We start from the raw sequence: 144,179 nt of genomic DNA on the forward strand, positions 1-144,179 counted from the left end.
TTTGCCTTGAAATTTCCATAAAAAAACTTTGTTGAAAACTCCTATGGTTTCAGGTTCATTTCTGCCTCTTTTAAAAAGTGTAATGTTTCCAGGGTCCAGCAGCAAGTCCTGAAATCTGAAAATCCTGGTCTGATGGCTTCCTCTGGAGTTACCACGCCCACTCCTATTCAAAAAATAGTTTGATCAGCCCATGATTTTCAAAGGCAGCAGGTAGACCTAAAGTTTAGTATCCCAGAGATGAAGTAGAAAGGGAGAGATTTTAAAGTTGGATCTAACAAAGCCTTTAGAAAAACTGGCAAAGCTGCAGGTGGTGCAACAAGCACACTGTTTCTCCCTTACTATACTCCTGGGGCTAAATAAAAAATTTGTTCCTTGAAGAAATGTCCTGTGTCGCTGCCTTATTCTCACTGACCAATGCTCCCAAGGTGACCTGCCTGGTAAAGATCAGAGTCATCTGACCTTGCTTGTGAGTCTGTTGGCCTATCTGTGTCTATCTAATAATGGTGTCCAAGTACAGGAAAGAAAAAGGAAAATTACATACATATTCTCAGCCATTCAATAAATCATGTCTTGATGGCCTTGCCTGTGTATTGCCTGACATTTTTACCTTGCTGAAATAGCCCTGACCCACTGACTTGACTTCCTGGTGTGATGCTGAAGCTGTGTACCCATCACAGCTGTGTGGTTGCCACTGGCTGCTGGCTGGCACTGGGCCTGCTCTGCTTGCCCTGCCTGCGTGCCATGGGGCTGCATGCACCAGCACCAGCTCTGGGTGCCATGGAGTGAACTTACACAGCACCAAGGCTTTCTCTCTTTCCCACTCTGCCCCACAGTGGGCAGGGTGTGGGCAGAAAAGACAATGGGAGAGCAGATGCATAGATCTCACTATGGTCCTCTAATTCAGAGGATAATGGATTAAGCATTGATCTCAGTGTTGTTACACCAAAGACTCATATTAAAGTGATAGAGAGAAGCTCTATTCAATACCTAGTCCCTTGCTGAGATCTTTAAATGCACTTTTAAAACAGATTAAAACAAAAAATTATCACTCTTCAGATGGAAGGTCTGAGAAATAAATTCTGAAAGGACGATAATATTGAGCTCAGATTGTAGGGTGCTATTCCTTACTATGAATTCTATAATGACATACCCTGGAAAACAGTTAAAAACGTTGATTTGAATGCCATTTGCAGGACCCAAGTAATCCTGGAGATAATTATAGACATCAATAATTGCAAAGGATCATGTAAAATTGTAAGCCATTTAGTCACCCCATTCATTTTTAATGTTATTCAACAAAGACTGGGAAAATCCTCAGACATTCTGGAGCAAAGAATATCAAACTGCTGAGCGTATCTTCTGTTGTTGCTCTCTGCATGGAGTTCTGCATAAACAGAGCAGGCAAGCAGACCAAAACCAAAATCCAATTTGTATCCATGACTTCCTGAGTAAGTTGGATGGAAAGCTATAGGTGGTTCTCACCACACAAATGAGTGTGCTCACTGCTGTTACAGCTACACCGTGGCTAAGGATGGCCTGTTCCCACCTAACTCGAGCACATCTTTCTCAACAGCACAGAGGGTCATGCACAAGAGACATCTCTGGTCTGAATTCATGCCTTCCTTTTGATTCTTCTGTTCTTTGTGCCTGCTCACAGAGAAAGGTCATATTGATGGTGTAGTCAGATTGACATGCTCCTCTCTGCAAACAAGCAGAAGGAACAGATGCACTAGGAAGAAACAAAGGCACACTCCCACTCCCTTTATTTTCTTCTTCACTCAAGCAATGACACTCTGAACACTAACACATACTGTCATAACTACGTCTCTTTTTTTTTTTCTGTGTCAACCCTAAACATAAAAACACACTACAGTACTCACCTTTTATCACATACATTCGAACTTGGAGCTTTGAGTGCCACCATGAGCCACAGAGCAGCTATCTGGCATACAGAGCAGAACTACATGTGGGTTAAAATCATGAAAGAAATTGAAAATTGCTTTATCCATAAGCACATGGGCAAAAACATTGCAGAAAAGCTACAAGAGGGCAGCACTTGTTGCGATGATTGTTGCATGGAGAATTAATACCAGACAAAACTAAAGCCAGAGAAATCATGAAAAAAATAACTTTGAAAAATATCAAAGCTACAAAAGACTATTAAAAAAACCCTACAATTTCTTCATGTCTTTTTTACTACACTGTTTTCAGCTGTCAGTGAGGAGCCATATACTAAATCCATGATAAGTCAAGACCATGTGTTGTCACACAAAGTGAGTCACAGAAATTGTACAGAAACATCTTGTTCATCAGCCAATGATTTTCTGATTGGACTGACAATCAGAGAACAAGAGCCATTGCTCAGGAAGAGGATGCTGATCTTGTACTTGATGAAAGAGTTGCTTCTGACTCTCTTGGGACTGAGATGGCATCCCTGCCTGCAGAAGCTCTCCTGTTTCAAGGAGTTGTAAACAATCATTTATGGAAAACCACGTAGGAGCACCGAGGTACACATAGAAACACACCAGCAGATTTGCACACAGCAGAAGAGGGGAAATCTGGCCTCCAGAGGAAGTAATTTTCTTTCTGACAAGGAAAGATGTGACGGGGCTTCCCAGTGCCTCAATGCCAGCAAAAGAGTAGTGCTAGCAACAGCTGTCTGCTTTTATGTCCTGGCAGGCAAGGACAGAGATAATGAATGTGTCAGAGGAAGGAAGGCTGCAGGAGATAGACTGGAAGACATTGACTTGCATGATGATTCTTTAATTCATGAATTCTCACAAATATTTGGAAAGACTGTTCTGTGCTTTCTAAGGCACTGCACACTGCTGCATAGAACACCTTGTAAGTTCTAAAACTCCATGAAAATAAATTGCATCAATCTATTGAGCAACAAAAAACCAAAAACCAAAAAACAAACAAAAAACCCCAAACAAACAAACAAAATAACAACCAAAAAAACCACTATGAAAAGGTAGAATCTTTCCATGATATTAAAAAAATAGCATAAAATACATGATACCTTATTTTCATACTCTGCTTGGCAGAAGTCTCAAACCCAGGGATGTATCTTACCCACCACAACAATTTACTCAAAGATGTGATAAAAAATGCTTCAGGCATATTTTTACTAAGACCACTTCCTGCAGCAATTCTTCCTCTCTCACTTTCATATCCTCTATCTGCGGAAACCCTCTCTGAAATGTTGCAAAATGGAAACCAGCAGGAGAAAAGTCTTCCTACTGGATAAAAGCTGGAAGGGGAATTTTCACAAGCTCCACATTTTGTTTTTCCATTTGCATTATCATTCCAGCCCCTTTTCCAAAACTTAACCTGAGTGGTGACTGCTTGTGTATCCTGGACAGAGCAAATGAAGAAACAAATTTAGAAAGAGGCTTTTCCACAATGAGGAACATCAAGATGACTCAGACTCATCTCCTGCTCCTGATGTCTCTTTCACTGTCTTTTGACTGTGCTGTGAAAGCACGAAATGTCAGGGCACAGGCTGGTGGTGCCTGTCCCATAAAGGAGGCTGTGCAACATAAGTCACCAGGAACTTCCCTGCTTGAGCTCTACTGCTGCTTTCTACAGCCACACTAAAAACATTCCTATCTGTAAGAAAGCACTTTCAAAGGAGAAATAGAACAGAACCTTTCAAAGGAGAAATAAATATTCAGACAAATGGCACATGAAAACTACCAGTGTTTTTCATCTCAAATTTTCCCCTTCTCCATACATTTTACCTGCTGACTCCCTGAGAAGAATAACATCAGCGGAAGTTACTAGTGGATGAGTTAAAACCTTTTAAAATTTTAGGCTGATGAACAAAATATTTCTGTGCAACCTATGTTCCACTTTTTGCTTTATAACAGATGATCACATCTAATGATTTACCATATGTGTGTGTGTAGTTTAGCCCCAGCTGGCAACCAAGTACCACAGAGCTGCTCACTCACCTTCCTCTCCTTCTCTCCCTGTGGGATGGGGAGGTGAATTAGAAAAAAGGCAAAACTTGTGTGTTGGGATAAACACAGTTTAATAATTAAATTAAATATAATAATGTTACTAATAATACTAAATATTATTATAAAAATAATAATTGTGATGAAAAGGAGGGAGAGAGAGATAAAGAGGGAGAGAGATATAAAACCCAAGAGAAGCAAATGATGCACAACCCAGTTGCTTACCACCTGCTGATCAGTGCCCAGCCTGTCCCCCAGCAGCAATCAGAGGGCTTCCAGCCAACAGTCTCCAGCTTATGTACATACTGAGTATGGCAGTCTATGCTGTGGAATGTCCCTTTGGCCACTTCAGGCCAGCTGTCCTGGCCATGCTCCCTCACAGCTCCTTGTGCACCTGGCAGAGAATGAGACACTGAGCAATCCTTGACTTAGGGCAAGCACTACTCAGCAACACTCAAAATGACAGTGTGTTATCATCATTATTTTCATCCTAAATTCAAAACACAGCACTGCATTAGCTACTAAGAAGGAAATTAAATCTATCTCAGTTGAAAACACGGATTTAGCATGTGGTTCTTCAGAATACCTGAACGAAGAGCCCTTTGTAAGTAGCTCTTACCTCCTTTAAAGATGAGTGTTTCGGTAACATATGGCATATTGTTCATCTTCTCATTGTCTGTTTTCCTTTCCTTCTCATCTGTTTGGTGAAATACTTTTTGTATCTGGGTGGGAAACCTAACTTACTGAGCACCAGAAAGTTCAGTGTGATTCTTCCTGGTTTCTAGACTCGAGCTAGTCTGTTACTGATTATCCTAATGCTTGACTTATTTGATTTGTTGCCAACCAAGTTCTGGTAGGAGGAAGCTGGAGAGTGTAAAGTTTGAGAGCCATTGCCTTACACCAAAGTTACAGTGTGATTACAATCACTTTTCAGATTTATACAGCTTTAAAGCTTACTTGGTTAACAGAAACTCTTACTCAACCTGGTGTCTGCCCACAGATGTGCCATCTGCAGTTTAAGAAGGTTCCTACCATTCAACCGTCTAAACTCAAAAGCTTTGCTCTAAGATCATATTGTACACATGGAATAGACATAGCCCTCTGACTCACAAGATAATCTTTGTGCAAAAGCAGGGGCTCTTGGTAGAAATACCTGAACAGCCTTGATGGTGGACTCCTCTGACAGGAGTAATAAATATGAGAATAATTTGCAAAATAACAGCAGTATCTGCATGTGAAGCATTAGAGCAAGATTAGAATCACATAGAGGAAGGAACTATTAGAAGTCTGCAAAACTGAGACAACAAAACCAACAAAATCTTAGGTTTTACAAAAGAGAAACAGTTCAATTGTAAAAGCTAGGCCATTAAAATTCAAGATAAAACAATGCAAGGGAGAATGGGAAAGGAAGGAATAGTGTAACTCATAGCTATCTACTTGTTTATTATTTAAAATGACAAAGAAGTTAAGAGAGAGCAAGAGAGAAATAGATAAAAAGACAAAAAAAGAAAAGAAGCTGCTTAAAATGTGTCGCTGAAGTATGCTAACAAAATTTGAGGGACCAAAAATAGACCACAATTGCTATCTGACAAATAGAGGTGGCTGAAAGATGAAATGCAAGGGACATATTAAAGACATTTTTAGGAGAGTCTTCATAGACCAAAGCCATGGATTGCCCTTGCAGGAATGGAATTGCCCTCTGAAATCACCTCTGAAATCAGAATATCTCTATTTTTAAGTATAAGGATAACAAATTCCATTAGTTTTCTTCTAGAATTTTTCTCCTACTAGCACTCACAGAGCTTGAAAAGGAATTCAATTAAGAAGGAATGCTCTCCTCTCATTATCAGATGGAATAAAATCTTTTTAATCAGATCTTGTCTGATCAGACAGAATAATAATCTAATAAGAAAGAAATACATCCTCTACACCTACTTCTGCAGTGGTGAAACTCATGAAACTGCTCCTGGTAAAAAGCTGTCAGCTCACCTTTGTTCCTGCACACCCACACTGCATGAGCCAGCAGGGATCTGATCAAAGCATCCCAGGTTTTCTGCCAGCAGGTAACAGACACTGAACAGTCTCCGTGTGCTGATGTTTCCCTGAGCAGTTGCCATCAGATGAGGCTACAGCTGAGGTGGCATGGAGGCACTTCCACCCCGGCAGCACCACTGTAATCCAGACATGGAGCACAGCCCTGTGCCTGGGATACCTCTGCCTGGGGAAATTGTGGTGCAGGAGCAACTTGAGGAGCCAGGGAGGAGTAAGGAGGTGGCCTGATTCAAGCACCTAATAGGTACTGGTTGTGCCAGTCATCAGGCTGTAAAGCCATGAGCTCTGGACTTCAGAAACACGCCTCTGGCACACAGCTAGGTAAGCTAGAGCTTGGCGTGTTTTGCTGAGTTTTTAAGTTAGAAAAGATTCCACAGGGCTTCCCACCTACAAAATCTACACACAGCTGCAATCCAGCAAGTTTTGGATCATCGGCTCCTCCTGTAAAACCAGAATAAAATATCCCCCATTCCTTCCTGCTAAGGGTAAGCCCCTGCCTTTGTTGTCTGGTGAGCAATATCCTTGCAGTAGGAGCATTTCACAAGGTGCTGCCAGCTGGCCAGTGGAACATAGCTGGGCACGTGTTCCTGGGAGGGAAGGCAGTGGGAATATGGGTGTATAAGCAGCTAGCAGAACCAACAAAACACACTTTCAGAGTAATAAATGAGATGGATTCTAGCCAGTCAGAAAAATATGTGAATGCATATAAAAAAATATGGTAAGACTTCAAGAAGTTGAAATGTACTCTTAATCCCTGTGGGAGCCTGAGAAACCCTTTCTGCAAAGATTTAGAAGAGGCACTGGCAGAATATCTCAAATAGACCTGACAATGATGCAAACACCCAGTTTGGCAATCATTAAACCACCACGTTAGCTGCTTTGGAGAATGCCTCTGAAATCTGTATTAGCTTTCAGAGAAAAGAACTCATTAACCTCCAAACTGAAGTGTAAGTGTGCCACACCACAATACCATGAGAACATCCTTCCACTCTGATTTATTGCTCTTAAAGGGGCTATGCTACTACATGTCTTCAGATAAACCAGTGGGCTCTATGAAATTGAACAGAAAAATAATTTTCAGGACTCTTAAAGGAATTAACTGTGCAGACTTCTTTACTGGATTAATTTCACTTATCCCCATCCATCAGAGCTGTAGAGAACTCTCCTCTTCTCTTGCCAAACTCTCTTGTGTTGTGTAACAGTATTAGGAGAGTAACTTGTTTTCAAATGATATTGAGGAAGACTAACTCTATTAGGTACGGATGTGTGCAGTGCTGCTATCACAGTGCTCTGCCTTGCACAGCTCCAGGCTGGCTCAGGATGAACCAAAGCCCAAGCAGTTCCAGCTGCATGATGGCTCTGTTCCAGCAATGGGAAGAAGGACAAGGAATGATCCATGCCCTATTCTGATGTGCTTAGTTTTTCCTGTCGGATGCTTACACTTCCTCTTCCCATCCATCAAAATGCCAGGACCCACCAGAGATTCTCAACATATGAAGGTGCTGTGTCTCAGAAATGATACACATATCTGGAAAGAAATAAGACAAGAGATGCCAGTAAATCACTTGCCTGGTGCTTGTACTGAGTTTGGAGAATATTTACCCACGATGTGCTAATATACCAACCACTCCCACTGAATGTTCAGGGAAGGCAGACATTTTGCAAGTCTGTTTTTTCCATGTCTAAAACACAGGTGCAAGCTGGGTGTAGTGGACCTCATGCCCTCTGCATCAGGAAGGAAGTGATCAGCAGGTCTGCATGGTAACAGTGCTGGTGCCAGCAGAGACTAAATGGCACAAATATTAAGACACTTAAATCACTCAAACATTGATACAATTCGCTGGCAAGAACAAAATCTCAATTTTCATCACCAAAAAATAATTACTTCAGAATTTTCTGAGAGCTACAGAGAAATATCTACCATTAAATTCTCAGTGGGAACTGAAATGTCAGAGTTTCATACAGTAGCCTTGTCAGTCTTTGACTTTGGCTTCATGTTTTCACATGGAGCAGCTTGCAGCTATGGACCTACTTGTGGCAGTGATGATTGATTATTTTCTTATTGCAGGGAAAGAAGTGACAGAGGTCAGGATGAATGCCATTGCTGCATTCTTGGACATCCTAATGTGGGGCAGATTATGTCGCCAGACCATGAACTACAAATGAACAACCACCTCCAAAAGCACATTCTCTAGGTGAACTTCTTGCTTTGGATTGATATAATCTCCATGTGCCAAGCAAGAGAGGATTTGCATCAGACCCAGGTAGCTGTGCATTGAACCAATAGGCTGTGGTGATCACCAGAGATGTCAGAATTTTCGAGGCTATTTGTTATAATATTGATACTCTGAGACTGTAAAAGGCAAGAGGTCCTCACAGTTTGTCTAAGAAAAACGTGAGCAGTTTGGTAATATTGATGGAAATTAGAAGTTCACAGCTGTATTTTAAAACATTTCATTTCCATCAATATAAACTCTGCTGGAAGTAATGCCGAAGTGGTGCTAACAGCCTGATCCACTGATGATGATGAAAGCTAGCACAAGATCCCACAGCACATTAATTTCACAGGTGAAGAAATATCTGTTGCCCTGCAGCAAATCTGCAGCAGGGTATGTGTAACATTTCTGGATTTATCTGCAGTCCAGCATGCAGCTGCCTTTCTTTTAAGTACCTAATGACACCTGTTTTTTAATTAAAAAGGTAACAAGCGGTCTAGCAACTGGGAACACAGCCACATAACTATTTCTTTTGACTTGACTTCTGTTTTATTAAGTAGTTTTTCCTGCAATGTCACAAAGAAGAAAAAAGCCTTCAGCTTTGTCATGCTAAGTGGTACACAAGTTTTATTATGCAAAATGTTGTATGTGCATAGGCAATAGCTATGTTGTATGTGCATAGGCATGGAAAGCTGTCTATTTACATTATGAAATTCTGAAACAATGCCATTATTAACTCAAGTCACTCAGACATGTTTTCCAACTACTGCTTTGTATGTTTGATACCCCAATAATTTATGTTAGATGGCTCAAAATGTGGAATCATTAGAAGCCTTGTTGATGTAATTATTTTACAAACTTGTTTAACAGAACTTTGGTACTTGGTGCTATCATGATATTTTCTTTGGTTTAGTGCCATGAAAGACTCAAGTGAGATTGCTCATCAGCACTGTCTTACCATTCCTCTTCACCATGCTCTGCTGTATCTGCTCACTTGTCAGCTTCTCAGAAAGCATCTTACAAGCTTTCAAATGTGTTTCTTCCTCAGCCATAGCCTAACCACCAAGTGAAATTCTCAAACTTGCCTGTGTGGTTTCTATGCTTCCAACGTTTTGGTTTTAAAGAGGGGCTGTCAGGTTCTTCACCATGAGCTGAGCTGGCCTCTGAGCAGATTACATTTCATTACCTCTCACAGCCACCACAAAAATCCCACCCACAATAGACAAGACCCCTCATACCAGTGGAGTGACCACAAACCAATTATGTCGACTAATCTACTGGTCAGAAAGCACACTGTGTAAAAGATCACCATTGCATAACATTTAACAGAGTGTTTTTAAAAAAGATTAGAGAAGGTTTAAAAAAATCTTTTTTCCATTCAGCTGTAAAGAATCACTCTGTGGCTGGTGTTATCTCTCCCTGGTTTTCCCTGTTTAAACTTCCCATTCGTCAGAAAGTCACTCACTGCTGCTGTGGCCACCCAAAAGATATCTGTGTAGTTTGAGCCAGTTATCTTGAAGAGCTGGGTACTTTCAGCACGCAATCTAACCCTCTCAAAAATAGGTGTTTCAGATAAATAGGAGAATTAACATCTGAACTCACCAATCTGTCATTACCACCACTGAGAGAGTCCAGACATTTGCCTTATTCTGCCTTACTTCCGGACCCCACCCCATGTCCAGCCATTCTTGGCTTTAAAGAACCAAACTGAGAGGCCTCCCTCTGACACTCCCAGATCAAACACTCAAGCTTTCTGTCCTTCACATTATTAATTATTGTAAATTGCCTAACTGGCCTAAATTCCAGTGCTTTACAATTTGCTACTCATGGCCTCATTATACTTTTTAATACTCTTTTAGAATTGTTTGCAGTAAGAGAGCTACAGTGGACAGTACAATCCTTGAAAGGAGCTATGCAGAATTCGTAAGTTAGATTATTCACATAACACTGAAGCTGGTGAAGAGATGGAATTTGGTCTCAAGTTCCTCAATATTGATCACTGATCATAGCAATCAAGTTGCCTAGCAGGTAGAGTCAGGATATGCTCGAAATCAGTGACTATATTTAAAAATAAAAGTAGTCAGCAAAACCAAGGAGATGAGAGTCAGAGTTGAGTTGTAATTTACTTGCTTCATTGAGATGCTTTAAGAATTTATTTTTTTCCCTCCCCATCTCTCTTTCTGAATGGTTAGTTAGTCAGCTAGAAAGCTACACAGTGAATTCTCATGTCTGCATCAGTCTTTCTGTCCTTTCTCACAGAAAGGTAGCCCTCCATTCATAGCTTTACATTAGTAAGTGCTGTGTTTAGAGTAGTAATCTTCACTTTACATAATCCTCTCCTTTATATACTCCTGCTTTCAATTGGAACCAAATGCTAATTTGATCATGCATAAGAGACATACATAAATGTCAACCAGCTCGGCTGTCTTCCTCCTCTGCTTCTCACTATTGTTGCAGTGGATGATGTTGAAGTGGATCAGTGCTGACACTTATCCTATTAAAGCTCTGGAAATGCACATCAGTGCTACTGTAATATTATCATTCTTTGCATTTTTCTCTTCTGGCTGAACAGGCAGCATGATTGATGACAGAAAGCCTGGTTAAGCAGAATGAAGTTACTAGTAAAATAAGCACTTGAATGAGTCACAAATAAATATTTAAAGGCAAGCCAGAACCTATAATTAAGCATGGGCTATAGATCAATTAAAAAAAAAAAAAGCAAATCATTCTTTCAGTTATAACTGAACTTTGACTCAAAAGAAAACTTCAGAAGACAAAACTACGCATACATGAATCAAAACTATCCAGCTCGAAATCCAGTGAGGCAGCATGGATTCTAGAACCTGAAAGATTTAAAAGGATGATAAAAATACAATCCAAACTCAAAAGATAAAGAGCGCCAGAAAGTGAGAAAAGCAAAATTTAACATACACACAGACTGTGAATAAAAGGGAGAAAGGAAGAAACATTTCCTACGCAAAAACAAAGAGACTGCCACTCTGTGGCACCTTTTCAAACAACATTTGTAAAGTTTCTTCTATGACAGAAAAAGGCATGATGAGAACTGTATGGGTTTACAGGATAGCCATACTTCATTATTTTATTTTGGGTTTATAGTTATTTTCAAAATCACTGTCTTATCCTCTGAACAATACATATATGCAGAGAGAGATTCCCTTAGCAAACAGAAAAAATAATAATTTCCTCAAGCCTTACTACTGAGACACCTACATTTTTACCCCGATGTTGGTTTTTTTTTTTTTAAGGGTAATTTCAAATTTGCTATAGAAAGGAGTTGCATCCACAGGTAATATCAAACTGTTGTTGCACTATTACTCAAGACTTGTGTGTTTTTGAGGGATGCCCATTTCCAGTTGCCAGAGGTGCTGCATCCCGTCCCAGTCTCTTCCAATGCAGTTAATGCCACTTGCTGGTTTTCTGCTGCCAGTACAGGTTTCTATGATGCACTCAGCTCTGCAGAATAAGCTCAGGACATCCCACTGAGTTAAACAGATTCAGAAATTGAGATCATGATAAAAGTGAATCTCAAGCAAACAACCAAAAAATCACCCTTCCTGCCTCCTCCCTCCCAGAAAAAAAGCCCCAAAATTACTTCAATATAAAATCTACCAATCCTGGAAATAGACAGATTAACAGGAAATATCAACATCACAGCGTATTGGCAACTTGCAGGCAGTCTGGTTTTATAAAATAAAATTAATTAAATAATGTACAATTTTTTTCTTAATTGTTATAATACAAAATTCTTACTCTTGTAGGAAAATGAGAATATGACAGAGGAAAGCACCACAGAACAAAAAAGTTCAAGAGAAAGTAACATGAAGGAGATTATTCCAAAGAGCATGTTAATTAAATACCAAATAATATTTTTATAACAAAATACCTGAGGTGTATCTGAAGAATCCACCTAGATTCTCAAATTAAAAAAACTCAGTTTATTTCTTCTTTTTTTCAGTTGGTGCTTATTTTGAGGGCAAAGAATTACTAAAGAAAGAATCTGCAGGAAGGGAGAAGCACTGATAGCTGCTGGGTGTTTATGTGACATTACATGTCTGTCACTCCAGAACAGCAGGAGAAAGTAAGTGTGAAGTTTTAGTACAAACTTGCTACCATTCTGTCAGCTGTCACCATTTCCTCGCTCCATTCCTCCACCATTCATATTTCTGTCCAGGAACCAGTTCTGCTGAGGTACTAACACAATTTACAAGCAGTTCAGTATAGATTATATCAATTTTTTAAAACTTCTGAAGTTATTCATAATCACAAGACTCTGGCATTAACCACATCATATAACTCTCTTGTCTTACTGTTCTCAACTTTTACAATTTATAAAAAAAAAAAAAAAGAGAGAGGGCAGGATGAACTACTCCAGTCAGAGCCAAAACATTTCATTTTTTAAAATATGTTATTATATTTTTGTTTAGAAATTTTCAACATTCTGGACAGCACATATAGAATTAATCTTCTCACCTTCCTCACCACAGAAATAAAACTTACAAAGCCAGGGTGGTCAGTGCTGGTGAAGCCCCAACAGAATAAAACCTCAGATTGGCTTGAAAGTACTTTGAGGAGCTCAGGTCTGAATATATGGCAGAAACATAAATTTACCATTTAAAGGAAAAGACTATCCATCAATATTTTTCTAGGTGCAAAAGCCTTCTTGCTGTGGATGGCCCAACTCTGCTTAGCTCACAGACAGTTTAACCGATGCTTCTAGCATTTATACAGCACATTTCAGGACCAATAAGAAGATATGTTTTCCAAGCCTGTCCTTACGAGGTTTTTAATGGTGATACAGATAAATTTTTGATGAACTTGCAGTGGTAATAAGCACCATACCCATAAAGTATGGTGCTTTTTGCCCCCAAAAGTCACCTTTGTGCCTGTGCTTCGCACACAGCATTGCCACAAGGTGCTCCAGGCATCCCTGGCAACCCTGGCAGCTGTTGTAGCAACAGGTGAGCAAAACATGTCTACCTTCATTCTAAGATGTAACAGGCTCATTCAAGTGGTGCAGTTACTTCATCGGTTGAAAATTACGTTGATGAAGATCTTGATTATCCAAAAATGATTGATGGAATCCACACAAAAAAAAAATTTGCAAGTGGCACTATTTATAATTAATGAAATGGATTGCAAAAGATTCTATTTTGTATTTATAAGTTCAAGATAATTACTTTTGTCATGTGATATATAATGTTTGAAATATAAAACTGAGTTTTACCAGGATGTTGTTCTTAAAGATATATGCATATTGATGCTACATTATGAAATTCAAAATTATTTGTATACAAGGATTTGTAGAATTTGTTGTGAAGTTATCCTTTTTATTTGCAAGAAACAATCTTTTAGCAGCTACTTCGAAGTGTACACATTTTACTTCCCTGCTCCTTTCTGAGAACACACTAGTGAAACTTGCAGGATAAATTATATCATTAAAACAAAACAGCAAAGGACAAGATGAAGGGAATGAAATACAAAACTCAAGAGTCAGCAACAGGAAAGGAGAACATGACATAACTGAAAAATGCTGAAAATTCAATGGTGATTTTCTGAATTAAGTTAAAATGTTGAAAAATAATATGGCAACCTTCCTGTGGGTTTGCATTCTGTTTGTGTTCGCATGCACGCAAATGCCATATGCAACCATTCTCTGTAATAATACTACAATATTTATATTACATTACAGGTTTTACAGTGAATCTTTACTCATTTTTGACCAAGGATATGCTGCTTGCCAGGGGAAAGAATCTCCCTTTTTAAAATGTACAATATAGGGCTTGCATCATTACCACATCATATGAGACTCCAGCGTTGGATGCTTCCAGGTCCTCTTAAATTAAACTGTTGTAGAACTTGTTGGCAAGTTTAAGCAAAAGTAAGCAAAAGATGCTGCTGGTATAGCTGTCTATGCCACAAAAATTATGTTTCCTCCGTATGCAGAGCCATGTAAAAAAGTGGAGGCACGAGGAAGCGGTAACTAATCACTGCAGTTCAGAGTGCAGCAGGCCATTTCTTTGGCTGCAAAACCACAGGGCTAGGGCTAGCTCACCACAGTGCTCAAACTGCACTGAACCATCAAAGCCTTGCAACCACCTTGCCTGCACTTTTCAAAAATTATTAGGTTTGCTTCTCCCCCTTGGCAGATCTTTTACACACTGTCCTTCTCAAGGTGCAGATCTGTACCTGCATCTCCTCCACCTGGGAGCTGATCTTCAGCACAGCACATGACAGGTGGGCCTGCACTGGGCTTTTCTTTACTCCTTATTTTATGATGTCTTAGTCTGTTTATGGCTCTTATGACCAGGGATGTGGTCAGTGCTGGATGTCAGAGTGTGGCAGAGCCCTGGAAGCCCCCACGAAGAAGGGGCAGGCAATGAAATTCCTGCCTCAGGGGTAGCATGTACCCACACACATTCCACCTGCCTGCCAAAGTCAACCTCAGCTGGCAGCTGTAACCACTTTAAAGTGTTTGCCATCAGGGTGCCAAGCATGGTAGGGAGCAGAGGTCCTGGCGGGGCTCAGGGCTGTTTGCCAAAAGACAAGCTCTGGTTCATGCATTTTTCTTTGCTGCTGTTGCCATAGGAGGCTGTTGAGGAGGAGCTGCTTCCCCCCTTCCAACTTCCCCCCTTCCACCCTCCTGGTCTGCTACAGCACATTCCCTGCCTCTGCATACCTTGCCTCACATAAAAAGGCACCTGTGTCAGCATTTAGCCTCCCTCTCTTCCATGAGAAAAGGTATAAAACTCAATTTTCCTACGCTGGAGGAAGCCCCAGGCCAGATCCTATTGTTGAGCAGGAAGGTCTGAGCAGGACATCAGCACATGAGAGAAACGCCACTGGGTTGTTCGTGGGATTTAGCGTAATTCTAGTGGAGAAGAGTGACACAAAGTAAAAACCAAAAGAGAAGCTTGGAGAGTGTGTACTTGGGACACACTCCCAGCCCAGGCCTCAGATTTGAAGACCTACTGGAGACCAACACAGTGACTTTACACATACCAAAAAACAGCTGACTGAGGTTTCTACTCTGTGCTCTTCTGAACATCACTTTTGTCATTTTCCATGTCTTGAGAGAACAGGACATGATATTCAGAACTCCTGTGGCCCCCAAAGAGTCCCAGATGGAGATGAACTCTTCTGACTCTTGTTTCAGACCCTCTTTGGCCAGAAGAAAGGCAGACATCCTTGTAGAACCAAGCCTTTCTTGAACTCAAGGTCAAAACCAGAAAGGTGTTTTTTTGCATGACATCAGTATGTCCAGCAGAACCTAGAGCACAGACTGAGACTTAACACATTGCCAGAGCACCATGTCAAAGCAAGCATGGCCATATCTGTAGGAGTAAACAACAGAGTCCCTAGAGCCTTGTCAACTTTCACATCATGAGCAGATGTTTATGAGAAGTGCTGGCTGTCAGGGATAAATACTTTTCTGAGACCACTCACCACATTTACAGATTATTCTAAAAGCTTACAGGCTTACTAAGCAAGTCCAACACCAGGGAATATTCTTGAACTTGGTTCAATTCAGTAGGATAAATGCAACCAGAGTTTAATGATACAGAATGGATGCTGGACAGACACTAAAAGGAAAACAAGAAAATCTGAGAACTTCCACTTGGCTTGAGCAGACGTCTCTGAGTGTTTTCTCTCAATATGACTGTAATTTGCTGCTATGGCTATGTTTTACTGCCAGGTTTCCTACACACACACAGGCAAAATATTTTAAATATTGCATGGAACGTTTCAGTCCAGCTAAATCGCAGGGAAGCATCCAACAAAGACAAATTTCTGTAATTCAGATTCTTCCTTAGACAATTGTTTTTAATATAAAATATTAAAACAACTATTAAATATATTTATAAAATATTAAAACAACTATTAAAAATATTTGGAACAACTTTCTAAGATTAAGGTGTGTTGAACCCATCAGGTTGCTGTAACCACTCCTGTCTAATCTGGATCACACAGAGAAGCAAAACAACTGAAGTTGAGCCATGTAGGTAGGACACTGCATCTGGAGATGAAGTTTCTTACTGTAACTATTTTGGAATAGTTTTATATTTTACATATTAATATACAGTATTTATATTTTCATGTGAAAATTAAAAGTGAATTTGAGATACAGAATACAAATTTTCTGACTTCATAAAGTGTGTTGGTTAAAACTCCAGATGTGTTTATGACTGCATTGTGCTATAAACAACACTTGACTTGCATTAAAAATAAACAGCTGTCACAAATTTTATACAAGAGAAAAATGCACTTCTGCTATTTGTAAGCAAAGTAAATCATCACTTCTTTGTGTGCTTCTGATGCTGAAAATTTCAGGCAAAGTGGTGAAATTAGGAGGAGACATGCAAAAGCTACAAATTTCTGAGCTTTAGTTAATGAAAGCTCATGAAGTAGCTATGAGATATATTAACTGGGCATAATTGACAGCATTGAACAAATATAGGTGAAAACTGTGAGCAATGAGATTTTAAAACTAATTTTATCTTTGTGTGCAAAGTTGAAAGTGAAAGATTTATAGCAATTCCTATAAAACAAATAGACCAGTTGAGTAGATATAAAATATGGAATGTAGAAACATGTATAACACTATTGTATTGTTTTACAGAGGAAAGCAGTGAAAGTAATATCTGAAAGACCTTTCACTTACTTTAAAAAATATTACTATTTTATCACCTATAATAATTATTTCCATAATTGAAATAAAGATAGAACCTCTCTCATTTAAGAATCAAATAGCTGCTGGCAACATGATAGTGGTTTAGTATATGTAGAAGAGGAGAAGGAGAAGATGTGATGACCTTATAATTGCATTTATATATTTACATACTGCGTTATCAGTAACACACAGAGCCCTAGAACTAAAATATGCATGGAAAGAGAAAAGATTATAAACTTTCAGTTCAGCAGCAGATTGAAATTCATTAGATTTGGTCTTGAAGTCCATTAAATTTGATCAGTGAGGATAATTTGCAGGGATATATAGGTACTTCATATCTGTCTTTGTGTTCAAGACCCATACAGGGAGAACAAGTTTGTTATGCCTCAACCTCTGTGATGATCCCATGGGACTAGCAGGGTGTTTGGCACTGGAATTGTGTGCAGTGGGGATCCTTGCCCCAGGAACACCTCCTGTGCACATGAAGTGTACTCACTGCACAGAATACAGCAGGGACACAGGAAGGAAACCATGACAGCAGAGGCAAATCTGGTTTTGAGATGACTCAGAGGTGATTTCTGATCCTCTAGCACACACTGTCCTGGAAACCCTGGGAGAAACCCAAGCTTCAGCTCTCAAATAGGATGAGTCATCTGGCCACAGGCTTGCTCTGTATCATCCTCTTCCAGTAGGACCTTCATCCACAGATTAAAAATACATCACCAGCAGCATTAAAAACTTGGTATTCCTGCTCACAAGTGGCTACTAGACTCTGTCCCAGTGACCACCCTGTTTGACGTATGAACACTCACTACATGACAAAACCTCTGATTTTCTTTTCCCATCCACAGGAACCTATGACAGAAATTATTGTTTGTGGTTTATCTCATGTTTCTGTCACATATTAGGGAGGCACATGATATTTATTCCTCAAAATTATCCCCTTAGCAAAAAAGTTGGCCTGTGCCAGGTGCAAAGCTTGGCTATTGCCAGCCTGTACAGCTCTGCTACATGCAGATAAATTCTACATCCTTTAGACAAGATGAACCAGAATAAATCCTTGGATGGGAAACTGGCACCTGAAACAAGATCCAACATTTTAAATGTTTCTGAATGTCACACCACTACTCACCATTTCTAAGCAGCAATCTTCTAAGGACTGGGGCTTATTTTTGAAATCTTCAGTTGGCTAAATGGTGTGATGACTTAAGACATTGTATCAAGAACTATTTTCTGGCCCTTATTATTTTATTAACTGAACAGATATTCAACAATTTTTTTAGAAATCTATAGTCTTTTTACTTGAATTGGATCAGAGTCTAAAAGACTCGAGAAAGAGAATAACCAATGTCATTTTTTTCTGCAGAAGCTTGAATGAATGCAACTTGAATAATTCCAAGTCCTTTGACATGTTCTTTAAGGTCAGAATATTTTAACAAAATCTTGTTAAGACTTAGCCTTCTCAATGTGGTCTGTTTAACTGCCTCTGTCTTGTGCACTCTTTTTCTTTATAAACCACTCATTATCCTACTTTCTCTTCTAAATGACCACATATTGCCAAGTACTAGGGAATTTAAATACAAAACCAAAACAAACTTACAGAAGCCAAATTGTGCTCCAATTGCTTGATTATTTTATTCATTATGTCCATAAAAACTTACCTCAACTAGCCTCTGGCAAAGTTTTTAGTGGTTCTTTTACTGTGTCTAATTTCCGCTCCTATTTTAGCAAGGAACAATACTTCACAGGCTGCAAAATTTTTTATCCAATACAGCTGTGCAGATACTAGTTTGTCCCATGACTGGAGTGTAACAGCTTATTCTGCTTGGACTACATCACAATTCAAGTCTCCACATAACTTTCCATCATATTTTCAGGTCTGGTATTCTCTAATCCCCTAAATCTTTCCTCAAGAAAATTTTGGTGCTCACCTTCATGTATCAGGATGAATATTTTCTTTTTTTCTGTCCTTCTGGGAATTGCTACATGAATATAGTCATGCTTTTCACATATTTCAGTCACATTTTTCACATGTTCATATTTTCTCTGCAGATGAAGTTCTCCCTGTCAAAATAGGAATATGCAAGAAAATTTTACTAGTTGAAGGTCCCTAGAATATAGAGAGGTCTGAGTTCAGCTGAACCATCTTAACTATTCTAGAGGCTCCTAAACTGGGGCTCTGGACACTTTTACGTTTGGTAAAATAGAAACCACTGCTGTATCTTTACCAGCTACCTTTGGTTAAAAATAGGTATGTGAGCTCCAATCCACCTTTGTTACCTGATATCATGGGTTTTTTCAATACACAGGAAGATTTTTTTTTTTTCATTTTCTTACACTTTCTAGATCTCATTGCAAAGACCAGTCTTCTCTATCTCTCTTTGAGTAGAAGGCTGACCTGTACACATAAATATAGTGGAAAACTGTATGTGAATCTGGTGAATCAGTGCATTTGAAACTGCCAGAGAGCAAACTACTAGTCTGTTTTCAGGTGGCTCAGGTATGATGCAAATAAGAGTTACCAGTTTTTTGAGCTGTTGGAAACCACTCATTATGTCTCACTAAACTCTTGTGTTCATGGGTTTGCACATACTGTGGCTACAAAGGATACCCCCAAAGTTACACTCTAATATTCTATAAATCAGTATGTAAGGTGCCAAATGTGTTTCATACACTCAAAAGATGAATCAATATAAGACAAAAAATGAATACATAAAAATATTAATACTCAATTTACCAAACTAAAACTTTAACAAAGGCTGTAATTAATGATAAATAAAAGTATCATGTGTATATCCACAACTATTAGCCATGCTGTTATTCACATAATTTTGAGATTTTTTGAGTAAGGTAAAATTAAAAATCTCTGATTTTTCTTGCTCTAGGGAATCAAGTCCCAAATGTAATAGCCATATTACTTGGGAGGATTAATGCCTATATTTCTGAAGACATCTTAATCACTACATTATCTCAGTTCCTTTTTTATCTGTTTATTTTATATATATATTGCACATTAACATTCATGAACCTCTCTTGCAGTACAAACTGCAGAAGTTTATGTATTAGTAACTTACTTTAGGGCTACCATTCATGTTGTGTGCGGGGCAAATTAGGGGAATGTACCTACCACTGACAAAGCTGGGTCATTCCTGAAAAACAAGCTGTCAAATCCTTTGTGTCTGTCACCACTTTTGGGAAAAATTAATTGCTCCTCAAACCTCCAGAACTTGTGGTGGTCTTGGGCTGCTGCTTAGAAGCCAACTGCCTGGTTTTGGAGTCATCCGGTCTCTCACCCTGAGAGCTCACAAGCTGGTGTGTCACAGTAAGTCCTTACAGAAAATTGTTCATTTATTTACTTTATTCTCCTTCTTTGTTTACCAAAACAGTTCTACTGCACAGAACCATCTGACAGAGATCTGCACTTGCAGCAGCACAAATTACATTCTTCAGTTTTGCACTGTCTAAACTATAAACACTATTTTTTATTTCAAGAAATTAAATTGTCCACCATTTCACATACCTCCTTTCTGTTTTAGAGGAAAATACGAGAAATCAGAAAGCTGTCCCACTGCTATCAGATCAGTATCACTGCTATCAGACTGAATCCAGGCAGAGAGGCAGGAGGAACTCTAGGACACACGCAGGAAATCTAACATGCAGAGAGCACAGATTGAATTCACTGTAGCACCAGTATGCATGTGGACTATAGAGCCGAAGAAGACACCACAAAAGTTTATAAATTAAGGTGACCAAGGTCTCCACTGTCTTTACAAGCAGGTAGTCATCAGAGATACATATGCAATGGCTTCTGAGCATATACTAGGGCATACAGAAAGACTGACTAGCAGGAAAAATGCATCTCTAGTTTTGTCTCAAGGGTTACAAGTCTCAGCAGGGTGTACAACTGCTTTCCATTACTCTGTAAAAGAATTTTAATAATTTGGAACTAGGTCACTCTGGACATTAACAGCTCATGACAAAGAGCAGACCTGAAATCAAGTGGTATGCACAAAATGGAGTAAAATACTTTAAAAGTTACTCAGAAAAATTATGCAATCATTCATCATGAAACCATTGTGGTTTATCCATTGCATATTTTCCTTATACTTTTCATATACATTATACAAAACTTGAATCATTTTGATTCAGGGAAAAACCTCATAAACTCCTAACCCCTTCTCTCTGGATGCCCTTTATAATGACCATGAATACTGTTGGTCTACATAAACTAAGTATGTCATCATTAAATTCATTAAAAATTTTATAGAATCACACACTCTAAACTAAAGAAGGATGATCTTTTTTTATTTTTTCAGCATTTTGAAATCCCTTTACATTAACTATTTTGTGATATCCAAAGCATACATATAATTCATTCCAACAGAGCAGTTAAAGAACAGGCTGTGTCAGCCTTTTTACATTTGGTACATAAGCATTACCTCATTCTAGTGTTTTTCTTCAAGACTTTTTTGCAGGGAGGGGTTTTGTAATGTATAAAACACTGGCTGTTCATTAAGAAAGTGGTCTGGGTAAAAAAGTTAGCAGTTTGTGAAGGAAACTCCAAAAACATAGCCTAGTCTTGAGTCTTTAACTTCCACATGGCGGTTGGGTTAAATGTCTCATCTTCTGTAGTTCATACAATTTTGTATGTCTATGATGGTTTTAAAAGCTGTTTTCCTACTTCATGCAGGAAAATAAAGATTATTCAATGGCACTCCACCACTCCCAAGCAGGCCAATGCAGAGCTTGTACTAGTTCCAAATTTGGGTTTTCCAGTAAAAAATGTAGGAAGTGATTTATGTTGGCCATATAAACATATTATTTCCAATCTGAATACAAAATCTCTCTTGCCACCTAGTTGATCTAATCCAAGATGTTAGGCGTAATCTCAGCATTGAAAACTGCTGCCGCTCTGTGGAAACACTGCCTCATTCCCACTACTGCAGAATGAACATCCATCAACTTGGGAAGATTTAACTGTGAGGAAGAACATCTATTCTAGTACCTCTAAGTGCTTGTTTTCCCTACTTTTTTCTTCATATTATTCTCATGAAATAAAAGTTTCTTTGGAGCTTTGCAAGTCATGCTTTGGTGAGCAGCATCAGAATGCTCAAGAAAAGCTACAAAAAAATCACTGAAACTGGATTTTCTTAAGATGTGGTAGACACACATGACATGACAGCACATAGTTTGTCTGGGCAGGGTTTCAAAAATAAATTGGATACAAGGACAATTTATAGTTCTGTAACAACATGCCTATGTGAAATGTGTGCAGTTTAGAGACACCAAAATTTGATTTGTGAACATTCTCAAGTGCTTACCTTCACAAAGAAATTCCCACCAATTCCCAGTTACAATGCCTGTAAGAGTTAATACATGAAAATAGCCACACTGTACACTGGAACAATTGTGCTTTCCACGTGTATAAATGAGTTTTGCCTTTCTCTTCTGTGACTTTTTGGGGGCTGCTGAGGTGCAAATGTGCATCTTTAAAATGATAACTTTGTTTTGCACCAGCATGATGACAGACCTGCACTGATAGTGTATGAGAATGGGCAGACACCATTTGACTTTTGAGACCCTCTTCTGGTCACCCAAACCACCACTAAAAGCTTCCTCTTTTAGTCTCCATTGTCTCACAATTTGCAAGCAAGACAGAGTGAAGGCATATCATTAATTAGGTGCCAGGACTAATTTTCTCACATGTTAAAAGGATAAGGCTGACTTTCCCTAGGGCAAAGAAAACAGAGAAAATGGTGGCGCCTCCTCCCAACCTTTCACTCCATTTCCCTCTCAGCATGCCTGTATCTCAGCTGTCTGTGCCAGGTCAACCCCAGACTGATAAAACAGGGTTATGGGGGGAAAATGACCCTTGGAGAAGGAGCAGAGATGGGGCTGGGCAGATAAAGGATGGTGAGGCCGTTGGGGCCGTTGAGGGGTGGCAGTTGGGTGGCCACAGAGTGTCCCCAGGCGAGTGGCTGCTCCAGGATAGGTGCAAGGGGGCTGCAGGGGTCTGTGTGCTCCTGAGTGGGCTCCCAGCTCAGGGCTGAGTGGTACCCAAGCCATTGTGCTGTGGTGGGCTTACTGTGTCAAACCACATGGTACACAAGTGTCTGGGAGCTCTCACTGGTGTAGGGCACTGGTGTTGGCCCTGAACCGGCCTGTGTGTGGGCATTTGTTCACTTACACGTGTTTCTCTCTTTGTGTGTGTGTGTGTGGGCAATGATCCACCATAGTGCCACCTAGGAACTCCCAAGGATCCACTGTCACACACAAGAGCTTATGCTCAGGGTGTTATACATCTGTAAGCACATACACGCAGCAGCATGCCAAAATCTTGCAAGCTCTTGGTTGGGTATCTTCATGTATATATGTGTGATGAGGGTTTGTGCTAAGATGTTGAATGGTTATCTGCAAAGACTCTGCATATTTGAGTATTAATTTGAGAGTGTATTGGAGTGTGCACCCAGGTCTATTTTTATGTCTGACTAGTTGAAGGAAGCAGTTTTGGTTGCAAAGAGTGTAGTAAGAGATGCAGAGTTTGCACGTCCATGATGAAGTGTGGATAGAAAAATGTCTTTTGTCAAGGTTAGAGCAGCATGTTGCCCATGTCATAGACAAAGGAGAAAACATGCTTGTCTGTCCAGGTTTAATCAGTATAGTACTGACGGCATTACTGAGGGAATGTTATGTGAATGTCACGTGAAAATTTTAATTAAAAGGAGAGATGTCACATGTAGCCTTCACATGTCTGCCACATATGTCTACAAGGCCAGACTAATGTGCACATCTGCATATTCTCATACAGCAGCACATATCTGTGCTGCAGTGCTTTGCTTTGCCATCTGAGTGCATATGACTGCATATTTTTAGTTGGAGAGCACGTGTAGAATGATTGCGATGTATAGACCATTTTAATGTATACTGGTTAATGTTTTGCAGAACTGATCTTGCAAAGAATTGATTGTCATTGCTCAGTGAAGAAAGTAACAATGAAAGATAGATTATTTGGATGAAGATTTCCTACTAATGTGACATATTTCCATCTGCCACTTCCGTCTAGTGTCAATAGGCAGCATCATCTCCTTAGAGTCTTTAAAGGATAGGAATTAATGCCATGCTTTGTATCATTTAAAGGATTTGAAGAAAGCTTCCATTTAAAAATTTAATTCTTACTGACACTCTTATATGAAATGTGAAACAAGCACAAGAGCTCTCCTATTGTCTTCTGTGCTTTGCTGAGTATATCAGGATAGTTCAAATCCTGGACATATTTGCTGATTGACTTCTCAAGTAACAATGCCACGGGAGGTCACATTCATGGAGGCTCAATAATTTTCCCTCAGGTCAAGACCACCATCTTAACCAAGAACTCTAGAAACTCAAGCTGCCCATGCTGAAGTCAAACTCCACCCACATATGTATCAGAACTGTTGCTCTGTCCAGTTCACAGTTAATTGTCTATCATAAATATATTAAGGACATTATTAATAAATGACAGAATGATGAATGTATCAGGATTTAGTTATGGGGCACAAGTATGTCATTGCTTTTTATGTATCCCAGCAGACAGGAAGACTGATTTGATGTTATTAGAGTTGAAGCTCTTTAATCAATATTTTTTCTGAAATGGTCCAGTGTTACAGCAGCTGTCATCCCATCAAAGTGCCTGTCCTACTCTGAGCAGAGTGATTATAAGCTTGAAAGATTGTTGAGGTCAAAAGTTTTGCACACCCTAACAGATTAAGATACTAAATTTTCTTCTGTTTCTTGTGCCATGTGGGTTTTGCAAACAGTTGCATATTTCTCCACAGAATTCCAGAGTGGAGTATTAGCTACCATTATTGTAGGGCCTTCAGTTGAGTTAATTGCAAAGGGAATCAGAGGGCAGTGATACTTTGAGAACCATAAAAATCAGTTCTGTATGCCACATGGTCTTTTAAAAAACTTTAATATGCTTTGGATTTCAATATTTTTTGTATAATTACAGGGAAATGGCTGGCAAGAAGAAAGAAGTTCAGCTCCAGGTATAAATCCTAATTACTTGAACAACTTTAGAGGGAAATAGATTCTTTTTCTGCTTTTTTAGAATGTTAAAATGTTAATTATTTTGTTTCAGACCTTAATAACCGATGAAGATCAGTGGGATGAAATGCTGCAGATAAAGGGTATAGTAGGTACTAACAGCTGATATTTTCTTTTTAATCTTTCATGGACATATGTGCATGTTTTCATATTTATATATTAGCTTTAATAGATACTCTAGAAGCCTAGCACCATATCTTTTAAAGAAAGGCTATATTAATACATATTTATAAAAGTATATCATGGAGTCATTGAACCATACAATTCTTCCATTTGGAAAAGACTTTTAAGATCATATATTACAATTATGAGTATACAGTATCTTATATGATAAATTCTCATCAAAATATTTATTTAAGTCTTATTTTTATATACTGCTGTACACCAGTGTTTAGAAAATACCTTTCAATATGGTATTCTCCATGGTAGGGAGTTGGATGCTTCTGTGTGTAAAATCTTTCACAGACTAAATATTTATTGCAGCATTCTAGAGAGGGCATGTTCCATGACATGCATTATTCCTAGTTTTCAGTTCATTTAGTCCAATAACTGTCTCCTAGCTCTCCTAGGAACTGTTTTCAGAAAAAGGAAAAAATCTGCAACAGGATCATATCTGCAGAGATAGTAATAGGCAGGATAAAAATGAAAACCAACAGTGGGAAAGAAGAAGAGAACATAAAAGCAAAAGGAATATGAAAGAAAGGTTGCTATTTGGATTAATCATCTCAAAGAGTATTCTGAAGTAGGTTTCCAATGTCAAAAGTAATTGAAATTAAAGAGTATGTATCCAGTAATGTATCCACTGAATCCATTGATGAATTCATGATTCATTGTCTAGAAGAGGACTGAGAGATCCACACAAATGCCTTCCCAGTGCTGCTTCAGTGCAAACATAAATGTCTCATTTTATAAGTTCCTCAAATCATCTGTTTGTAATTCCAAACTATCACCTTTTAGTGATAGAAGTGTATCAAGCTTGGTGTGGTCCTTGCAAAGCTGTGCAGAATTTATTGAGAAAACTAAGGATCGACTTTAGTGAAGACAATGTGCTACATTTTGCCGCGGTAAGGACACAAATCCTGTGTGTGACCATATTCACATTTAGATTTAAATATATCTTCTGATCTGCATATGCAGAGCTTTCATCTTATTGTTCTTATACTGAGTTGCTGTAATTTTGGCCTGGTTGCTTTTCCTGCATATGTCCTCATAAAACTTTGTTTAGAAGTAGATTAGAAATGACAATAAATATGTAAGAAGCTATGATTAAAAAGAGCTGATATCCCACAACTTTTGTTTTCCTTGATGAGATTGAAGAAATATTCAAAAGCCAGACTGTACAACTTTTAGTTTCAGGTCTCTGCATTAGGAACCATTGCACTTGAATTCTTACATCCCTGAAAAACTACTGCATCTTTTTTTGCAAATGTTACCTTTAATTTCATTTTTAAGAAAATGAAAAGGGGGGAAATTTAAAAAAAATCACAAAACTCTAGTAGTAAAAATATTTGTTTACACTAGCAGTGTATATATATATACACATATATACACACACACACACACACACACATATATATATATATATATGTGTGTGTTTCATACCTCCTATTTAAAGTAGATAAATTTAATCCAAAGGCTCAGTTTATCCAAGATGTTGACCAAGTTCATCCTTTTTCATGTTAGTGAAAACTTAAAATTCCATGATGAAAGAACTTTTCAGAAAAAACCATGAATTTTTTATACATGAAAAAGGCAGGGAGTTATGTTTGAAGGCTATATCACGTGCTTTCCTACAGCTGACCGCATTCCACAAAAAAATTAATACACTGGATAAGCTCTTCCATCAAGACTACATGGGCTACTCCTTCATTTATATATGCTATTATAGCCTACATGAGAAAATAGTATCAAGAAAAGATATTTTTCCATTATTAATTGCTTTAATACAAAGGGAGGACAATCCCATATTACCAAAACAGTTCTTTCTTCATCACTACAAGGACTGTCAGTTGTATTTAGGACTGCAGTTTGCGTTTGCAACACCAAAGTATTTAAGAGTGAGGTCTTCCTGTGAGTAAAAAGGTTTTCTTTATATATGCATACTTACTTATGTAAGCAAATAATGTTTTTTGTCTGACTTCAGGCAGAGGCTGACAGCCTTGAAATTCTGAAACCATTTAGGAGGAGCTGTGAACCTCTGTTTCTTTTTAGTGTTGTAAGTACATCACATCAACTTCTTTTAATGTGCTGCCTACTTCTGCCTCAACTTTCCAATAGATTTTAAAATAGATGTGAAGCTGTACAAATCCTATCTTTACATTTTATATTATGTAGGATGGTACTGTCTGATGTTGTTTGCTTGAGCCATTTTCCATGGCTGAATCTGGTGATTCTCAAGCACATTTTTGTTGTAGCTGTTGCTCGTAAGGCCACAGAAGAATTGTGGTAGTCACTGTTTTGGTGGTTAGTGAGAAGTCCAGGTAAGTTTTCCAGGTTTGCCTTACATAAAGTGCCTGCCTGTGGTTACACTGAAATTATTTTATGCACTGTTTTCATCATGGAAAGAGAGTTTACATTTCCTGGCATTATAAGATTTTTAAGATAACAGATAAAATTGTGTTTTCATACTTGAGGAACTGTAGCAATTAATCATATATTTATTATCTCTCAGTGATGGGCACAGAAAGCTGGTTCTCTGAGGACTGCTCACTTAAGAAGAGATGGGGGTTGTTTTAACTTGAGGGTGCCAGGATTTGAATTTCCATAAGCGAGGACCAAAGATAATGACACTTTCAGGACTCTTTCAGGTTTGAATCTGAATGCAGCCTAGAAATGTTAGCAGTATTTTTGGTCACCATTAGCTTCACTACTGTGCACCTGAATGTGGTAGAGAATGCAGTGAAAAGTCACACACACACAACAAAAAAAAGATGGAAAACTCCATGTTACAGAAATTAAGAACAAATAAAATCCGTATTTGCATTTGTTTCCAACTGTATTATTAGTATTGAGCCTAGAAATAAACATGGAAAATTTGGTAAAGAAGGAAACAAGGAATTAAATGCACAAAAGTTTCATTCTGAAATAATAGAGGCAGCAGTAGTTTTGGTGTTCACTTCAGTGGTCATAAGAAATTATTCTGTAGCTGGAAAAAATTAGCAAGATATTGCAGGCTTCAAAATTTCAAGTAAATGTGTAAATTAAGTGATGAAAACTCATTGAGAGTGTTATTTTCTCTTCAACAGCATGGTAAAATTATTGCAATGGTGAAAGGTGTAAATGCTCCTCTCATAACTAAGGTAGTAACAGATTTAGTGGAAGAAGAGAGGCAAATTGCAGCTGGAGAGAAGGAACGTGCTGAGGTACTCACAAACCAGATACTTATGCATAAATGTATATTTTTATTGCGCTTACACTGTTTCTCTAAATGTCTACGATGGTGTCTAGATAATGTCTAATTTTTTGCATTTTGGTCCTAACAATAAAATTACATATATGATGTGCCTTTAAGAAATTAAGTAAAATTATCTGGGTCCTAACACACTTTTCAAGATCACCTAGCCCAACCCCTCTTGCCACAGTCAGTGGCACTTTTCACTAGATCAGTTTGCTCAAAGCCATGGGGGATTGCTCTGTACCTGATGAATCCAGTTTGCTACAAAAAACAAAGGCCAAGTGTATTCTATCACCTTTGACTCCTGACTTCCAGGTAACATGAGGACATAAGGACAGCTCAGTCTGAGCTCAATAGCCTGCACTGTGAAAGGTCCCACTGTTGGAATTCACAGTAGCAGCATCAATCCTCCCTTGTTGCTTGTTCTCCTCAGAACTCCCAAATTTCCATTATGGTACTTTATATAAACTTGACAAATTTACAGGTTAGCCTAGCAATGCAAGAAATTGAGAGATGGATGAAATGCCACTAGCCCATAAATGTTTTAGTAATCTTTTTTCTTTCTTGACTATTTTTTATATATAACTTAGGAACTGCATCATTTGAAACAAAGACATGGGAAATAATCATGTCTCATTGCCTGTTTTGTTTAAATGGAGATGAAAGAACTCCACTTAGAGTAAAAAGAGCATTTTAACAAATGGAAACTCAGTTAAGGAAAACCAGACTGACCAAAGGGCCTTCTAAGAATTGCTTGCTTTCCAGGGTAGCAAAATTAAAATTAATGTGTTTTAAAGATGTGACAGCTGTGTTTGCTGACCTTGCATTTGCACTGGTGATGCACTTTTACTCCATTTGCAATTACCTTAGGTAGAAGAACTCGTTTTTCATGATGAAGGCTCATCAGACGGGTCTGCTGAGGAGGTTGTGGAGGGTAAATATATTTGATGTATTTTAGAAATGTTAAAGGGAAGAAAGAGAACAAACATCTTTTGGTTAATAATTGTCTATGTCTAGCACTAATAGACCTTCTTTGGGTGAGTTAACAAAACGCTATCATTGAACTTTCTTCTGTAAGGAATTAATGTACTGGGCTGTCAGCATCAACATTTTCACCCCCACACTGGGAACCCTCAGACTTTAGAGAGAAGTAATGTGTGCCAGGGAATTTTCCTGTGTAAAGTTAAGGCCTGAAAGTCACTTCTACACAGTCCCTGTGTGAGCAGTGTACTTCTGTTGAGGTGGAATACCAAGATGGGGCCAACCTGAGAGGATTGTAAGAGTTAATCTGTGAAACAATGGCATGCCTTCTCTCAGATTACTTTTTCACCCGATTAGACTTAATAACAGATTTTTTAAAGTACATAAATCCATGGTAGTAGGATAAGCTTCCAAAAAGATTCAAAAATAAGCAACATCCTGTTTAAAAGTCCTGTCTGTGATTTATCTCAGCTTTTTCATTACCTGAGACCTACATCTTTTCTATTTTTATTGTTATCTGTGGTTACTGAATGTTCCTACTTCTTCACCTCTGCAGAGAATGCCATTCTACAACCCTGAGATGGAACAAAATCCTCCATCCTCTCCGTCTTCTTGATCTTGCTTTTTCTTTTCCCCATGAGAGGCATTAGATCACAGTCATGGCATCCCTTTTCCTTCCTCTTCATGTTTTGGTTTGGTTTTTTATTTAATTGTATGGTTCACCTGACAAATTCCTGACCTCAGCTTTAGCCTATATTTTTTCTCATAAACCCTGTGAGACCTAAAAGTACAGTATTATCATTTAGCAATTATCTACAGACTTCATACTAATCCCCAAAATCTAAACATGATAGAAAATCAGAAAACTGTGCTTTAGTTCATGTTGAGCTTCAGGTTAGGGGATCTCTCAGACACTGTAATACACTAACATTTGGCAGGAATATTTTCCTCAACACATGCAGTTGCTTAAGTGTTTGTACTATTGGTAACAAGTAGTAGTCTGATGTCTCCCTTATCACTATCTTAAATTATTCCACAGTTTTTGGGATCTGATTGAGTTACAGTCAGATGCCTAACTGTAACCTTCTGGTCCAGTAAAGATGATTCCCTTTATTTTGATGAATATATTACTTAGCACATCAATTTTTCCCTTTTCAGAAATATTCACTTATTCTGTTGGAATTATAAAACCTGATAATGTCTTAGCAGGACGTGTAGAAGAAATTAAAAGAAAGGTAGAGAGAATTTTAAAATATTCATTTATTCTATTTATTTAAGAGACATAATGGCAAAATGTAAGGTTAAGTAGATCCTAATTTATGCCCAGACTTTGGAACAGAATCTGATAAAGCTTCTCTGCTAAGGATGACAATAGCACAATAATTTTTACCTGAAATAATATGACATTCAAATCTATACTATTGCTTTAATATTCTATGCCAGCAGAGGTTAGACATTGGTTCATATTGCTTCTGTTATGAAAAAATAAAAAGCCTTATGACAATATATATCAAGACCAAATTCAAAGAATTTTAATAAGTATTATGACAGGGACAGTGACCTTTGCAGGAAAGGGAATCAGAGTGCTATATGGGTTGTTTCTGCAATTACTTAATTACTTTACTTTAGCTGAAAAGAAAGGAAGCTCAGTAAAGGGGAAAAAAATGAAAAAAATGAAAAAAAAAAAAAAGCAGTGCTTGAAAAGAGTTTAGCTGGAGCAGCTGCTACTTGGCTCATGAGGTGTGTTCTCTGACAGAGGATGCACAGCCAGCCTTGTCAGGGCAGGCTGAAACCACTCAGCAGCACCACAGGGGCTTTTACAGAGCAGAGTGCTGGTGCACAGGTTAATTTTGAATTTTGTTGTATCATCAGTACTGGGGCTGGATACTGCCTTGGCTGTAAAAATACCAGTATATGGTACAAACCTCACACCAATGGATCGGGAACTTTGATGCAAGTCACGTGTGCCTCTCTCACAAATGCTTGCATTTAGTGCAGTAACCTAGCTTAAAACAGAAAATCATAAAGTAGATTCAATTTTTTCCTCATTTGCTGTTTCTAAAGCCAAGTAGTTTAACCTAATACAACAACTGTTAACAAGTACACATTTGTGTGACTACCACGGTTAGAATATAATTTATAATTTCTTGCAACATAAGTTGCATGTTGACCACTCACAGTGATCCAAAGGAGTTTAATCAATGTGAAATAAAAGGGATTATTAACTTTTGAATGAATGTACTTCATACATTAAACTGCACTATATTTCTTCTCAAACATTAACTTAGGGGTATTGTAATCCTGAAGTGAAGTGCTTTGAAAGGCTGGAAGTTCAGTTTAGACAAAGATAGAGATTATATTTTGAATATTTCAGAGAATTTAAAATTTAAGTTAGCTTCCAAAACCAATTAATTTTTAGATTTACAATAACATATGATTTTGTATGTATCTATTTTCAAATGCCCCTGAGTAATAAGTGAATAATTGCAGATTATAGAAGCAGGATTTGGCATTGAAGCAGATGAGGAGAGAATGCTTACTGAAGAGCAAATCAAAGTATTTTACTCCCGGAAAAAAGATGAGGTAAAACCAAACTAAAAACATAAATGAAAGGCTCAGGTAAAACATATAATTGTTACTAGATGTGCTTGCAAATCTCTGTATGGTAAATTTTAGGTATATTGAAGAACAGAATTAATGTAGATTTAGTACATTAAAAAAAATATATTCCTTCTCCCTTTTTTCACTGACTCATATAAATATCACTATGTAACAATCTAATATTCCAACCAAATTAAAATTACCTCCAATTAAATACTAAAAGATTTATTTCTTCTTTTTGTTATCTAAATGTGCATGATCCTTAGACATGGGGCTAAATTTATAACACTATTTATCAAAATAAAATTATACTGATTTTAAAATGTGTTATGACAGGTCTAGTGACCTTTGTAGGAAAGAAAATTAGAGTGCTGTATAGATTATTTCTGCAACTACTCAACCTTGGCTATTAGGTGCTGAAATATGGCACAAACCCAAAATCCAATGTCATCTATATGAGAGTGTATATCTATTTGACATATATTATTCCAGCCAGAAAATAAATTATATTACATATTGTACTTTTTTTCTTTCTAGATTTTATCATGGGGTTGTTCTGGGAATAAATACGTGCACAGGCAGAGAGGGAAAGCATCTCAGCCAAAATCTATTCTTTTTTTGTGTCTTGTCCTATATTAGGGGACAAAAAATAGCTAAAGACAGATATAAAGTTCAAGAAAATAATTAAATTATGCTGTCCCCCATTAAATTGCAGTGGTCTAGCAAACTGGCACCTGGATATGGTCATATTTTCCAGCAGAGTGATAACTAAAATTAACTGTTCAGAAGGATCTGAGGCAAAAAATTAAGTTCCTTAGCAAATATTTTTACCTTCTGCTATATGTGTAAGAGAGACAGAGGCTGGAATTATATTCAAACAAACAGTTTGTTTGATTTGTTTGATTTTATTAGAGGGAGCAATGGAAAGGTTCACCCAATCTGAAGGAGAAGGTGGGAAGGTGTTCCTGTGGCATTCCAAATGAATAATAGCGAGATGAGATGGCTCCTGCTGAAGTCAGAGAGAAAAAAGAAAACTGACAGTAATCACAGATGGCTGCACTATGGTTTAAAAAGGAAGTAACAGGGAGATCTTTTAAGAAACCATGAAGAGCTTGGTTTTAGCAAAGCTGGGATTGTAGGTTAGACAGAGACAATTTTGAAACAGATGTAAAAGTAATTCATTTTCATGGGAATAGCAGCCAAATTTGAGACTAGTTTGTTCATCTTGGGAAATGGGTTAAGAATATGCATAGATGTGAAGATAATTGAAAGAGAAAAGCAAAGAATTGAAAGCATAGATATGAATACTTCATCCTTGTATTACTAAAGGAAAAAGCTACCATATGCAATGACATGATGCTGGCTGATAAGGATTTAGTCAAATATTTCAAATGAGAATAGATATCCCCAATAAAAAGGTGACATACAAAAATGAAATGAAATTAACAATTCACACCATAAGTTTCAAAACTTATTTTTCTGATGGATATGTACTTTTATAAGATTGTAAGTTGAAACTGAAGAAGTGAAAAGCACATAGCAAAGGAAATGGAGAGCCTACAAATGTCTTGCAAACAGTTCAGTGTTCTATATTTATAGCCAGCTACATGACTTTTAGTTTCAAAAATTATTCATGGAACTGTATTGCAGTTTCTTATGTCACACTACATGCTGTATTACAAGCATAACAAGTGATCACATTGAATTTCTAGATAGTTTTCTTCATTCTTGTCATTTGCATTTTAACCTGGAAGAACATCTAGTACTTCTTTAAAGCAGTTATATGACTTTCTTTATCTCAATTTACTTTCTTTTTGGACATTTGATAATGCTGTCTCAAATGATTGATAAAAAATATCTTCCCAAACAATATATCAGAGTTCTGAGGAATGTATGTGAATGCCAGTTTCAGGAACAAGAATGTACGAGTTACTTTAAAAGCATAATTGTCTCATTTCCAATGGCAAACTCAGAGTTCATAGGGGGGGAAATTTTGTTTTTTAGCCTGACTTTAACGCATTCGTTCAATTCATGACGAGTAGACCATGCCATGTTTTGATAATCACTAAAAAAGAAGCGACTGGTGCTATTCCTCATTGGATAGAACTACGCAAAAAAAGTGAGGCTGTTGAGCTTGAGGAGCCAATCAAGTAAGTACCAGTGAAAATGTGTATCCATGATTCAGTCAGGGCTCAGAGCACACCATAAACCAAGGCACGTTCCTACAGATGTGCCCACATGTGCAGGTCCAGGGACCAGGCAGAGTTCTTTGCCTAGTCCTTCACAGGAGCACCACTAGAGATGCAGCCCCAGTTCTCAGGGCTGAATTCCCTTTTCTGAATGGGAATTCAGAAATTCCTTGCTTCCTAGTTAAGGATGACAAGGCAAGGTCATTGACTTCTTTGAGCTCACCCTCAGTGGGTTCTCAGAACAATGGGGACAATGACACTCAGAGCAATGGGAACCCTTCAAAGCTGATGTAGTCCTTGCACTTCTAGTTCACCCATGCCACGGGACTGCCTGCACTGCCTGCACTGAAGGTTGCACTCTTTCTCATGTTTGCCCCTATGTTCCTTGGGAAGCTGTAGATATGGCCAGGACAGACCTGACACATGCTCTTCTCCCTGGGAGCACTGTAAAAGTCAGCAGAGAAGGGGAAGCATACTGGGTTGGTGTCCCCACCCTGGTCCAAGATACAAATAATATTGTAGGGATTAGCTGTTCACAACCATGATATCTTGAAATGTGTGTTTTTCTTCGATGCCAAGGCTTGAGGAGAATTTAAAGGATGATAGTTGTATACACAGCCTCAGACAACAGAGTATTCGCAAAAATTCAAATATCAGATCAAGTTTTTTATTTAGACAAGACATTTACTTAATGCAACATGAGCTTAAATACTTTGTCCAAAACTTAATTTGTTATTTGTAATTAACATTTTTGTCAATGCCTGCTGCACCCCTTTCTGCATTAATAAGGTACAGTTGGGGAATACTGCATTTTCTACAAGTGGCCAAGAGGGACTTTATTTACACAGCTAAACAAACAGGCAAGAAAAAATGAGAAGTGTCTCTGTTATCAACAACTCTGTAGTGCTATCATTTTTATGATCATGCTGTACATAAATTAAGCACAAGACTTCTATTGATCATTTGTTATACACTGTGCACTTGTCAACAGTGATTCTATCTCATGAAACAGAGAAACTGTTTTGGATAAGCCAGAGGGGAATTTTTAAAGCGACCTGGCTGAGGTTTCTCCTTCAGAGCACATGATCATGCACTTTTTGAGAAGATTAATAATTCCCTTCTCAGAAATGTTACTTTACTCATGAATCTGAATTTAATAAAAACTTAGTTTTACATGCTATTCTTATGTTTCACTAAATTCTAAGAAAGTGTGTCTTCGAAAATTCAGCTTGTTAACACAAAGCAGTGACTTAAACACTGTATTACTTCATGTTTCATCAGGTTGACACCACTCAAGGAAACCGAAAGTCTGGTAAATTTATGTGATGTGCAAGACAGTATTGAAGATGCCAGCAGACAGCTTGCCTTCTTTTTCCCAAATTTTCATATTGAGGAGGGAGGACACGCTGAAAGGACTTTGGCCATAATTAGACCTAAGCTCTTGAAGGAAAGGCGAGGTAAGTGTTAATAACTGTATTTTCTATCAAGGGTATATAAAACACTCATATTTTGAATTTTGAATTATAAATTCTAACTCAATCAATGATTTTTTTGTTGTTGTTGTTATACTGTCTCTCCAGCATAAGGCCAAGAGTAATCTTTGGAATGAAGTTATGAGGTTAATTGTTTTAGAAGCCCCCTCAAGCCAGGTCTCATAAGCTCTTGGGGGTCTATAACACACCCAAGATAGCTCAGCTACCTTTGGAGGCATAAAAAAAATTAAAAAAATCAGCAGGATGGCTTCTGTTGCAGTGTTGGAAACAAAAAGGTTTAATAAAAGGCAAAATAACAAACAGAGAAAAACCAAGCCAGGTGTCAGAGGTTCTTGCTCCTAGTAAAGCACCTCACAAAAGTGATTAGTTTCTTTGTTCCCTTCTTTTTCTACTAAATTGCCCAAGCAGGACATTTTGGCTCCTGTCCAATTGGCTATCCTTAAGTTTGAGGTGAAGTCCCCCCGGCCTATGAGGTGGCTTTTTCACCTAATCGAGGAGAGAAATTTCTGGGCCTCTTTCCTTTTTGAGGGGACAAAGGATAGTTTTGTCACTCCCTCAACAGGGGGCACACTCCTACAGTTAATGTTTTTCATATCTTGAGAATGCAAATGTCAATGATATTTCGTTCCTTTGATTGATTTTTCAAGAAATTCTGCAGATGAAATATTTCTAGAAGACCTGTCTGAGAAGCTTGTATTTTCAAATGTAGTATAAGGAACTGGATTTCTCACCATAATAAAGTAGCTGATATTCTTGAATAGCAGACTCAGGATAGATGAATGGCAAGGGGAAAAATATCCAACCAAAGATGTTCTATGCTGCATGAGGCAGTGCTGCTCCAAGGCAGTTCTAAACAGACAGCGTTTCTACAGATTAAATTTAAAAATCTACCCCATTACATGAAGCTTCATCCAAACAAGTTTACTTTTCTCCTCAGTCATATATTTACATTTCTTCCTAGATTTCAGACAGTATTTTTATTTCTAACTTGAGAATCCCTGTAGTTGAGCAATCTTATGTGCAGAGAGCTGAAAGACTACAATCTCGATCTTTCCTTGTGAATTTATGTTACTTATGGTTGTCTAGTATGTTGCTTAGAGCAGCAGTTCTGCAGTTCATGTTCAAGTAATTACAAATTAATTTTGTAGGTAATTTTGGCATGTGCCAAATACTGCTAACTTACCCATGTGGTCTTGCAAGACTTAGTTAAATAAACATTTCACCTATTCAAATTCCTTAGACCTTCTTTTGCTGGTAGTAACATGTATCATATTTCTCAGTCAGGATTTCCTACTGAGATTTTTTTAAGCATAAGAAAGTCTAAATATGAAGAGGATCAGTTTTCTGAGTGTCCAGGCAACTAGTGATGCCTCCTAGCAGTTGCTTTAAATTAGTTTCCTGTTCTTGAGTTAGGAAACAAATTCACCCATAAAAAATTTAACATTACCATTGAAAAGTCTGTGTCATTTCTCTACAAGTGTTCAAATGAATGAATGGAGGGCAATTTAGCATTATCTAAATATATTTAACAGATTCCATCATTCAAAGGATACAGGACGATGGTTTCCAAATAGCAATGCAGAAAGAAGTAATTCTAACTGAGGAGCAAGTACGTACATTTTACCAAGAGCATGTAGATCAAGACTACTTCCCAGTCTTTCTAGAGCATATGACCAGGTAAGATTGAAATTTTCACATTAAATAATTGTGGAATCAGAGACTCACAGAATGGTTTGGGCGGGAAGGGATAATCACTGCCCATCTAGTTCCAACCCCCTGCCACAGGCAGGGACACCTTTCACCTGAATAAGTTGCTCAGACTTCCATCCAACCTGGCGTTGAACACTTCCTGGATAATACATGGCTCCAAGATTCACATGTGTCTAAAAGTTCAGTAAAACACAAAACAGGAACAGATAACTGCAGGTAATGGAATAATTTCCAAGTACAACAAATTAAAAAATCAAGCCTTTAAAAGTTACTAGCTACCCCATATTGCTGTATGTATGATGTCTCAGTGGCCAAGGCCACCTGATTTGGGTGAAAACAGCTTAGGTCTGCTCTGAAAAGGCTGCACTAAGGTTGTCTGTAAGACGGCTCTGAAATCTTCAACCAGGCCAGGTGCTGGATAACTTGGGGAAGAGAAATAAATCATGTTTGGATATTCCCTTCATGGCTGGGGCATGATTAGTCTTTGTCTGTCTTGCCATTGTGTGACAAAACACAGTAACTTTGCAATTTAAATTCATATTTATGCCCCATAAGCTTTTATCAGCCTGTACCTATTTAAATGATCAGATCAGTTTTAAAGTCCCCCAATACTGGAGCTCATTTTCCTAATCTGGGCTATATATAATCAAATTACTTTTTTAAAGTTCCAAGAGTTTGGGGTTTTGTTTGGTTTTTTTTGTTATTGTTGGGTTTTTTGTTTGTTTGCTTGTTTTTTGTTTTGTTTTGTTTTGTCTTAATGCTACTTTTCCCCTTGTACAGTGGTCCAACTCTTATATTGGCTCTAACACGAGAAAATGCTGTAGCACACTGGAGAAGTTTACTAGGCCCAAAGATCCTTGAAGAGGCTAAGGAAAATCCAGAGAGGTAATAGTCACAGAAGTAAAGCATCATTCACAGCTTTCAACTTCCCCTCACATTTCTCATCTCACTCCACATTCCAACTAGTGTAACTGTAGTGCCACCATCTGGAAACACACATGCATTTCTGCAGTTTTTTAAGCTTTTCTTGAAGGTAGTAGTGTATTACACATAGGAACATCAGCATTTTTTGAGATATAATGGCTGCTAAATAGAATTGACATCTGAATTTTAAAAAGTGCAATGAACTGAAAGGGGAACTCTTGAGGCAGAGAAAAAATGCTGGTAATACACATTCTTAATGGGGGGGAGGAGGTCTTAAAATACCACCATTATTTTTTTCTTGAAATACCACTAAGATTTTCTTGTAGCTTATTGAAAACTTTGCATCAGTAGAATATTTTGTTTGTGACTAAGTTTCTCCTACACAGTTTATAAACAGACACCTTAGTTCTGCCTGCTTATCACATTGCTTTAGAAAACTGCAATGGTATCACCTTACCTGCTGCTGACAGAAGTGCCATCTCATTAAGAAATAAGTGGTATTTCTTGGAAATACAACAACACCGGTATTGGGAGGGAGGGTGCTTATATTTCCGATTTCCAAATCAACAGTAATTTATATTCCCTGGGTTGATGCTAATTATAGTTCAGAGCTCAAAATGACTATTAAGTAACTTCCCTCCTTCAATGACTCTTAGTCTGCGTGCAGAGTTTGCGTTTGAACATCTACCTATCAACCAGCTGCACGGCAGCTCTACACCCAGTGATGCTCAGAAGGAGCTACAGTTCTTCTTCCCTGAGGAACACACCTTTGCAGTAATCAAACCTGATGCAGCTACTCCTAAAGGTAGGGCATTTAGAAAGTATAGGCTGTATCTAGTGATGCAATCATTTCTGCAAAGGATTAGCAATGCACACTACAGTAAATCACATCAAATGCATTCTTTGATTCTCTGAAGTACATTTTCTGTGCAGAGAAATCCTTTTACATGGCTTGCATAATTCAGATACAGATCTCAAATGTGACATTTCTTTTGCTTAAGCTGCCTACGGGTCTTTCTTCACTAGAATAGTGATGAATTGAAGAAAAAGAGTTCCTAGCTAAGTTAAACTGTTTAAGGGCCAGGCTTACTTACTTCTGAAAACTACCTTCCCAGCATCTTTATTAGACAAAGAGAGGGACTCTTGCCAAACCTGTATTACTTATTTCAGGCAGGTATCTCTACTGACTCAAAAGGGGTCATTGCTCAGTTAGATGCGTTCCCATCCTTGATTTAACTTCCCATCCGTGATTTAACTTACTGTTAGTCTAAGGGAATAAGGAGAAAAAATCAAAATTAAAAGAGCACTATGGACAATTCAGAATCTTGCCCTAAGGATATTTGCTGCCACTTTTTAAAAATCCTCTACCTAAACCCCCTCCTTAGCATTATTCTATTCTGTCCTAACAAATTTTGGTAGTCTTTCTAATGGTAATTCATCATTGGCTTTTGTGAGTTTATCTTCCCCTCTTGTGAAAATCCAGATTGATTTAGGCCAGCCAGCTGATGTTTGATACAGCTTTACAACTACAGTCCACACTCTTCAATGTGAGAAGTAACAGTGAATGCTATTGTCATAGTTTATTAAAATCTGGGTTTGATACATGCATCAAGATGGATAATGCAGTGACAATGGTTTCTGCCTATTTTAGAGGACTGTTAAAGTGTTTCTTATGTTGTCCATATTTGGTTTGATATTGTAAGAATTCTAATAGCTATTGGTGATTTTTTTTAGAAGAAGGCATCCAGTACTTTCTGAAACTTTTGAAGTGTTGGTGTTTGGGGTTTGCGTTTTTTGCATCTAAACCATTTCAAATCAAAAATTACTTGTTTGTCACTCTCCTAGATGAAATTCTGAAAAAAGTTAAAGAGGCTGGATTTAACATTGCGAAGATAAAAGAACAAGCTTTAACTCGGGAAATGGCTTTACACTTTTACAAGGACCACGAAGGAAAACCCTTTTTTGATGACCTGGTGAATTTTATGACACAGTAAGTGTTTTGGTTTACAGTACTGAGGTATGTAAGTAGACATCACTCTTGCTACAGTGCCAACAAAACATGCTACACCATAATTGGTGCAAGGATTTTACAACCTGTCACTCTTTCTGGCAAGTTGAGTGGCTTCTAGCAAATAATACTCTTCCTTTAAAAAGGAGATTTAAAATTCTTTTCAAACTTATGGATAGTTTTATTTTGGATTTTATTTTCCCTGAAAGGGAACTCCTTTCCAATGGGATCCTTTTTCTCCTCATGCAGGGCAAATATTTTCCTCATAATTATAGCTGATAAAAACAGTATGTATTGTCTTGCTTCAGAAATTATTGGATGAGAATGCCTTTTGGACAAGAAGTCCAAATCCAAATATCAGATCATCACAATCTCTTTGGCTTTCAGCTATGGGATTTTTCCTTAAACAAAACATGCAGAAACAAATTTTAATATTTTAACAGTTTAATAAAATTAAGATAGTTCAATGCTTATTGTAACCCTTCATGGTACCTCTGATATTAAAGCTAAGTCTGCATCTCAGAAACCTCAGAATAGTTTAAGAGATTTTTTTATATTGATTTTACAGGGGTCCATCAGTGATAATGGTCTTAACAAAGGAAAATGCTGTGGAAGAATGGAAGAAACTCATGGGTCCAACTGATCCAGAAGAGGCAAAGAAGACCTGTCCTGAATCAATTAGGGCTCAGTTTGCAAACGAAATTTTGGCTAATTCTGTTTACGGTTCATCTGATATAGAACAGGCAGAAAGAAGCATTCAGTTTGTATTTGGAGAGCTGGATGCAGACTAAACAATTAAGAGACGGTCTCTGAAAATTTATATGCATGCAATTAAATGGATTTGTCCACCCAGCCACTACATTTAAGACTACATAAACACACTTATTTTTCTTCAGAGTCCATCCAATTTTAGTTGAGAAAGTATTGTTATCACCTCTTCCATATTGCAAAACATAGCAAGGTAACAAGTAACACCTGCTAGGAGTTTGGCACTAGTAATAGTTTCTTTTGTTCGTAGATGCTTTTTCTGTTATCCTTTTAACAGATTTATGTGTTTCCATTAGTTCCAGGATTCTAAAGTGATTTGTGTACAGCTATCTTAAAAAGAGCAAGGGCAAGGGTCAAGGAAGGTGGCTAAAACACCATTAAGGCACTCCAGTGGTGATGTGGATTGAGTTCTGCAGTTCCAAATGTGAGCCAAACGGGGCTCCTGGACCCACTGGCCTACTGTGTGTGTGTGTGCATCCCTGGTGAGACTGCTCTGGGCTGTTAAGGTCTATTGATTCCCTCAGGACCCTGAAAAACATTTGCATTGTTTGTTTATTCATCCTTTTCCTAAATATCTTCTAAGGATTACTGTCACAGGTAGGATAATAAACTAAAAGGTTCTTTCCAGTCCATTTACTTAATTCAAATATATTAGAGGAACTAAAATATAAAGCCAGCTCTTACATAACAGCTATTCTTGACACATACCTCCTTGCCAAACTAGCAAGTTCATATCCTGTCCAGTCCAACTTGGCTGGCCTTCATGAAGAACACAAATATTATTCTGCAGCTGATGTATTCTCACATTTGTTGTCTAAGTCTGTTGAAGGTGGAGGTTCTAAAGAATGGCATTCACTTAAAGCAATTTACTTGCATCGTTGATTTTAAGTGTGAAGTCTAGAAAAAAATAACTCCTTCTCATACTTTCTTTATTGTTCCTATTGTATTTAATACAACTAGCTGCTATAAAGACCTTCCTGACAAATATTTCTGTTGTGATGAGGCATTTGTTATTATAGACATTCCTCCACCAGAAGTTGGACTGAGCACTCTCCTGGTGGCCCATTTTCACTTACAGCTGCTTTACTGCCACAAATTCAGCTTGAGGCTCGCTAGCCTGTAGGAGCTTGTAATTAGTGCAGAATTTATACGTCGCCTCACAGAGGTGAGTTCTGAGAAACATCCTTCAGGATTGCTGTATGATCTTTGGCTTCTTTTTTACTTCAAAAACTCATTAAAACTGTTCTTCCTGGCATTATTTAAGCACTCTGGGTCTTTTGGGTCCTGGCATGCTGCACTTTAAATCAAGAAGCCGCCTCAGAAAAGAGCAGATTGCTTGAGTAGTGCAATTTCACATACATCAATTCAGCTCATTTCCTCAGATCTTTGCTGGAGTTAATGGCTTCTCAACCAGTGGGACAAATACAAAGCTGAAAGTTTATGTGGGTTTATTTTTTGACAGGAGCAGAAATGATGAAAACAGCAAAGTGCTTTAGTATCTTAATAAGAGTCCCTTACATGTCTGGTGGCAGTTCACAATCAAAGATCTTGATAAATATCACACAGGTGTGGTGAATACTGTAAATCACTTATTGCTCTGGTATGAGGAATTTCAGTTTGCTGTGGGAGTAGCTCTGCTTCTGCCAGTTTAAGTATGGTGACAATTTGTTTACCAAGTTATTGCTCTTGCTTAACCATTATCCTCTATATTGCATCACATCACTCTTATACAATGTAACATTTTTGTCAGTTTGGTTTAACTATTGGATGTTGAAGGATTTTATCTATTTGGGGTTCCAAATTCATGTGTGTCAATTACAATCCCTGTTTTGTGCTTGATTAAAGTGATCCAGTAGATTCCATTGAAAAGTTATGCATAGATCTGTGACAGTTTTTTCATGTTGCCCAAGTATCCAGACCTGAACTGTAATGTGGGAACATTTCATTTATTAATGCTCATCTTCTTCTCCTAAATATGTTCTTGATCTTAAAGTCTTCTAGCAGATTTGGAAAGGAGAAATTTAACAGATGCATCTTAAAATATCAAATATAACTGTTTCATTCAGATGATTAAGAGATTCAGATTTGCAAAGCTTTTATATCTTTGAGAACAGAAGATTGTAGATTTTATGCAATTATCAAAATATGCATTCAAAAGAATGGCAATCAAAATACTGTCAGTATTTTAAGAGATTGCTTTGTCTCTTTAAAAATTTAACTCACCCTGTAGGTATTGCCTACATTATTTAAACTGCCATCGCTCTACTTTGAAAATTATATTACTGTGATGGATGCAATTTTCAAGAATTTGCACATTTCTGGTGGGATCAGCAATTATTTGATTTATATAGTCAGGAGGACTCTGTTCCAACATAAACTCCATGAAGTCTCACAGATTAAAATCTTCCTGCAATTAAATTTACACAAAACTGCTGCATATAAAACTTACAGAAAGTCTGACTGTGTCTGTTTAGCTCATATCTAAATGCCAGTTCAAAAGATAATGTGGCCTTTACAACTGTTTATTTAGAAAACATCTTGTCATTCATCATAGAATTAGGTGGTGCAAAGATTTGATTATAATTCTTCCAAGACTAACAAAAGATAACATAATTATTCTTCTGATTTTCATCCCAGCAGGAGAGAAATGGAACCACAGGGCATGTTTATTTGTACCACAAACCACATATTTCCTTGTTTAGGAACTTTAATGAAATCATAACCTGACACTAAAGACTATATTAAAGATCTGTTTCAGTTTAGAATGATAAACAAGAGGGTTATAAATCTTAAAATACTGTTTTAGAAGAATAAGTATGTCTGATTGTACTGAGATTTTGTACTGAATTACTACATAAAAAAATAAGACAAGTGGAGAAAAAGCTTTTTTTCCCTGCCAAGAAGATGGAGTCAATCAGCTTGTGGCTCTGTACCACTTCTTTCCCTTTGCTCTGACTGCTGAATGAACTACACTGGCAAGTCAGACATTTCAAATATCTGTTCAGTTTATCCACAGCTCTTTGTGAGCAAATTATCAGCTCTCTGGTTACCTTGCTCAGAGAATACATTCGGAAGTTTTCAGAGTATGTACAAATTATAAAGTTTTCATCACACTGTAACCACAAGTAATCAAAATACTTAGGGTGTTCTGTTTGGGGCATTTCTTGGTTACTCTGATACAACCATTAACCTTCTATCTGGGTGTAGACTGCCTGATATATTTAAGGTGCTTTTGGGGCTTGATCTTAATATCCCCATCTAGAGAAAAGGAGTGTTGCCCTCCCTTGTTTTATGCTCATTTCCATAGTGGTTTATCCACCAGCTTTTTGGCAGCAGCAGGAACCAATCTAATATTAATAGATTACCTGGAAGTCCTCAAATTGACTGCACATCAAAAAGCAAGTTTGAAATGGTGTTTACATTCCAGTAAGGCTGTTGTTTCATTTCAGAGATGTTACATGAAATATAGTGTTAGAAGCTGAAATTCACTGCAATTTTTCCAGAAAGCCTTGGCTAGCTCTAATCAGAAGTAATGCGCTCCTATAGAAATTAATTACTTGCAAATCATTGGGGAGTGGGGGTATTTATAAATGAAAACATAATTTTGAATGTTTGTTGACCCATATTGATAGATTATATTTATTTACAAAATTAATTGCCGCTGATGTAGCTTACCATAAAAAATCTGGTTGAGGAAATGTTTTCACATGTGCATTTACATTCAACTGCTAAGCACAACCAAAAAGCCTGTGTCGGTTGTGCATAATTGGAGTAAATATTTTTTCAGGTTTCATTCATTTGGAATCTAGGTTACAATTCTGGATAAAAGAATTTAAGAGCTGTTTGAGTATTTTGGACAGGAAAATCTTCTTTTTATTTGCTTAGGAAGTATTTCTCAGTCATATGCACTGACTGGACGAAAGTTGCAACACTGAATTGAAGTGACCGGGTCAGTCAGGTCTTGTTGGAGGGAGGTTTATAGGTTTTTTAAAAATGTGTTTCATAAAAGAGTCTTGATTTGCATTTACAGTGAGCTTCTAAAATGGTGCCAATCATTCACAATTAGAGTAAATATTTTTTCAGGTTTCATTCTTTTGGAACTGAGGTTAGAACATTCAGTGAAAATACTGAATGGCACTTCTAACTAAACTGGGCACATGTGTGTGGGAGGTAGTAAGAAACTCACTAGAAGCATATGTTTGGTGTTCCAGGCAATTTTTATTTCATATTTAAAAAATGCCAAGCCCCTCACTGAGAAAAAATCCATTTAACACTTCAAGAATTTGGCCTCTTAATTTTTTTCATCTTTAAATAGTTAGAATTACATTAATCCATCAGCAAACTATTTGCCTCCCTTTGCTGAATGGAGGTTTCATGACTCCAGTGCTGGAGTGCACCAGCACAGCAATGGCTACACCTGGCCATGGATGTGCAGGAGAGGAGGTGAGTCTGACCTTTAGCCACACACCAGAAGGAGCAGAAGTGGGGACTGCAGCCTCTGAGGAAGAATTTGCCAGTTCAAACAGCCCTCACTGCTCCTACACCTATAGGGAAGGGAAGGGAAGGGAAGGGAAGGGAAGGGAAGGGAAGGGAAGGGAAGGGAAGGGAAGGGAAGGGAAGGGAAGCAAGAGGGTGCGGATGTTCTGGGTCTGGATTCAGCTGGCAATTGATAACTTCACAGGGAGTTAATAATCAGGGGATTTTCAAAATTGAATTATTTGCATTAATGCTAAATTGAGTTGACCCATAGCTTCTTAAAATGGTTTTGGAAAAACACACTACCTTATCCCTTGTATGTCTGTTCTTTGTATTATGATATCCCATGCTTTTTGTTGTATTGCCTTTCATTCTTCCCTATTTTTACCATATTAGATTGAAAGTTAGTCAGCATAAAGTATACACAAAAATGTTAAGGAGTTTGGAGACACCTGGCTTGGTGCATCCATGTCTATTCCAGCATAGTGGAATGGTGAATCTAATGACAGCAACTTGGAGAAGGAATGGTGACAATTCTCTGCAGAAAATAATTTGTACATTTTTTTCCTCTTGACAAAATGAAAAAATAAGTTTGATTCTAACACTTGTAAAATAATATGTGATGTTGCTGTGGAGTCTAGGTAGCTGTTCCAAAAATTTCATTTAACAAACACCACATTTGACTATGTTCACAATAAAATTTCTTGAACTGATATATCATGACTTCAGTATTTGTTATTTCAACATCACATTGATGTGACTGTCGCTCATTCTTTAATGGCTAACCATATATACATTTATTGGGGTACTTGAAATTGGGATCAATAGGTAATCGAAACTTAATAACTCCTGCTACACAGTACATAAAACTATTTTAGAAGTTTTCCAGCCTTTTAGATCATGCTTACTTAAGTTAGTATTTTCAAACCTGAGTTAGTCACCTGCAAGTGAAATTCTGTCTCCTTTGATTTCCATTTCAGTTTTTCCATTTCACTGAACATGATTAAGGTTCCACCTATAGGCTGTATTTAAGCACCTACGTTTGTAGTCTGTTTTTATAGACATGTCAAACACATAATTCCTACTAAAGTCACCATACCCTATATATGCTCAGCATTCCTGGCACCTGGGATAAATTTTAGATCTAATTCTGCAGGTGTTCCATGTCAACAAAGTACTGCACCTGCCCAGAATTACCAGTATGCTACACTCAAAGCTCAACAATGACCATTTCTGTCGGTTTCCCCCCTCAAATTATTCTATATGCTATTATTCTATTTCTTGTAACACCTGTGTCTGTCTGTCTAAAACATCGTAACTTGGCATCTATGTCCCAAATTTGCGTTAGCAAATTACCAAGTATGATTCTAGTACCAGAATCACTCCAGCATGTTTTGCTGTGAATTTCACACATGCAAATTGCATTGGAATTTTTGTCATGGCAAAGATCAACATACTGGTATGACCAATTGTTATTCCTTATGACAATCTACACCGAACTCCTTTTTTTTTTTTTTCTGATGTAGCACTGCTCTATTATAAAAATCCTCATTTTTACCAGAATTGACAAGTTCTTAGTCTTCCTGCAGGAAATCTGGAAGGTCTTTCAGGCATCTATCATGAGCTCTTCTGATCCTAATGTTGGTGATCTTCTTGCGTGTTACATGGAATTGAAATCAGAATGTATTATCTATGCTGCCTCATTGAAGTACACCTCAGAAGGAATAGCACAAATGCCACCTTGGAGTTATATTTATTAGATTTGTATCTACTATTTTTATTAGATTTGTATCTACAACCATTGTTGTTCTAATACGTCATACCAAAAATGTTAAATCAGTAAACTTAACACATAAATAAAATAATCTGCTTTCCTGTCACTCTTTTCAGAGTAAGTGTTACTTTCTGATAAGAAAAACTGCAAATAGCCAGTTGCTTTGAGAAGTTCATTAATAGGGACAAAGCTGGTTTATTTATTTATTTATTTATTTATTTGATCTTAGAGAAAGGTTAGAAATATTGTATCAAATGATAAAAAGTTATCCAAATGATTACTGAGCCACTTGAAGCCCTATCTTCTCCTTAATACTGTACAGTAGCTGTCAGTTATCTTTAGAATAAAGCTTCTATTCCAGTTTTCATAGCAAAGCAATATTACAGCAAATGTGTTACTTTTAAGAATTCTACAGATCTCTTCACTTTAATCGGTCCTTTCAAAAAAATACAGATTTCTCAATTAGATGTTTAAATATATTTGAAATTAGAACAACAGAAGCCAGCCTGAAGTACAATTTAAAAAATTAAATGTCTGCTTTGAATGCATTTTTTACTACACAAACCCACAAGATCAAATAATATCACTGTAAGCATATTTTCGGCACACTCATAAAAATAATCACATAATGCATACCCAGATGCTTAATGGTAAACTATGCTTTTGAACACTCTGAACAAGGGCTGTGATTCCAAATAGCAGATATGTTCAGCTCCAGCAGCTGCAGTCATTGCTGCCTGAGATATCTGCCAGAGGTTACCATCCTTCTGCTGCTCCTCAGCTGCCTGGTCTAATGAGCTCTCAGCTGACTCACAGACTAACTCACCAGCTACTACACCAGCTGAGGAGAGAGAGAAACTCCATGCAGCTCTCCAACATCTGTCAGGGAAACAGACCAGGCCACTGGTACAAGGAGTAAAAACCTCTGGCAGCCAAGGCTAGTTCTGTCTAGATGGGAAATCAGAGCCCAAAGATAGAGCTCAGTCAGCTGGAATATGCCTACCTCATATTAGTGCAAACCTATGCTCTATGGCTTGCAGTGACTTAAAAGGATAAGCAAACCTTGTAACAGTAAAGTGCAGCAAAGAGGTCTATGTAGAAAATGACATAATTCTTTAAGTCGATGAGTTCCAGATTAATAAAACATGCTGACCAAACCAGATTGTGACCCTTGCCGTGCAGGGAAAGTCCTTCCTTTCAGGAATTTCACACTCATACTTTTTTGGGGTTGATTTCTTTCTGGCCATTTCTTGTTTTAATGGCCTTTTTGGGGCCACTGATCAGTGGGTTGGTGTTCTTGGTTTGCGGTTTCAGGGCTCCACTCTGACCACTGCGTCCCGAATTCTGGCTCTTGCTGCGCGCAGTTCGCCGTTTCTGTTCTTGCAGTCTCTGTTCCCACCGCTGTAGAAACACAGAAGACAAAGAGGATGAGTTAGGGAAGGACATAATCACAAATAATTACATCCTAATCAGAGCTATCCAGAACCACTGATGCTAGTGCTACCTTTAACAGCCTCATGTTCTATATTGCAAGGCCATTGATGTCAGCATGTAATGGCTATTTGCAGGGAGTGTGTTCTAGGTTAGAGAGACACCAGTTGATGGAAATGACAACTGCCCATCTCATGTGCATGCTGCACGTGAGTGCCCTCTCAGAAATAGAGGGGAGCTGGCATCATGCCATCAAAAAGTCAGGACCAGCACACTGGAGCTCCTTCGTAAGGCCCTTCTTTGCTGTCCTGCTGGATGTGCTACTTGACTTTTCCTCAGAAAAGTCTACAGGAATCAAACCATCCATTCACAATATACATTTAAGCACACAAGGGGAGCTAGCATTTACTTTCTGCTTCTGCTTTTCCCTGGGGTGGAAAGGGCTGGGCAGGAACAAGCTTATGCTATGGACAGGCAATAGCAGTGATCACAATTAAACCACACTGTTGAGAGTTGCAACAGCATGGTTTGAATAATGCACCTGCAGCTTTGTTCAGCAGCATCCCCAAGAAATTTTGAAAAGCACTGATAACAGCTGTCAGATTTTCATATCCAATAATGCAGTAGTTACAAAATAGGTTTTTACAGTTAAGTTTGACTGGTCAACTCTCCAAAACATGGAGGGATCCATAAAACAGCAACAGAGGCTGCAGACTTTCACCTCTAGGAACAGAAACACCTACTTTAAGGAAAACAAGGTAGGCAGTAGAACCCAGAAAGGATCTCACCTCTCCCCTCTATTATCTTTCCCTTCTGCAATTGCTAAAGGCAGCAGATTTACCCAGTGATCACAGCAAGAGAAATGTTCTCCAGCTTGCCTATTCAATATCTCTGCACTGACTTTGTTGCAGCTCAGACTCTTGTCCTGGCTACAGAAAAAGACCAGCAATGTTGTGGTTATGTTAACAACTGTCTTCTGTGGTTGACAGACGGCTCAAAACATCCATTGTAAGTGGTAACTCTACACAAAATTTGGATGCAAGTCTTCAGAGATGAATAATGGGCATTAAAATGAAGCCACTGTGATACCTAGCTTCATACCGGCTCTGTGTGGTCAGAGTTATTTTATTCATGTTTATAAAACCAAAACTATCAGCAGACATTTAGTTGTATCCCACTCAAATACGTTTAAATGAGGATTTAGTTTCTGAAACTATTAATATGAGAGGAAATTACATGTGCTTTGAAGGACATTTTTTTTGGCAGTCATGCATCTATTTGACAATCTGAAAACTAATGCCCAAACATGATTCAAGACACAATTAGAAATGACAAAACAGTGTGAGGAGGTGACTAAAACACAATGTGCGCCAGCAACAGGCCATTAAGTTGACAGCTAAAGGATTTCAGGAATCCAAGTCATATGTCAATATTCTTCTAAATCCCACATGGCATCCTCTGCAACTGCCATGTATTTATTTTTTAAAGATTTAAAGCATGTTTTCTTTTCCACACATAGGTTTCAGATGAGTAAGGGAAGAGGGTAGGAGAGAAGCACTGAATGCAATTTCCTGAAAGAAGCTGGTCTATAATCTAAAAGCTTTTTCTTATGGATTCCTAGACCTCTTTTCCTCCTCTCTATCAACTGCCAATCAACTCACAATTAAAACACACATGTATGTCCATAAATATACATGTATGTCCTTAATGCTCTGAAAACCTTTCTGAATTCCAAAAATAATTTTCTTCCATGTTTAAAACTGGGAGGAAGAATCAGACCTTCTCTCAATGCATCCTTCCTTTCCATTAAAAAGAGGAGTTTACAAGCAGAGAGTGATATCAAGTGCTATCCTGAAGCCACAAAAAGCAGGGGCATCTGCTGTGCCTGCCACCCATGTCTCTATACTAAAGACTTTTCCTCCCAGTGTTTCCTGAATCCAGAGAGACAATGCCCAATCCCTTGGGTGGGTCTTAGTAGGGAGTACTTGGTGAGAAGTGTGTGTCTCTAGCCTGTAATCTTTAATGCAGCAAAAAAAACATTAATCCAGTGCAGAGAATTTTAACTTCCTTTCTCAACTAATGTGGGCTATGTACTCATCTGCATATCACCTTCACTTTCATATCTTCGCTCCTTGTGGTAGCAGGGAAATGAAAGAAATTCCTAGAGATGTTACTGTAAGAAACCAGAGTTCATACAAAGATCCTCCCACAGAGTAAAATTAAAGAGAAAAAAATTTTAGAGACCCTAAACCACAAGATTAAAGTATTCAAATTTTCACTTATACTTGGGTAACTATGAGGGCTGAAAATGTTCAAGTGAGAATAATGACACCCAGTGGAGTTACAGATATCTGAAGGTCATCAAAGTTAATCAATACTGAAGTGAAACAAAGGTGTTTAACTTTTTATCAAGAACCTCAGCATTCTTTTCTTTTTGTATTTACCTTAAATCTTCTGTTTAGTTGGTCCTTCCATTTTTCAACTAGACACCCATCAAGGAGCATCAACCTGAAATTAAGAAATATACACAAATTATAGGTATTTCTAATTTTAATTCCTGAGATGTCATTCCAGATGATTTGATACAGATTGGGGTTGAAATGCACCCACAGGTACTGGTACTGACAGGTTTTATGGATGGGATGATGGGATACCATGTTTCTCTGTGTGTTTGTGTGAAGAGTAGATTCAACTGATGCCATTTTACTTCTGACTTTAAAAAAGAAGCTGTTTCACATGCACCAGCTAATACAGCTTACCTGAAAAACAGTAATATAATTATATGATCACTTACAATTGTACCCCTTTCTACCTATAAATACATGAGGATGGCAGTACGTGTTTCCTACATCTAAGTCCTTAATGAGTGCTTTAAGGTGAATTTGGAAGATGTATGATTAGTGATACTTGCCATACTTGCCTACCAGTGAAATGTGGCTAGCTCCTGCATGAAAACACTGAGTCTAGCTGTTATGAAATAAACAAAACAAAAATGTGACTATTAAATATATATGCCTTAAACAGCTCCTAAAGCAGCTTATTCTAAAGCAGTCTTATGTCACACCTACCACATTCCAGCCCAGTGACAACTTTTGGGGTTTTTTTGGTTGGTTGGTTGGTTGGTTGGTTGGTTGAGATACCAGGCCTTAACATGCCCTAATATAAATTCCACTAAAATTCTGGTTGTATTTAGACACCAGTGCTGGCTGGAAACATCAAGACATAGTTATAAATGCACACAACATCACACAGCACTGTTGTGGCTGGTGAAGGTTAAATAGTGTAGCAGGACCTGACCTCCAGTTTCAATGAACAGCATCAGTGCTCTTAGCAGCTCAAACACAGAAAAAAATGCTGCCTCCTGTAGTCATTAGCCTCTGTGCATCCAGTTTGACCAAACATAAAAGGTCTAATGTGAGTGCAAACCTTGGAGAATCAGGACCAATATGCTGTAAATTTCTTTCCAAAGAGAAATTAGACAACTAACGTAATAGGATTGATGCCAAGGCCATACTGCCATGGATGAAACCACAACATGGGGTACATCTGGCACAGCTTTGTTCAGGTCAAATTATCCAGTGAGGCTCTAACCCAAACAACAGGCAATAGGTATTTTGCCATTGACTGCAGAGGAGGTACAGCTTCCACTTATTCTGCCTCTGTCATTTTAAAAAACTGCTGTAACTCAAAACCTTCTGTTTTCCTGCCACTGAGTTCAACAGGAAGCACATATAATAGTTTATGTTTCTTTTTCAAATCCACTTTAGTACACTATATGAAATTAAAAACCTCAATGACCTTTAAAAACCATCACAAGACATTTAGTGAATCACGTGTTTTTTCCATAATAATGGAGATGCTGATTGTGATCTTTGACTTATGAAATCTCCCTTTCCTAACAGCCTCCAGAGGATCCTCTGCAACCCAGAACTCCTCCACCGCCGTTCTGGTCATAGTCCTTCTACATGAGTCAGAGCTTGTATCCCTAAAATCACTAACACAAAGACAAGGCTCTACATTAATATTTGTGAAATACTTCCAGACCTAGAGGGGCAAAGAGATGATAGTAAAATAATACTGTGTCTGCTCACAAGACAAAAACAAGACAAAGCACTAAGATATCAGATGGCAAATTTTAGAAACACCTATAAAATGCTCCCAAAATATCAACATAAAGCTCATTAAAATTATGGGCATGGCCTACCACATCCCACATGTGGATGTTCCGTGGTCCTTACAAGTGTGTGTGGCCAATTAACAGTAACATCACAGTATGCAAAACCAGCCTGCACATTTTACAGACAGCCTTGCTTCCCAACTACAACACACAGGCCTACACAAAACCAATAACACCACAAGCTGCTCTGCTGGCATCTACTAGTGCGCTTGGGGGGCTAATGTGGATGGGATGTCCCCTTCTGCCTCAAGGAACCAGGGAGAAAAGGGAGCTGTGATTCATCACTCCTTCCCATCCAAGCCAGCATGCTGGATTTCCTTCCATGCCTGGGGCTAGGCTGACTGCCAGATGAAAGGTCTGGTAAAGTTAGTTTTGTTTTGTTTTTAATTTTAATCATACAGCAGGACTGGCAAACTGCTCTAAGAGTATTTACTTTTCATCTGCCATCTGGGAGCTGGAGCTCCAATGGCTGCAGCTTTGGCTGGTCCCGGTAAGGCTGTGGGATCAGAAACATCTTGTTGATGGCGCTGGTCCAAAGTAGGGACAGGCCAGTGGAGAAGTCCTGGCTCTGACTCCAGCAGCTCTGCTGACAGAGGATGTGTACCATCTTCTGCCCACTCCCCTGGTGAGGCAGAACGATGCCTTCCATGTGGTCCTGCCAACACAGACCATCATCTACGGCCACCACTGGGCCGTAGCAAAGCAACTCATCCCCATGGAAAGAGGTCCTGAAAAAACACTCCCAAGCTGGAGGTGACTGAACTGCTGCATGATGCTTTATCAATATGCTGTCAGCACCTAATGCCACCAGATTTTATGTTCTTTGTGTGAGTCAAATTTTGTAAACACATCATGGCACAGAGCTGAGGCTGATGAAATGGAGAAAGTCAGCTGTGAAGGTAATGGAAACATGTACATGTATGTATGAGTTATCCTAAAACAAGCCCGTGATGAGGAAGAGAGATTTACTGGTACTCCTTCCCATCCATCACAGCCAGCTCTAACACTTTTCTGCAACACATCACAGCTCACCTTGAGCGCCACTCATAGCACATGATGAGAACATCCTGCTTTGGTTGAAGAGGTGGGCACTGGCAGGAGGAATTTGTAAGAAGAGGCACTTGGGACAGAGGAATTGGTGTTGAAGACTTGAGTATGTCTTTGACTTCAACCACAGTGGTTATCTCGTTGCAGTTCCCTCTTTCTACACTTTTTACTTTAGCATGAATGACTACAAATAGAAAAACAGAGGAGTGAGAACAATAAACAGTCTTGGAAATCAAAATTAAATAAAATATATTGCAATGGAAGCTGTTGTTTTTGTTGTGAAACTAGAACTACTTCTGCCTGTGTGGGCATGAACAGTGGCTTAGAATAACAGAGGCCTGATCTCAATTTGGTTTTCAGTAGGACTGTTGACAACTGTAAAATTAAACATGCGCTTAAATCTTTGCCAGATCAGACCAACCGATCTTGCCTGGAATCACACACACAAACAGCTCCTTCAACTCAGACTTGAAGAACCCTTTGCATAAATCTAAGCCATTCTCCAGCCACATCTGGCTATTTCTGACTAAGTAATGAATAATTTACCTCACAGACAGTTGTCACAAATTCAGTCTTTTCAATAATAAAATCACTTCCTGTAGATTGTAACCAGGAAATATAGTCTTTTCTTAAATATAAGAAACAAGGGAAGGCTAGAAACGTTAGTCAAAAATCTAACAGGCTTAGGATTTCCATGATTTACTTGAGCAATACCTTTTTTCATGTTTTGCCTTTGGATTCTCTACCAATAGTGAGATCATTATATAAACGAGACACTGAAAAAGGCTCTTCTGACTCTGAATACACAATCATTTGTATTTTTACCTTTCATTAAGGAAAACTGCATGTCTGCACAGATGCAAGAAGGTGAAGTACTGTAGATTGCTCTGAAATGATCCCTGGGCTGGCTTTGTGCCTACAAAACTCTGGCATCACCTACCACTCCAGCATTTCATCTCTTCTCTCTTGTGAGAAATACCAGATTTAATAAATTAAGTATGATTTTTACATAAAGGATTTTGTCTCTAGGAAATGTCAAAATAGAAAGGGTTCTATTGTCCAAAAATTCCTCAGTGAAAGAAGGATGAGAAGTGTATAGACCACAGGGTGATCAGCCTGCCCCTGCCAGCCACAGGGTCAAAAGCCTCCACATGAACCTCATAACATTCGGAATAAACTTCACACAATGAAAACAGGAGACCAGCACTGTTAATGCAGTCTGGGGTTTATGTGCTACCTTTATCAGGACACATATAACAGACACAAAACGTGAGGAATTTCAGTTTTGGAGACTCACAATCTATTTTCAAGTCTGTTTGGTACAACTGAAAGTACAATTTGGCTGTATGTCTTATTTTAAAGGTTTTCAGAGAAAAAAAAAGATTGATTTTCAACTCATTAAATCTTGTCCCTCAATTCATTTTCCATATAAATAGGTCTATTTATCTCACAGGGTGCTGAATAAAAACTTACATCTCAAAAACAAAATCTTGATTTCACAAATTCAATGGAATTAAATTTTGGACCCTGACATACAGGTTCTACTCAAGGAATACTCCTACTGAAACCACTGGAATCAGAATTTACACAGCTAACAACTGCATTTCATTTTGGAACAGACATTTGATATCACTACTTTTCATATGTTTCAGGAAACTACAGAAAATCATTGTTCCACCTAAACATATCTGTATGTTGTACTGACACAGATCAAAGAATTATATAAAAAGAATAAGTCATGTAAATGCACCAAACTGCTATAATGAGCAAAAATTGTGCGATTACCTAAGCAGGGGTTCAGCTTGATTATTCCCACCAAACATGCTAAAAAAGAAGGAAATAGCTACAAACTTACTTTGATATCAAACAAATAGGAACTGAACTATATTATAACCCTACTGCAGTAGAACTAGATAAATGACTGGGAAAAAACCTGCCATTGAGAAAAGACCCACGAAGTGCAAAATGAAGCAATACTGCATAAAGAATTCATAGTTAATAGGGGCTTTGTATTGACACTAGGTTTAATCTGGCATTTATTTAATCTTAATTAAAGTTCTTCCTGACTCACACCATCAGAAAGCTGAGGCAGGGGGAAGCCAAGGGGAAAAAGGGGTGAATAGTTATTTTTGTTGCCAATATGTCACCCAATGTATAATAAAACTATCAGCTATCTCCGTGGCTGGATGGTGCAAATTGTCACTGAATTCAGTTAATCTCTGGCAATCCTGCACCAACCAGAAATCAGGCTAATAAGTAAAAGCATATGAAAACTTCTAAAAACTTTTTACTTTGCTGCAGCTGGTTCACATTTACAAGTTTTATTTGGGTAGCAAACCCCTGTTTATTCTACCTGCTGGATGAGAACAGGAGCTGGCCAAGTCATCACACACATCAGGCATAACTGCTTTTACTATTTACTAGAGTGACCTTTGCAGCAGGAACCACCCCTTCTGTGGAGCAGAAGGGTGCACATTACTGACATTTCACTGCATTTGTCAGAAACACACCATCATCTGTGCCATTACTACTACTGCCTGCACATGGTGTGTGCTACAGCTGGATTTTGGAAGAGGACAGCTAGGTATTCCCTGGCAAATACCCACTTGGAAGGGCTGTGTTGGAGGAGTCTTCCCATGCCATACTTGCTGGATGGTGCCTGGTGTGAGTTCAGCACCCACACAGAGCTGCCTAACTTGCAGGGACACAAGGAGGATGTGGGGCAGGCAAAGTGAAGCATTTCCCCATGCACTTACTGTAGCTGTAGTTCTTGGCCAAGTAGGTTGACAGCGTAGGCTTTGTCTTTTTGCACCTGCACCGCTCTTCAAGGGAAGAGAAGGGAGAAAGGTTGAGAGGTGTCAGAGGGACCCTGTCTCCAGGGAGGTGGAGGCGGGGGATCGTCCTAGGCTCACCCTGGCCACGGCTCCTGCAGTCAGGCTCCAGGGGTCTGTCCGGCACCATAAAGCCCTGTGTGAAGTCCGTCCACTTCACATCTGCAAACAGAGGCGCGTCAGGAAGAGAACACTGTCGGTAGAGGCTCCAGGACTGGAGCGTGGGGGTCCCGCAGCCCCCCCGTCCCAGCCCGGGGCGTCCCGCGGGGGTGGAGGGAGTCCTCCCTCCCACCTCTCGCTGCCCCAGGGTTCTCACCCTCCGGCACGTCGGTGACGATGGCCTCGGGGGAGATGCAGACGCCGCGGTCGTAGACGGGGAGGTCGTCGCAAGCCAGGCTCTCGGGCCAGCTGTGGTTGTAGCGGCGCATGATGGGCTCGCAGCCGTCGCGGGCGCGCTGGCAGACGGAGCGGCACGGCTTGATGGGGTCGTAGAGGAACTCCAGGGTGCAGATGGGGGCGTACATGGCGCAGAGGAAGAAGGACAGGACCGGGCTGCAGCCGGTGGCGACCAGCTCCTCGTACTGTTCGATAGCGAGGACAGCGTTTTCCTGGGTGCTGTGGTGGAGGTGGTTGGGCATGCGGGTGATATTCCAGGGCATGGAGCGGCACATGGGGATGCGCACCGCCTCGCACGGCGCGCCCTGCGCCCGCGGGCTCACCCGCAGCCACAGGGACACCGCCACCAAGGCGCGCAGCATCCTCTTCCTCCTCCTTCTCCTCCTTGTCCGCCGCCGCCCGCCGCCGCCCCGCGGGTCTCGGCGGCCGAAGGGCGCGGAGCGGCGCTGCCTCCCGGAGCCCGGCTGCAGTCAAGTCGCGGGAGCCGCCGCGCCGACAGCCATGGACATCGCGGGACCGCATTTATACCAGTGGCACGAGTGACGTGGGGCCGATCGCTCTCCCTTGGCAGCCCCGCTCCTCCGGGGGGTGGGGGGTGTGCGTGTATGTGTGCGTTTTGCTGTGCAGGCACGGTGACATCACCTCCACCCCGTTTAATCCCCCGGCGACATCACTGCGTCTCTCGGCCGCCGCTCTAGCTCCGTTTCAGTTTTCATCTGTGTCATAAATTCCTTCAGGTGGAAGGGGGGCGAGGGGGAGGGAAGGAAACCCAAACCACACGGTTCTGCCGCGGGGCTCTGCGCTCCGGCGCGGGGAGAGGGAAGGCGACGGTAGGAACCGCGGCTTCTTCCCGTGGGGCTAAACTTTACACGCCGCGTTTTCTCAAGGGAGAAGAAACTTTTTGCGGGCTTGAGAGAGCTCCGGCGGCTGTTCCCGACGCCTCCAGGGGGTTGCAGAATTCCCTCCTTGAGCTCGGCACGGACGGGGAAAGGCGTGAAGCGCACGGGCGGACAGACGGGGTGGTGGCTCGTGGCTCGGTTTGCTCGGGACAGGGGAAGCGGCGGCGGCCGGGCCGAGAGAGGAGCGGGCGGCGGGGCCGCTGTGGGGCTGCTGTGCGGACAGTCACTCCGCCGCCCCGCTCTCCCCGCCGCTGTTCCCCACCAATCGCATCTGCACACGAGCGGAATAAGGGGTTTCAGACTTTTTCCCAACCTGTTTTTTTATTTTCCTTTCCATGGTGCTCCAAGGCCACGCGACCGCTGTGCAGAGGAGTGGCGGGGCCAAAGGGCTCCCTCATCCCTCACAGCCCATCTGTGTTCCCCCTTGCACGGAAAGACCGCCGGGCCCGTTCTTCCCTGTGGGAAATGCCGCTCCCCAGTCTTTGAGGGACCCGCTGAGATAAGAAGATTAACCGAGTGTCAGGTTATCCCAGTGACCTGAGAGAGCCGCAGCGTGGCTCCGAGGTACCTGCCCCGGCCGGGTACCGTGGTGCCACGGGTGTTGCCCCCGGCAGATGCAGCAGAGCTGCAGGGACGCAGCACCTGTGGGGCACGGGCCTCCCCTTCCCTTAGTGGGTGAGGAAAGCACGGCCAGGAAACAACAGCTGATACACCTAAGAGGGCAGTAGGAGATGAAGGAATACATGTGGTGGAGGAATGCTTGGTGACACCGTCTGTACGTGGGGAGGCACTAAAATACCCCCCCTCGAAAGCAACATTAGAGCAGTTTGTCCCAGCAGGTCACTCCTGTTCGCGTATCCCCTCCCTCCTCAAGCGCACGCATAGTGCCCAGGGCTTGGAGCTCGCAGCTGCCCCTCTGGGCAGCCCTGGCGGAGCAGTGGGCACGGCCAGGGCGCCCAGACCCTGCCGGCTCAGGGGAACGAGGCCTGAGAGGGCGAGGGTCCCTGTCGCCTGTCACCGCGCTGCCTCGTGCCCCGCCGGCGTCCGGGCGCTGTGGCGGCGGGCGCCTCACGCCTCTGAGGTGATGCGGGTTTGGAGGCGGGCCGCCCCCGCCCCCCGGCACAGCCTGCCCGCCCGCCTGCGCGCCGTGCGGGGCGGCCGTGCGCCGAGGCAGCGCGGCGCGGAGCGGAGCATGGCGCGGCCGGCGGCCGGGCAGCAGCTGCGCCCGGAGCCGGGGCCGCCGCTGCGGCTGCTTCTGCTGCTGGGCGTCCTCCTGCTGCGCGGCGGAGCGGCGGCGGCGGCGGGGGCCGAGCCGTGCCAGGCGCCGCGGCAGTGGGAAGGGCGCACCGTGTTCTACGAGCACGGTTCGGGCCGCATCACGCGGGCCGCCGTCTCCTACGACGGCCCCAACCAGCGCCTCCGCATCCTGGAGGAGAGGAAGGCGCTGATCCCCTGCAAGAAGTAGGTGGCGGCGAGACCTGCGGCGGGGCCGGGCCGGGCCGGGCGGGGCGGTGAGGGTCGGCACGGAGCCCGGAGGCGCCTCCCGGGGGGTGTGCGGTGATGCCAAGCCGGGAAGGGGGGTCTCCCTCGGGCCCCGCCGTGCCGGCGGCTCCTCCCCTGCGTGAGTGGGGGCTGGCGGGGGCGAGGCACCGGCGTGCTGGGAACAGCTGGTGCTAGGAAACCTGTCACCAGCATGGTTTGGATCCTTGTAGATATATGTGTATGTATTTGTGTATATATATCTCCGTGTAGATGTATGTGTATATATATGGAGAGATTTATGATCAACGCTGTCAGCTTTTTACCTTCAGAAGTACTCTCCTCCTCCCAGCTGTTTCGTTACTCAAATGGAATTTGAAACGAATCCAAAAATTTGTGGTATAATGGGTATCATGAGATATAATGAAGAGGTTATACTCAAACATGTGAGTAACTTTGTGGAATAAGGAAGGAGGCTTTAGCTCAGTAATTTGCTAACAAGTTTGAGTTACAAGTTCTCTGGGCCTTCTTGGTCCTTCTCAGTGCTTGGTCCTAAGTCAGTGCCAGGGTGTCAGGATGCATCCATTACCTGTGGCACAGTGTATTCATTCCCATTGCACAGCCCTGCAGGACCTTCCTGTTCTTCATTTATACAGGATGTATCTGTTAAGCCCATAACTAATCCCAAAAAAATCCCTGTGTCATTGTCTGTTTCTTGATTTGCTGAAAAACAAACATAGAAAAAAGCTGACTGAAGAAGAGCCTCTTTTTCCTTCCTCAGCCTGCCAAGCTCAGTTTGGGTGGAAGAACTGATGGGCCTAGAGAGGCCTTCCTGAGTGAGACATTTCTGGCTACTGAGTGTCAGTCACTTTCAGACAACATGACAATACATTCCTGCCAGTGTGAGAGTAGCAGGTCTGTCCATACCTCTGCTCTCCCACCTATGAATTGTTCAAATAATAGTGCATCCGTCCTGGGGATGTGTGAGACAAGGTAATGACCAGCCTACAAGTGCTGTGTCATCCAAACTAATGGTCTCTCTTGTTAAAAGATCAATATTCCTTTTTCCTGCTGTTTTTTTTTCCCTGACAATCAATTTCATACCAACATCGCACAGTAATTGTTTTAATCTTTCCAAAGCATGTGCTCTTCTGTGATCCTTTTCTCTCCAAATCCCCTGATACTTGTAGAACTGTTTTGTGTGTTTCATTTTCAGGCTTAACTGTCCCTCATTGTCAGCTTTTTTCATTACTGTTTTTGCATAGGAGCCATGTGAAGAATGTTTAAAGCAACGTAGAGGTGTTTGCTGGTGGTCTGCTGACATACAGCATGGAGTCTGACACTGGCCATGGGGTGCTCATGTTGCCTTATTCTGCAAGTCCTAGGTTAACTTTAATGTTTGACAAGCCTAAAACTGTGCTGCAAAGCCTGACACAAGTCTTTTCTAGCTTCTAAGTTGTATTACACTCATTTTTTTCAAGCTTATGTTTACTTTATTTGAAAAATTTAAGATTGAATAATTACTCTACATTTTAGACTGTGGGCCAGATTTTGTCTTTTTCCAAGATCTTATATTTTTACATTTTTGATAAATACCTGCTGTGGATGCAGTTTTGTCTGGGTTGGTAGCACTAGAAAGAGGCAGAGTGCACACAGGTGTGTTTGTTGATTTCTCCTGTATTAGATTTTTGTTCTAGACAAATTTCTGACCTCTGAGGTCCTTTTTCTGCCATCCAGAGTTGGAGAAGGGTTGATGTTGTTATATGGGCAGTAGTGTCTGCTCAGGGCATGACCCAAGCTTCCATTTAATTCTACAGAAGGTCTCCCATTGGTTTCAGTATGTGTTGGATCAGGTCTAGAATTGTGATCACAACTTCATTTCAGTGTGGACACAGTGACTTGTAAACCAAAGTTTTCAAAAGTTAGAGGCAAAGGGATTTATCCTGTCTTTTGAAAAATAACCTCTCCTCCACCCTGTTTTGACATTGACAAGAAAGGGGTAATTATGCCGAGGCAGTGAGTACAAAATCAACAAGAAAATCAACAAGAAAAATAGTGCTGCCCTGGTCTGTAAGGAAATTTCAGTCTAAATTCTCACATTTGCTCCTATCAGATGTAACTTGTGTGCAGCGATCAGGGTTGGCCAACAACCACATTTTTCTACAGAGCATTTTCTGAAGCTTGCAAATGTGGACCTTAATCAGACACAGCCCTGTTTGAGTTATTGGCTGAGGTTAATCAAGGACACAAAGATTTGCCTGTGTGGAATGGCTTGCAGGCTCATAACCGCAGGAAAACATGAAACTTTCAGGTTTTATTGTAGATCTATGTTTCAAATTCATGTGTTCTGCCATGTGGCGTTTTCATACCTACATCAGCCCAGTAAAACATACCTACCTCAACTCCAGACAAGTAGCCATAAGGTAAACACCCAGTTGCTGCTTCATTAACATCACTTCTTTGTCCATCAGTTGTTTTGAGATCACCTGAGATGGAGTGACCACATTGGTAAATACTGCCCATTCCCCATTGTCCAGCTGCACTGTGTCACCTGCCACCTGGGCACACATCTGGCTTGCCAGACAAGCAACAGAGCCAGCTCATTAGGGAAGTCATAGCTGTGGTTTCAGAAAACCAGCTTGTTGGGTGGATGTTTCTCTAGGTCACACAATTGGCTCCTGCACTCTGGCTCAGAGTGTAAAAACCACCAGCAGTGATCCTAGGCTGAGATTTTTCAAGGAGAACCTATTCCAGTTGGATTCATTTCTGGGCTTTCTTTTTCAATTTTACAGACCCAGCCTTAGCTACACTCTGCTTCTTTTGTTTTCTCCAGCATGCCTTGCCCTGCTGCTTATTGACCCTTCAGGATCAAATTTTTGGGGATAGACAGGGTGGGCAGAGACAATCTTAAAGTTTTGTGTGGTGCTCAGCTGATACTGATAGCAGAAGAGAAAAGAAAACAAACATTGAGTATGTTGTGCTGTTTCCTGTTTGGACTAGGTCATTCCTGGTATAATGTGAAAGGGGAGCACTTGAAGCAGCTCCTTAGACTTCTTGAGGCAAAGCTGAGTTCCTGCTGTTAGAAACAGAGCATGTTTTTTAGTCCTTTGTGGCCTACTATATGAAGTTACTTCCTCTTGTGCTCTCTGGATGTTAAACCTTCCTCACTCTTGTTCAAGCCTCTGTTGGCCTTTATCCCAGGACACTTACAAAATAGGTAGCAGTCACCAGCATGGTTTGCAGATGGAGCAGGACCTTCTTTTTAAGGTAACTTCAAATGCCGTAGGTTTGAGTATGTCATCTCTGCAAACTGGTGAGAAATCTTTGCACACAAAAGTCCAGACAAAAAATCCTACTGACTGCACTGTGGCCAGAACTTCGTGTCGTCCATCACCTTTCATTTTCTTGGAGAAATAGAGCAAGGGTTGTGCTCTTCAGCACTACTGAAGCCACTCAACAGGTGTTAGTGCTCAGTTATGAAGAAAGAAAAGCATGAAGTGAGGAGCAGAGCAGAAATAGTACAGGTGGTGTTTGAGAGCTGGAGTGTTACTTGCCATATGCTGTGTTCACAGAGTTTTACACTTATCTTCCATACTGTTTTCCACAGAGTGATTTTCAGGGAAGGCCCAATAACATACTGTCTTATGAGAAATGTGATGGTGGGAAGAAAAAAATGTCCATGTGGTCAAGAAAGTGAGTAGGAGGAAGAAAATGCTTTTTGTTTTTTCTTCTATGCATGTATTTTAACAGTAACCTCCTTGGCCTATTGTACAGTACTCAGCACATTGAGATGCCTGTATATTTGCAACTTTCAGGGTTAGTGTCTTAAAAACTGTAACTGCATAGCAGAAGAACAATCAGGAGGGACCCTATCAGTGTTAATTTCAAAAACAGAAGTACATGTTGTTAAATTCCTTTAGTCCTATCATATTTGCAAAAGATAGACACAGTTAAGGGGAGGATAAACTCCTCACCTGGCCACACAAACTGCTGGGGTGATAGAGGAGTGACAAAGCTATGTTTAGAGAAATAAGTCTCTTATTCTGGCAGGCTCTTTGCCTGTGTGTGTCAATCCCTGTCCTTGACTGAAGACAGGCAGCATAAGGTCAGGTGCAAATATAACAACATTCATCTGGAGAAGAGCTGATGACTTTTCAAAATAAACAGAGTGTGGGCACATGTGTCTGACTTATCTCAACTACTTTTTAGTTGTTTTAGGATGTGTGATTGTAAAGGAAAAAACAGCGGTGTGTGACCTATTAAAATCGTATAATCCATCCGTTCTGTGGTCGTTGTGGTGACTCAATAGGCTAAGTATTGAGCTACGCTGAGCAACTGCAAATTTGTTTCCCAGACTTGGTTTTGGGAGTGGTTTCTGCAGTTTAATGTTTTGGGGAATAAAAGATTGTCACGGGTAAAATTTTCAGAATTGGCCAAGTTGTCCAGGAACCCAAATTCCATTTTTTAAAGATTATGTAGAATGTGCAGACTTGTGAGACCCTTAATTGCAGTGAAACAGAAATGAATTTTCAGCAGTTTCTCTAAAAGTAATCTGAGTTCTTGGGACCTAAAATTCTTCATAATCTGCTGTATATATAACTCGCTTCTGAGAACAAGAACTGAAGGAAGGTACTTAGACCTCCTGCATTTATTTCCTCCTGTAGGTGTCAAATGTTCTTTCAAGTGTCTCCTGCTGCTAGTGATTGTGAGTTTGGAAAGGTGGCTTTGGAAAGCTGCTGTGCTGGATGCACACTGACTGTCAGATGCCAGGCAATACCCTGAAGCAAGCCTCAGTTGTTCTAATGAGAATTATGTGGTGAGGTATGGAGGGCTGGCTGTAAAAGCCTTAACTCTTGCTTTTCCATCAAAGCCCAATAAACAAGTCAGTTTACTGAGTCCCTCAGTGATGCTCCCTGCCAAGGCAGCTGGTTCCTTGGAGAAGAGCACTGTACATGGAGGAACTGTGATCTGTGATGGCTGCAAGGGGGAGCATCTCCTCTCACTCCAGCTGTTCATTCTGTTTGTTTCTGCCCCCAGGCAGCAGCAATCATTCCCTTTTCCAAGTTCTCGGTCTTGTTGGAAGTCGGCCAGGCTATACAGCTCAGAAAGGCACTGGAGTTAATTGCTGTTGTTGTTACAGGTGGGTTGGTTGGGGAGCTGAAAACAGTGCTCTGGGGAGGCAGTTGAAATTCTTCAGCCGTTGAACTGCATCAGTAACAAACAAGTGGATTCTGTTAGAGGAAGTTGGGAACTGTTAGCTTAGCAAAGCTTTTTCTGTCTTGTGTGCTATGCTTCCTTGGACAACAGCATCTTTGTTTGTTTAAAAAAAACAAACAAAAACATAAAAAACCACCTGAGTATGAATAAAGCAAATCCATTGCGTTGAGATGGCTGTTCTGTTTAGTGTAGTGTTCTTGAAACCATTGTTTATGCTAAGTGCTCTGGAGCCATTTCATACAATACCAAAACACACCACATATCCAAACTGAATAGAATAAACTGGCTCTTAAATTCAAAATAGCAGGATCCACAAAACCTTTTAAAGCTGGAGAAAAAATGTGGATAAAATGTCCAGTAACCTCAAATTGATAATTTGCTAGAGCACTGGTTGGTGTACTTAAAAACCACTGTCAGACACTCACTGGGGTCATTACTACCACATGAGTTCTAGATATCGTTTCCTGGATGTTGTTAAAAAACAGAGGTTCTCATTAAAAAGTTTTGCTTTTCTAAAAGATGTTAAATGGTAGTCACTAACACCATGTTGTACTTGGTACTAGTGGATTGGCTTAAGCATTTTATCCATCTAAACCCTTTACATTTAGGGAATTACTTCTTTCTTCCCTCTTACCATCTCTTGCTTGTCTATTTGAAGTTTTTGAAATAATGTGTTTTTGCATTGAAACTTATGGCTCATTTTGTACTGTTGGACATTATGGCAAAAACTTAAGGCAAGACCAGGACTGCACAGAAAATACAATATGCCCATATATCTATAACTTGGACCAATGTTTTCAGAAGATAAATCACTGTGAATTTGATTTACTTGACTTTTTTGTTTGTTTGTTTTTTGTTTGTTTGTTGTTGTTGGTTTTTTTTTTTCTTTTTTGGTAGAGATTTAAAGTGGACATGAATAGAAAGAGATTCAGTGTTCTGTGGTCACAGACAGCTGATGGTGACGTGACTGTACAGCTAAACAGACACAATGAAAGACATCTTTATATTCATGATCCTAATTTGGACTCCATTCAGCTTGAGGTCTGACGCAATTCAGATGTCACAACTGACAACATCACACCTATTCTCACAGGACCAAAGGCCAGTCATCTGAAGAAGTATCTCCTCTGAAGGTTAAACTAGAATTTTCTAATATAGGGCTTCTGTGAGGTAAAAAATAATTTTCTTTTCCAGATACAGATCTGATTTGTATTGCAAATCAACAGGCTTATCCATTTATTATCTTCATGGGACAGGTTTTCAACTGGATGACATTTTCCCAGACAAGTGAAGTCAGTGAAATGGTACCTTATTAAGCCTTTTTTGGTATGCCAAGTCATTGGTTGATTCAAAATTGAAAGGTATGGTTCAGGTATCCTTCTGTCCTCTCTGTTTTGCTTTAAACTGACTGGTGGCTAACCTTGGCATGGCATAATAAGTAATACTGAGCTATTCAGACTTGAGGTCATCCAGCTGTGAATCTGTGTAGCTGCAGCAGCAACAATCCAACTCCTGAACATCATCTTTATCAGCTTCATCCCTGTCTTCAGATGACTTTCATTTTGGCCTTACCCATAGATTTGCAAGGAATCGCATGCTTAGCAACTTGAGGAGTTCTCTCTCATGAGGTATTTTTACCTGTTGCTCTTCTTTACTCAAAGGGGAAATTATTTTCTCCTCCAGAGAGTGTTTTCAAGGCATGGTACAGTGTCTGATGTGCTGGGGAGGGGATGATGTCTGGGTAAAACAGGGCCACTTTGTGCAATATTTTGGCTCTTCTAGAATAAGGAGCATTATGCCCGGCGTGGCATTGCATAACGTGAAGGTACCAGTGGCCAGTGAAACTTCTCCTCACCACTGCCAAGCAGCCCTGCTTCTTTCAGTTGTTTTTGTTCACTGCCTCACTTTCATGGCCCCAGGGGAGATATATGTATGTTGACTTGAGATCTGCGATTCCACTGGGAAATTTTGTGTTGTCCTGAGGCTCCAGAGGATGCTTCCTTGCCTGTATCATGGTCACTCTCTCATACCTGAGTGTCATGGGCCAGGGACAGGATTTTCTGCCAAGAATTCGTTCCCATTTGTGAAAGTGTTGAAGGTTCAACATGAGAAACACTCTTTGTTTTAAGTAGTGTATTAATTTCTGGAGCTGGTACCTCTTATACATTCATACTCAGGAGTAAATTGGGTGTTTCCAACAGCAGCGTAAATGTCCTTGTCCAAAACCAATTTATGGTTTTCTTACTACAGGTGGTAGTAAGAAAGAAGGAATGATTTGTTTTCATGTGAACTCACACTTTTTTTTTCATCTTTTATTAATAAAGATCCCTGGCTAACATTTATTTGAGAATCAGTTCAGTCATTGTTTTGAGTATTATGTGCAGACATTTGGATTTGTGTCCCACTCAATTATTAAAAGATGCTTCCCATGTATCACAAAAAGTCAGAAAGCTACGGTAACTTCTGCAGTTCTTGTTTTTGCTGTGAGAATTTTACTAGCAACGTTCCTACAGTCAATAGGGTTGTTCCCATAACTTAGCAATGACCATATTTATGCTTTTACAGATTTGTGTTTATGTGTTTTCATAATTTTAAAAATTTCTGGCATCAGAACGTGAATTTGGCAGGCATTTTCTTCTTGTACAGTGCTCACACTGTAGTTACTACAGTTTTTCAGTCTTTGGCTACTAAGAGTTCATATGTCTGGGGAGCTACTTTGCTATTCATTCCATGAAAGCTTATTTTATCCCTTTCATTCCTTATGAAATTTACCCTTCCATTCTGGCATCATCCAGACTATGTTTTGTGGGCTAAATCCAGCCCAGAGGGAACTTCCATCCAGCCTTCTGCCTTTCCCCACTGAATAGCTCCTTGTTGGTTTAATGATTGTCTGAAATTTGGATCCCTCTGAATTGCTGCCCTTCTGTCCATGTGGGAGGAACAGAAGAGACTGGATGCATAGGTTGGAAATCACCTCAATCAACCCTGTTGCTGTGGGTCAGTGCTATGCACTGCCTTACTGAAGGAGTGATTGAAAAATTATGGGAATGTGAGCAGATGCCACACTGCATGGGTACAGCTTATTTCTTTGGCATATGAGGGTCAGCAGTCTTGGGATTATTCATTTCTTGTCTGAAAAAAAAAAATGTGTAAGATTCCAGCACTTAAGAAGATGTAGATTGTCAAATATCATTGAGAGATACCAAATCATGTTGATTCTGGAGCTCTGTCTGCATTTTTTTAAATTTCTGTTTTATTTTGTACCTAAAAAAGGAACATGTTTCAAAGCTTAATAGAAATACACGTAGGACTGTATAACTGTCTGATTCGACCCAACTGTCCCCAAAGAGTGATCTAAGAGTGATAACAGCACATCATATTTATGGAGTTCTAAAAGAGTAGTAAAAATCTCGATTGCTTCCTTCTTGCAGATATCAGAAGACGGAAACTTTCTTTGCTCTAGCGTAACTTTCTTTGCTCTAGCTTCTCCCAAAATCATAAACAAAAGCAATCTCTTCATTGCTGCTCAAATTATTTTTTAATATGAAACATCTAAGAAGTGGCTTGTCCTCAAGTTCATTAAACTCAGTGGCCCTTCTCAAATGGAAAGAGATATTGTCTACATACTAGTTATCTTATTTTCTATATGTATTATTTTTCCTGAGGATGGCTCATAATGGAATGTGATGATATGATGGATAGCAAACAATGCAGAAGACCAATATTACCACATGTATTGCAACATCTCTTCTTAAGGTTACTTACTTCTTCACTTAATTTAAAAAATAACATTGTAATAACACCCTGCATATTTACCTTTTGGTCAGTTGAATAGTTCACAAGTAAATCATTCCAAAAACGGCTTCACTGACCCTTAATGATTGACTTCTAGTTGCAGTAATGTGCTCTTCAGAATCTGTTCCTTTATAGCTGTTGCCAAATATTATTTCATACTTCAGAGTGTATGTTCAAAACACACGGTCAACTGCCTTAGCAGGAAAAGTTTTGTGATGTCTGTAACTAATTTTTCAAGTTGTCTGTTTGGAACAAACCATTTTCTAATGTACATTTTCTTAAGGCTTTAATGGAGTAACATGAAAAGGGCTCCAAATACCTCCAAATAATGTAATCCTTACCAGCAAGATAAAGAACAAAAACTTCTGTCTTCATTCTGGTCTGTTCTTATTTGGAGGTTGGGACCAACTGCAATAAAAAATTTTAAAAAAAGATAGCAAGGAAGATAAACCACTAATAAGACTTTCCACTGAAGTTTTGGTCTCTGATGTTACCCGTCCCTTACTCTCTCAGTTCTGGTGCTTTCACACTTAGCAAGCCTTAATTTGCTGTCCTTCTGCCAGTTCTTTGTGGGAATTCACGGCTGCTACTTCATCTGAAAATGAGATGGCTCAGTAGATACTGGGGCTTCTGAAAATGTGTCTTGCTTGCCATTTATTTTGGTGAAACCGTACACAGGAAAGCTGGTATGAGACCTGTATAGCTGCTAAGCAGCTGGAAATTTCTTCTTAAGTAGTCTGTCTACATGGAGACCTACTGTTTGTGTGGATACCTGTCTTTTCAGAAATTAATGTTTCTCAGGGGGAATGGCCAGATTTTCCCCAGAATTTTCCAAGGGCAGTCTTGTGCATGGCAGTGCTAAAGGTTTTTAAACACTCATAGAGACCAGAGTCCACCCAGTGAACACAATGAAGAAAGATTTCATTTTTCATTCTTTCAGTATCTCCTAATACTATTTGCAACTGTGGTTTTATCATATTTAGATACTTTTCTTGCCAGGAAACTTAGGATTCTGCCATACTTTTAGGCAGCCAGCACTGGAAAGTTTACTCATGCTGTGCAGTTATGGTAATTCTCAGAGGATGCTTACTTGCAGAGCAGAATTCTGTACAGATTGAGGAATTCTTAGTAGAATTAGTTTCCAAATTAATGTATCACTATTTTATTAGATCCATATTTGTTAACTTACATCTTCTGTACAAGAAATTAATTTCTTATCTGTGAGACTACCTGGGGACTTTGAGTAATCTGGTCTAGTGAGATGTCCTTGCCCATGGCAGGGGGCTGGAACTAGATGATCTTTAAGGCCTCCTCCACCCCAAGGCATTCTGTGATTCTGTGATTATCTGGACACTTCCTTGTATCATTTTAAGTACCTGTGCCCAAAACCACACAGGATTTACAAAGCCAGACTGGTTTGTTATCCTGTTTCTTCCAGAGAATAGAGGAATGCACAAACTCAGATAACATTTTGATAAAGTGTGAGGTATTTCCTGTGCTTTTTTTATAGATGAAAAAAAAGAATTAGGGAGAGTGAGAGGAGATAAGGGTATGAGATCAGAGACACCCTGTTGCATTAAGTTTATCCCCTTGCTATTGAAGAGGGGAAATGTGAGAGACCACCTAATTGCTTCAACACAGCAGAAGATAAAAAGTTCCTAATTTTTTTAACTTCCGCTCTGCCTATCTCTAAACCAAATGTATGCATGAAGATATTGAGTCTCAATACATTTATGTGTATTCTTTGTTTATTGACATACACATTTTTTGTTAGTTTCACTGAGTGTTAAGAGTAGGTGACTTCACGAGGTATATACCTCATAGCCAGGTTATTGTAAGTTCCTAAATTCCTTAAGTAAGTCATCTAGTCCTCTGAAGAAGAAAAAAATTGGTCACTAGAGATGTTCAGAGTACCCACTCTGTCACTTAAGTTGTGCTAGCATAGTCAAGCCAAGTCAAAGTGACATACAGTCAGATGATATTCCGGGCACTGCCTCAAAAATGTAGGTACCACAGCTGCTTAGCTGGAACCAGGTAGAGGGATCCATGGTGGGTCAAGTGGGACCCATGTCTTGTTGTGTTTTGGAAGTCTTAACACGTCTGAAACACAGTTTGGTTCTTTGGATTTCCTTCCTCTGAAAGAATGGAAAAAAATCAGCCTTACAAGCTTGATTCATGCCCCCAAATATGTGAATGCACTTCCAGGCTGCAAAACTCCATAGATTATTTTTGTAGATAGTTTTTGAGGGTTTTTTAATGTCCCTTAAAATATGAAAAGCAAAAGAACATCTCGTCATTACAATATGTATATTATGTTCACCAGGATCTTACTACAGTGTATGAGCAAGCATCAAGTATTAGGAATGAAGTCAGCTCAAATCATTAGCCCAAACTGTTTGTAATGAAGTAGCACATGTAGAAATTAAGTTTTGTGAGACCTGATCATAGCAGCCTCCAGGTACAATGCCCTTGAGATACACCTGCAGTGCAGAGCACTGGGGCAGGCAGTAACAACATGAGGTTTTTTCCATCCTCTCTCCCCCTGGTTGCTTCAGTAGCACCTCCCTCCCTCAGAAACCACTTTCCTATTCCCTGGATGAGTCCAACTACATGCTTATTGCAATGCAGAGAATGTGGGAGATCAAGTACCCTAAGCAATACAGCAGACCAGAAAACAAATGGATAAATGAAAATGCTCCAAAGTTTTCTCATAAGCAAATTAATTTTTCTGAGTCTCCATACTCTCAGAGTTGTAGGATTTTTGTCCAGTTAGCTGTAGCAAGAGAGTACATAAAAAAGCCTTCCCAAAGGAGAGTTTTTATGACAAAAAGATGTTTCATGTAATTTAGGTGTTTGCAGTTAAGGATATAAAGATAGTCATTACTTTACCTAAAAACAAGGCCCAGAACACTATAAGGGAGAAGAAAAACAAATATCATAAAGCACAGAATATGAAAAAGTTGTGTAAAACTTGTGGAAATATATTTTTGTGTAGTTGAGATTGCACAAAATGTTACATTTGCCTTTCAGCATCTCCTTTTGTTGCCCATTTGAGATAAGTTGATAGCCATGATGGGTTTTAAACTTTTTTCAACTTATTTTTTCTTCTAAATGGAACACCTGGTGTAGCATCTGTAAAAATCAGTGAAACTTTTCTGGCTGGTTTCACAAGACTTTGGGTCAGGTTCATGTATAATTTTGGAGAAGGAGTTATTGAGCCGTATTTTTCTCTAATTACATAGCTGATGGATGGAAATTGCAAACAGCAGCAGTTACGTGAGGATCTGCTCCTATGATGTGGAAAGAGCAATTGTCTCTTGACAGTTGGAAACATGAGGGATGAGGGAGAAAATCTGATGGGCAGAAACTGATTTCTGCTCATATGCTTCTCTGGAGAGAGAATTCAGGAGTTTCTTATGCAGTCTTTGAACACAAAAAAAAGTGTCTAGTAAAATTGGTCACCTCCATTTTGCAATGTTTACTCTTACAGACTGAATTTTAGAAAATAATAAATGCTATCCCTCTCAAAATTTTCCCTTTTTAAGTATCTTCATGTTGAATGCCCAAAATAGGAAGCTTTGGTCAATTTTGAAAATTCTGCCCATTAAGTATATAAAATAATGCAATTAGAACAGCAAAAAACTGTAATATGCAAATATGAAAGTGTGTAATTTTGAAATAATTTTAAAGTAATTTTCTCTTTTTAAAACGAGTTATGTTAATGTCTGCTATGATTATAGGAATAGTAAAGGAAAAGACTTTTAGCATGCACAAAAGTTCTAAATTCATATGATTAGGCAAAGCTCAAAGAAAACTGTGGCTCCCTGTGTTGTGTGCATGTAGGACACTGGGCTCCATGTCAGGAAAACACCCCAAAATTAGGTAAACATACCAGCCTGCTAAAGACTTCAGTTTGTATTTGTGTCAGATTCTAAATGGTAAAGCTATTTTTGTCATGTTTTAAGCAGCATGGGTAGTCTAAACATGTTCAATAGGTCTAGTGACCTTTTCCCGAGTAATGGAAAACTTTCAGCTGTGCCAATGTAGTATATTTATACCAATATTATTTACAGGTCTTGCCCTCCTTGCTACTGCTTCTTAGAACTGTCCTTGAATGAAAAATAAACGTGTCAGGGGTTTAATAAAATTGAAATAGCTATAAACATTCTTAAAAATAGAAATGTGTGCTTAACCATGCTTCCTTTAGCTGATTGCAGTGTCTTCAGCAACTGTTGTTTCTGTGATGGACTAACAGATAACCTGGGCAATAGTTCTGTATAAAACACACTGATGTGGTCCTAATAACTTGAAGAGAAAGGTTTTGAAATGAATTTTCATCTTCTAATTACTTAGGTGTTTTCAGCTCAGCTGATTTTTAAGGACATGCCAGTTTCTTGTGCTGCATCATGGCGATTGCTTACGGAGGTTTCCTACAAGCAGTAGGCTTGTGGTGACTGCTGAAAGCCACTCCCCACCCCCCCCCCCCGAAGGTGGAAAAGTTGTTGCCATAACAAAAAGCACAATAACTCAATAGAGGACCAAAGAAAAACAGTTCTGTGAAGAGCAAGTTTAACAGATAGTTCAACCTTCTAATTATTCCCGTGAATGCTGGACGTGTTTCATTTGACACCTATCTCACCAGTCCTGATTTTAGACACTATTTGTCTTTAATTCATTCAGGCACTGAAAATGGTGTGATGGTGTAATTAGAGATAATTGTGAAAGAAGACAGAGCTGAAGGTCACCAGTGTGCAGGACATGGCACCATCTCTGAAATCCCTGTGTGAAATAAGATGGAGCCCTCTGCTGAGACTCCTCAGAGAGTGCCACTGTTGCATTTGGGAGGTCTCAGGAAGTCATCCCCGGAGGTTGTTCACCATCTTTATGAAGGTAACAGTGTCAAGAATTCAGGTCTTATAATATCAGGATTTATTGATTGAGCTGGTCTGTTACAAAAAAAAGACCAGCAGCCATCAGTATTCTCCAATCACTTACATGTAAGGCTGGGAAGGTCCCCAAGTTGCCATATAACCTGTTCCTCCATCCTGGAGAAGAAAAGCTTTACATCGGTTGTCTCTGATCCCTGATATTTTTACCAGCTCTTGTAAAAGCTGGAGTATAAGAAGACAGACATTTTCAGAGTATTTCCTAAGCCCTCCTTGCTTCAGGTGACATGGAAAAAAGTTGGTATTAATTTTTACCTTGATGTCCTGACCATCTTATCATCGTACCTCAGTCTTGCTGTTGCAGACCAGACATGCTCAATTTCTTCATAGGTCCTGTTTCTTAAACATCCCACTGCCCTTGCTGTTCTCTGAACTATGTCCTATCTGTTTATCTGTTCCCTTAAGTGAGGCATCCAAAACCAGGAGCAACATCAGAATTCTGGTCTCATGAGGACTAAGCAGAGCAGAATAAATGACCTCCTAATGGAGCCAGAACTGTAAACTTCCCTTTCTAAATCATCACTGCACCACTTCGCAGTGGGTATGTATGGAAGGATGGCAATATGCCATTTCCTTTACAACCATATAGCAATTAACATCTTCCCTAACTACATGTTTTCTTTCACACAGACATTCCCTTCTTTTCCTTTTTCTTCTGTTTTGCACACTTTCAGTCAGTTCCACCTGGAATTTTAACACACTGACACACTGTATTTGAATCCAGTCATTAATTTGTGCACTCACCTAACAGTATGACTTTTGATTGATAGCTGCTGAAGGAAGAAGAAACAGACCTGCACAAAGACTTCTGGTTGAAATGAAGTTATTTTTACATTGGAGGTGGGGAGGATGAGTGCTATGATTCAGTGCTGTGATTTCACGTTGCATGTATTTCCAGTGAAATGGATCTCCATCTTTCACAAAGTTTATTTAACAATAAGCTATACTCAGATCTTTGGATGGAGGTTGGAAAGTTGAAAAGTACTTAGCTTTGAAACTGTTGCATCTGATTATCTGGCCTGACTTCCAAACTCCCTTGAAAACAGTCACAGTCTTTTTATTTTTTTATATTGGATAGATATCAGAAAGACCTGAATCATCCCTCTTAAGGAAAGCATTGCAGATGGAAGGTGGAAATCATTACGTCTTGGGATAGCAATCTGGTACAAGTACATATCCTCACAAATTTTTCCAGAGAATATTCCATTATGAAATAAAAGTTTGATCTATCAGAATAAGGACCTCATCCCCATCTGTTCCAAAGGGCAATCTGTTCCTCAGACTGTAATTCATGATTACTTTTTCTGCAGGAATGCATACTGAAAAGCAACTAACTGGCCAAGTGTATGCATGATGGGATTTGCAATCTCGATGAAGATCATTATAGGGCTCCTGAAATGCATGTAATCCCTGTTCATGGTATATGAAGATCCTTCTCTGTTTTTAAACAGAAGTTGACATGTAAGAAGCTGCAGTACCCAGTTCTAGTTGAAAAAAATATTTTTTATCTTTTATTATTATTTTATTCTTAAATATGTATGTGAAAAAGGGAGACTATTTTAATTTAGTTAAGGAACTTCATTCTTCTATGCCTTTTTGATGTGTAAAATAGATACTTTCATAGGGGGCAGAGCTAACATCCAATTTAATATTCTGTCTCACACCCTGATTAAGAGAAAGATGTGAAAACTCCAAATAAATCTGACAATTAGAATCATTAAGTAATTTATGTTGTAAATTACTTTTAGGATCATTGAGTCAAAGAGTTAAATTAACAACAACAAAGCCACCACTAAACCATGTCCCTAAGCACCACATCCTCAGGTCTTTTAAATACCCCCTGGGATGGTGACTCAGCCACCCTGCTGAGCTTGTTATGATGCTGGAAGAAATTTTTCCAAATATCCAATCTAAACCTCCCCTGGCACAACTTCAAGCCAATTTCTCTTGTCTTCTCACTTGTTCCTTGCGAGAAGACACTGGCACCTACCTGGCTGCAACCCCATTTTTGGAAGTTGTAAAGAGCAATAAGGTCCCTCCTAAGCCTCCTTTTCTCCAGATGCCTGAGCTGCCCCCCATCAGCTTTGTGCTCCAGACCTTTCAGCAGCTCCATTTCCCTTCTCTGGACACCCTCCAGCCCCTCAATGTCCTTGTAGTGAGGGACCCAGAACTGAACACTGTTTTAAGTGTAGCCTCACCTGGGCTGGGTGCAACGAGGCTGTCCCTGCCTTGATCACCCTTGCTGATACAAACCAGGATGCCATTGGCCTTCTTGGGCACACTCCTGGCTCATGTTCAGATTGCTGACAACCAGCACACCCTTGGCAGATTTCCAGCCACTCCTTCCCCAGCCTGAAGTGCCCCCTATGGTTGTTGTGACCCAGGTGCAGGAGCCAGCTCTTGCCCTTGTTGCCCTTATACCATTAGCTTCAGCCCATTGGTCCAGCCTGTCCAGATCCCTCTGTAGAGCAATTGTACCCTCCAACAGATCAACAACACTCCTGCCCAGCTTGATGTCATTTACAGATTTATTGAAGGATCCAGTTCATGGATAAAGATACTAAACAGGACTAGCCTCAGTAATGAGCCCGTGGGAACACCACTCATCACTGCCCACCAGCTGGATTTAACTCCGTTCACCACCACTCTTAGATCCCCGCTTTTCAGACAGTGTTGAACCCAGCGAACAGTGCACCCATACAAACTACAGGCAGCCAGTTCCTTCAGGGTAATGCTGTGGATAATGGTGTCAAACACTTTACTAAAACCCAGGAATGCATCAATATCCTTTCCCTCATCCCCTGAATGGATCACCTTATCCTAGGACGTTGGGTTGGCCAAGGAAGATCTGCCTTTCATAAACCCCTGAGGGCTGGACCCAATTCTGCGCATACTGCATAATGCCCCTCAGGGTGATCGGCTTCATGACCTTTCATGGCACTGACATCAGGCTGACAGGCCTGTAGTTCCCTCTATCCTCCTCCTTGCCCTTCTTGCAGATGAACATCACATTTGCTAACTTCCAGTCAGCTGTGACCTCCTGAGTGAGCCAGGACTGCTGGGAAATGATGGAAAGTGTCTCAGTGAGCAATTGTGTGCGCTCCCTCAATACTCTTGGGTGGATCCCATCCAGCACACCCTGTTGGCCTGCCCTGGCCTCTACTGCTCCCTGTGGGCTCCATTTATGCATGCTAGAGGCGCTTGGCCACCATTGATCCTGGCCTTGCCCAGGTTCCGCCAGCCCTTGTGGCATAAGCTGCAGGCTCCTGGCTGGCCTCCAGATGTAAAATTAAAAACAGGAAGACAGGTACGTCTTTTATGTTTGAGTATGTTTTTTTCCTTTTTTGAGATACTCTCAGTCATTGTAGCCATGCTTTTTCTGGCTCTCTACATGCTAAATTTCTGTTTCCTATTTCTCACATCTTTACAACCTCACAGAGAGCCTTAAAATAATTGCACTCTCAAAAGAGCGTTTCCAAGTCTCCGTTTTGAGCATCAGCTCTTCCAGTTGAGTTATTTACTTCCCTTCTTCATATAGCACAAAAAGGGTGAGAAATGTAATAAATAAATTCTAATGTACCTCTGTCATTTCCCTCTTCATTATTTCATCTTTCCTAAGGTTGTTTGTATATACTGAGAGGTGAGTCCTGGCCTTCCTCCCTCTTTTTGGTCTCCTCTAAGCCCTGCTGTGATTTTCCAGTAACCTTTGTTAACTTACTCATGGAAGAGTCATTGTAGACTCTTTTTACAAACCCATAACAGGAAAATAATCTCTGACCTCAAGTATATTTTGATATTGTGTGGTTCTGCTATTATATACCATATTCCCTAGGAGGAGATTCCATTGATTCATTGGAAAGCATTATGGTATGCTGGCCACATCTTCCATTCCTTTCCTTTTGAGCTGCATTTTTGCCTACTGAGGGCTCCAGTTACGAATATACTGTTACTTATGGAAACAGACAGATGCTGTCTATTAAGGGCATCTTGTAGCCTCTTACTTTATTGTTTTTCTGAATTTCAGCTTCAATTGCAATGCATTGTTCTCAGGGCTTTGACTTTGTGGATTATTTAGAAGTGTCAAATAGCCAAAAAGGGACAGCAAAGGAAACAGGCTTCTTGCTGAAGAGCTGATTTTCCCTTAGTGTTTGCCAAAATAACTAATCTAATTTATGGGAAAACAAAATAATAAGAAATTGCATCATTTTTTATTGAGTTTCATAATTAAAATCACAAAAGTATCTCATTCTTTAGCTGGTGTAGCTTTGACTTTGCAGCTCTTGGATTCCTGTATTTAAGGTTCTCTTTCTACACAAACTGCATTATTAACAGGACTTAAATTGGCTAATTCTCTGTGCTTCAGAAACTGGTAGTGTGGTCAAAGTTCCTCATATACCTTGTTAATTAGATACCTGGTACAGGGAGCTTGATCTCCTTGGATTTTTTTTTTTAAATAAGCCTTTACAATCTGTGAGTGATTTAAGTCAGACTAAAAGATGCTGCTTTTACACAGTATCACATTACATTTACTGTCGCATGTATTTGCACAGTCCTGTATTTGTACAATATACCATAGTCCTGCACCACTGCCAAACATGTGAGATCAAATATGGTAAATGACTGTTGTTCTTGAGGTCTGATATACCAGAAGAAAAACACAAGTCTGAAATTACCGAAAACTTAATGGGAAAGAGGAAAGGAGTTCCCAGAAATATACTAAAAAACGAATGCTTCTCCCTGTTGAAATGAACTTGCCAGATCCTTCCAAAAGCAGATGAATGTTCTTGACCTGATGGGTGTTTATCAACTGTCTGCGTATCTGCTTGGCAGCTTTGTTCCCTTGAACTATTCTTGATCTGAGGACCTGAGAAGATGGGGTTATGTAGCCACACTTCTAGTAAAGGTTCCCATTCTCCCACTCTATTTTCAGAAAAAAAATTTGTAATAAAGAGTGTGTGAGGTACTTTATCAAGAGGATACAAGATGCCTCAAGAATTAAATATATGGATGTACCTATCTGTGCGCACTAGAACAGACAATTTGGGATATCTGTAGGGCAATTTCTTCTAGTCAGATGTGGGGTTAGCTCCTTTTGAAATGTTTAAAAGTGTCTTTTTACAAAGAGAACTGACAAAGAATTAAGTAGTACCACAAAGGCAGACAGATGCTTCAAGTGTTCATTTAATCACCAAAGTAAAGTTAATTTGCAAATAATTGCAGTGACCTCAGTTTGAGATACCAAATAGCAAATACTGTTTCTTGCTGAGTAATACAGAATCTCAGATACAAATAATGCATAGAATTTTGCTTCCATTTTTCAGTAGCTTTATACTACTAGGTAATATAAGTCCTGGCTTACATGAATGAGAGTTTTAAGGTTACAATAGCTACAGATGGGAAATCTGAATCAACAGGTTAAAGCCCTAGGTTCATGAAACCCCAGTACACCTTTTCAGTAAGGTCTGTTTTACCATTTTTTCAGCGGTTTTGGGGGCAGGATTAGTGGTTTGGTTCTTTGTTAACACAATGCCTCACACAACTGGTTTGTGATCACAGATTTGTGTCTCTCCAGTACTACAGCAATCAAAGGAGAATAATAAACAGCATTTTAAGGCTCTGGTACTGTAAGTTGATTGTCCAAAGCCACAGAGCCAAATTATGCAGAGGCAGATTTAGCACAGAAAGAGTTTTTATTACCCAGTCTCAATCTCAGAGACCATTATTTTGCTTCTCTCTAGCAAATGACCTTGTCTGATATTCTTGAATAAATCACGTGGGTCTGGCCAGGCCACTAACAGCACCTCTGCTCCTCTGAGTCACTGCAAAGGCAGTTGGACAGCAAGCAGCTCCTTTCTTCTTGGTTTGGCTCTCACAGGGAAGCCCTTGGAAGTGCAGAAGTAAACCCTGGGAGTCAGGCAAATGTGTTAGGTGATGGGCAGGCTAGCAGGCTTCAGGGCTGGGAAGGACCCAGCATAGGATGCAGACTGAGGACCTGAAAAGGAACTGGTAGCATGATCTTAACATTAATGACTTTTTTTTTCTGAGAAATGTTGAAAAATAGTTCACTGTTATGAATTACATTATTAACATGCAAAAAATCACCTATTCAGAAGACAAGTTTATTAGTTCAGGTCTTTGTGAGGGTCCAGGAGTGTGTCTTTATGTTACTTGGGCTATGTCCTGAGAGAGACCTCTGCCTATCTCCGCAGATTTCATGAGGAGTCTCAGAGCTGGGACAGTATGTGGATGCACAGCCACCCCTTACAGTGCATTCTTAACACCTTGTGATTGTGTGATTGTGGGTTTCTGGCTTTGTATTTAACTCACTTAGTCTCTTATTCAGAAGAATGCTTTCCTTAGCTTGGGAGAAGTACTGAACCCAGCCTGTATCCCACCTATCTGACGTGATTGCTTCCAGCAAAATCAATGGAATTATTTGTGCAGGATATGGTCCAGAGTTAAGAAATTCTTTAAAGCATGGAAGCAAAAACATGTGTGTCTTTATATGCTGGAATTCATCCATTTTCAGACAGAGACAAAGGGAGTATTAAGGATCATGAGAGAGTCCCATAGTGTACAATGGGGTGAGGCATAGGGCAGGGTAGGGTGGAAAAGGATAGGAAAGGAAGAGAAACAATCTCAGTCAGGCAAGTAGGATAATTGTCCGAGTGACTTCTTCAAATCTGTTTCAAGGTGCCTATTTGAGGCCTAGTTGGGGCACTTCCTTTTAGGTTGGGGCTTTCTTGAAATTACAATTTAATTAAATTATTATAAAAATAATATTAGAAGTGAGTGCAGGCTGCAAATACATTACATTTTTCTGAAAAAACAAACTAATTAAAAATAATTTCCTCTCCTGTTTCTTTGCCAAGACCTATTTTCAGGACTCTGTGCTTCCCCTCAAGAAGCCAATAAAATATCAGGCACCTAAAACAAATAGAGGCAGTACACTAAGGACTTGGCTGGTTAAAAACAAGAAGAGAAAAATATTTCTTATTTTAATTTTTTTAATTATAATTTTTATATTCATGTACATTTTGCTATTAATTTTGGCTGGTAAGTACTTCTCTTTATAAAACAACAACTTAACCATTCACTTCTCATATGCTGTTAAACTCAGATCCTGTGTAATCTTAGGTTTCTGTGCTGGCTATTTCCAGGACACAGAGCAATTCTCTATAAAGCTGGGATGTGAGGCACATAACAAGGACAGTGTAAATCTTGCCCCTGCTTACCCAGGGCTGTCATGCACAGTGAGCAGAACGAGGTTTTCTGCAGATCTCCTCTCATGTGCCTGCCCCCACAGAGGCAGAGTTCATCCCAGCAGCAGATCAATGTGTAGGGCTGGTATGACCTACACATATGTTCAGTCCACCTCTCCCAGAACCAAAAATCTCAGTGGTGGAGCCTCTTACTCTCCAGAATGGCTGTCAGAGAGATTATTAGTGCTGAGTTTGATTTGTTTGGATTTTCCTTATTTTTATTTTCACAGTGTTTCACAATGCCCCTTTTGGTGTCTGCAGGATTGTTAAATATGCAAGTAAAATTTCTGTGTGAATTAAGTTTTAAGTGAGGATTTAAAATAAAAATGTAACAGTTTTATTTTTATTCCTATTAGTTTTTAATGCTTTTCTAATACATTGGGGTTTTGTGTTCTTTTACAAAATCACTGTTTTATCACTCAGATGCCTCAAACATGGTGATAGATTCCTCTGTAAGGCATTTCCCCTCCCACTTTTATGGGAGCTGCTGGGCAGCCAGCTGAAGAGTAGTTGGGTCAGTAGACTCTCATTGAAAACACATGAATAAATGTATTTTAGTGTTCTTGTATGTTCTCTGGACCAAATGTGATCTAAAAGTTTTGTATGTCCATATCTGATCTCAGGTTGGGTTTATGTAAGAAAAGAGTTTAAAAAGATACTGAATTCTTCATTAGCACATCATGACTGTGCAAACCTTGCCTTTGAGTAAGAAAATGGCAGGCAAGTTTAGGTTGGTGAAAGTCATGGCAAAAGCAGGAATATTTTAAGGTATGGGCAGGAGAATGATTTACCATGGGGAAGGTCATATGTAGCCTTGCAGTTTGTCAGCTTCTTTCAGTGTGGGGGAGGTTCCCAGTTTCAGGACAAGCTACCTTCCATGTTTTGCAGGGTTTTGGGTGAGACGTGGGCCCCAATTTACATCATATCAGCTTCCGTGTCCCATTTTATATTCTCCTTCACTGTTCAATTTGGCTAAGGCCATTTAGCCTTACTGTGTTTCCATGCATGCAGAATAAATGATGCTCTCAAGAAGTGGTGGGAATGTTACTCAGATGCTTTTAACCATGCTGAGACGCTTCTTATTATGCAACCTTTAAATGCCACAGTGTCAGTGGTGGGTGAAGTTATTGCTGTCTGGTACAATTGTGCATTGCAAAAATTAAAATTGTAAATTGTTTTGGTTTTGACCCTATTTTATGTAAACTTTGCATCCTCCCCAAAAGAATGTGAAGACTGCAAAGAGAAACATGCAGGAGTTGGGAAATAGAGAAGGATCTGGTCTTGCTTTTGTGCATCTCTTCAATTGCATTAATTATGCAGTGTTTTCTACTGGCTCCCCATCTTTCTGATGGCACAGGATGAGCAGTGTTAGGGACTAGAATCAGATTTTTGAAGCAGAAGATACCTGTGTCCAAAGACACCTAAGCCTTCTTTTTTTGCAGGAAATGGAGGCAGCATCATGAATGAAAAAAGGAATTACAGATGGAAAGATGAAGCTGTTCCCTTCCTTTTCTCTAGAGTCACTGCATAACAGTAACCTGTAGCCAAGTATTTGAGCTGAGATATTCAAGGGAAGTCTCTGATAATGAATGCAGAGTATTGGAGGGTTTAGAAAGTGACCCCATTAAGTCCTTTGCAAAAGATGCAGAGCGCGCATGACGATGATTTGAAACATGCTTTGAACAACTTCTCATCTGATTGGTAGTGCAAAGTACCCTGGAGAAGTTAAATTTCTGCTATTTCCAGCTGAGTGTTCAAGATCAGCTGATACTTCTGATAATTTTGATATTCTGTTTCTGTCTGGCTTTGTGCACAGTTAAAAGGTAAGGACCATACCACCTCCTTTTTGAGGGTATGGAAGCAATGTCACAGTACTGGTGGTAGACAAGACCACTGTAAAAAGAAACTAGATGAAAGTGTCTGTATAAATGTTTATCATCTCTCCTCAGAGCTTGGCTTGGTCACTTCATACTCATTAGAAGATTGGTTTTAAATCCTTATTAACTATCCATACTGGTGACTTCACCTTCTCGCCTCTCAAGCTCATTGAGCTTCACACCTCTCCCTATCTCTGCCTTGCTATTTTGCTCCTCTGCTTTTTCTTTTCACTACGTCGTGGGAGAAACTGTGCCTTATGGAGGGTGACCCTCTCAGTTCTGCACTCGGGACCATGCACTTCCCCCTTCCACCCCCATGTCCCACTTAAACTGTGTGTTCCATGGAGAAACATCTGTGAGGATGGCAGATACTACATCTAACCAGTACACAGGAAGGCTCTACCATATTCGTGCAGAAGTGAATCTATCCAGCCTATGCAAGCAGATTTTTTTCAAAGGCTTATAACTTAGCCAAATCTGGGCAACTTTTAATAAAAACTTTTCCCCTGCCAAAGTTTTAAGTCCTTTCTCCAAAACATGGAGGCACTGGAGCTTTTTAATGAAACAGTTATTAAAAAAAAAAAAAAAACCAAAACAAAACTAGGAATAATAACATGTTTTTCTCTCAGTTGTTCTCAGAAAAGTTGTTCTGTTGTTCTCAGAAATGGCTGAACCAGTTCAGCCTGATTTATTTATTTTGGAAAGAATCAGCTGAGACAAACTTTTAGCATGGGAAATTTCAGCCCAACTGGTTAGCATTTCTCAAAGTTTGGCAAGGTTAAATGCAAGTGGAAATGTTCTTATGCTGAGAAGTCAAAGGCAAGCTTACATATCGGCAATGTTCCTTGCTTGGGATAGAAAAAGACTATATGTATTTATTAATTGCTTTTTCTTAATGTTTCAGGTTCTTTGAGTATATATTGCTCTACAAAGATGCAGTGATGTTTCAGATTGAACAAGTTACAAAGCTTTGCTCGAAGATTGCTCTGACAGAGCCCTGGGATCCATATGATATTCCTGCCAATTCAACTTATGAAGATCAATACTACATTGGGGGACCTGGAGATGAAGTTATGGTACAGGAATGGTCTGACAGAAAACCAGCCAGGAAGTGTATGTGCATGCTTTTGTTTTATTTTAATAATCATCAATGTCTCTGCTGCACAGGGGAAAATAAAATTATTCATGCTTCATCCCAGGTTTCCGTATTTCCATGGAGTTCTCTGGAAGAAGTAATGAAAATGCCCTGTGCACAGAATATCATTTTAATAACAATGTGTTTTTTAGGAAAATTTCATATTTCAGCAGGATTAAATATGTTCAGAGGACTTGATTGTGTTATATTTATTATCATACAGATAAAATGCCATACAAATGTTTGGCATGGAACAGCATTATTTTGTGTCTGAATCTGGCAGCCCATATCCAAAATTTACCTAGAGAATAATTGGTACTATAATTAGGGACTCACTCAAACTAGAGCCTATGTCACAGAAATAGAGGAGGTGTCAGTGTTTGCCTACACATGGTTCTGCAGCCGTTGAAATCCTTCATAAATGACTAAATTTTGTTGTCCTCTGTACTGGTAAGAAATATCTTCTTGCAAGGCTTAGTTCTGCATTTGGCAGCTGAGCACTTGCATCATAAAAGAAAGGAGGCTGAATTTTCCAAGGTATAGTATGCTAGATTTTGAAAGCACAGAAATTTATTAGCACTTTGGCTTCAATTTCTTCTATGGCTTATTGATGACCCAGACAACTATAAAAATAATTTTAAAACCTCCATGAAATTTATGACAGTATTCAGCTAGTGCAATACTTATGGTTATGGACATCTAATATATAGGCTGGTTACGAACTTGAGCATTTAGCTGGAGGAAAATATTTCTTTCTTGACTAAAAGTAGAACAAATGAAGTAGAGAATGAAGGATAAGATCATTAGACCTCTGTAACTAGGTTGATAGATCCTCTGGTATTCTGCAAGAGGCAAATTATCACTCACTCCAATAACCTCTTTTTTTCAGATCTGATATTTTGAATTTTTGTGGAATTTTTGTGGAATTCTATATCCAGATACATTCAATTAATGATGTGTGATTTTTATCCAGTATTATTTTGTATCTCCAGTGCTGTTTGATTCATAAGCATAATGTCTGAAAGTTACTTATCTACCTTTCAGCTAGTATTGGTTTGAATTGTAAAAATTATATTTCTTTTGCAATTAAAAAAGTTTTAGGGGAGATACAGGCTACTTTGGTAGCATCATATTTAACCATGATTTTTTATTCTAAATTCTGAGAGAAAGCTTGTTTAGTAAAAGGTTGCCTCCATTTCTGTGTACTCAAAACCATATTAATTAAGGTCAGAATGTTTTTGGTATATCAGCATCCTCAAAAGAGGTATATTCAAATATTGCTTAGCTTGGCATCCTTTCTTTGAATACAGTATAAGTGTGTTTCATGTCACCATTTATTTATTTCTGGTAATGTGGTTGTGCTACAGCCTATGACACAAAACTGAAAGTACTGGAAATAAGTGTGTATGATTGCTACTATGTGGGAGAAAATAAGTGTTCTTGGGACTAGAAAAATTTGTTACAGACATTCCTCAGAGGAACTGATTTATGATCAGTAGGTAATTTTAACATTGTGAGTTTCTGCTATCAAGAAATCCAAGATGTGTAAAACAATGGGATGGACTATGATTGAAGGGGTAATGAATGATCACAGAAATAAAATAATAAAAAGGGAGATAAATAATAAAAGAGAGATAAAAGCAAAGGGCATTCAAAGGACACCACTTGAGTAGTATTACTGCCACTGCCTAAACAGCATAGTGGACAAGGTAGAGCTGATGACGGAGAACAGAAGGGAAATAGAGCAAGGGAACACCTCTGAGCTTAGCACACTGTGGATTTAAACTGAAGTTAAAAAAGGTACACAGATTTGTTGCATCACATTCTGGAAGAGATCAGCATTGAGCGTAGTCTCGAGATAATGAACCGCTAGAAGTGTTTGAAAATAATAGGAATTAAAAAAAAAATTAAATTATAATGGGAATCTGAATACATAATGTTAAACAGAAGCAATGAGTTAAAAGAGATGGACATCATCATGACCCATTCATCTTGTCTTGTCACCTAAAGCAGTCACATTTCTGGTTGTTTGCAGTGGAATCCTGGGTCGGCGTTTACACCGTCAAGGACTGTTACCCAGTACAGGAAACCTACACCAAGAACTACAGCGTGACAACCTCCACTCGCTTCTTCGACATCCACCCGGGCATCGCAGACCCCTCCGTGTTCACCCCACCCAGCACCTGCCAGACAGCCCAGCTGACGAGGATGAGAGAGGAGTGCTGAGTATGGACACTGGCTGCCCTGGGCAAACACGTGTTAGCCAAGAGGATGGCTATTGGTAGTCAGTTGTTGACATCTAAGCTGATTTTTCAACCTAACTGCTCTCTGTGGAATTTGTAAGTTTTCGCTTGAGAGAGAACATAAGCAAAAAGCTGAGTAAAATATATAAAACAAAAGATATCTTTCAATCACATTAATCTGCTCAGTGATGCACTTGCAGTATTATATAGTTACCATTAAGATAATATTTCTAGATATTATCTTTATTTAATGTTATAATAAATATTTATTTAATGTTGATTTTCCTTTTGCAAAGATTTCATTATTTATTTTTTCAAGAAGACAAAGCATAGGCAGACAGCAGAAATGGTACTGTCTAGAAGAAAAAGCTAAATTTTGCTGTCATTCTTCTTGTTACTTCTAGAGACTTGAAGGGAAAGATCACCTGTGTAAAACCTCATCCCTAAGTGAAAAATATAATTTTAAATTATACGCATCAAAATTGTGTAAATTTGTTCTTTTGGTTTTATTTTGCTTTGTGTTCTGTTTTGGTTGTTTTTTGGGGTATTTTCTGCTCCTCAGGAAGCTGGTAGTCAATTTTTGAGCTAAGTTTTGTTCTTTCTGAAAAGAAACTGGAGTACCTTTATTCATTTGCTGACATGCAAAAAATACTTTTCTGTTTCTTGGGAGCATGGTGTGAATGGAAGGGAAGGAGGGAGAGGTACACCTTCAAAAAGAAGTAAGCCAGTGTTTTTTGTGCATCTCCCTTGTGGAGAAGGCTTCCAGTAGGGTGTGGTGAGACAATTTTCAGTCAAATTTTACTTCAGCACTCACTTTTCAAGGCAACACTAGTTTTAACCTATGGAAAGGGATTAAACGGTTCTGCACTCTAAACGGCTTTAATGTTTTGTAGCTACTTTCAACAGTCTTCACTCAGGGTGTGGAAACACCTTCATAATTCCAGGGAGGTTTGAAAAAAGAAAAGCTGTTCTTTGTGCCTAGTTAGTGAAGGCTGAATTAGCATTCACACAGTGCCTGGTAGTTGGGATGGAGAGAAAGACAGAGCCTGTGACCTGTGTGGAGAGGTGGGAGGAGGAATGGGAGGCACAGATTTCAGATGTCCTCTTGCGGTGTGGCAGCGAGGCACTACAATCCGAGCAGATCCATTGATGCCTGTTTTATTGAGTGTTTCATCAGCATCTCAATCTTATTATTTCCACATAACCAAAAAAGTGCAGGGTGTGCACAGATTTTGCATTAGAAAATTCAAACCAAACCCTCATGCACCTTTGATACTCTCAGAAGCATGATAGGTTTGGCACATTTACCAAATGATATTGTTTTATTCTGTAAGGTGTGCGTTTTATTTACTACTTGCAAAAAAATTTAAAGACAGACTCTTGTCCTCTTACACATATTGGGTAGTTTGCTCCAGAAGTCATCTGGCTGTAAACGGATGTAAACACTGGGAAGTTTGGTGTCTCCAGAGGAGTGATGTTGGGCAGGCTTTTAGTGCTTTATATACTCATAGCTTTTTGTACGTAAGCAAGTGGGACAGTGGTTGTTTTTCTTTCACAGTTGTGGTCAGAATGGCATTTTACTTTGCCCCATGCCTAATGAAAGCACATATATATACCGGTTAAAATTTAGCTAGTTCATTAAAAATTTCTCTTGGAGCGGGCCATTTCACTGAAACACGCTAGTGGAGAGAAGGATTGGGTTTCCTTGAATTTAGAGTGCATTCATTCTGCACTCGCCTTCTGTATTTTTTGTATGACACTCTAAATGCTAACTGCATATTGTTCTCATTAGGACAATGATTAGCATGCATTTCTTAATATGTGTCCTGTTAGAATCTGGAAAATATAATAAATCTGGCTAGCAAGCATGAAGCTGTGGTACTGAATCGTTTGGGATGGCTTTGTTGCGGTCGAGCAGATAGCTGGGTAATCAGGGTGTCTGTATTATGTTTTGCTGACAGTGATGCAATTTCTAGCAGTAGCATTAAGTGTTCCTTTAAATATGAATTTGCAAATTTGCAAAAGTCTGCTACACAAAAGTGCTTTAAAATTTTTGCCCTGACTTGCAGGGCAATTTTGTATGGCTAAATATGTTCCTCTAAAACAATGCTGTTGTCTTCATATTTATGCTCTACAAATCCAACGCAGAGAGTTGTCAAAGAGATATCAAGCAGCAAAATTTAGGATTGCGTATTTTGAATTAGCCACAAAACCAAATATGAAGCACAACATGCATATGCCTAGTTTGTTATCTTTGTTATGATGTGCTTTGGTTTCTTGTCATGTACCACAAGAGACATCTTGTCTTCAAACAACTATGCCAGTGACTCAATGAGAAGGAGCATAAAAGGAATATAAGGTAGCTGTATAGTATGCTGCCACAATTGAATAAAAATGGGGGGTTCATATATCTAATAGTTTGGGAAACTTGTTTATCACAGTAATTTGGTGAAAAATTAATAATAAAATGGTATGTACATGAGTTCTATTGTATTCTCTGGGCTTACAGCAACAGAACCTGGTAGCTGGATAGTGTGTGAGGCAAAGCTGATTTTGTGAGATTTCCAGTGTTTCCTGGTTTCAGCTGGGCCAGAAATAGTGCAAACATGGATGTGCCTGCCATATTTTTGTGTTTCTGCTTGGTGTCTTCTCTGAAAGCAGGATGTGTAGAAGCACAACATTGCTTAATTTAAAGTTAACCAAACATTCCTGAACCTCAAAGAAAGATTTAGTTTGACTTTGAGGAGGAGATCTGAGCATTTGGTTCAGTTCCTATTTTAACAGTTTGCTTAACTCTAGTATTAGGGACAGATTTTGCTGCCTCAAGCCATGCTGCATGCCATGGAAGTGCTGCCATTTACCAGGGAATGCCAACTTTCATGAAGAACATAGGAAGAAATACAATGATCCATTGTCAAAGTCAATTTTAGTCAAGAAATCTCTAAACAGTATGACATTCTTATTTTGGGACATTAACAAAATCAATGTATTTCTCACTTTGAAGTTAATTACGTTTTAGTACTTACAGTTACTCCTTGCAAACTCACTCCTCTTTGCCCACCACCCTTTACTTCCTAACATCAGTGAAGTCCACTTCCAAACAGTGTTTGCAACCTTCACTTGCATTTATTTCAGTAGGAATTGAGCATCTACATACCTGATGGATCTGAGCTGGACTTGGCCTATTTATTTTGCCAGCAGTTCTATCTCAGGGGCAAGGGCAATGCCAGCCATATGTGAGCAACATACACTGAACTACATGAGGGTGTCCAACAGAGAGACCAGAGTTGGCTCATGTGCAATTGCTGCTGTCACAAAATACCAGTAGATGAGAGGTTGTTGTATCTGTCTGTTGTATCACATTCTGCATCTTCTGCATCCTTGGCCACAAACTGATGCTGGAGGCAAACTGCAGGATGTTCCCACATGACAGAAAGGCACGTCACAGGATCATCAGTAGCTTACTCCCTAACTATAAGGAATAAAGCTTTCAAAAGCTTTCAACCCAATGCAAATAGACAGAGGTCCCTGACTATAAAGATCTGGAGATCACAGTCTTTCCAGGAGTCTGCATGTATGGCATGGACTCAGACACTTAAGATTTAGTTATCACATCTGCACTTGGGCATAGAAACAAATGGAGCAAGCATGGAAAACTTTTTAAACAATCCTGAGCACTTACTGCTTTATAAGGAGAGAGAGAAAAAACTTCTGATCCAATTAGTAGTCCTGGAAAACTGTCAGAAATGTAGGACAAGATGCTGCTCTGAAGATGGTAGTGGAAATTTCCAAACACTGCTTTGATTCACCATGCTCCAGGGTAAAGACCTGTGTGGTTTGGGTATGGCTATTTCAGCACAGAGCCTGAAACTGCATCCTGAATAAAGTGATGATGCACATAGCTGCAGAATGATATTTTGTTTGAAATAAAGACAAATAGCTCCCATTGCAAGTGTGAATGCATGACTGATGACCTGCATGTCTATCTACAAGAATGTGTGTGCCTTTAAAAGAGAGCTGCCTGCTGTCTTTGAAGACTGAAGAATTAATCTTCTCACCACTACATCCATAGGAATCTACTTCAGACTCCTTTCTTTCCCACTCTGCAAGGTGGGAACAGTAATTCTGCTTTCTGCCTGCTCTTGCCTTTCTGATTGTGATAGCTCTGGGCCAACATCACTGCCTCCACTACTGGGGCCCTCAGAGGCCTGGAGGCAGTGGGGCAGTAGCACAAATGTCATGGAGGGTTCCCAGCCCCTGCCTTACAATGTGGAATAAAATTACGTGTGTGTGTTACCCGGCTGGGCTCACCTTTGTGCCCTGCGCGCTCACTCCGTGCACGGGGGTGTTGCTCAGGCCCTCAGCACCCGGCTGTCACCATTAATTTGGCTCAGCTCAGCCTTCCATGACGCCAGGCGAAGGGGCTCATGAGCAAAAGGGAAGGAGAGGAAATGAAAGGAAAACCTGCTGGGCTCACCCTGCTCCCCGCCAAGGTTTTTCCCAGGCTTGCCCAGAGCTGATAAACAGCTTTGACGTTCCTGAAACAGCAGCAGCTGAGTTGCCAGCTCTACGTCATGGCCCATGTCACGCTGAAGGAGAGGGTTGGGTTTCAGCCTCTGCACTAAAATTATCCTTCAGGCCAGGCCAGTGACTCAGTTTTGTTTTCCATGGAGATTGCGTGCCCGCTCCCATCACCTCTGCCAATGCCATCCTGGCCTGTCTGGCAGGGTTTGCCTCCTGCCCCGGTCCAGCAGTCTGTGACAGCCCCAGTGTGGCCAGACAGTGCCCTTCAGTCTGTCCCCACTGTCCCATTCTCATTCTTCAGATCTATCAGGGACCTCAGTGTCCCCACACATGGGCCAGGCAGGTCTTCTCTGATTTCCTACAGGGCTTTTGAAGTTGTGGGAAAAGTCCTTCCTATCTTTCCATTGCCATGCCATTTTGAAATTATTTATGTGGTTTCTTCTTCTCCTTTTTTTGTATGTGAGCTGCTTTTGTTAATTTGATGGGATGATTTTTCGTAAGAATGTTGCGTTTGGGTTTTTTTTTACCACAGACTTGGTGCCATGTAGCAACCCTTGTTTATTGCTGCAATACCTCATAATCAGTGACTTGTATAAAGAAGGACATTCTTGATGTTGACAGCAGTTTGCACTGGCAAGAGCACAGGAGGTGGAAATGCTGAGAGTAATGACAAAGTGACAGCAGGGATACCCTTACTGGTGGCCCAAATGACTACCAACTATGATATGATAAAACTCTGGGCTCTGCAGAGTCTGTAGACAACCCCAGGAAATACACCACATCTCTCCAAAGGAGATGGGCAACTATGCTGGGCAGCTCACATTGCTTTTGCTTTATTAAAGTGAGATGCTGTACTAAATCCTGTATGCATGACCATAATTCATTGTTGAGAAGTTGCTTCATAGAGAGACAGAAAACAAGATGTCTTCTCCTGGCATTCCACAGAAATGATGTAAAAGTTGTTTTCAGAAAATGTTGACTTTTGAATTTAAAAAAAATTATTTAGAAAGCTCCAAAGATTTGTCATGGAACAAACACTGTATCCATAAAGCAATATATAGTTTTAATATAATTTTTTTAGCCTTAGAACTTCTGCTTAAAGTAAATAAATAACAGAGCATGTCAGAAGGACTGAACTCTGAATAATCCCTCTCAACTGGCATTCAGCTTTGAAGGAAGCTGCTTCTGTTGTAGACTTGAAGAGGAGCTCTTGCCTAAAGCTGGCTACTTTTGCAGCCATACAAATTGAGCTAATTAAAGACATTGTCTCTTCCTGCAGACCCAGTCGTGTCAAAGGAATTGGGTTTCTTTTCTTGTGTGTTGGCTCAGAGATCTGCAGTTTTGCAAAGAAATATGGTGTTTTATGCCAGCACAGGACCTGTTCTGGATCTTTTGTTTTGTCAAATGCACTTGCTTGAACACAGAGGATAGGCTATGAGCCACAGACAATGTCTCTTACCATGGGAGAAACTCACCCAAACTGAAGATATTTTTCCCTGTTTCCACCCTGCTGGGACATCCTGGGTGGGGAATCTCATTCAGAAAACTCTAAAGTTCATGTTTCATGTAGGTGAGCAGGTAGAAAAACAGCAATAACAGAGCAAGGTGAAAAAAGAACTTATGAAAATTAAAGTATACTAAGAGAGTGGGACCCCAAAAAAAACCAGTCAACCACACTCCAAAGGAAAATGGGGGAGAGACAGAAGAAAGGAAGATGGAGAACCATGTTTGCCTGCCCCTTTTCAGCCTGTTTTATGAATTTACAGAAAGGATATTAATTATGGGGGACCAAATCCATATTCAAAGGTTCCTAAACATCAGCATTTCTTTTTGGGCAATACAAATCCCTGATAGACCTCACCAATCTGACAGAGCACTCATGGGGTTTGCTCACACAGATGCTGTTCACTCAGGGCCTGATGGCCCTGTTGGGACCAGGGCATGTCTTTTGGGTGCCCTGAAAAAGGAAGGAGGCCTTGGATGGATTGGATCTTTCACACTTGCTTCAGGGAAGTACCAAACATTTGCACCTCCTACTGAAGTGAATAGATTAGGCATGAAATAATCTCTAGCTGGTGGAAATAAACAGTCGGCACTTATGATTCTGTTCTTTCAATTCCAAGAAAAGTTTTCTTAACAGAGCTGCTGAATTTGGACATTGAAAGTGCCCAACTCCCATTTAATTTCCACCTTGTGCTAGCTCACACTGCCAAGATGATATTGCCCTTATTTGTTCCAACAGTCTCACTCTTACAGATGTGGATGAAAACGTCTGATGGTCCCCATGGGAAACATTAGGAGTAATAATCAGAGGGTGAAGTCCAGGATGAAGTGATGTAAGACAAGTTCCCATACACCTGCTGCCTCTCCCATCACTGAGCCACCTTAGCTGGCAATGGCAAAAGCTAAGCCACAGGAAGCAAAGCATTATTGGGCTTCCAAGACTGGGGCTCAATGTTGCCCATATTAGAGCAGCTCTAGCATGATGTCAGATGTGTTGCTCAATAACAAAATCTGTTCCTCCAGAAGATCTTTTAAAACAGCAGAATAAAATATTGGATATTGCCTCAATGGTGAAACATGTCCCTGCCAGCCAAAAGCACCAGGCAAGGGCGGCCAAGCACAATAGAGCATTTAAACTTCCTCCTTTATTTCTAGAGCAGCTGCCTGAAGCATGGCTGGCAAAGGGCTGTAGGGGAGGGAGACATAAGTGGTGTGTGTTTGGTCAGGTGCCTTGAGCACTGCACTGAACTTTGGGCACCTGAACCCGAGGGTGTGAGCAGGATCGCAGCACTCCAATGCTGTAAACAGCACTTGCTTTGTACTGGAAACCCTCACACTAAAGTGCCCTGCTATGTAACAGCAGCCCATAGGAAAATGTTGGGGATGAGATATAAACCTCACATCAAGCCATTAATGGCCATAGTTAAAAAATAAAGTAAAAGAAAAAAATGAAGTCTCACTTGCACTTCCAAAAAAAATTCCACCTATGGCAGCCAAAAGATGTGAATATTTTTCTATTTTGATGTGGAACTCAGTGCCAATTATATAGGAAGTTGTTACTTCCAGTCTGGATTATTGCTAGATACAGCACAGGATGGCAATGCAAATAGTACAGCCAGAGCTTATTGGGTCAGGATATGCTAGTTCAGCATCCATTTGAGTGTGGCCACTTTCACAACACCCTGAGACAGCTCCATGCTGAGGGATAACAGGTTTTAGACATCCGGGAGTTGTTGACCAACCTGTGAGTTAACAATACAGATCTTGGACACATACCTACATGCCTAGAGAACAGCCTGTACTGGTGCTGAGATCAGGAAGGAATTTTCCTGTGGGACAGATTGGCACACTTTTCCATGCCTTTTTGGCCTTCCTCTGCAGCATCAAGCATGACCATTGGTCAGGGCTTCTAGAGTTCCTCTTGGCCACATTGCTGCCTGCTGCTCATGCCCCATGAAGGTGACCCTCATGCCCCACATCTGGGGAAAACAAATTTTCTAGGCTCTGAGGGTTGCTTCTTGTCCTGTGTGTAATTGAGCAAAGCCCCTTGCCAGGGCTCCTCTGGGCCTTTCCAATTCTGTTCTTTCCTGCTGCACTTGTGCTTCAAGGAACCACACATGCCCTGGGCTCTCTTTAGCCCACTGTAAACCTGGAGTGGGAGTGAGCTCTGCTCTTCCCTTGGCTCCATTTCTCCAGGAAAACAGGAGAAATGTTTTTGCAAAACAGCCTGTGCTTGGAAGGGTTCCAGGCTTGCAGCCCCATGGGGAGCTGCCACTTCTCAACCCTCCATGTGGGCAACACAAGCACCAGGCAGGCACAGCAGTGCTGTTCGTGCATCACTACTCAACAACCACAGCAGAGAAAGTTTTGAAAGGCAAACAGTGAGGTTTGTGTCTTATCAAGGTGTGTCATCATTTGGAAAATACCAATATCACACTTTTCTCTGCGACTGTAACCAATCCTTATTCTCTCTTTTCAGGAAACAGGGACTGCTTGACCTGTATTCCAAAACCTAAATTGTTTCAACTTTTACTCCCAAAGTAATACATGACGTTGTTATTGTTCTTCTTCCTCAAAGGCTAAAAATCAAAATAATTTTAAAACAGGGAAAAAAATAAAGTGGGAATGTTTGGGGGTTGGATTTTTCAAATGCCAAAATACAAAACACAAATGCATACATAAAAAACACATTGCCAAACAGAGAAAATGACATTCTTAAAACTTCTGGGTTTTTTTTTTCCTAGAAAGAGTCTTCTTTGTGCATCAATCAGTTATCAACTTTCCTGTTTCTGGTAAAGGTTAGCAATTTTAGATAATTTTCAGCATTTTATTCAATATCAGTTACATATTTTCAAGACTTGTATTATCTGTGGTTTGACCCGGTGTCTGGGTCTCTGATTTGAAGGAAACTGGGTTCACCTGGCACCACTTCTTTTGGCTCCAGGCAGTTCCATTGTTTGGGTTACTCTATATGGCAGGGTTCAGGAAGGATGTGTGGTCAAACAAAACATGTCCTGTGACGGAATGATGTTTATAGACCATCTTGTTCACTCTCTCCAGAGAGAGCCTGGGTGAAGGACACTTACCAGGAAGATAAACAGCCCATAATTCAGAATATTCCAAGAAACTCTATGGGCAAACTTGCCTGGAGAGGTGGAGATCATAGCAACTGTGTTGGACACAAACTGTGCCATTAACTCCTTGCCACGAGAGACAAGTGAATGAGACAGAAATCTGTTCTCCCCACACAGTTCCACCATCAAATGGCTCTCCACAAGATGTAGTGGATTTACAAAATTCTGTCTTCAGTTTTGCCAGACTTGAAGTGATATTTTTTCAAGCTAAACTGAGGATTGCATTAACCTGCTTCTGGCTACACCTGCGCATTGTGATAATGCTTGTGAACATCTGCCCTGAAAGAGAGTCAGAAACTTAACTTAAAATTCTTTATATCCTTTCTTTTGGAAGCAACTTTTTAGCCATTCCCACACATGACCTTCACATCTTTGTTAAATTTTGGGACTCACAATAGTCAAGATGACTCTGCACCAGTGCTAAATACAGCAGGGCAATCATCCCTTTTGACCAGCTGGTTGTGGTGTATTTGGTGCATCCCAAGATGGGTTTGCCACTGCTGACTTGTATTGAGCCTGCTGTCAACCTGCAGCCCCAGATCCTTTCCTGTGGGGCTGCTCTCCAGCCATGCCACTCCCAATTCATACTTGTGGAAAGTATTTCTTCATGCCATCATTTGTTCTTGTTGTTTCCTGCCACTGATGATTGCTCAGTGCTCCAATCTATCCAGATCCCTGTGCAAGGTCTCTTGTCCCTTAAGAGAGTCAACAGCACATTCCACTTTAGCACCATCAGCAAACTTCCAACTCCAGTCATTGGTAAATATATTGAACAGAACTGTCCCTAGAACTGGGGACCTGGGGAACAATGCTGGTGACTGACCTACAGCCTTCTGTGAAGGACACTGCATCATCTAATCTTTTAGAAAGCTGAAAGCCTAAACTTTCTGTGAGTTTATGCAAGTATGGAGTCAAGGTCAGTGGGAGATAAACTCAGAGAGTCCACTTCTTATTTTGCTGACTGACAATGGAAGATTGGTCTCACCCTTTGCACAGTGTCAGATAACAGAAATAAAGTATTCAGCTTCAGATCAGACTTTCAGCCACATTATACTGGCAAGTATGACAGGAAAGCAGACATCCCAGTGCACAGTTCAAGACTGATATTGCAATGTTCTGTAGCACGGATATCAACAGCTCTGTAATCTGCAGCTGGGCATGAAGGAGCATCATGACAGAGTCTATCAAATATCTTTGGTTCCAGTCTGGTATGACAATGATTTGGACTTCATATTTGTTCATTGTTCATTGCATTTTTTTAACCCCTCTTGTGAAATTTCTTAATGAAAGACTGGAAAACTCGATGAAGGAAAATTAGTGTCTGTAATTTATTCAGCTCTCGGAAGAGCAGAGGCCAGTTCGCTCTATTGCTCCTAGTATTTTATTTCAAGTTATCTGCAATGGCTGCAGGGCTCAGCTGCCACTCATTGAAGTTTAAGCTTATACTTTTCTGCCAAAAGTCTTTCCTCTTCTATCCACCCTATGGCTGGCCTCTGCTCCAAGCTTTCTCACGCCACTTTGTTTTTCCAATTACTCCATCATGATGCTTCCATTTTTTGAACTTACTGATATATTATAAATATTTCCTCTTTGGTACTAAGATGCTTGATCTCTTTTCAGATGTACATTGAGAACACTTCAGCCCTCACTCTTAATGGCATATTATATTCAGTTGTATGTCATGTATTTATGTATAATAGAAGGATAACATATAAAATTGCCAAGTCATAAAAACACTGGTTACTGTTGCTGTGGTTATTTACTCTTCATTTTACATGCAATGGTTATAAAACCATCTTTGGAACTTTCCATCACTTCTATAATCATCATATTAAGCTTTTTCAGTCTTATTAATCTTCCCCTGTTCCTATACCTCAAACCCTTTGTTTCAGTCTAACATTAAAAAGGGTTGATGTCCACTCATGAAACTCATTGATATTTTGATGTTCCTTTGTGGCAAACCCTGACAAGTTTATCTGAAAGTGTGATGCTCTTTACCACTGCATAAACCGTTAAAATCCATTTATTACAAAAAGCTTTTCATTTGAACTCCTGCTATCCTGGTAGGGGCCTTCCTAAGTTAAACATGGCCTCTCCAAGAAAGAAGCTTTTCCAGATGGTGTGAGCTCATTTTTGTTCTGCGTTTAGCTTTAGTGTTATTTCCACAGGATCTAAAGATGGGCTGAAGTTAAAAAGCAAGTGGAAGGCTAAATCTCCAGGGAGATGGAAAAGATTGTTTTCATGAGGTCTATAAATCTACTTGATATATTCTAAAATTATAGATAGCTGTCTTGGCCAGATTTGATGCTAGCAGTCAAGAAACTAAGCACTAATTTTACATTTTTAAACTGTCTTAGAATGGGTTTACATTTCAGTTGGATTCTGGATGTCTCATAGCAATCAGGAGGCACAAAAGACCTTGCTCCAGATCTTTGTGCAGTGCAAAACTGTGTCAGTCCACAATATCCAGTGTAGCTACTCTGGCACCAAGCAAGTCAGTGACTCTTGCATGCTACTTTCTCTCTGTGAAATCCAGGAAAGCAACCCTCCTGGAGCTGGGCAGCTCCAAGGGCAGTATCAGAAAGCTCCATGGCTCAGCCTGGCTCAGTCTTGTTTCCATTTCCACTGACCTCAGCAGCAGAGTGATGGTGAATTACCTGTGAAACAAAATATGAATCTGTCAGCTTTGCTGCTCTGTCCGTGCAAGTACCCCAGGAGACATGTGACATGATATGAGGGAAGTGACCTCACGGTTCTGAGTGTGACACTGCCTCCTCTCTGGCATGATGAAGGCAGGATATTTTCACGTCAGCGACGCACGAGCACGCCCCTGAATTGACTGTCATTTCCCTGTCACCCTGCGAGGTGCAGCGGACGCCAGCCAGCGCGGTCTGCACTTGCATAAACACACACCGTCAAAGGCCTGGAAGTCACACGCTGGCACGGCACACAGGCAGCGCTCCTGCTCTTGTAGTTAATGAACTCCTGGCAGGAGGCTGCTGGGATCTCAGCAGCCCCCAAAGAGCACAGGCCAGACTGCTCAGGGGTGGCACTGGCTGAGATTAAAGACTTGGCCCCAGCGAAAAAGAAAGCGGAAGCAAACAGCAGCCTTCTGCCAGTAAGTGCATTTCGTAAGGCCAAGGCTCAGTGTTGGTGCTCAGCACAAATTGGATTTTCTTTACTCATACTCTGCTCAGTGTTTGTCAGCATCGCTCACGGGCTCTGTGATGTTGCCTGGGTGTCCTGTTTGGTGCACAGGTCAAACCTCAGTGCACCTGGAGCACCACAAAAGGTCATCCTGACACGATGAACAGAAAAGCTTTGGCCTCCCAAGCTGTAATGCATATGCATGTAAGGCATGCGTGAAACTCCAAAAGGTCCCTGTTGCTTGAGGTTTCCATACAATGTAGATGGTGGCATCCTCTGCTAATAGTCTGGATAGCCAGTTCCATTTGGATGAAATACCTTGAGAGGACTCAAATTTAGGCCACACAGAGTTTTGCAAGGATTCCAAGAGGAGATGTGAACACAGCTGGGCAAAACTGAGATAATCTACTTGAAATTCTGGAATTTAATGCTGTGCTAACTCTAGGACATTATGACACCAAGTTCCTCATCTATTCAAGGCAAAGGAACTCAAATCAGGACCCAAACCCTCACTAGAGGACTGCAAATGGGCATTCTCAAAGTCAAGCCCAAAGGTTAACCCAAGGCCATCAAGGTAACTCCTTATCAAGCTTTACCTTCCCAGGCAGTGACTGTCCATTTTTTTGCCATTGTGGCACCCAATACCCAACATCTCAGTCCGAAATGCTCAGCACCAGCCTGCATGAGGGAGCAGGAAAATGTCCCACTGTGATGCCTGGCCTTTGTGAAAGCTGCTGGAACACAGACAAGGCACAGTGGATTTTGTGGAATGTTTTGTTCAAATGAGAATTTCTCTGGCATAAGCTCAATGAGTCTTGCTCCTAGCCCTTACTTCTTCAGAGCCAGCACAGCTTTGGCCTGCTTTATGTCCCGAATTCTAAGTTCTGTTTAATACTCATTACCCTTAATAATCGTCAATTTTCCAGCACTGGAGATTCCTTACTACTCATTTTAAAGTCACAGTAAACATTAAGAAACCAATTCACCTTGCTATTTATGCTTGGGTGGATTTATAGTGTTAGAAGTTATGGTTAACCTCTTATTTTCTGACCTTCTTTTCTTATATTTTGAATTTAGGAAGAAATTTTGGACAGGCGTGAATCTTATTTTGGTGTGAAAAATGGACATATGAAAGAGGGCAAAGTGGCACTAGGTAATGAGCATATATAACCAAGTAGAAATGTTTTTTATTTAATTTTGAAAGTAACCCACAGATTGAAAAATAACCTATAGCCCAATAACATTTTGTTCTGTCTTTTGGAGATAACATACGCAAGCAAACAGGCATTTAGGTCAAAGACTTAGTGACTCATTTCATATCTCTCTAATGGAAATAAACAAAATATTCCAGTTTATCAGGAATTTTTAATCTGTAAAACAAAAAAAAAACCCAAAGTCATAGATTCAGGTTTGTAAAGTTTTGTTGTTGTTGCAAGTATTATGGCCTTATACTGCAAATTTTAACAAAAGTTGCTATGAATTTTCCTGTAGATAGAAATATCATGAAGTGAATAATTTCCTAGATTTTTTTTATCCTCCTTTATCACATAACTGATTTCTTTGACTATTATTATTGTTATCAACTGATCTGAAATTCAGACCTGTAAGTCTGTAGCCATGCTTTTCATTTACTTAAATATGGATCGAATACTCCCACAGCAGATGATAAAATGGGACATCTATTACTTTGATGAGAAAACAAATATTTTCTCTTCTTCCAAAATCTGAGGAAGCAAATAACATGTTCTGCTAATCTCTGCAGTGTATTGTCTTTAAGTGAGAGGAGAAAAATGGTTCTGTTTGTTCAAACCACTTCATGAAATTGAACCTTGTCAATGTACAGGAAACAATCTTTTTAAAAAATTGGTAAATGAAAGCAACTCAGCTTTCACAATTCAGTTTCTCAAATTCACATTTAAGCACTTAAAAGATATTATCCAAGACTGGTTTATTCAACTGGTTCAACACCTGGAAAAAAATCCAAAATAATAAATATTTCAATTGCCTGTAAATTCTCTTGAAACATAACTTCTGACATTCACTTTCAAAAATTAAAGTCAAGACTTTGATAACACTAATTAAAGGAAATAACTTGCTTTCTACAGATAATCTGGGGAGATCCAGATTCAATGATATATATGCTTTCTATATGTGAAAGTCACTGTAGAGTATGTTTTGGACCCTCATTTTTGTTATTCTTCAGAAATGTATACAGATAATACTGAGAAAAAAAATCTCTAAGTTGTAATTGCAGATATAAACAATTACAAAATCATGTTAAAGGATACACTTACTAAACTGATTAATAGATTCAGAGAAATTTTTAGGCTGGGAAAACCTTTTAGATTATTGCATCCAGCCATTAGCATACCACCATCAGTGGTTTTGTCTACTATAATATACCTTGAAAATGAAATTTTCAATTTTCAATTTTTATTGTGTCCTTTTTTTCATACTACAGTACCATATATTTTAACTTATAAGATGCTGAAAAGAGCTGCAAAGCTAAAAAATGGAGAAAGGTCAAATTAGAGGTGTCTTAAAAAGAAGAAACTCATCTTGGAGTTCATGTTCTGTCCACTGAGTATTGCCTCACTGAAGTGAAGACTGTAGGATAAATCAAAGAAAGGGGAAGCTGAAAATAAGGAAATGAGCAACAAAAAAAGAAAGAAGAAAATATAGGGGCTCCTGAAAGCAACAGCTTATGCACTGCAGATTTCAGTTCGTATCTCCTTGAAATGTTCCAAAACCACGTTATCTCCCAGTGTTGTTAGAGAGCTAGCAAGCGATGTTTTGACTCCCAAATATGAGTTATGTCTCTGTCACACTGAAACTTATTGCTAGTCAAAGGTGATGGAAGGTTTATCTGCCTAAATAATGATCTCCAGTTGTTCTACTGCAGCTAGGTTATGTGCTGAAAGCTAATGAAAGCATTGGAAAGGTGCCCACTGATTTTCAAGAGATTTGGATCTGGTCCTGAAGTGCTAAAGAGAAAAAAGCTATTCCTCCTCTCCTTTCCCAATTCTAAAATAAATTGTGAATGTGATTGCATGGTCATGCTGGAACACAGATATTGTGATAACAGAATAACAGATAGCAGGCATCTTTATGCCTCAGTGCCTTTGGTGTGTGTATCGTACCCTAACAAACACAGACACACAGAGCACAGTTCTTGCTCACTTAAATGATTTCATTATTCCTATGTCTCTCATAGCTGACTCATCGTCCTCCTGCATTAGGGTAAGGATAGATTTAGATCAGATATTTGGAAGAAATTATTTTCTGTGAGGGTGGTGGGACACTGGAACCTGTTGCCAGAGAACCTGTGGACACTGGAAGTGTTGAAGGCCAGGTTGCATGGGACTTTGAGCAACCTGGTCTAATGGAAGGTGTCCCTGCCCAAGGTAGGGGGGTTGGAATGAGATGATCTTTTATGTCCCCTCCTACCTAAAACCATTCTATGATTCTGTGATTGCTTGGCACCAGCATCCTACTGCATCTCTCCCTGACAGTTTGGTGTCCTGAGGGTGGCCTGTGGGGTGAAGAGAGTCTGTGGCAGCCCTGTTTAGCAACATCCCACTGACAACATGGCAGAAATAGTCTTTGCCACAGATGGATCTGTGTTGCTGTTTGCAATTTGTCTGAAACAAATGACTTCATAGAGGTAAAACTCTTGAACCTCTTTTCCATCCCCTGGTCAGTGCAGGTCACAGACTGGGTTACACGCACACTGCACAGAGACAAAGGAAAATTTTGTCTGGGTGCTCAGAACCTTTTTTAATCTCACCCACACTATAATAACTTGTCCCTGTCGGACAGCAGTGCAGGGGCTGGACAGGCTTCCTGCATTGTGCTCCCAATGTCTCCTGGCTCGGGAAGTGACAACATCTTGAACTAATTTTTTTAAATGGGGGTTGATTTTAAGCAACATATTTTCCAAACTGTTTTTTTAAGTGTAAGTCTAATTATTTTTTTTCCTTCTTTTTTCCCTTTTTTTTTTTTTTAAACCACTTGGCAGAGAAAGGAATTCCATGCAGGACCTTGAATGAGGGGCACTCAGGGCAGCCAAAGACATCAGCAACTTCTGCCAGCCGCCTCTGGAAGGCAGGAGCATCGCTAAGGGCTGGATGTAGGCTCCTCCATCAGCGAGCCCTCAGCCGCAGACAGGATCAGTAACCACAACCCAATCTGCTGCTCTTTCCACAGCAGACAGTTGTCCTTTTCCACATGGCCAGGTACAACACTTCTGGGACAAATTTGGGGGTATTCATCACCAGCGGTGAGGGTGTGGGAGACAAGTTTCATCCAAATAAAGGACGACCATGTGTTGGGTCTTCAGCAGAAAGGTCTCATGTTTACTGTCCTGCACATTCAGGGAGAGATTTTCACTGTATTTTCTCCTTCTGGATGTTCAGAGTCATTTGAAGTGAAGTGAAATAATGGGTAGCCCCCCACTTCGTCTCCCCCCACTGTCTTCTCACCTTTGATCCTCCGCTTGTGGAGCTTCCTTGGCACATAATGAATCTGGACAACAGGGAAGAGGAGTTGGCCAGCCCCAGCTGCTTCAGGCTTGTTGGCTTACCTTGTGTGGAAAATCCAGGAAGCACCAAATATCATCCACTAAGGCAGGTTCGCCAGCCCCAAACATCCAAATGTCAAGAAAAATGCTCCCAAATATAATTAAAGAGGGTTAAAGCCCTAAAATTAGTGTGTTAGATCGTCAGTGGATGTACAGTTGTTTCTTTGCAACTCATGGTCAGACACTCCTGCATGCCCAAGAGGACAAGTTTCCCAAAGGGATTTTCCTTTCCTTAGGCTTGCCTAGGGAAGTGGGGTGGTGAAGGTGCTGCAAGACACCCCATGGTCACGCCAGTGGGAGGAGACGAGGTCCCATGCCATGCTCAGGGCTATCACCTACTGCAGAACTTGGGAGGGTGAACCCAGATTCTTCACAAAGGTTCAAGTTTTTCTCATTTGTGAAATTTTCCACCTCCCTCACAGACAAGGTTCTCTGGCTTTAGGCTGGTTTCCATGAGGCTGGATGGGAAAGCTTCACAGCAGCAGGACATTTTATTGCTGCCTTTTGTATTTTGCCCAGACAGCATTCCTCTGACCATGTGCCCACTGTCAATGAGTGTAGATTTTTCTTCGGTGCTTTGGGTGCTTTTATCTTCCTGAAAAGCCAGCTTCTAAGAGGATGACTGGCAGGTAGCTAAAATTGAAGCTAATATTTAATCCAGGACTCAGTGCCAAGGGCTGATCTGTACACAGAGAGGTCTGGATCCTGCCCTGCAGCAGAAGAGCCTTCGCCACGTGGCTCCCTCGAGCAAAGTGAGCAGCTGGGCGGAGGTCCTGACACCCAGCCTAATCTCTCTGGCTGTCTTCCTGAAGCAAGGGGGAGCTTTAATCTAGATTTGGTGCTTTATCCAAGGATAGGAAACTCATATGAGGTATAGCCCAGGGAGCATCTTGACTATGGCCAGCTTTCTAGTTCCAGTAAAGTTACAGCCCCACTTTTCCACATTAGTCTTGTGTCTGTCTCGTGTCTTGACCTCTTACAAGGGGCAAAACTAGGCTGTAATTAGTTTTAGCACCTCCACCTCTACAACAGAAAATAGTTATTTTAAGCAACATAAGTTTAGTTTCAGGCTGTAAATTACGGATTTTTCATTGTATAGGTTGCTTTACACTGATAGTTTTTGTCCAAGTCTGCACAAATGCATTAGTCTGTAGAGGTCTGGGCTTTTTAGGAGTGGGTAAATTAGGAAACTGGGGAAGGGAAGTTTACCATAAACATCCTTTCATTGCAGCTGAGGTACCAAGCTCAGGTTTCCTACAGTGAAATGTTAACTACCATAACAAAACAATAAACCTTAGATTGAGCTAAGAATTGTATTCAATATTTAGAGATCATGCGTAACAATCAAATGGTATTATACCAAAATTTTGCTCTGAGGGACCTTTGGTTTAAACTTCAGAACAAAGTTGATGAAAGAAGCCAAACCATCAATTTTGTATTAAGAAAGAGGGGAGAAGTTTTTCAGAGGGGCCAAGAAGCAGCTAGCTCAGCAGCAGGTGGCAGGGAGGGCTCAGGCCTTGCTGCACGAGTGTTTCTTGTGAAAGAAGCAGATCACGAGTGTGTTTCAGTGCCTTAGCTAGTCAGTTCACAGCAGAGGTTTTCAAAAATCATAGAACTACATTAGAGCATCTCTTACCAAAGCTGCCACCAAATTTGATCACAATCCCCGGAAATCTATAGGGAAACTGTCATTGTAACAGGAGCAGACAGGAGCACAGTTTTAAACTTTCAATTTTGCCATTAAAGGATTCAGATGCCTGGCATGGGGTCTGGTAGCCTCCAGTCCTGCAAAAATATTTAACAATTTAATGCACTTTTCAACTCTATGAAGTTCTAGTGATCAGAAAATGCAAAAGTTTTGGCAGGACTTGAAGCAAATTCTTCACCAAGTTCTGACCCTGCCACCCAAAGTACACTCAACCCTGCTCCACCCTGATGTGAAATGCTATGGAAATGCAAAGTGCTGACAGGGAGGTGAGGGTTGCAGTGCCTGGGCTGTGGATGGAGAGGACATCTCTCAAGAGCAATAAACCCTATAACTGCCTGTCTTTCCTGTTCTCAGCAGCAGCATCTGGCTTCTCCAGAGCTTCTGTCCTGCTTCCCTTTATGCTTTGGGATTTTGCCTGTGTAAAACTGATCTATATTGATGCAAAAAGAAAAGAATTGGAAATCTGGCTCATAGTCATGTGACACCAGTACGTACAAGACCGGTGAGCACCAAAAAATCTTAATTTCAGGGTGCCTTTTGACTTCAAAGCACATTGCAGATGGCTGAATGAGATGGAGCTAAGACTGTTACGCTCCATGGTAAGATGTAGGACTATACTTCAATGACTTGGAAAGGTTGGGATCAGGCTTAGCACTGCAAATATGCCAAGCAAAGGGGTGAAACTCAGCACACAGATACCTAGAGGTACCAGTAAGAGAAAGTTAACCCTGGGCACATCACAGGTATCTCCTGCAGATATGTTAATTGTCGAGTGAAGAGACTGCAGGAGGGTTGGGGCAGATCCAAGGAAGGGCTTTGCCCTTGCAAAGGATGACCCAATGGCCCTGTAAGATCTCCAGCCTGAAAGGGTGGGCTGTGCATACAGCAGCAGAGGTGGCCAGCCATTCTTCTCTGCAGATTTTGTGAACTTTTGTTTGCCAGAGCCCTGAAACTGAATATTTACCACTGTGTCTCAGACACAACATTCAGAAGCTTTTATCCAATTCTTACTTTCCCCTTTGTTTGCATATCCTGCATGGGAGTAGAAGGTGATTATAAAGGCAAAAGTGTTTACATAATGTTTCTCTTCCAAGGCCCAAAGTGAATTCACTTGAAAGATTCCAGTTAACTTCAACAGGCTTTGGATCAGTGTCTCAAGGAAAAGATGCAAACTTTGATTTGCAATCTCCTGTACCATCCAGTTGATTTAGTTTGGAAAGCTAACTTGTAATTTAGCACTTAAAACATTTTTACCACTGTTTCTGAGGAATTTTAAACCTAAGCAGTATAAAAAATCATTACTTGTGGACACTTTCAGAGTCAAGTATTTAGTTTGCATTTAAGCCATGATTTTACCAAACATTTTCTTTCTTTCTAGGAGGGACTTTAAATTCAGAAAACTGATAAAACTGATAATTTATGTTTCCAGATCTAGTAGAGGACTAGAAAACTTCCACTGATGTTCATAAAGCCTGGCCTTGTGTTAGCTTTGAAGACTGTGGCAGCCTTGTTTATACTATAGTTTGGTAGAGGATTGCCTGTCTTTTCAAAATATTTTCAGCATTAAAATATGAATCACTGGAGTTAAAAATAGATTTATGTCTTCCTATTTAACTACAATGACTTTTTTTCTCTCTGTGAAACAACATCCAAAGTATAAGTAACAGCAAACCTACTTTTGGAAAAAAATTCAGAGAAAAAAAGGTAGTGCATTTTTGAGGATTTTAAAAAAATGGCACTCATTTGAACTTATTATAGTATCAGTGTTACAGACACAGTGAATGTTTTCTAACAAGAACTTTTCTCTTAAATGAAAATGAAATACACAAAATAATAATGAACTGGAAGAGGATAACTTTCCAGAATATCCAACAGTTTTCAGCTGCTCAGTACTAAATGTTGTCAGTTAGCTGCTGACTTAAGTATTTGAACTAAATCCTTTCAGAAGACAACTGATTTTTCATTGTATGTTGCAAAAAGTGCACTCTTGAGAGAACTTTACAGACTGCTTTCTATAACCAGAGTATCTGAACAAGATTTCTACTCTAAACCATTCTTCTGAAGCCATTTCTCTTCTTTCACCTTATCTCTCTGAAGTGTGAGAATGTTTTTTCAGTCTTTGCACACCTACCCTCCCTGGGTGTCTTACACGAAAGTCATTTTCCCATGGAATAGCTGAGGCTAGAAGTGACTGCTGGTGCCCCCCAAGTCAAGCTTTGTTCAGCTCGGGGCTAACTCCAAAAAGAATTAAAGGCGCCCTGGGCCATGTCCAGCTGTGTCTTGAGCTTGTCCAAAGAAAGCATCTCCAAGGATGAAGCTTTCTCTCTCTCAGGGCTGCACCACTCACCCAGTGGATTTTTTCCCCCCCTTACATCCAGCTAGCACCTGCCTTGCTGCAAATCTCAGCTGTTGCTTTCTGACTTTTCCCTGAGCACTTTGGAGATCCTGGCTGAATGTGATCTATAACCAGACCTCAGGGAGTGAAGGACAGCCACCATCCTTCTTTGCCTGTGTGTGTGCCAGCTCAGACAGGATATCACCACTTTGGTGGGTCAGTGATGCCAGTTGCCCTCAGTCTCAGACGCTCAAGGAGACTCCTGGTTCTGGTGTGCACCAAAAGCTCCTACAGCTCAAAATCCTGGGAAGGACCTTCCTCTTTCTGACTCCAAGGGTATTTGGATATCAAAATGTTAGTCTCTGCCATCCTTGCTGTCTCACCTGCAGATGTTTACAAAGTCTGGGCTATTCACTCCTACACCTTAGTCCCTTTCTAAGTGTCCCTCAAATATGTTCGAAAAAGTAGTAGAAAGAATGGAGAATATGGCAAATTAATTACCAAATAACCTGAAGGTTTGAAGACTTTTTTGTGTTTTCATCAGAATTTTACAATATTTGTCATTTGCCTTTGAAACAAAACTGTCTAATTTTCAAGTGAATTTGGGAATGAAATGTTGACCTATTACAGAAGGTAACCTTATTTTGTCACATAAAAGAGTGAAGAGACATCTGCAATAGATGAAGTCCCCAGACATAGTGTGGTAAACCAGTAGACAGACTTTGTGAAATGAGGAGTAATTTATTGTCTCTTATTGGAGGGTCTTTATGAATAATTCTATCCTGGAAACAACTTAAACAGCACCAGCTACATTTTTGGAAACATTGGTAAAAAGTCAGGTCTTTTAAATTCAAATGACATTTTCAAAATATCACAAAACACAAATGCAGTCATCAGAGTTGATCACCTTCAGAAAACAGAGGAAATAATTTCAATCCAATTCACTTGTTTTCATTGTCATTTAGACTGAGCAACATCCTCTGGAACTGAAATTTCAACTTTCTGCAGCAAATACTCCAATTCTGGATGCAGTAAGGCAGAAAAGTTTATGGTTTAGGCTTTTACTTCTAAAGTGACAGACACAGAAACACAACACCAAGGTTGGTATACAGGTGTGAACTGCATCCCTTCTCAATGTCTCTACAGATTTTCCTCAATCACCTGAGAGCGCTGGCTAAATCAAAGCTGGAAAAGCTGCAATTAGATTTTTATTAAAATATTCAAAATTTATGGATAACTTTAAAAAATATAAATCTTGGGAGTATAGAGAACAGAAACTTTGAAAAGTCAGACAAATTAACAGACAAAAGTCAGACAAAACCTAAAGTTTTTAACCTTAGTTTTGGTTTCTCCAAACTTTACCTCAGTGGATGATGTAAATTCACATTCTCAATTCATAACCAATAATTGAACATGGAAATATTTTCCTCTAGCTGAAGTAAAGCATTCACCTACCTCTGAACTAAATAAAGCACCTGGATATATAATTAGGTAAATCAAGAATTCACTTCAGATTTAATTTACACTTCCTCCAACAATCTAAGAAGTTTCCATGTGCAAGTTGCCATACTGCAAAATACAAGGCAATAAACTCTAGCCCTAACTTTTCAGGCCAGGGTAGATCAGTCATCCTCAGGCAGGCAAGAAACCAGGAGCAACTTTAGTCTCATGTCTGTTAATTCTTGTCCCTGTGTACAAAACAGACACATTTTCTAACACACATTTCTAACATTTTCTTTTTCTACTCTTCAGTGCAGCAACGCTATTTTTGCAGCTTTGTGCTAGGGTTGCAGACAGCAATAAAAGAATTGCGATGAAGCCTTTTGGTGTTTATCATCCCAGATTCAGAAAGCCTGTACCAGATGGGAAGAATGATACAGGTCCTTGCAGGAAGTGCCTCCAGTGTCAGCACCACCACTAATACACCTTTAAAATAAAAGTTAGGTGCTGAGCATCCCTGACAACATGCACTTTCTAATGACCCTGTGAAGGGCTGCTTTTTCTTCTCCTCTGATGGTCTGTAACCTGGCCACAAAGGGCTGATGATAACATGTGTATCTCCATGGCTGGAGATGCCTCCAAGCACTGCACTTGTCAGCAGGATTATAAGGAGATTTATGGACTGATAAAATACTGAATTAGAAGTTCTTTTAATGGCCAACTTGGATGGAAAAATAGCTGCAGGTCAGCTGACAGCAAAAGTTAGGTGTATCTGAATGTCTTTTCCTAAAATCCATTTCCTTCTGCACTGAAGACAGAGCATTTACTGCAATATTATTGTTGCCCCAGAAGGTGCCCTAGATTAGACTGCATTTGAAGGAATAATTGGACAAGAATTAAAAAAACTTATTTACCAAGAGGCCTCCAACCCAAACCACGACAGAGACAAAGCCACTGCATTTCACAAGACCAGTCTGAAAGGAAATTCTTGTGCGTCATTTAAAAGGCCATTTATTTTTATAATATAAGACCCTCTAATGGAATAAGTGTTTCACCTTCATCATTCTTATATAATTTTTGGCATATTAAAATATTGCCTTCTTTTATGAAGGCTTATGATCATTCTTAAGAATTACAATGGGGAAAATCCAACAGGACAGTCTAAGGGGATGGCTGATTATAGGGTGTCTTTGTTTGTAGTACTGAAAAGACTCTGCTAAGAAAGTTAAAGAATAAGAACTTTAAATATTGACCTTGCTATCAGCTTCTAAATGTATTTTTTTTGGCAGGAGTATTTTTAAATTCCTCTCAAATAACCTTTTGATAATATTTAAACTTTATTTTTACATACTCTTTGAAAACAAACCAGTTTGTTGAATCTATTTGTTCTGCAAATTTAGCAATCATATGAGATCTCCTGCTTTAACAAAACCAATATTTTAACACTGACACATCCAAAATTTCCTGCAAATTAATTATCACATAGTAAAACCTGAGAGAACAGCAATTACAATACTGACAAAGCTACCTTAAAGGTTAAAATAACTTTTCCCAAAGTTCTAGCTTAGTATGCTCCAATCTTTTTCTCTCAAAGCTCTAGAAAAGTAAAGAAATGGGAGGGTGGGCTTGAAGAAGTACAAGAATTCCAGACTGTAGTACAGGAACAATTTTTATTTTTTTTTATTTGACCTCAATTTTTCTTGTAAGACCATGCTTTGGTAAAGATTTAACCTTTTACAGTTAGAATTCCAGGAGATTATAAAGAGAATTTAAGTTAAGAGTGTTAAATCTGCAAGTGGTGAGCAGACAAAATGGAATTCATTCTTATACCTATTTTTTAAATAACAATGCATTTGTCATTTTTAGAATTTTTTTGAGTTGGTGACTGAAAGAGAGCATGACTGTAGGATGTACTGATGTACCTTTACCTCATTTTTTAAGACGTGATGGAAGTTCAAGGGCAGTGTAAACTCAGGCAGGGCAGGATGTGCTCAATGTCAGCCTTCAAGATTGTAAATTTTGAAGTCAATTAAAAACAAAAAAGAAAAATAAAAATCCTTTACATAAGCTTTTCAAAAACATGGGGGTTTTGTGCTGATTTTTTAAAAAGAAATAATCTGTTCTCGAGAGACTGTTTTTGTTCAGTCAACAATGACTCAAAGAAACAGCAGCTAAAGCATTTCAGGATAGCCTGAAGTCAGATGCAACAATTACTCTGTACCTTCAGGAAAGCCAGAAAGCCAAATGCCAGTGGATTTTTCCCGTCTCCACAAGAAAACTGTATCCTCTATCAGTGAACAGGAACGCAGTTCTGACCATGACTGTAAAATGAAGAGCCACAGGAAGAGCCAGGGACCAAGATAAATAATTTCAGCCCTGCTGCAGGCTTCACAAACAAAGCCCAATGGGACAAAACTGTACAGAACTTTCAGCAGATGAATGTTTTGGCTCCCGGCAGATGCATGTGATGTACCATGGAAAGATGCTGCCTTCTGTACCCAGCTATGACCTGAATCCTGTGCTGTCTCCCACTTCAGGAAAAGCATCAGGTGTAGATGAGGTGCATCACAGAAAATCAGTCCAAAGTAAACAGCTGAGAAACAAAACCATTCCTCTGCACTAGAAACTTGTTATCACCAACAGCAATGGTTTTATGTGATTGACATGGATGTTAACTAACCCCTCAATCATTGCTTTTCCAGGTGATATCACTGCCAGATATTGCTTACTCAGACCAACTGGCATGGAAAAACTACTCACAAGATTTTGCAAAGTGAAACTTTTAGGAGATAATCTTTCCTTTGAAGAGTTTTGGTGAGTTCTTTAAGCATCTGCCAAGTGTCTCCTAAACAGCTTACTCTGTATTTTCCACAGCTGGTCTTACTTTAAGTGTCAACTTCTTACAATCAATACCTACACAGCAAGCACTACAGACATGAGGATTTATTTGAAAACTTTCCTATTTGGAGTACTCATTAACACTGTCCATCAGTTCACATTAAAATTAGTACTTTGAAGAGAAATTTGGAAGATGAATCCATACTTGCTTTCTCATAAAAACCATGTCCTCTGTTCCAGATCTGTTGCTGACTTTCTGTTCCTGTTGGTAAATCGTGCTTCTACATATATCAAATTATTTGGTAATATTCTCTAACATCTCTCTTCCAAGAAGAAGATCATGTGGCATACGTAAGAAATAATTTTGATTGTAGGTGGTGGCTGGAGAAAAATGGCTCTGAGATATTATTTTGATTTTTTGTTTTTTGCAGAGCAGCCACTAGTACATTCTCTGCAGTATAGATAAGACTGGTAAGATAGGTAACAACTTTGTCTCACCCCCCCAAAAAAGCCCAAAATCAACAAGCAACTAGGTGTAGGTATACAGCTGAAGGAAGTCACGAGAACTACTATAAAATATTATAATTCTGCATAAATGTAGCCAGCGCAACAATCCAATGTGCTTCCAAGTACTCCCATTACCATTTGTTCATGACATTTTTTGGAAAATGGCTCTAGAAAATAGATGCCTGTCCATTAGCCAAAAATTTAAATGTGGTAACAGTTGTCTAAGGAGTTGTAGGCCAAGTCCAGATAGAAAGCTGAAGCAGCTCAGAGATTGAGCAATCTTGGAACCAAACAAGACAAAGATATATAAGATGTGGTTGTAACATGGCATCATACATGGAAGAGCTCCCTTATTTTCTGCTTTGTCAAATCCCCAAATTACATAATATAATTTTAGAAGCAGAACAGTTTTTTGAACTTAAGCATAGAGCATATGAATACTCAAGGAGAATAAAGGAGCCTCCAAGCATGATACACAAAACCTTCCCATGGCATGACTGCTGGTTATGCCAGCTGTCCTTTTTTAGTCTATGTTGACCGCTCCAGATGTTCATCTTCAACATTGTGCCCCAAAGTCCCTATGGGAACATGTGTTATCTTGACTACAGAGAGATGATAAACAATATTGAGGTCCTGGACATAGACAGTAAAGTATAGACCAGTACAGCTGCAGTGCAGAGATCATGGGATGCAGTAATAGATCCTTTCTCTTGGTGGAGGCTGGTGGTATTTGATAGTGGGTAGGAAAAACTGACACAGGCAATGCTGGGAGCCAGTTTCCAGCCTTGGGTAAAGATCCTACTGCAACAGTCTCAAAACAGGGCAGGCAAAGCACATCCCAAGGAGCCTCCGCTGACTCATAGGTGTTAGTGGTGTCAAACTTAACTGGGATCAAGGAACAGTTGCAGACATGCGGTGAATCATTCTTCCAGTTTTATTCTAGGCAAAAACTCCCCACTCCCCCAGCCATATTATTAAAGCATAAAACGTTTTCAAAAACTGCTTCAAACCGACTTTAAGACAACAAAATATTTCCTCCCTGCACCCTTTTCTTCCCAGTTGCTCAGACAAGTTTGTCTCTTTCTGTCGTTCTGTTCATTGTGTCTGTTTCCATCCATTACAGGGAAGGGCTTCACTTTCCTATTCCTATTGAGAAACGTAGCATATCCAAGCAAGGCATTAAAACTCTCCCTCAGAGAGTTTTATTTATTTTTAAAATTCCATTTGCCTTGGTTAGGAGAACGGGATTATTTTAACTGAAATTGCAACGAAGGATTTATTGTTTGATAGCGTTGCCACTATCCAAACAATTACTAGCCTGTTATCTGCAGATCAGTTTATGTACTAATATAAAAATATGGGTTTATAGTTCTTTTATTATCTAGAACGGGAGTTTTAAAAAGTCTGGAGATTTTACCAATAAAACTAAGAAAAAATTATTTAGGCAGCTAAACTCCTTTTGAGCTCAGCATGACTTTAGGAAAATAAATGCAATTTGGGACCTCAGAGACCTGGCTGACTCAGACTCTTTTTTGGCTTCCCAAATCTACAGTGGCAGATTACGTGAACGATTGCTGTTTTAGCATCCCATTTGTAAACCAGACAATACTCTCTACAAATATTTTTTGATATTATTCCAAAATAAAAGAAAAGAAAGAGAAAATAAGCCTTTCATACATAAGGAGCTCCCCAAAGGAGCTGCATTGCAGCAAGTTCAAAAAGTTACATGAAATAGAAGTGTGCCAGATGTGCCTGGAAGACCATGCACTTCTGATCATCCCTTTTCCAGTTTTTGTTGGTCTGAAACTCAGACTAATGACTGTCAGACTTCAAGCTGATGAAACAATTTTCATCATGCCTTGATGTTTGGAGAATAAAGTCAACAGAAATTGTCGTGTAATACATGAAAATGTTCTCAATGTTGCAAGCATTGAGTGAGGGCAGTCAAGGGATTATTACTGTTAGCAGCAATGTAAACTGGCATAAATGCCCAAGCAAAATTACTCACATCACCTCAAACTTCTTCTTACAGAACCCTGTGAAATAAGGTTTCTTTCCATTAGCAGTTTTAACTTGGTGCTGACATGACAGTGAGAGCATTATTTTATGGTTTCACTGTTCTGAAAGATCTGAGGGAAAAAGAGGCCACCATGCTAAGGTTTAGGAGACAGAGTGCATTGTGGAGCTGAAAGACAGATTTATCAGTCTCATTCTGTTAGTCATCAAAGAGATGGAAAATTTCAACACTCAAATATAGAAGGTGCTATTCATTAAAGAAACTGTTGTTCAGAAAACAAAAAAACTTGCTTGATTTTGCTAGTGCAAGAAGTGAAAGGGTTTTTTCCATCATCAATGAACTTCTTTAAACTGAAAATTAAATAGTGCCTCAAACAGACTTCTGAATTTCTTCCCACATAGGCTTAGTGAACATCCAGATGTTACCATCTCGATGGCTGATATTTGACCTCTTTCCCTTAATGGTTTCACACTTGATATTTCCCGTCTTGTGTACCATCTGGTTGTAATGAAAGCATTCCAGGGATTTGCACATCTCAGTCTAGAAATCTTATGTAAAAACCTGCTTATGCAGCTCTGTAAATCTGTTAAATCTTTAATATCTTGACCACTTCAGCAGTACCTTCCCCTGCAGGATGTAATTTGATGATTTTGCTGACACTGAAGCTAATACCACTCAGGAAATCTCTTTCATCTCTGTTGTAGCAGCCTGCTCTGGTATGATGGACGAGGAAGACCACAAGGCTATGTAATTCTGTGATTTACCAAAATCCTTCCATGTTGCTGTAACTTTGTGCAACTTTTGTTGTTTTTTTGTTTTATGGCTCCTTGTAAAACCTTGATGAATAAATAGTCATAATAAATTTTCAATAAAGGAGCAATTCCAGTCCTCAGAAAAACATCTCATGTGTAAACGCATCAAAATAGAATAAAAGAATAGTGGGTATATGAGCATCAGAGTATTTTTAACCAAAAATTATGGATGTGTTATTTTTCACAGCAATTCCTCACAGATTTTTGACACTGTTTTTTTGTCCCAAGCCATTATCAAAAGCTGTTTGATAGAAAGAACTTGCCCTGTTACATCATTGCACACATTTGCTCTTTATGGGACACTGTTTCACTACATATCACATACAATTTTTCACATAAACATGGGCCAAAAGATGTGTTTCAGGGACTTAAGAAAATGCCCTCCTCTTGGTCCTTTCAGAATATGAGAGAGCCCTGTCTAACAAAATCTTTGGGACCAGTAGCTCACAAAGAGTTGCTGTGAGCAGCTCTAGCTTTGATTACCTGGCTCAGTGGACCACAGGATCTTGATCCTGAACATTTTTCCCTGTAACCCCCAAAGTCTTGCAATTCTTATGCAAAAATGGAATGGTATCTGAAAGGAACTCAAGCATACTGAATATACCCAACGTGGTGGTAATGCTCGATGGCAGCCTCTGAAGTTTCTAAAGAAGTATATTTCTGTGCAGTTCAGTGCCCTTTTTTGCATATGTGCCTTAATTTGCATGTACTCTGCAATGCACACCAATCCAAATTAAACTCATATCTCTTTTTCACTGCTTCTCTCTATCTTAAGGTGAAATACTGCAAGCTAAGGCTTGTGAGATTAATGCTGTCCTGGTGGTGTTGCAATGGTGAGAAGAGAGTGACTAAACCAGACAATAAAATGTTTTATTGCCAAGTATTAAAGCATGCTTTCTGTCAATTGCTCTCAAGTGGCATCATACAGCCCCATCTCCCCAGAGTATAACTGCCCAGAATTTCCAGGCAGCCATGAAAAAGAGCTGTGAAGCTGTAGTTTCTTTGAAGTGGCATGAGCTCATTTTTAAAATAGCTTTGAGCTGTCACCCATATTTCCAACTGTTGTTTTACCAGGTCAGTGATTTCCACCTCAGTGGGCTGTTTAACTCATCTCTGCTGTCCCATGACTGGGTCAGCTCTAGCTGCATCATTCCTGATCAGCATTTAACCAAACTGCTCCTAGCAGTCTTCAAAATATTTTTCCTCTGGTCTTTACCTCATTCTTTGCTTCCCATGCTCCTAGGAGTGTCCTAACTGATGTTCAACTCATAGACATTTTTCTTACCCCATGAGTATGAAAATTTATTGTTCTCATCACGTTATCAGCAGCTTTTCTTGGTTTGGAAACCTGTGATTAGCCATTCCTTCTTCAGGAAAAACACAACTAAATCCAATCTTTCTTCCAAGACTTTATTTTCCAGGCTCGTGCTCTTTGTCCTTACTCTTCTCTGTACTCAAGTAACTACTTATGTCCTTCTTAATGTGCAAGCCCCCCAGCTAGACACAGTTTCAGCTGTGGTTGTGCTGTAGCACAATGCTTGGGCTTTTCCATCCATGTGTCTTATTGGCCATCCTCCATAGAGCCCAGTTTTTGTTGTTTTCCTTGTAGCTTTACAATTCTGTTGACTCATGTTCAGCTCGTAGGCCATTTCCTACTGGTGTGCTGCCTGGTTTCCACTCAGTGTCTGCACCCCACACATTTTTCCCCATTGAAAAATGTTTTGTTTCATTTTGTTTCCATTATGTCCTTCCAATATGGCAAGATTTCTTTGAGGTCTAGCCTAGCACTTCTCCCCAGCTTGATGTTATTTGCACGTTTAGTACAATGCCTTATTCTATCTTTGGGTCAGACCTGGAAATGCTGCATCGTATCAGACTTAGATTAAATCCCTGTGAAACTCTGCTCACTGCATCCCTTTGACTCCACAGATTATGTGTTTTTCTAGAGGCTTTTCCCTGTCCCAGAATCCTCAGTTTGTCTTGACCGTGCTTCTCCAGCTTATTTATGAGTGTTATATTTAAGATGTATGACACCTACTGCTTTTGCTTTTCCCACAAAATCTACAACAATGGGAAATTAAATTTCAGAGAAAGGTAGTTAATTGCTGTGGTGAACAGCAGCCAGTTAGACCTTCTGAAGAAGGGCCATTTTAACTGGTATTTCATATTGGAAATGAATTGAATTTCCAGAAATGCATCCTGACAATAAGTAGCATATCACCAATTTTCAGCCCAGCAGCTGCAGACCACCCTCAGGAGAAGGCCCACCAGACAGGAAAGAGGTTTGGTTGGACATTCACACAGAAATGTGGGGAGGTCGTTGGCACCCTTCTGAAATTGGGCCGGGGCTGGCAGTATGAGAGACAAGGGTAAGTGCTCTGGCAGTCACATTTTTAACATTTGTGGATTTTATATGTGTGTATGAGCCAAACTGAAACCTCATGACATGTCTTAGACACTGGTAGCAGGTCACAAAATCCCAAACCCCAAAATTCAAGATTTATTTACCCAATAGTAGATAAGTGTAACACATCTGCTTTTGAAAGGTTTTATTGCTGAGATTTTTTTGTAAAAAACAAAGAGCCTAGAAACATTACACTTCTCATCAAACATTTGGTTATAAAGAATGCTTAATTAGGCAGAGAAAATATTCCCACAGCTTCACTAAACACAAGTCAAATTTTAAAAATGGAGCAGCTGCATTCCTTATTTTGCGGGAGTACTCCACATTTGAAGCTACAAGTGTTTCCTCATTAATTCACATTACATGAATCCATTATAATAATCTACAAAATGAAGGGAAATTAATTTGTTATTCTCTGTATGAATAAGCAGCTTTCTTTAATTCACCTTTCCTACCAATCAAGAGAGCACTAGGATTTCTTGGACCACAAAGGTCGGGTCTTTGTATTACTACACTTCCCTTTCACAAGAGCAGGATTGCTCCATCTTAAAAATAATCATGTTGTTTTGCCTCCTGCTGCTCCTATGAATAGGGTGTTGCAAGATCCCCTTACTCTAACAGCTAGACAGCTCCTGCTTTCCAGCTTGAATTTATTCATGCCTAGTTTATAATCTTTTGCTGTTCCTTTATCAAGGGACACAAGCTCAGTTGTGGGAGTCCATATTACTTGCATCTGATGGTGCATGCCTCTCTTCCCCTGTTTCAGCCCTACCAGGAATGGATATTCAGTGAAGAAAACCAGTGGGGAAAGCCACAAGGGTTGTGCTGGAATCTTGCAAGTACTGAATGTAACATTAACTGAGCAATGTCTGAGTCAGTGAAGCAAAGCACTCACCCTAGCATTGATTATCTTTCTCATCACTGTCAGCCACTTCAGCTCTCTCACAGAAATTCATTCAGCTTGGTTAAAGTTTCTGGGAAGGGAAGGTTTCCTCTGTTGCCTGTCCAAGTCCACAGCTCTTAGAGTGGAAAACAAGGACGAGTCACTTCTAGCAAATGGCTAATGGAACTTGTCTTTATTTCTGGCTCATGGAAATATTTTCTTCTCATACACAAGGTTCACATGTGCTATGCTACTATTATGATCATGGTGTGTTAGCACTCCCCAGAGACATTCCAATCTTAAATACAATTCTTTAAGTCAACAGGGAGACTCCACAGGTCTCTGCTAGCCCTCCATGAGATGCCTTTCCCCAGGGCATTGAGCAGGAACAATGGTATCAGACACGGGGAAGGCATGACCCAAAAGGAGAGGAGGTCTGTGCATGTCTGTGTTCTAAAGCTGCCTGAGCACTCAGGTGTACAGCAGTGCTCAGCCAGGCTCCTCAGGGCAAAATAACCTGGCAGGAACTCAGTGTAGCCTCCTGGGGTGCAGGAGGAGGATACCAAGAAGAGGGCATTGCCCTGGTGGCTTTCAAGGCCCAAAAGGATACAGGCTTGTGCAATGTGGTCTGAACTCAGCTCCGAGTTCTTTCTTTGAGAAGAGACCTCCTGGGATCCCTCCCTGCCTGGGGGACTCTGGGAATCTGCACACAGAAGGTGCAGATGGGTAATCTAATCCATGACCAGCTCATGGCTAACATCCTTCATGCATATAAATGCCCAAGTGTCAGCCACTAACAAGCTCTTCAGCTGAGAGCTGGAAATGAAGGAAGGTAAATATTCCAACACTGGGAATTCAGAAACAATAATTAATGTTAAAGACAAAACAGTCATGGGTACTTCAGAGTAGATACTGGGTATTGGAAAACTGGATCATGCTGAGGAGCTGTGTAAAATCTCTTGGCCTCTGCTTTCAGTTACAGAGGCTTCATTGCCTCACGCTGAGATTCTGGCAAGCATATTTCCTGGATATCATCTCTTGGAAAATGTATACAACAGGAAAATGATTGATTCCTCTTTGACACAGCAACGGATCATCTTTGGAATTTAAGTTTCCTTATGTTTGGCAAGCAATTTGAATTATTAGAAAATGGAAACATCAGAATACAAGTGTTGGGTAATAAACTCTATGACTACATTGTCCAAGTGACAGACCTGTGCAGTACCACCTGTTTAATGTTGGCTACTTTTAAGACTAGAAAAGCATTTTATTTTATTGTTTTCTGTCAAATTGCCCAACTGAATGTTTCTGGATTTCACAACTTCTCCAGAAAGTTCTTTGCACCCACAATGCTGCAGGCAGGAGAATTACTAAGACCAGTGTTTCCATTGCTGACTCCACTTGCTACATAGTCAGTTCAGAAGCTGATAAATTCTTTAACCATTTTAATATGATGGCAATTAAAATAAATTTATCCATAATTATTCCTTCATTGTATTCAGTCTTGCAGTCAGAAAGCAAAACCTGAGAGTTTGTGTAAGTTAGCCCTTGCTTAAATACACCGCTAGTAAAAAGACAAAGCATGTTGCTGCAGCACAGTGCATTTGCCACACTCCTTCAGTTTGTTCCAGAACTCTCATGCTAATGCCCGTTCCAAGCAGAATGGGTGATCCCCTGTTCTGTATTGGTTTCATACAATTCACTTGAGTAAATTCACAAGGCACAAATGTTTAATGTGACTAGACTATTTCTCCCAAACAAAACCTAAGTTAACAAGCACAAAAGAACCAGAAAATGTGTTCCCTTCCCAAATTAAACATCATACCATTGCATGTCTTGTCTGCCTCCAATAAAGGCCACAGACTATAACACTGCAGCACTTTTAAGCCTTTCACATTCCTGTGAATGCAGAAAAATTGTAAATCCATTTCTGCCTGCAATGGTACTGCAATTTGTTGCATAGGCTGTATTGAAATATTCAATACAAAGTTCATGTTTTGAGGGAAATTTTATTTATATTTCAATTCTCTTTCTGTTATCATTTGATAGGTGTCAGTTCCTGCTCTTCCACTTCCAAATGTGATTTGCATCCCTCTATTCTAGCTCAGAAAACTGGTGGTTTCTACCCAGTTGCTCCAAGTTGCCGTGCTAGGACATCATGCATCACACAGCATGGGGATGGGGAGTCAATTGTATGTGGGATCTGGGGCTGGATGATTGCAAACATGGAAGGAAATATTTTGGGTTGAGTTATTGGCCAAGAAGGCCCAATATTGGCAGCACTTTCCTGGGTATCCAGTCTATACCTCACTCCCTGAACATCTCAAGGCTGTAACTAGCTCAGACTCAGCCTTCACACATCATTGCTGTGCTGGTGGAGAAAGGATTGAGCATGAAAACCAAAGGCAGGATACAACTGGTGGCATTGTGGGTCTTTTGCAAGCCTTGCTGAAGCTTTTTGAGTGCTCCATCTGGGAAAACGTAAAGACTAAAAAAGGTGTTATCCTGTGACAAGCAATGGTTTTGTTGCAGTGTCCTTCACCAGCCCTTAGTCCTTGCTTTGTTGCCATTCTGTTGCAAATCAGGCTTCTTCAACGATTGCTCCATTTAAAACCTGCCAGAGGTATCCCTATTCCTCTTACTGAGGCCAAACACTATTTCCTCAGCCACTGCTGAACTTTACCCCAGGTTTTTTCCAGGGTAAGTCCCAAGCCCCAGTCCTGGGCCGGCACTTGGAGATCTCTCAAAATGTCTGAATTGTTTCCCACAAGCAACATTCTGGCTTCATTGGATGCTGGAGTGGACACCTCTGTCTCACAGCGAGCTTCTGATGCCTCAGCCTCACAGGGCCACCATTGCAGAGAGAACATGGAGCTACTCAAGCACAACGGGTAAGTCCTGGGATAATTTGGTTCTGCCATAGCTCAGTTCAGCTCACTTGACTTCTCTGATGTATACATGCCACGGTGACTGAGAAAACTTCTGGTGCCAATAGCAACAGATGTTCCTGGAGCTTAATTTAGGAAGGCAGCTACTGACCCTGGTTGTGTCTTCTTTGGGTACACTGGTCAGTTCTGGTCTGTAGCAAGCCAATGGTAATGGGCTCTTTGCCCACTTGCCACGTGGCCACTGCCATCACGTCCCATCTTTTCACTCCAGCTGGATTCATATTTTGAAAGCTCTGCTTTTCATTCTTCAGGAATTTATTACATGATCAAATTAATCTCTGGTACCTCTTTTTTATCTATACAAGTCATGTCTATGAATTTCAGAAGTGTAATTGGAAATGGAGTGCATTTTCCCACTGGGGAAATTCCCACTAGGGTTTACTTCATCCAAAGTAGCTTCAGAGATTTTTATAGAACTTTACTTTTATGGTAGAAAATTCATCCAAAACTTGGCAGGACACGTGTCTAAATGAAATGAAAAGTTTCAAGGGGGATGACAGTGTTGCTGTGTATTTGTTGTTTTCACCTACAGAATGAAGAAAGGTTCAGTCATAAATAACTTCCAGGCTACATGATCTAGTAGAAATATCACAATTTTTTCAAGTAAAACCAGGTTCAATGTAAAAATCATACCTTATCATTTATTCAGACCATCTGATTTATAGGCACTGCTGTACTTGCTGCTATTCATTCTCATTGTACCCTTGTACTTCTCTGTGTGTTCCTAACACTATCTCACTTTGTGGCAATAAAATCTTGTGTGTAGCACTTTTATTGGGCTTTCCCTCATTTTTTGGGTAGAAGTTGATTATAGCTTGTCCCTCAAATCCACATGCTCTACTTGAGAGAAATTTGTTTAAATAAATTAGCCATTAATTTTGACAGTGCAGCACTTTATCTTTCCTTTTTCCGTATCTACATATTTGCTCAATGAGAAATATAGCAAATGGAAACATAACTGGTACCATTTTGTCATCATCCTTTTTTGTTGGGTAAAAACTTTCAGGGGTGATAGAGTGTCTTGAAAGATTTAAGTGGGTTGATCCTGTCTCAGTATGAGATTTTATGTACAGTACTTCTTGCCAGACAATATAAATATAAAAATATATAAATATATGTAGTATAAAAGTATACTGAATACCGGAGAGTAATCAATTTATGGAAATACTATTTTTTCCACCTCTTTCTCCAAGAAGGTACAGTACCCCTCTGGATACAACAAGAATTTCCACTGAGTTGTATTTCCAGTAGTCTGGAACTCATTCTTGTCATGTGCTGCTGAAGAAGAAATGATCATGTATTTAGTTTGTTTGGGAAGGCAGAAGCCATTAAGCACAGGGCCTGGAAGAGATGGGATGTTTTGGAATTTCTAGAAAAGGACAGTGGTTTGATTTGCATAGTTTTGCTGCAGACTGGTGGCACGGAATTCGGACAGCATCTGTTTTATTGCATCACCATTACTGGACATCACGTGATATGATAAGGCTGACCCACCCTGGAATGACTAATCGAGTGGGATGCTTTAAAAGGTTTTTTTCTTTTTTACAACCCTCAATTACAGAAACCACATTTTCCAGGGTAAAAAACAGTAACTTTTAAGCATGTGTGAATGTGTATGTGTGTTGTGCTTTTTGCCTTTGGGATTTTTTTCTGTTTCTAACAAAAAAGACTCTCCTGCCCACTAAAGAATTTGGTCAGAGAGACTTTTTGTTTTTATACCTGTAGTAAATCAACATGAATCATCTAATTTTAGCCATCATCTTTATAGTTTGAAGCAGAAAGTAAGACTTACTCCCTAGGCAATGCAAAAATTGATTTCCTGGCTCATGCAGCTTGTCTCCCCGTTTGTTTGAGATACGCAGCCACGTTACTTTTCCCGCTTTCAGCCATGCCTATTGGAACTGCAGCTACACCATTCCCCAAGAATATGCTTGGTGCGTCAGCTAACCTTTAAATATTAAAAATGGAGAGTGGCTTTGCAAACTTATGCCAAAATGGAAAGGTGTAAGGAAACCGCAGTCTGGAACAAGGGAACTTGACGTTCCTAATGCTGAGGCCTCTCTGCATCTTTCAGCACTGAGGCCATGGGTGGTTTCTAGAAATAATATTGTGTTTGTAGCTGTGCACTGCTAGAAAATGGTTTTCAGGCGTACCTGTTTATAAGAAAGCCCCAGGCAATAAGCAACCCTCTTTTTTTCTCTTTTCCAGCTGAAATCAGCATGCTTAACCTCATTGAGGCCTAGGTCACATCCCTGCAGGATGCATGCTCTGCTGACCTTGGTAGGGCTTAACTTTAGCATGCAGCAGCAGACTGAGCACGGGTCAGCCACCATTTATTTAAGATACTCAGGTCTGTTGAGATCTCTTCAGAAGTTTTGTAAGAGTTTGAGAGGGAAAGTTGACGTTCATCATAACTGAGGTCCTCTATGTAAATTTATCACAGGGCAGATTGAAAGGACATCCTACACATCCTACTAGACACCACAGGGCAATAATAACTATCCTTCCAGCCTAGTTGTTTAGGCTAAGTAGAGCAGGCAAACAGTTGCTGAGCCAGGTTTTGGACTGCTGCACTTGGAGATTACTAACAGGCAGCCTATGGAAAACCCCCAATCTTCAAAGAGTAAGAGGCCAGACATCAGATGTGGCAGGATCCATGATGTCTGACCATACCCATAAATAAGTTTGGGGCTTTACAGACCATCTTTATATGTGACACATATGGTTGGGGTTTTGGTTATTGTTTCTTAGTCTTCAATAAGGTTTGAATCTACTCAAAAATGGGGAATGGGAAGAGGGATTTCTTTGTTCACAGCCTCTGTCCAAGCATGTATCTCCACAGCAGTTATCTGCCTTTTCTAGGAGCTTCAAGACTTTTCCTGCATGTTTTGGAGAAATAAGGTTTTGGCAGTGGTGGTGATGAACTCTGTGTTAGCAACCTGATCAGTCTTTCTCTGCCTGAAGGTACTGGGATGACAGAGCCAACCACTGGGGTCTTATTTTTTACACAGAAAAAAAGTGAAGAAATTTCCTTCTTCCACCTCAATTTTATCTAAAATTCCTTCCAGCCAGACTTTTTGGGAAGTGCTTTTGGACATGAAAACAGTACCCTCATAGACAGCTTTAGGGATGAAACATCCTTTCTGTGATTTCCTAACCTGGTTCATGCACACTTTCTTGACAGCTTTAGAGAGAGACAACATATTTTCTGCAGACCTCTTATGCTAACCAATTTACTTTAAACAATTACAAAAGACTTCCCACCCCTCTGAAAACCTCACCCTTTAAGTATCCCCCAAGGGGAAATCTGCAGCTGGGGCTCTAGGGATGCCAAAACACAAGCAAACTCCTTCAGGCAAATCCTGGGTAAATAAAAAGCCAATGAAATGCTAGAGAACAGTCGGAAAAGCACAGCTAGGCCCTCCAGGGCTTATATTCCTGTCAGGTATATGCTCTAAAACAGTGGAGAGGGGTTGTGGTTTGCAGCTCGTAGTCAGCTGGTGGATTTGAGCTGCCTGCAGGGCCTCCACAGGCTGTCAAAAGAAAATAAATGGTGGCTGCTGTGGCTGCAGCCCAGGGAATCCCTTGGGCCACTGGTCACAGCCTTCACACCCCAAGCTTCAAGCTCACAGTAACAAAACAACTTCCAGCCCAGAGAGCTGAAGGGAGACAGGTCCTGTAAAAGCATCCCGATATGTTATGGGAAGGATCCCAGCCTGCTGTAAAGGTAACAGTCTGTCCGCAAAAACCACTGGTATTTTAGGGAGCTTTCCTGCTCACTACAACAACTCCTTTGGATCCATAAAGACAGGGCTGACAGGGAGTAGAGCAAGTGCAGGACAGCCTTCACCACCTCCCACTCTGGCTGCACCATTTTCCCAAGGGACATCTGAAACAACAGAGCTCTCATCAAGCTGGGGATCTCAGGAAAAGTTATAAATTTGTCCCAAGCCTTGCCTGATTTGTTGAAAAGGACTGCACTCTAGGCAAATAGCCAAAAAGTACCTCTAAAATAAGCTGCAGACAAAGCCCAGGATATGTAGCAAAATCTACACACTCTTTTCTTCTATTTCTTCCCTAGAAACCATTATGTAGATGAGAGTATGTCTGGAAAGTTATAAAGAATTCAAGAAGCAGTATGTAGCCCTTCTTCTTGCTGCCTAACCCTGCAAGATGGTCTGACTTGAGAAACTTTGGAGGATTAATCAAGGTTTCAGGACAACACAAAATCCTGGGCCATGCCTTAGCACTCTGCCTTGATGGGCTGAGCAGGTGAGCTCCTGCTTCCAGGGCTGCCTCCAGGACATGCATAGCTGCCCTCTCCTTCTGCTACTGCTGAAGTATCCTGGGATACTGCTGCTCTTCAGGTCTCAGCAGGGCTTGAAGAAGGTGCCCCTGGCTGCTCCATTTGGTCCCTATTAGCAGCTTTGACAGCAGAGTCTGCCCCATCTCCCCTTAGGGCAGGACAATAGGGATTGCATGTTAAGGGCTGCTCGTAGACTTATCAGCCACAGCTTTTGAGCTTCTCCTTCTTTAGGACATCAAAGTGTATTTGAAAAAAAAAAGGATTTTGAAAAATGAGTTATTTACGCTTTTGAAAAAATCTGACACACATTTGGAGATAGTGATGTTGTTTTTGTGCTGGCTTTTCAGTTTGTTCTTTACCACAAATTTCCTATGGCTGTAAAGGCAAATACCAGCATGCAATTAGCATGGTTTTCATCATCCAGTGGCATTAACTGGCTGGTTATGGTGGCTTTTGTACTCCAGTTCCTAGCCACATTCTAACATTCACTCATAAGTTTGGTCCCTGAGTCAGATCCATAGTTCATGTCTTATCGTGGTAATGTTTCCTTTAGGTCTTCTGTACCTTGCCAACCCTGTGTCTGCTTGCAGTTACTGTATACATACCCAAAAAAATCCCCTAAACAAAACTTAGGGTAAGCACAGAGAAAACTCAGCATGAATACTGCTGAATGACTGATTTAGAAGAAATATGTGCTTTGATTAAGACTGTTATTAGATCAGCTTTTAAGGTGTTGGGTAGAGCACAACAAAGCAATCGTTTTGCAGGGAAACCGCAGGAGGTTAAGTGGAGAGATTGTTAAATATCCACATTCACTGGCTGGGAGGGGGTTGAGCAGAAAAGGACCTGGGGTCAATGACTGAACATGAGCCAGTTTTTTCCCAGCTGGTCAAGAAGTCCAGTAACATCCTGACCGGTATAAAATATACTGTGGCCAGCAGGACCAGGGCAGTGACTGTCCCACTGACTTGGGACTGGTGAGGCAGTGCCTCAAATCCTGTGTTCATTTCTGGGTCCCTCACTACAAGAAAGACATTGAGATGCTGGAATGTGAGAAGGGTAAAAAGCCTTGGGAAGGGTCTAGAGTGTAAGTCTTATCAGAAGAGGAGGCTCAGGAGAGACCTGAAAGGAGGTTGTAGCACAATGAGGATCAGCCTCTTCTCCCAGGCAACCAGTGTCAGGACAAAGAGACAGTCTGAAGCTGCATCAGGGTAAGTTCAGGTTGGACATCAGAAGGAATTCACAGAAAGGGTGGTCAAGCATTGGAACAGGTTACCCAGGGAGATGGTGGAGTCACTACCCTTGGAAGTGCTCAAGAAATGATTGGACATGGCACTTAGTGCTTTGGTTTAGGTGGAGTTATTCAGTCAAAGGTTAGGCTCACTTATCTTGGAGGTCTTTTCCAAGCTTAATGATTCTATGATTTTCTTCTTAGCAGAAATGGTCTGGCCATGGAGATAGTAGTGGAGCTCCATAGCTGTGCCTCTTCTCTGGGAACAGATGATAGTGACACACAAGAGGAAAGTAAAACCTTCCTTGCACTCCTGAGCACTTACACATAAATCTGTGCTTTACTACAGAGTAAGGAGACAGATTTAAAGGAGATAGAGATTGGGTTACTTTTTCTATAATTCATTTGATGTAATTACCATTTTCATTTAAGAAGCGATGACTTGAGATTTTTTATTAATGGGGATAACTAAGTTTTGATCAATGGACAATCTCATGGTAAAAAACCATTTAAAATCATTTACCAACCCACACAAATTATATATTGATTTTTATTTCTTAAATAATACTTACTAAATAATTAAATTAGTAATACTTATTAAATGAGCCAATAAAATCAGTGGAACATGATTTAAAATGCCTCTTGAAAAGACCTGAGCTCTGCCAGTTGTAGGTGTAAAACTATGAAAGGAACTTGATATCAGAGCGAGCAAACTTAGCACAGTTGAACTAACCAGAATAAAAACCTTGCTGTCTTTTCATTTGGAGTGTAATGGAAGCCTGTAAGTGCATGAATCTTGACACAAAACTTTAATTGTGTGAGTCACAGGCTTTTAAGAGTGCCAGACAGCAGCAAATCCTTTAGTGTAAGGGAAGTTTTACTGTGATCTAGATGGGGAAGGAAGGTTCAGCAAATGAAAGCAGAAAGTTACTCTCATCTTCATAAACAGTTCCTGCTTAGAAACTCTGTGGATCCAAATAATCTATAATATATAAAGACAATGCAGCTGAAGAGATGAGTTTTTGTCAATATATCATTGTCTGCAAGAGATAACTTTTCTACGGTGCCCTGACACACTAAGTGAGCTGAGTAACGCCACTGACCCTGTCACAATGCCCACTTTCCTTCCTGAACTGAAATCTGCTCCTTGAGCAAGTCTGCAAGCCAGAATTTTACAGACTAAAACATGAAGCACTGTCTGGCTTGATCAAAAGAAACATGAGCCAGTAGCATAGCATAAAGGTCTTCCCATATTCTGGGGTAAGACACAAGCAGCCTTATCCTCCAGACTTTGACGTAGGACTACAGGATGATTCACACTAAGCAGAATAAAAATGCCAGGTAATTTATGACTACTGGGTGAGTGATCTTTCCTCTTTCCTTCCCGTCCTTGCCTTTCTTCCTTCCCAGGTCCTAGACGCTGGCTGATTTAGGGACCTGTAGCATCGATTATATAATTTCCACTACTGCTGCAATACGTTTAAAAGGTTTTCCAGAAAACAGTATAAGCAAGCAACTACGGGTCAGTTTCTCAGGATCATTATCTGCAGTGAATTCTAACTCAGCACCACGGTCACACAGTTCTTTTTGTCCATAAACCTGTTTAAACAGACATTGAGAGCCTTGTTCCCCACCTGAATGTCTTTTAAGTATTTGTTTTTAACATGTGAAGGTAATATCTCTGAGGTTCAGTGTGAGGACTCTTGGAATATTAATAAAAAACTGAATAAAAAAGGTTATGGCAAGGACCCAATGCACATGTGAACAACCCCAGTTATTTTTAAACTCTGCTCAAGCACTATACAACACTAGAAAGCTGTATAGCCTAACTTTGACTCAGGTCTGGCAGGTGGAACAGTTATTAAAAGAAAGGCTGCAGTGCCTGGAGGTTTCATTTCCTTGTACAAACATGAGGGTACATTGGAGCATGTGGTGTTGATGATACTGTGGGGACAAAGCACAAACTACTCAGGCCATTAAAAACCCACATCCCAGACTACGCCACATGGCAGCACAGAAGAAAACCCAAGCATTTCTTGCTAACACAAACCAATTAAATTATTTTTAGCTTCTACAAAAACAAAAAACACAGCAAAAAAGCAGCCACACTGGTCACTTAGACAATAAGCATTTCTAAGATTAGTCTTGAAATTCTCTAAATACATGCACCCCTCCCCCACCTCCCAAAAGGAAAATCATAGTAACCATTAGGATGTCTGCATTTATGACTAAAGATCATAACACAAAGGTTTAGATTTAAGGTTAAAGGGTTTACTTTTCCTTCTATTGTGCAGAAGGAATGGTTTTTCTCTTCTTTACTCCCAATACAATAACCTATGTGGCCATTTTCTGTGACTGCATATTTAGCAGGGTGAGATAAAGGATCTCTGGTGTTTTATTTTTTTAAGAAACAAGTTTATATGTGTGTGTCTCCATATTGATATGCATACACATGTAAATATGAGCACATATGTATTTGCAGACCTGTATGTAAGAGTCCCATGTGTCCCCTCAGGGCCAAAGTGTAAGAACAAGGGACTATGAAAACTTTCTTTCATAACCTATGAGTACGCTTAAAAGCAGCCCTGAGATTTTGGGGAGATTTTGAGGAAAATTTGGAGAGAATTTCAAAGCACAGTGCAAGTTCATGCAGTAGAAATATCCACTGAATGTGCCATGATAATACTCAATGAAGAAAGACAACTTGTAAAAGACTATGGTTGGCTATTCTGTGGCTCCTAGAAACAGCAGACAAAAAACCAGCTGGACTTTAGATAACACGGAATAGTGTTCTCTGAAAATCATAACGTCATCCCAGGACACCCTAACATTATAAAAGGTGAAATTCCTGTTCCATTAACATGCAGTGACATGGGCTGTTACCTCTACAGCTCATGAAATTTAGCTTGGTGATGGCTGTTGTAAATTTTAAAAAATAAAGACATAATTATATATTTTTAAACTCCTTGCATCCATCACCAGCACATAGTTCTCAGAACTGCCAGCTTAAGCAATTGTCCTTTGCCTTGCAGAGGCCTGGCTGATGGCCTGGGGCAAGGGCAGCTCCCCTCTGAGATTTCAGGGTGTCTGCCCACTGTCTCTGAGCCTGGACGGCTCACAGAGGAATCTTTGGAGAGCTGATGCATGTGGACCGGTGATGGTCCTATATAGACCTAATTCATGTCCCTAGTTACCATATTTTGGGATATTTCACTTGAAAATCATTGGGTTCCTAAAGGTGGGGAAACTCGGGTATTTACTGCCCTGTGGGGAAAACCATAGGCAAATCCACTGTGCACAGCATGCCCAGAGTGAATGGCCACCCTAATTAGAGGCTAAAGCCATAGATTAGCAAAACATTGGGCAAAGAGGGGTTTTTAAGAAAGGAAAAGATTCCTTTCAGGAAACCTTAGGTTTTTATGTGGCAAGGACTCTGTGTGGATCCCACATGCCACTGCACCCTCTTTAAGGAAATCACTGACTGACACAGACTGCTACAAGGTCCACCCCAACCACTGTGACTAGAGGAAATCACTAGCAATAAGCAGAGCAAGCAAGCCAGACAGCTGCAAGGGTGCTCAACAGAGGAAATGGGCTTTCATGGTGAAAAACACAACCGGCGGGGAACCTTGGTGCAGTAAAGCTCAGCAACAGTAGGCCTCTATGGCCTGTGACAAACTTCTTTCCCCACCACAGTACCCAAGGGGTAAAAAAATAAAATTTTACAGCCATATATCCTTCACAACCGGTCTTCACTGGGTAGGATGACATATGGTGCAGGATGCATTTTTCTGGAGAAGAGCCGCTGGGTAGATTAATTGCCACCGAGGGAGGTAAGCACATGCAACAAAGCATTATTGTTGGGGCATTTATTGACATTTCTCTGGTGGCATTGGAAGGGCTTGTGTTCTGCTTCTCATGCTCCTTTCCATGGTTTATGATGCTTGCCATTAACACAGTCCTGTGTCTTCATGGCAAGACTTGGCTCAGCATCATCTGCTCCTCCAGCTCTATTTGAGCACCAAGGAAAAGGAATCACTGCTCTCCTCTGTGCCAGCTCCCCTCATTTCCCACTCCTAGCACAGCAGCACTGCCTGGCACAGTCCATCACCTTCAGTGATCTCCTTCTGTGCAGGCTGGATAAGCCTTGAACACTCAGTTGCTACATCTCAGTAATATTTTCTCTCCATTTTCTGCACCAAGAACTTGATATGGGCTGTTCCTGTGATGATCATAAGGAAAGCAAATCCATGTCCATCCATACATTGTGCTGTTTGGTCTTTCAACTTCTTACAGTTACAGGCTACAGGCATCTGAATTTTCTGTTCTTTCAACTTCTTAATTGTTAGTTCCTTTCCTAACAGTGCTGGTATTCTTCAAATCTGAATCTCTTTCTTCCTTGTTACCCCTGATTCTTTGCAGTAGCAGTACTTATTTTCTCAAATTATAAGGGTTTTGTTATTATGAGAACACTTTGAATAAAAGTGCTGTTCAGAAGCAAAGAAAACACGGCAAGTTCAGTGCATGAAATAAACACTGTGTATCATGCCACTGATTACAAGACTATACAAACAAGGTCCTGAACACCCTTTTAAAACATTTTGTTAGAAAAGCAGTGTTGTCAGACCACTGACTTTGACATCTAATTTCATGGAATCTGTCTGAGCATTCACTTCCTTAGTAAAGACTGATCAAGGATGTCAAAGCCCAAAAGGCAGTCCACAAAATGTACCTCATGAAGATATTTAATACAGATATTTTAAAAAAACCATTATAATTTATCAGCAACATTAATGCTTTCCTTTTTTAGGATTTTAATTTTCACTTGGATGAGTTTCAAGTCTCCCTTTAGTTTATGCCAGAATATGGTCTAAAATCCTGGCCTGACAATTCATGTTGCTGACTCCAGGGAAAATGGAGCTGCTTATTCTAATTAAAACAAATTATTCTCCAGTCTGGGTTAACAATTATTTTTGAAGACCAGCAATTTCATGGATTTTATCTGCCTTTTGCTTCAAATTTAGTGATGACTCTGCTGTCTGTCTTCCGACCTCATCCTTTAACACTCTGCTCTCCCAGTGAGTCATTTCAGAAAATTCCCCAGCAATTGTCTGGTGTACTGATTTATGTCTAATTAAGGCAGCAGCTGCCTGGGCTGCTGCTGTCTGTCAAACATAGCACTTATTTTAATGAGTCAATTGCACAGGTATCATCTATGAACCCATTTAACACTTTACTTATTTCTGCATATAATTATGTAAAATTTCTGTTGTAAAAGGTTTAACAAAATACCAGGATAATTCTTACTGGTTGTGTAATATTAAAGAACCTTTTTACATTATCACATAATATTGTATTTCATTGCTGGTGTAGATTTTTTGTAGAACAAAAGTACTATAAATTCATTATATTCCATTTAACAAGAAAAAATGGCTTCAAAATCCTCAGTTACATTTAATTACTAAATTTTATGAAACTGAAAAATATTAATGCATTTTAAGGATGAGAATTTGTAAGAAGTTTAGGGAGAGCTTCTATTGCCCACTGTGCTGTATTCATGGGCCATACCAACCATGTGAGTACACAGTCTCCCTTTGTGACCAAAAGTCCTCTCAGAAATATTTTTTGGCCACAGCCAATACAAAGTTTCCAACCCCACTTTGACCACTGGAAAACAAATAGATTTATTTTATGCCTAATCATTGTAACAAGACCCTATGTCCACATTGTGATATTTTGTTCTCATTTCCTCCATAGCAAATGACTGGATGAAGCACAGTTAATCTAGAAAGGGTTAAAGTTTACAGATGAGGTGGCTGGTTAATTGCACTTCATGGAAGTTACAAGCATATTGTCCAGATACATAATGCCAAAACCCTTATTCAAAAGGCCAGAGGTGAAAGTCTGTTGCTCTCAGTCTAATATTTCCCATATTTATAGTCCCTGGCTTTATCACATATTTACATAAATTTTTTCATCACATTTTTCTGAATGAAAGGATTTGAGGTTCTGTAGCTTATGCCTTTAAAAAAAAGACATAGAACAAATTTGCATTTAAAATAGTTTCATATGCAAAACTGATTAAGTCCTTTTAGGCTAGGAGAAATCTCAAATATGTTCCATCAAACTTCCATCAAACTTCAGATGTGACAGCAGTGCTTACCCCAAGGGTTTCCTGAGCAAAGAGGAACACTCAGTTTCCTTGCCCAAACCACAAAGATGTAAGACATTCAAGAAAGCAAACGAATTGTGGAGGCAGTGGACAACTTCAGCACCTTTGGCCTGGAAGGGCATAGAAACCAACATCTGTAGAACTGGCTTAAAACCTTCAGCAGTTGGGAAGGATTTAGTGACAAAAGTGAAACTCCACATCTGAATTCAGATCTCTCATACCTGCATTCTGCCAAAAATTATTTAGGCATATGAATGAAGCACAGGAGACCCTGAGAAAAAAAATACATGGTTTGATCAACTTTTATCAAAGGTACCAGGAGAATTTCCTAAATACAGCCATGCCATGAAAATACTGACAAATCTGAATAGAGGTGTTTCTAAAGTCTAGTCAGAAGTGGCTGACAGAGATAAGTAATTCAGATTCTTCAGCACCAGAGATGTAACATGAAAAAGACTTGGAAAGTATTTAATTCCTCAGTATTTATCATAGGTACTCTTTGATTGAGTTGCTTAGGAACAAACATTCTCACATTGGACCTTAAGGGACAAAATAAACTCACTGAGCCTAAAACTAGTCATAGGCTTGCTTCAGTCAGTCACTGGAGGGCCTCCGAAACCTTCTGAATAATACAACATTGTCCTCATTCAAGGACAACTGATGCTACTGACCCTGACTGCTGAAATATAGTTGCTGACATCCTTGATCTCCTTTTAGAGTCCTAAATCTTGTTCTTCCCCTTTATTCTTTCATACAGGAGTTGCCAGACCTCAGACAGATCTGGAAGACCTCAGGACTTGGGGAGGCACAAAATTGTTCTTGGAGGTCTGTCCTCTTGCTATGTGACTGAAGATCCTGCCCAGAGATAGAGCAGAGCCATGGAGCATAGCTGTCTGCTCCACAAAGGGCATGGTCAGCCCAAGAGTGTCTTTTATGTTTGTGGACATAAAACCACTCCAGACTGACTAGACCTTGCCCAGATTCACTGATCTGTACATACAATATCTGTCAGGAGTTCAATACATCAGCCAAAACTTTGGAAGTCAGGAATAGCAAATGATCTGACAAATGTCTCTTCAGTTAATTTAATCATTCATCACAATTCTATCCAAGCTCACATACAGCAACAGACCCTGCCAAATATGCTTGCCCAGTGCTCATGATACAAAATCAAAGCAAGTATTGCATTCAGAGTTACTCTAGTCACTTGGAGTTCATCTAATGTGGAATATGCGCTGCTCATGGGTTTGTGCTTTTTTGTCTGGTTGGTTCAGCTGTGTGTATCAGCAGGTCTTCCAGGATGGAAAAAACCCCAAACATCTTGCTTTTTGAGAGTTATTGCAATGATGGTATTAATCTTTGGTTCAGGATCCTTCAAGACATAAGTTTGTGACCATGGAGATCATGTCATGGTAGAAGCCAAGCTGCAACAAGCTTGAACAGCCTAGTTGACTTCCCCAAATGTCATTTCTTTCTTTTTTTTATGGGGGTCATGCCAATTGTCTCACTAGTCATATTCCATTTACTTCTAGAATAGAACACAACAACGCTGCAGGATGCAAGTGTCTATAGATTGTTATTGGGTTCTCTTCTGTCATTTGAATTGTGTGCATCAGTAAACTGATCAGTATTTCTCTTCCTCCTAAGTGAATTCATAGATTATATCACGAATTATATTTCCTTGTGGTTCTCCATTCACGTTTCTCTTCTCAGGCCCAACTGAATAAATCAGACACCAAAGCGCTGACAAACATGTGGGCCAGGAGAACCTCAGAACTAAACCTTTTGGTGGAGTGAGAGGGGTCAGCAATGTAGGGAACAAAAAATCTTTTCCAAATCATTATCAAAACAAGTTCTGCTGTTACAAACAGGGACTTTTTTACCTCTGCACCTCTCTAATAATTACTACTAACAACAGTGGTGCCCACCAAACCCTCACGTGACTGCAGTACCCGCTGCCTTCTCAGCCTGTCACTGACCATGCAGACATGGTCACTATCCCATTGTTACCCAGTACTCCACCACCACCTGGCCACCAATTTATTCATCTGCAGATTCATGTTCTTGTTTGTCCCCCCTCTCATCCAGACTTAGACTGGAGCACAACTCCAGTTTTGGCAACAAACAAAACTGAGAACTGTCAGTGCTAGAGTTTTGTAGATAAAATTTGTTTTCTTGCCTTCTGTTCTAGACATTTCTCTTTCAGCAGTCACAGCCACAGCAAGAAACATCTGTTTCAACCCTCAGCACCCACAGATATCTCCATGTCCCTAAATTCTAACAACCACCCTGATGCATGTGACAGAAGGACAAATAAATGATGGTTGGGAAATACATTAGGAAATTCCCCTAGCAAGTTCCAGGATGGCACAAAAAGATGAAAGGCATCATTTTGATTGCTACATTCTTCAGTGAGGGCAGTTTTATCACTTTTCAGCAATAAGCAGTTCAAACCAGCAGGAATTTATTAACAACACTTCAAGCACTTCATTTCTTCAGAGAGACTTGTAACAGCAGTGTCTCATTCTCATCTGTCCCATGGGGCTTCTCTTACAGAGGAAGATGTCTACTTTTCCTAACAGCCCACACATGAGCAAATAAAGCTCTTCATTCCCTCCCCTCCATGTCTGCTATTTATTCGCCATGCAATGGGGTGGAGTGAACTCAGCAGCCCAAGGGCCTTTTGCTGGGCCTGGATGCTCCTCCTGGGGAAGAGATGCTACCCTCCACTCTACATGATGATGCTCTTAATGCTGCGATAAGCATGACTAGCTAAAGAGGGTTCCCCTTCAAAAATGGTTACTGATATTTATTTGGAAAATAGTGTATTGGTAACCATTTGCTTCTCTCTGCTAATAGTCCAACAACCTGCAGTTGGGCTTAATCTTACTTTCCAATTTTATCTTTTTTCAAGTTTTTTAGTCTGTGTTGAGGCTTGTGTGAGTATAACATAAGTGGAGCTGGAAGCACATCTGCCCTTTGGACTCAGTACTTACTCTTCCCAGAAAGTCTCTCTTATTATTTCTGTTCAAGAATACATGAAGTTGGCTGCATGCCTGGATCTGCATCTGGTGTCTAAAAAGAAAAATAACAATTTGCTTCTACACTATATTTGGAGATGACAGAGGACAAGAAGAAGCTGAGGCTGAACAAATTTGTCATGGAAGTGAGCGGCTACACACCATAGCTTGAAGATGATGGTCCTGGGCCTAAGAGCAGGAGCCAGGGAATACAACACTTTTCTTGTATACATATCCTTGTAGAAACAAACCTAGTTTGACTAGAAAAACCTAGTAGACTAGAATGTGTTACATTTTTTTCAAGATATCACCCATTACATTATTTTTTTTGTCACTTTGCTTTTAGAAGTACTCCAGACAGGTAGAGTAAAGTTCATTCTCCATGAACTAAGGAAGATTTGTGCCAACCAGTCACTTCTACTCCGGACATTTCTTGAAGGAATGCAGGTAGTCTCTTGACATCCTACCTCTATTGCATTTCTACCCTGAAAAGAACCTTAAGGAAAAGTCTGGTGTCCCTGATCTCTTGGGTAATCAAGTCAGCATGAGGAAAACATGTACTTAACTAATACACAGCCCTACTTAACTAATCTCACTTACTGTAGTGAGAGTGTTTTGCATGGTGTCAGCATCTTGGCTAGCTAATAAATACCTGTAATAACTATCCTGTTCTTACCACAGGATGTGCAGCCTCCTAATTTTTGCGGGATAGATGATCAGTTTCCGCAGGATGGGTATTTCCGTGGATGGGATCCTGTTTTGCTCAAGTATGTCTCTGTGAAGAAAAACTCAGTCCTTTCCCAGGCTTGAGATCTGCATTGAAATGGAAGACAACTTTCAGCCTTCTTTAACTATTGACCAAGTGAATGCTTCTTTCCTCAGACTATTATTTAGCCAGGATTATCCAAGTGATTCTTCAGTCACTCTGAGTCCTAGCATTATTCTGGATGCCTATTTAGGGAAATCAATGTTCCCGTGACTTTAAACAGAGCTTTATAGTAAAAATGCCTATTCCAAATATTAACTATGTATTATGGCCATGGTATACTGTGGATGTAGTCCTCTAAATTCGCTCTGAAATAACCCAGGGAAAGAACAGATGGAAAAGATTTTTAAAGTCTTCATAACATATTCCAAGCAATTTCCAGAAACTAAGTCAGTCAGTATAATAAGCAATTTCACTCACAGTTCTTCCTTTTTGAAAGATTTGATATTGTATGTATAGGACTTCTTAATCCTGTATTGCATTTCTACAGCTTTTGAAGTCCTGTTTAAACTTTGGAAAGTGAAGTTGTTGGAAACTTGGCTATTCTTTTTTACTTGATGGCCAAGCAAAATACTGGATATGTCTTGTCAGATGTAAATGATAGGATGGTATGTTGTGATGTGTGTATTTTAGCAACCAAATCCTTGTTTGTAGAGGTTTTATGTTGACATGGGAATCATGCACCACTTCATCAGTAATTTCACTCTCAAACCAGGGTAATTATAATAAAACACAATAGAGTAGAAGCAAGCCACAACTGAAACATTAGCTTTCTATCCTGTCCCATCACTTGTGAATGAGATGTGAAAAGTTCAGGCTTACCGTAACTCTTTCCTAGTGCCCAATACACAGGATTTCAAGCAATAAAACCAGAAATTTTCAAGTTCTTACTGTTTTGGAGTTTTTTTTCCTCAAGCAGAAAAGCCTACAAAAACACTGCCATAATTCAATAGAACCTCATTTTATGGCTTGCCCGTCTCTTTCAAAACTTTCTTTCCTGATTATCTTTCTGTATGGTGTCAGTCTGATGAAACATGCTGAGCTGAACTCCTCTTTACTAAGGTACCTACTAAATAGAAAAGTTGCTGATACATTTCCAATTACCCATACTATCATTTTTTCTCTACTCTTTTGTTGCTTTATTATTTGTATTTCTGGCAGCCTTGCCATCCTTAAACAGTACCTCAGCTGCATCTGTTAGCCTTGTGAATTTAGGGCACAGATAACAAATTTACTGCACTGCTGTGATGCTTTCATTCTTATATCAGAATAATTGGCACACCTGAGGCAGTCTGGTTCCCCCTTCAAAAAGCAACTGCACCGCCGTGTCCGTGCCAAGTGAGCTGTTCTCACTGATTTTCAGAATTAACTAACGTAATTAAAAATACAAGGGAATTGATTCATACTTCACCATTAGTTCAAGAAATAAAAATGTTTCTTTAATTAACCCTAAATCTATCATAAGTTAAGTCTTCCAAATAAGAGGTTTGGGCTACATTTACGGCTGATGTTGAAGGAACATTAAGTAAGCTTACCTTGGCCCTGATACATTCACGTTGTAGTGTTTGTTACTGTTCGATTCATCTGAAATCTCTTTCTAAGGACAAACAGTAGTTTTAACCAGAGCTGCACCCATTCCTTGTATCATGCCAAAAAAAAAAAAAAAAAAAAAAAAAAATCATCTAGGCTTAGATCCCAAGGGCTGGGAAGAAAATAAACAAATCAGCTCCAGTTCTTCTACGTAGAGAGTCAGGCAGATAATACTTTTAAAACAAACTTTGTCTGAGAATTTCTCCTTTGGAAGCTGAAATCTCTTTGAAGGCTGTAACATGGTGCTCAGAATATGGTCTACTGCTGCTGCCTGCAGATTTGAGCTCTTTACCTCCTCCTGATGGGAATATGTCTATGAATATTTACCAAAGCATTTACCAGAGGAAATGTATGCACATTTCTGCAGCTGTCCATTCATAGACCCTTACATATTCTTGCTATAAAATGCAGTAAGATACTTTAATATTCTTAAAAATTAAGTACAGCTGAATGGAACTTCTGAATAAAAAGGAATAAAAGACAGTATCTAAGTATTACTTATTTTCTATGCATATATGGAGCTGTTGTCTAATCATTTGTCTAAACCCCTTTTTGCATTAATCACCTTGAACTGTCTTTCTGCCCCTGCTTCTTGGTCTCTGTCCAAGAAGCTGCATAAAGTGTGGCCTATTAACTTTTCAGTCTTCATATGTAGCTTTCAAATTTATTCTTTTTATGTAGTACAAGAGACTGCCAAGTATTCTTCTCTTCAACTAATGCCTCACCTGTTAAATTGTTCTTCCAAGAAAAATCCATCCTTGAGTGTCCCTATTCCAGCCCTCCTAAAATCTAGCTGCCACCCTCAAACACAAGTAACTTTGTCTTCATCTTAAGCAGCTCAGCATAGTGGTTTTTAAATCCTGTATCTTTGAAGACGGTCCTAGGAATGTTTTCTGCCAACACAGTGATTAAAAAAACAGAGGAGAGGATGTTTTCCAAAGCTCCTCAGGACCTGAAATGAGCCAAGGATGGATGACTTTCTGCACCTCTTCACCAGCTACTGCATCTGCAGGACACTTTAGCCTTGGTAGTAATGCACCAGGTGCCCACCACCCTTACAGGCAATATCTGCTGCCACATGTGGTCAGAGCCCAGCTTTTGGCAGAGCTGCTGCCTGGTGTGGGAAAAGTTTAAGTTGTCAAAGCCATTGTGCTGTGGCAGGTGCCAGCTTGGAGCTGAATAACCACCCATTAATTGCCTGCCTGCTTCTTCTCCTCAAGGACAATCACAGAAAGAGAACAAAAGTAATTCCCAGCAATGAAGTAAATGTGAACACACTTGGGAAATGCATAATTGCAGCATGATCCAAATGTAAACGAGAGGAAAGAAGTCACTGAACCCAGGATGAAGAGATCTTTTCCACCAGCCCTTTCTCTGTGAGTGCTGTGCCCATCACACCTTCCCTGGCCTACAGGTGTGTGGCAGGATGTAACCCTGCCCGAGACAGGACGGTTTCCAGAGAAGTTTGATGAGATGTTCCTGAGCAGAAGAGGCGGTTGTGAATAAAGCCACAAACCCAGCAAGAGGTCCAATCATTAATAAGGTACAAGTGCAAAATCAAAGCCTGTCCCCGCAAAAGAGATGCAGTTTGTGGGCTCAACACTGTGAGGTGACAATTCAAGAGTTTCTCCTGTGGGCTAGAAAGGGAATCAGGTGTGTTTCCTGAATTAACTACCAGTCAAAACACACTTCAGAAATCAAATCCAGCTCCCAAAATCAATGACCAAGGTTGCAGCCCACAGCTGCCTACACTGCTCTATGCCCTTTACCTAATGGATGGGATTTTCCACTGTAATGAGGGCAGTTTTAGGTTTCCATAACAGATTGAAAAAAACCAAGCATTTCCTTCCCTATTTCTGTAGTACAGAGCAGAGTTCAATACAGCATAGAAGAGCAGCCTCTCTTCCTTTTTAGGTAGCTCTACCAAGCATATGACTTTGCAACTGAAATAATTAGCTTTAACATATTACATCTCAAGCTGTCAACACTTTATGTTTAGTCTCTTTAAAGTGAAATTTCTTCTAGAAATTTCATTCATCAGGTTAAAGAATTCTTAGCTAAAAATTATTATCAAGATTTTCTAAAGCTATAGAAAAGCTTCATTATGTAAAGCTAAGGTTAGGTTTTTGAAGCTGATGATTTTGTTACTTCTTTCATTTGCATTCTTTCATCTATGTAGCGGCTATATAAATAGTGTTCTCTCACTTGTGTTACTATCAATATGTGCCAGCAAAAGATTATACAAAATACATCACTATGAGAATCACTATGATTTTAAAATTGCAGAACCATCAATTACAAAGAAAATACAGTGGAATGTAACCTTAACATAAAAGGAAGTAAAATGTGGTCTCTACTATTACATACAAAGCATCTTTCTCTAATACATACGTGAAGAAATATTATGCTCTCAATTACTGTTTAGTTAATTTATTTATCCAAATTAATCTACATGGGTACAAATTATTGTGGAATTCAATATGTTTTCACTAACTTAAGAATTCTTAAATATCTATAATGCATGTGAATTTCACCTATTCCCTACAGCCCTCTTTTCTGAAAATTGCAGCCACTGTGACACAAATGATGAGAATACCTCCTCTGACAAAAAGATAACTGCATAACACTGGAAGTTTCCCTTGCAGTTTGTTATTTCCTGGACAAAAACGTAGAAATAATATTTTCCTTTTTAAAGCCTCTACAATAAGTTTTTGCTCAAATACAGCATTTTCAACCTTTCTATACCTGACACTGCTTTACACCTTATTTCCTTCCTCAAATGGGAGGACTCCAAAAAATACTCCCCACAGACCCATTGTCTGTGGGCCAGACAATATTTTTAAAATTTTCGTTGATTTCTTTTTCCTTGTCTTTATAGCTCAATGTGTCAGGATTGCTAGGCTGAACTCCAAGAACAAGAATGGTGCACTGTTTCGTCTGGAATGACAACCCAACAAATGCTGACAAGATATTTCACACATCTGAAGGCCTTTTGTCTGCACACACTGTTCTTACACATCTCACCTCCAGCATCCAGCTTCTGCATAAATGAATTTCTGACTTTTCATCCTTTCATCTGACTTTCATCCTTGCATCCTTGCTTTATGCCTGCACGTGCTGTTCTTACACGTCACCATCTCACCTCCAGCACCCAGCTTCTGCATAAATGAATTTCCGACTTTCATCCTTTCCAGGATACCTTTTTCTTGCATTATATGTGCTTATCAAGGGCATAGCCTGGTTTTGGCCGGGATAGAGTTCATTTTCATCTGAGTAACCGGCACAGTGCTGCGTGTCTCCGCGTACGGCTCGGATGCTCCGGGGCCAAAATGTGGCCCGAATCCTTCCGTGCCTCCCGGGATGCGGCGGCGGGCCGTGCAGCACGCCGGGCTGCCCAGGAGAGGGGGCTGGCTGCCCGGCCCGCCGCCTTCCCGAGCCTTTCCCGGGAGAGGCGGAGCGCCTGCAAGGCGGATCTGCCCCTCGCCAGGCTCCCGGGCGTGACGCTGTGCGCTGTGGAATGTCCCTTTGTCGCTGCTCCCTCCCAGCTCCTCCTGCACCTGCTTCTGGCACAGCCGAGAGGTCCTGGGCTCAGCGTAAGCTCAGCTCAGCAGCACCTAAAGCATCAGCGCGCTATCAGCATTGCTCTTACACTGAATCCAAGCCGCAGCGCTGCACCAGTCACTGAGAAAATTAACTCTATCCCAGCCAAAACCAGCTTATGTGCTTTATATCCCACTCAAGGCAGAAGTGGCTTTGCAAGGTACTAATCTGAAGAAATTGGTGCTGTGCCAGGTCCTGAATGGTAGCTCCAAAAGGAGCATCTCATTTTGGAGTGGGTCACATAAAAAGATGCAACTGATGCATCTTTTTTTCACATAAGTCTGTGACAGTGCTCACAGGGGTCTGAGGATGAGGGAAAAGACGAGGATCTGACTCCATGTTTGAGAAGGCTTGATTTATTATTTTATGACATTTATTATATTAAAACCATACTAAAAGAACAGAGGAAACTATTTCATCAGAAGGCTAGCTAAGAACAGAAAAAGAAGGAATGAATAACAAAGGCTTGTGTCTCGGACAGAGAGTCTGAGCCAGCTGACTGTGACTGGCCATTAATTAGAAACAACCAACATGGACCAATCACAGATCCACCTGTTGCATTTCACAGCAGCAGACAATCATTGTTTACATTTTGTTCCTGAGGCCTCTCAGCTTCTCAGGAGGAAAAATCCTAAGGAAAGGATTTTTCAGGAAAATATGGCTACAGAAGTCCATGTATATTATTTTAAAAAACAAACCTAAACTGCATGGGATTTGCACAAGAAAATGCCATTGTAAGAACAATAAAGGAGGTGGAAGGCTACATGACATCTTTTAGATAGGAGTGAGTTTAAAGAACAGAATATACAACCTTCCAAAAATTTGATTACAGAAAATCAAAAGATGTGTTTTGCAGTTTATTCTGATGATTTTCTGCATATTGTTTTAGCACAAATCCTGAAGATGTTTTAAATCTGATACCAATCTATGTGACCATGTACTAAAGCATGGAAAAAAACCCTAAAAATAGAGGACATGGTTTTTAGTGATTTCAGATTTTCAGTTTTCTTGCCACTTGCATAATTCTCTTAGTCTCATTTTTTATTTGTTTGATTTAGTATTTTTTTCATCCACTCAGAATTCCCCATCCATTTTTTTTTTCAGAAAAACATTTATCATTCAGACAGGAACAATGTATTTTATACTAGTGGTGTTCCTGTTAGGTCATCTTTAAAGCAAAACAGAGAGGAGGAGAAGAGGGGAGAGGAAACAAGGACTACTCATTCTAAAGCAATTGAAGATGAAAAGAATGGAAGGCAGATACTTCAGCACCACCTTAAATGGTTTTGAATGCCTATTTGCCAACACACCCTTCAAATTTATACCTTTGGTAGAAGCAACATGTCAGAATTTTCAACCTTTTTATACCTGACACTGCTTTACACCTTATTTTCTTCCTTCAGTATATTTATGTTCAGAAAATGATTTTGGACATCACAGGAGGCTGAGAACTTTGCACATAGGCAATTTATCTATTGAACAGTTGGGGTTTTGTTTGTACTACATCATTAACCACATAAATCTAAAATCTGAGAGGCATTGACTGAAGTGATAATAGTTGTACTGGTAATACCATAACTGCAAATCTGTTTTTTGAAGGTTACAATGATACTTTGTTGGTCTGCTGTCTCAGGCTTTGCAGAATGAGCATTTTAAATACTCCCTGGGTAAAGCCCAGTTTGGTGAAAATGTTGTCTTACAATAATCTAGGCATATTACCTCTTCTACTAGAATAAAATGTAACAAAGGGTCACACTTAAAATCTCTAGTCAAGGTTGTTAGTGGCTTTTTTTCTTTTCCTACTTTTTACTTCTCATTTTTCACTTAAGCATTTTAGTTTCAATAGATCCTGTCACGTGAATGGCAAAAATAATGTCTCCCTTTTAAAGCTTCATGAAACTACCAGATGTTTATTTGTTCCTGCAAGCATATAAACATATTTCTAAAGTTAACATTTGTAGATATATTTCCACTCATGAAGAAATTTGTTTAGGTGGAAACCATGGACAGTTAAACACAGAAATACATAAAAACAGATGAAAGAAAATAAAGCATATAGAGTCATTTATACACAAAAATGTAGCTAAAAATGGGGCAATTAGTGATGTATATAAGGATTGCAAACAGAGGTTTTTCAGGAAAGACAGTTTTAGCTACACACAGAGGGTTTATCATCAGTTTCTAGCAAAAATAAACTGTAAAAACCATCACTGAATGTTTGAAATTCCTTATTTTTTATTTTCATTAAACTCATAATCTGTAACTGAGTGAAAGCACTTTTCCTCAGAGAGAGGAACATGTAATGAAACAAAAAAAAAAAGCACAATCTGAAAAGGTAATTTCTTCTTATGTCAAACAGGTCATCTGTAGATGGAACAGAGAGGACTTGATGAGAGGAAATTAATCAAAAATAATAATATTCATTAGAAAGATAAGGCAGTAGATGTGGAAAAGAGAGAGAGTTTGTAGAGAGATAAATGTGAGTGTGAATGACCAAAAAAGTAAGAAATTGGCTCGTAAATGGCCCAGAAGCATTCTGTGTGCTCAAAGCACTTTCCAAAAGCCAACAGAAATTCAAAATGGTCTTTTGTTTAAAAGTAAAGTACAAGCATTTCTTTCTTCTTCCCAAGTGAATAAGCTCTTATCTTTAAGATAGAA

The 144,179-nt window shown here is 40.0% G+C and overlaps 3 protein-coding genes across 3 annotated transcripts; 2 read left to right on the plus strand and 1 right to left on the minus strand.

Annotated features, from left to right (window-relative positions):
* The first annotated feature begins 24,913 nt into the window (after positions 1 to 24,913).
* Positions 24,914 to 41,095, plus strand: NME8 (NME/NM23 family member 8). The gene is made up of 15 exons (XM_054274172.1): positions 24,914 to 24,946; positions 25,039 to 25,096; positions 25,962 to 26,068; positions 27,148 to 27,219; positions 28,250 to 28,366; positions 29,269 to 29,332; positions 30,538 to 30,614; positions 31,870 to 31,962; positions 33,985 to 34,130; positions 35,451 to 35,626; positions 37,195 to 37,339; positions 38,153 to 38,257; positions 38,953 to 39,101; positions 40,142 to 40,286; positions 40,873 to 41,095. Exons 1-15 carry the CDS (start codon positions 24,914 to 24,916, stop codon positions 41,093 to 41,095), a joined length of 1,710 nt encoding a protein of 569 aa, XP_054130147.1.
* Positions 41,096 to 47,529: 6,434 nt separating this feature from the next.
* SFRP4 (secreted frizzled related protein 4) lies at positions 47,530 to 57,596 on the minus strand. The gene is made up of 6 exons (XM_054273978.1): positions 57,125 to 57,596; positions 56,890 to 56,970; positions 56,734 to 56,799; positions 53,963 to 54,161; positions 51,198 to 51,261; positions 47,530 to 48,723 (listed from the first exon to the last, which is right to left on the minus strand). The coding sequence occupies exons 1-6, from the start codon at positions 57,564 to 57,566 to the stop codon at positions 48,535 to 48,537; spliced, it is 1,041 nt and encodes a 346-aa protein (XP_054129953.1). The 5' UTR covers positions 57,567 to 57,596; the 3' UTR covers positions 47,530 to 48,534.
* A 1,699-nt stretch (positions 57,597 to 59,295) lies between these two features.
* EPDR1 (ependymin related 1) lies at positions 59,296 to 86,292 on the plus strand. Its single transcript, XM_054274025.1, has 3 exons — positions 59,296 to 59,564; positions 83,584 to 83,792; positions 85,850 to 86,292. Exons 1-3 carry the CDS (start codon positions 59,296 to 59,298, stop codon positions 86,038 to 86,040), a joined length of 669 nt encoding a protein of 222 aa, XP_054130000.1. The 3' UTR covers positions 86,041 to 86,292.
* Positions 86,293 to 144,179: the final 57,887 nt, after the last annotated feature.

This window comes from Melozone crissalis, unplaced genomic scaffold, assembly GCF_028551555.1.
Source record: "Melozone crissalis strain CALT ecotype California unplaced genomic scaffold, PUWL_Pcris_2 ptg000016l_1, whole genome shotgun sequence".
NCBI lineage: Eukaryota > Metazoa > Chordata > Aves > Passeriformes > Passerellidae > Melozone > Melozone crissalis.

Bases quoted from the DNA above. Each gene is read 5' to 3' on its own strand.
- EPDR1 (XM_054274025.1), top strand. From the start codon at position 59,296: ATGGCGCGGCCGGCGGCCGGGCAGCAGCTGCGCCCGGAGCCGGGGCCG. The intron at 59,565-83,583 runs GTAGGTGGCGGC...TTAATGTTTCAG, and splicing joins GCGCTGATCCCCTGCAAGAA to GTTCTTTGAGTATATATTGC. The intron at 83,793-85,849 runs GTATGTGCATGC...GGTTGTTTGCAG, and splicing joins CAGAAAACCAGCCAGGAAGT to TGGAATCCTGGGTCGGCGTT.
- SFRP4 (XM_054273978.1), bottom strand. From the start codon at position 57,566: ATGCTGCGCGCCTTGGTGGCGGTGTCCCTGTGGCTGCGGGTGAGCCCG. The intron at 51,262-53,962 runs GTGAGCTGTGAT...TCTTAATTTCAG, and splicing joins TGCTATGAGTGGCGCTCAAG to GTTGATGCTCCTTGATGGGT. The intron at 48,724-51,197 runs GTAAATACAAAA...GTGTTTCTACAG, and splicing joins AACTAAACAGAAGATTTAAG to CGGTGGGAACAGAGACTGCA.
- NME8 (XM_054274172.1), top strand. From the start codon at position 24,914: ATGGCTGGCAAGAAGAAAGAAGTTCAGCTCCAG. The intron at 30,615-31,869 runs GTAGAGAGAATT...GAATAATTGCAG, and splicing joins TAGAAGAAATTAAAAGAAAG to ATTATAGAAGCAGGATTTGG. The intron at 34,131-35,450 runs GTAAGTACCAGT...ATGTTTCATCAG, and splicing joins GAGCTTGAGGAGCCAATCAA to GTTGACACCACTCAAGGAAA.